Source organism: Hemitrygon akajei, chromosome 7, assembly GCF_048418815.1.
Source record: "Hemitrygon akajei chromosome 7, sHemAka1.3, whole genome shotgun sequence".
NCBI lineage: Eukaryota > Metazoa > Chordata > Chondrichthyes > Myliobatiformes > Dasyatidae > Hemitrygon > Hemitrygon akajei.
The window spans coordinates 40,956,154-41,092,386 of NC_133130.1; the positions used below are offsets into that span (position 1 = coordinate 40,956,154).

At 41.7% G+C, this 136,233-nt stretch overlaps 2 protein-coding genes across 3 annotated transcripts; one reads left to right on the forward strand and one right to left on the reverse strand.

The window, feature by feature from the left end:
- The first annotated feature begins 6,090 nt into the window (after positions 1-6,090).
- Positions 6,091-112,779, forward strand: prop1 (PROP paired-like homeobox 1). 2 transcript variants are annotated; one of them, XM_073050153.1, is made up of 4 exons: positions 6,091-6,129; positions 85,870-85,915; positions 109,384-109,613; positions 112,170-112,779. In XM_073050153.1, the coding sequence occupies exons 1-4, from the start codon at positions 6,115-6,117 to the stop codon at positions 112,563-112,565; spliced, it is 687 nt and encodes a 228-aa protein (XP_072906254.1). In that variant the 5' UTR covers positions 6,091-6,114; the 3' UTR covers positions 112,566-112,779. The 2 variants fall into 2 exon arrangements, with proteins under 2 accessions (XP_072906254.1, XP_072906255.1); XM_073050154.1 differs by lacking the exons at positions 6,091-6,129; positions 85,870-85,915 and adding an exon at positions 97,042-97,124.
- Positions 112,780-115,838: 3,059 nt separating this feature from the next.
- LOC140730379 (multiple coagulation factor deficiency protein 2 homolog) lies at positions 115,839-127,967 on the reverse strand. The gene is made up of 4 exons (XM_073050699.1): positions 127,826-127,967; positions 119,798-119,986; positions 117,677-117,836; positions 115,839-117,105 (listed from the first exon to the last, which is right to left on the reverse strand). Exons 2-4 carry the CDS (start codon positions 119,974-119,976, stop codon positions 116,974-116,976), a joined length of 471 nt encoding a protein of 156 aa, XP_072906800.1. The 5' UTR covers positions 119,977-119,986; positions 127,826-127,967; the 3' UTR covers positions 115,839-116,973.
- Between the last annotated feature and the right edge of the window lie 8,266 nt (positions 127,968-136,233).

Genomic DNA, 136,233 nt, shown 5'->3' on the forward strand with positions numbered 1-136,233 from the left:
ATGCGAGCAGTAATAATAGGGGATTTAGTGGATAGGCAACACACAGGAGGTTCTGTGCATGAGAACCAGATTCTCTGATGACTTGTTACCTCCCACATGCCAGAATCAGAGATCAAGTCCACAGCATTTTTAAGGGGGAGTGTGGACAGTCAGGGGCCGTGGTCCACATCGGTACCAATGACAAGGCAGGAAGGGTGATAAATCCTACAATGTGAGTTCAGGGAGTTTGGAGCTAAGTTAAGGAACAGAACGTTCAGGGTGTTAATCTCGGGATTGCTACCTGCGCTAGATGCTAGTGTGGCTAGAAGTAGAAAAATAATCCATTTTAACATGTGGTTAATATGATGATGTACAAATTTGGATTATTGTGAACAGTTCTGGTCACCTACCTACAGGATAAGATTGAAGAAATACAGAGAAAATCTACATGGTTGTTGCCAGGGCTTCAGGACCTGACTCACAGGGAAAGGTTGAATAGCTCAGGACTTCCTTTGGTGAAGCGCTGGAGAATGAGGGTTGATTTGACAAACAAATAAGGGGTTAGATATGGTAAATCAAGTCTGATTCTTTTTCCCCACCAAGGTGGGGTGAACCTAGAACTAGAGGTTATGGATTAAGGGCAAAAGGTGAAATATCTAAGGGAACCTGAGTGGGGAACTTCTTCACTCAGAGGGTAGAGCGAGCTGCTAAGGGAAGTGATGGATGTGGTGTTGGTTGCAAAATTTAGGGGAGTACACAGATGGGAAGGCTATGAGAAGCCATGGCAGGTTCGATGGGGCTAGACAGAATACTAGTTTGGCACAGACTAGATGGGTGAAGGGCCTGTTTCTGTGTTGAAGTGCTCTATGACTCTCAGATGAATGCATCACACCTGCTGTGGTACAATACCACATGAACTGTTCAGCCATACAAATCAGAGCCTGCACACTTATGGAATACATTACTTCTTGATTTGGAAATATTGTTGAATGACAACATCATGAGAACATTCTTGATTAGCCATCAATTGCGAGAATGATAACGCTTGCTGATCTCTCCCACTTATCAATATGGAAATGAATAAACATGTTTCCCTCAGCAAACGTAGTGTAGAATGATAATTTTTTTTTCATTTTCCAAGGACAGCATATTTTGCCTTTTGCTTAATTGCTCTAATATCTGCTTTACCTACCCTTTGTTTTATCTTTTTCATTATTCACAGAGCAATGGCTTTCATTACCCTTATTTTGACCTTGTAAAGATGCTCCTAGACTGTCTTCTCATTTAATTTCAGCCTCTGCTCCATTATGACTGAACACCCTTCATTCACTCCAATTTCCCCAAGTAAATCACTCCACATTTCACTGGAATTTAACAATAATTTTACTCTAGATTTCATTGTGTTCATTTCCATAATTAATATAAAACTTACTTTACCGTAATGGCATCAATGCTGCACAAGTACAAGATTCTCCTCTTGACCAAGTTAAAAATCCAGGAATGGGTTTAGACACAATACACTTCCCGAGCAGGAAACGTTAATCAAGAATCCATAACTAACTTGCTAAGAGGAGACAAAGGCTTCAGGTGGAGGGTACTTTTCTGTTTGGAAATTGTTGAACAGTAGTGCATCACAAGCATCAGTGCAAGATCCTTTGATGTTATGATGTACATTGTATATTAATACCTCAGAAGTGAACATAGGAGTATCATTAATAAGCGTGGGTAACATGAAAACTGGTCATATTGTAGCCACTTTGCCCACTCCACAACCATCAGACTCTTGAACAAAGGAGATAACTAACACTCACTTGCCCATCCATTGAGATATTCCCACAACCAATTATCTCAATTTAAGGGCTCTTTATCTTGTTATTTCATGTTCTCATTATTTATTGCTGTTTGCTTATATTTGCATTTGCACTGTTTGTTGCCTTATGAACTCTAATTGATCTTTCATTGAACTGGTCATAGTTACTATCCAAAAGATTTGATGAGTATGCCCATAGGAAAATGAATCTCAAGTTTTTATATGGCGGCATCTACATATGTACTTTGATAATAAATTTACTTTGAACTTTGAATTTTGATCGTGAAAAAGGTTTTTAAAACTACAGCAAGATATACATCAACTGGAGAGTTGTGCAGAGCAATATCATAGGGATCTTATTCCCGACAAACACGATGTAATGCATTTTAGGAAGCCAAATAAGGGTAGGACATTTACAGTAACTGGTAGGGCCCAGAGCAGTGTTGGTAAACAGTGCAACCGTGAGGCTGAAGACCCTAGCTCCCTGAAAGTGGTGACACCAGTAAATTAGGGAGTGAAAATGTAATTTCACATGCATGGATGCTTGGAGTACTCTGTGCAGTACAGATTACTATGCTATGGGAAAGATGTGATTATGCTGGAAAGGTTAGAGCCCAGATTGAACATAATTTTGCCTGGATTGGAGGGTTTTAATTATAAGGAGGTTTTGGATAGGCTGGATTTGTTTTCCCTGGTGCAATGGGGGCTGATGAGAGACTGATGCACCATCAATAACTCTGGGAGACTGGAAGTGAATGATAGGCTTTTATTAACAGTGAAAAGGGAGCACGACCATGTTGAAGACTGAGGGAGGAGCAGTGCCTCCAATCGCCTTTATACAGGGGTCTGTGGGAGGAGCCACAGGAGCAGTCAACAGAGGGGCGCGTCCAGACAGGTATACAGTTTATCACAGAAACCTAATTGAAGTTTACAAAATGATGACAGGCAAAGATAGGATAGATGGTAAAAAAATTGCTTTTGATAGTGGAGGCCTCCAAACAAAGAGGACACAGTTTTCAGATGAGATGGAGGAGGTTTGGAGGAGATCAGTGGAGAAAGCTTTCACACTGACAGTGGTTGATGTTAAATTTTGAAACTCCAAAACATAAAACTAATCAAAAGAAAAACTCAGAGCTAGGGATACAGTGTATGTTTTGTCTTACTTTTGCCAAGGTACGCACTTATGATGTGGTGGCGTAATGACGTATGTCATTCATGTATTGACATATCAGATGCACTCATCAAAACCAGCATTCGTTTTTCATTGGCTATTTCATTTGTTTCAAAATACTGCTCAATTCCCTTCATACACAATATCTAGTTAACTTCTTTGCAATTGAACACATCTATCTTTCTGATGTAGCCAGCCATTTCTACTTTTTTATTTATGATTATTATTACTTGGTACTCACTGTTGATGAACCCATAAATTTTGTCTCTTTTCAACCTTTTCTTAACTCAGCCGTCTCTGAGTCTTCCTGAAGAAGCATGTGCTGTGCTCTTTTTTTTAACTCAAATGTCCTGCTGCGCATCAACAGGTAGGTCGTCGTCTTGGGTTCATTTGAAACTTCCTTTTCACCACAGTTATGTTTTGTAATTCCAAATCATAAAACTAATCAAAGGAAAAACACAGAGCCAGGGGTACTCATGTACATTTTGTTTTAGTTTTGGTGAGTTGAGCGCTTGTAATGTGGTGCCATAATGACATATGCCATTCACGTATTGTTACATATCATCCATCATGAATTATGTAAGCAACAAAGAATGCTTAATCAAACAATATTACCATATTATTCAAATATTACTGAAACATTAAATACACAACAGTTGATATTTGCAACATGTTGCCTGAGGAAGTAGCAGAGGCAGATATGAATATAGGCATGAGTTGACAAGACTTAAAAGGTTACAGACCTAATAAGGGTAAATGGGATTAATTGGTACATTGGTTGGTTTAGAGCTCTTTTTGATGCTGTACAGCTCTATTACTCCAAGAGAATTCTCCTAATATATCTCAGAGGCCGCTCCTTTACTGAGGGAGGAATATTGGTGGGTGTGTAAGAGTTGATTAGTAAGAGAGTTATTATAAACCAATATCATCCCTTACTTAAACCACACGTAATATGGTTCTGGAAACTATATTGTAAGGAGAATATAGAGACATTGAAGAGAAGAAAAGAAGATATATGAGGAAGGTATTGGGAATATGAAGAAAGTCATAGCAGGAAAAAATAAACAAATGTATCTCTTTTCTCCTGTGAAAAGGATGAAGGGCTTTAAAGTTAAAAAGGATTTTGATTAGGTGCAGAAGAAGAAGAATTAACCTGAATTAACCCAATTTCTCTGGGTATTAATAAAGTAATGTCTGTCTGTCTGAAACCATTTACATTAGATGGTTACCAAGAAGTCCAATAGTGAACTCAGAAGAAACTTCTTTACACAAGGTGAGAATCTGAACTTGTGCAACATAATATGCTTGAAATTAGTTGTATAGATAATTTTAAATGGAGGTCAATAAGCATAAGAGGAAGAAAGGAATAGAAAGTTACATCAAAAGATTTAAATGAGAGATGGGAGAAGTCCAGCTGGTTGTAACAAATACTTTTCTGCTTTGCCTTATGTTCTATGTAATCAAATGAAATCCTGTGTGATTAAAAAAACCTTTTTCCTCTTGTGCAAAAGGAATTTAATAGAGAATGCAAAAATAACTGTGTCCTGATTCCACAATAATGCAAAGTGTTTCCAAATGCTTCTCAATAGAATACCAGAATGAAATGCAGATATGGTATTAATTTGCCTTGTACAGGAAAATTCTAATCTCTGTTATGATGAAGTTTGAAAAAAAGTTTGAAAGTTGAAATTTATCCAGTGGAGGCTTTTTTTATTTCTGGCCTGATTGTCCTGCTAATTGTTCCAGTTGTACATTACACAAAACAAAATCTATGCCGTAGTGTAAGAGTTTCCAGAATATTAAGATCTTTGCGAAATGTTTTTTGGCTGATATGCATTTTCTTGGGAAAGGTAATTGACTTTACCAGGTCTTTAATGTTTACTTCAGGGAGAATTTGCAAAAAACAATGTTCTCATGTTTCATTAAACCTATTATAACTCAATGGTGTGGAAAATTTGTAACTTGGGTCCAGATATTGTTCTGTAGGAACCTAATCAGAGAATTCTGATGACTAATGTAAATTAGTCATTGAACCTGAGCTAAGGAGATAGCTGCATGATGCTGCCACTACTGATCAAGTGCCTAAGAGTATTAGTCCAATGGACCTAGAAGTTGGAACCAATACCTGAACATGTTGGATGTAGACCATCTCACCAGTAAATTGATAAGCGCTCCCACACTCAAGATCAGAGGGCAAAGTATATCAATTTCTACCTCACTATGTTAGTTCTATTCTCTGAAAAGAAATTTAGTCAGTTATTAGAACAGTAGCAACTTACTCTGCAGGTTGGTTCAAATCTATATCTGACTATCTTTTGTTAATTTCATAATGTGTGTTTCAGGTTGGTTTGGGCAATAAATAACCAACTTCTGCAAGTGTTTTCATAATATTAAGATCTATGCAAAAAGGTATCTGCCTGTTGTGTTTTTCTCCCAGATTGATCTATTGTATTTCAACATTATTTCGAGGATGGCAGATTTTTAGATAGGAAAGGAAATCATGGAATTAGTGAAAGAAAGTAGGGCTAAGGCCAGTGGTCAGCCATGATATTAATAACTGATGGAGCAGGTACAAGGATCCAAATGGCCTACTTCTGCTTCTGGTTTGTATTGTTAGTGTGAGATAGCTTCTGTTTCTGCTGCATACAAAGTTCCCCTGACTTTGATTCTGTAGTGGTTAGCAGTCTCTCTGAGACCAGGCTTGCAGTCTTCTCTGAGTTAACTAACTGTATATGCTTCTGGCCTGGAGGAAGGATCAAAGCCAAGGTGACAAAATTGATATTACTCTATTCCAAATATACTGGCACGTCCTAGTATGAAATGTAACTTAAAAAGTAATTTCATTGTCATTGAGAGACACACCAGAGAGTACAGTTTTCCCATCAAATCAACCCCCAGAGGGACACAAATACAGTTGAAACATTCCTGGATGCAAAAATAATAAAAATGATAAAGATGAACACTACCACTCTATTGTCATCTGATTTGTATAAAATTTCATTTTTCAATAGCACAGATGATCCTTTCTCATCTCATCTCATCTCTAATGACTTCAGTTAATGGGACCTTTACATAGGTACTAGAGATGCGAGATCCAGATTCTCAAGAAAGTGGAGGTTTCAGACAAAGATTGGAAGGGGAGGAGACTCAGAAGATGCAGTGGCACCAGGTGAGAGAGAATAATGAATCATCAATCATCTGAATGCTAAAATGACTTATGGAAGATGAAATTTTCTTAAGAGGTTGATAATTTAGAAATGCTCTTTCAAGATAATAAAAGTAACTGCTTCCAAAGACCAGTTGTTGCTTTAATGCAACTTAGATATCTTTGTTCTAAATTTGAATCATTGTTTCTCATTATCTTCATTTGACAACTACCACAGTTATTAATGCAAAAGGAGATTCCAGAAAAAGTGCAGACACTGTTCCTTCTGATCTCAGAAGCACCGAATTTATTATCTACTTTAACCAAGAATTCGTGGAAATTGAAGAAACACTAAAAGAACTGATACTTTTTTTTGGCTGAGATCTTGAGTGGTCTTGGCAGGGTGAGGACATTGAGAATGTTTCTTCACATACAAGAACCGAGAAGTACGGGTTGCCCTTCAGCCTCTGGTTGTATGCAGGTAGAAGGAGCATAGCCAGGTGATCAGATTTCCCGAAGTGTGGCCCAGACATTGAAGAGTAAGCATTCCTAATGATAGTATAGCAGTGGTTGAGTGTGTTGGGACTTTGGTGCTGCAGGTTATATGTTAATGATAATTAGGCAGTGATTTCTTCGAACGACCCTGAATGAAGTCGCCAACAATGATTTGAAAAGCATTGGGAGAGGCTGTTTCTCATTTGCTAATGGCAGCATGTAAACTCTGGTCAGGAATATAGAGGAGATATTGGATTGGTTGGCACATAATTGTTAGACGTTCCATGTCAGGAGAACAAGAGAGCTACAGGACCTCAGTGTCCAAGCACCACAAAGAGTTCATCATGAAACACAGACTCCCACCTTTTTCCTTCTCCATATCAGCTGTGCAGCCCTCAAGTCTTACCAGTTTAACCAACGCGTCCAGAACAAGCCATGTCTCCATGAAACACTGAACGCAGCAATTTCTCATTTCCCTCCAATACAGCATTCTTGCCTTAGGTCCTCAATCTTGTTCTTCAGCAACCATACATTTGCTAACAAGATGCTAGGTAGAGGAAGTTTCATTTCCCTGTGTTTCAGTCTAGCTTGGAATACTCCCCTCTTCCCTTTCTTACGGCAATGGTGATGTACCTTTGTCCACTTAAAGATGCTGTACCTGCATTCTTGAGAGTTAATTCAATGGGCAGAGTAGCCTATCCTAATTCACGTATTGGTATGTTTGAATTTATTGTTTAAGATGCCATTTGTCTGGATCTCTAAAATAGCATTAGAGTACATTCATTATTATAATCTTTTGGTTTTGATTTATGAATACATTTTTGGAGTGAATGGTTACAAGAAACTTTCCTTTAGTTTTACTTGACACCTGAAGCAGAGTAAATTTCAACCTGTGACCACCATAGTAAAAGTAAACAGCTGGATTTCACAGCTTTGCTATGAAAGTGGGAAGGAAAGCTGCCAGATTCATGCTCAAAGCTCAATACAAAGCTGCAACTACTCACAGGTCAACTGCAACAAGAAAGTTTCCATTTAATAATTCGCCAAAGATAAATTACTGTCCGCCTTTCACAGGCACATAGAAAGAAATATCTAAACAGTTCCCTTCAACAAGTTATTAAAAAAATTTGAAGCGCTTAATATTTTCTTCATATTTATATTTAAATCTTGTCATTGAAATCTTAGGTGCCTTTTCTACAATGATTCCTATATTAAAAAATGCAAATCTAATTGCATGGTGTGGATGTGCCAAATATACAAATCACTTCTTATCTGAGAACTGTACAAGTTGGACGTAATTTATATGCATGCCATGTAGACAACTACATCAGTTATCTGGGCCATATTATATTGCTCAATTACGGCTATGGAGTTATTAACATTTTTTTCTATAAAGGCAGTGTTCAAGGTTTGCATATTAACTAAGGGAAAAACAATTTTTACTGTAACTACATTGAAAATTTGAACTGAAAGACGGCACTTTACATCATCCACAGGCACCAAAGGGCCCTTTCTTAGCTCCTGTCCAAGCAAAAACTCTCTTACCGTCTTTCCAGCGTTCTTCTGAATTCACCAGAGAACACCTCACTTAACGTTTACTTTTAAAAAATGAAAAGTTGTACTGTCCTGTGCTGTCAACAATGAGCACTATGCTAATTTGTTTCTTATTCAGGGAAAAATATACAGTCTCCAGTAGAATTCAAGATGCTCTGCTGAAAGCATGTTCTCATTGGTAGTGTACTAATGTACCAGAGTTTTCAGTAACATGGAGTAATGGCTTAAGTGCATTTTCCAAAGAAGATATTTGGAAGCGACAAGCTTTGACTTAAAAATAATACTTCATTTTCAAAATTCTCTTCTCCTGAATTTTGATTTACTTCATGCACCATTCTTTTGCCATCGAACAGAGCCATCATAAAATGATTCTGTCAATAGTTATCCAAAAAGATCACCAAGAGCAATTACATTGTGTTATGTAATGCTGCCTATGGTTATTAGTCACCAAATGGCAGAAATGCAGAGATCTGAATTAATATCTAACATTCAGCTTAAATTGCCCAGCAGTTAGGGAAGGGAGCTGAACTGAGCTGGGTTGTAGCCTGTACATACTTATTTCTTGTGCCTTTATTGGTGGGGATGTATTTCAACAGTGAAGGGTCCCCTGCAAAATCTCTCTCTCTTTCTCTCTCTTCACTCTGCCCCCTTCAGCCATCTTTGTCCTTTTCCCACTCCTGGCTCCATCCATCCCCTTCATGCACATCCCAGCAACACATGCAAAATGCTGGAGGAACTCAGCAGGCCAGGCAGCATCTATAGAAAAGACTACAGTCGACGTTTCGGGCCGAAATCCTTTGGCAGGACTGGAGAAAAAAAAGCTGAGGAGTAGATTTAAAAGGTGTGGGGAAAGGAGAGAGAAATGCCAAGGAATATGTGAAACTTGCAGGGGGAGGGATGAAGTAAAGAGTAAGGAAGTTGATTGGTGAAAGAGACAGAAGGCCATGGAAGAAAGAAGAAAGGGGGAGGAGCACCAGAGGGAGGCGATGGGCGGGCAAAGAGATAACATGAGAGAGGAACAAGCGGATGGAAAATGGTGAAGGCGGGTGATTGGAGGCATTACTGGAAGTTTGAGAAATTGATGTTCATGCTGTCAGGTCGGAGGCTACCCAAACATGTCCCCCTCCCCACTACCCTATATCTGGTTCCAACCTTTCCCTTCTGCTCAAACGCTTCCCATTCTCACTTCCTTTTACGTACCTGTATCCAGCTGCAACAGTGCTTTGTGTTCCAGCTCATCTTTCTCCAGCACATGCCATCCAGTAATAATTCAGCAGCCACACTTTCCCAACTCGACTCCTGCTTCTGTCTCCTACCTAGCACTATTTGCCTGTCATCTTACACCTCACCTCACTCTACCAATTGCCCTTTTTTGTCTCTCCCCTTTTCCTCTCCATGCAGGCCTCTTCTCCATTTCCACACCAGAGCTCTGAGCAACAACCAATCCGCACATCAGAAGTTTGAGAGGAGGGGATTTCACTCAGATGCACTGACTGAGTAAAAACAGGCAGCAGCGGATCATGGCAACGTAATTGATCAACAATCAATCCGCATTTGAATTGATTAGCGAGAAGAAATTAAAGGAAAGCATGGGCAAGTTCTGTGGCCATTGTCTGAGTAGATAGAGTTAGAGTGGTGATCTTGAGGCTTCAGTGAAGAGAGGCTTCAGTCAGAGAAAGCTAAAAAAGAAAAGCTCTAGGTAAAGTTTTTATCTTCCCTTCTTTGTAACAACTCAGTAAGGACAGTAGAGATGCCAGGCAGGATAGTTGATTGCGGGATGTGGGAAGGCAGGAAGACCTCCAGTATCCCTGACGGCTGCAACTGTGAGAAGTGCATCAAGTTGCAGCTTCTAACAATCCGCATTAAGAAGCTGAAGCTGGAACTGGATGAACTCCAGATCATTCAGGAGGCTGAGCACGTGATAGATAGCACATATAGAGATAGCTACGTATACCCAAAGTGCAGGGCACAGGAAACTGGATGGCAGTCAGGAAGGAGAAAGGGATTAAGGAGCCAGTGCAGAGTACCCTTGTGGCCATCCCCCTCAATAACAGGTATACCACTTTGGATACTGTTGGGGAGAGATGACCTAATAGAGGAAAGTCACAGCAGTAGGGTCTCTGGCACTGAGTCTGCCTCTGTGACTCAGAAGGGAAGGGGAAAAAGAGGTGTACTGTGGTGACAGGCGATATGTTAATTTGGGGGATAGACAGGAGGTTCTATGGGCAAGAATGAGATTCCTGGATGGTGCATTGCCAGGGTCCGGGACATCTAGAATGGAGTCCTCAGCAATCTTGAGCGGGAGAGTGAAGGGCTAGAGGTCATGGTCTACATAGGTACCAATGACATGGGTAGAATGAATGATGAGGTTCTGCATAGGAAGTTAGGTACTAAGTTAAAGGACCTCCAAAGTTGTGATCTCAGGACTGCTACCTAAGCCTTTGTGGGTGTTTGGGGTGTCCAGGGAGGGTAGCACCTTTGGTGGCAGGCTTGTCATGCTCTGCCCAGGGGCAGCTCATCCACCTTTGGTCCCCACCTACCATCTAGCTCTCACTTGTGGCTCCAAGTAACTTGTTTGTATGTGACAGTGACCACACCCTGGCACACCACTTCGACAGGCAGGCTAAACCAGGTTAGGGCAGCCAAGAACATCCAACTCCAGTGAGACAGGGATAGGCCTACCCCAACATGCGATGTTCAATTCCAGCAGACTGGGCGGATGAGATCAACTACAAGTTCTAAAGACCAGGAAGGTGGTGCTGCAATCCTTTGTGGAGGGCGAAGAGCAAGACAAGGCACAGAAGGTGTCATGGCTATCCACTGCAACCGAGGAAGTCTCCAGTCGTGACCATGTTTTGTACCATTGGACCAAGATTTTTGAGCCGAGAGAGTGGAGTTGCCTGAGTGCAATGGCCTTTTCACTATAAAATTCTTCCCACACAGGTTACGTCATTGTCAGTAATGACAGACAACCCACACACCTGTGCCATGTGCTAATTATGTCAGAGCTAGGAAGATTATACAATCTAATATGTGGCTAAGGAGTTGGTGTAGGAGGGAGGGCATATAATTTTTGGATCATTGGCTTTCTTCCAGGGAAGCAGAGACCTGTACAAAAGATACAGTTTGCACCTGAACTAGAGGGGAAGTGATACAGTAAGGTTTGTGAATACTGCACAGTGGGGTTTAAACTAGAGTTGCAGGGGATGGGAACCAGAGTGCCAGAACAGTTAGTGAAGAGGTTGTGGAGGCAGATGTCGGTAAGATCTCAGACAAAGTCAGAAATCAAAAGGTTGAGCATGGTGCGACTAGAGTCCTGAGCTGAGTATGAGCTCAGGCCATGGATCGACACCTGGAATTATGACCTTGTAGCCATTAATGAGAACTGCTTGGAGGAGGGGCATAACCAGCAGCACAATCTTCCGAGGTTCCAATGTTTCAGACGTGACGGAGTGGAAGGGATTAAAAGAGGAGAGGTGGCGTTACTGGTCAGGGAAAATGTCACAGCAGTGCTCTATCAGGCCAGAATGGAGAACTCAAATAGTGAGGCAGTATGGGTGGAACTGAGAAATAAGAAAGGTAAGACCATGTTAATGGGACTATATTACCGACCACTCAACAGTCTGAGGGATTTAGAGGAACAAATTTGTAAAGAGATCACACACTGTTGCAAGAAATGTAAGGTTGTTTAGTAGATGATTTTAACTTGCCACATATTGGCCAGGAATCTCATACTGTAAAAGGACCAGTTTGTTAAATATGTTCCTGAAAGCTTCCTTCATCAGTATGTAAAAGACCCACAGAGAGAGCATGCGATACTGGATTGGCGATGACGGAATGAAGCTGGGCAGGTGACCGAAGTTTCTCAAGGGGAACACTTTGCATCCAGTGACCACAATGCTGTTAGTTTCAAATTAAATTTGAAAAAATGATAGGTCTGGTTCCTGGGTTGAGATTCTAAATTGGAGAAAGGCCAATTTTGATGGCATTAGAAATGATTTGGCAAGTGCAGATTGGGACAGGCTGTTATCTGGCAGTTGTACTTGGTAAATGGGAGGCCTTTAAAAGCGATATTTTGACAGTACAAAGCTTATATGCGCCTGTCAGAATAAAAGGTAAAGATAACAAGTGTAGGGAACCCTGGTTTTCAAGAGATATTGAGGCCCTGATTTAGAGGGAAAAAAGGAGGTGCAGGTGTAGGCAAGTGGGAACAAATGAGGAGGTTATGGACTATAAGAAATGTAAAAGAACACAAGAAAGAAATCAAGAAGGCTAAGAGAAGGTATAAAGCTGCTCTAGCAGACAAAGTGGAGGAGAATCCCAAGGGATTCTACAGATATGTTAAAAGTCAAAGGACTGCAAGAGACAAAATTGGTCCTCTGAAAGACCTGAATGGTAATCAGTGCGTGGAGCCAAATGAAGTGGGGGGAGGGATCTTAAATACATTATTTGCATCTGTATTTATTCAGGGGATGGATATTGAAGAGAGGCAAATCAGCATCAACTTCATAGATCCTGTACAGATTGCAGAGGATTGCAGTGTTGGTTACCCTGAGGCAAATCAGGGTGCATAAATTCCCAGGGCCTGACAAGGTGTTCTGTTGGACTCTACAGGAGGCAAGTGCAGAAGTTGCTGGGGCCCTTGCAGAGATACTTAGTGACAGGAGAGGTACCAGAGGATGGGAGGATAGCCAATGTTGTTCCACTGTTTAAAAAAGGTTCTAAACATAAATATAAGGAAAGTATAGGCCGGTGAATCTGGCATCAGTTGTGGGAAAATTATTGGAAGGTATTCTAAGGGACCAGATATATAAGTATTTGGATAGGCATGGACTGAATAAGAACAGTCAGCATGGTTTCGTGTGTGGTAGATCATGCCTAACCAATCATATAGAGTTTTTTGAAGAAGTTCCCAGGAAAGTGGATGAAGGCAAGGCAGTGGATGTTGTCTAAATGGACCTTAGTAAGGTACTTGACAAAGGCCCAAATAGGAGGCTGATCAGGAAGGTTCAGTCGCTCAGCATTCAAGATGAGCTAGTAAATTGGATTAGACATTGGCTTTGTAGGAGAAGCAAGAGAGTGGTATTAGAGGGTTGCCTCTCTGACTGGAGTCCTGTGACTAGTGGTGTGTTCAGGGATTGATGCTGGGTCCTTTGTTCTTTGTTATCTACAGTATATCAATGAACCGGATGATAATGTAATCAACTATTTGCAGATGACACCAAGGTTGGAGGGGTAGTGGACAGTGAGAAAGGCTAGCACGTCTTGCAGATAGATGTGCATCAGCCGGAAAAATTGGCTGAAAAATGGCAAATAGAATTTCATGTGGACAAATGTGAGGTTTTGCACTCTGGTAAAATAAATCAGGGTAGATCTTACACAGAAAACAATAAGGTACTGAGGAGGGTGGTAGAACACAGGGATCTGGAAACATGGGACCATAATTCATTGAAAGTGATATCACAGGTAGATAGAGTTGTAAAGGAAAGATTTTGGCACGTTGGCCTTTATAAATCAAAGTATAGAGTACAGGAGATGGGATGCTATGTTGAAGTTGCTTAAGACATTAGTGAGGCCTAATTTGAGGTATTGTGCACAGTTTTGGTCACATACCTACAGAAAAGATGTAAAAAAGGTTGAAAAAGTACAGAGAAAATTTATAAGGATGTTGCCTGGTTTGGAGGACCTGAGTTATAAAGAAAGACTGAATAGGTTAGGATTTTATTCCTTGGAACATAGAAGATTGAGAGGAGATTTGATAGAAGTATACAAAATTATGAGGGGTATAGATAAGGTAAATGCAAGCAGGCATGGTTGGGTGGGACTATAAACAGAGGTCAGAGGTTAAGGGTGAAAGGTGAGAAGTTTAAGGAGAACATAAGGGGAAACTTCGCTCAGAGGGTCGTGAGAGTGTGGAATGAGCTGCCAGCACAACTGGTGCATGTGAGCTTGATTTCAATGTTTAAGAGAAGTTTGGATCGGTACATGGATGGCAGGGGTTTGGAGGGCTATGGTCCAGGTGCCGGTTGATGGAAGTAGGCAGCTTAAATGTTTTCGACATGGACTAGTTGGGTTGAAAGGCTCATTTCTGTGCTGTACTTCTCTATGACTCAGCCCTGATGCAAGGTTTTGCCCAAAACATAAATAATTTTTTCCCCACGCAGATGCTGCTCAACTCGCTGAGTGTTTGTTACTCCAGATTCCAGTGTTGGCAAACTCATGCTTTTGTAGACTAGCCAGGCAGTATATAAGGTGGTACTTGTCCAGTTTGAATTGGGCTTCATCCTGGATGCAAAGAAGGCCACGGATGGACTTTGGTCTCATTCAATGTCTGTTGTTAGCGTCTGATCACTTTTCATCATGTGTTCTAGAAAGACTAGCTAAATTCAAAACTGAATCTTGAGGGCCAAAACCTGTCCTATCAGAAGATGAGAAGTTGCCCTTTAAACCTGCTTTAGGTTCATTGGAACAGTATAAGAGGCGGAGAGAGACTGGGTTCCCAAAGTTGACCCTGAATTCCAGTTTCTCTTCATTCCATTCACACTCTGACCTCTCCAACTTTCATCCTGGCTGTATTAATCGTCTCTTGCCAAAGCTACCAATAATGAATAGATTACTTTCATTAACTATCAGTTGAGGTTTGGATCACCGCAGGGTGTTATCTCCTAGTTGATTGGAGATTATACAAACACCTCTAGAGTGGTGAAGAAATGTACAGATTCCTGCACCCACGTTGAACAAGGATTATGCATTTTCAGAAAAGTCGAACAGCTTGAATGTGCGCTTGATTTAATGTCTTGAACTATTCAAGTCCGTGATTGTACGTGGGGCCCTGATTGTGATTTTGTGATATAACTGGGTGGAGTATGAAACATGCATGCTGAGCAGTGTTTCACTTGGCAGGCAAACTGGAGGAGAAGTTGTTTGCTTATTAATCAATGGTGCATAACTTTTTTAATAGAAGGCAAATAACCTATATATTTCCCTTCTAAAGAAGTCAAAAGAGGAAGATCTTCGTTATTTTTTGTAAGTCTGAAGTGTTTCTTCTGGCTCCACGCACAAAAAAGAAATTCAGGTTCCTGCCACACTTCACTTTGCTCACTGCTGAAAATCAATATCACTCCCCAGAACATTTCAAAGGCTGCTGTGGTAAGTTAGTAGCTTCTTCCTTAGTGACACCCATCCATATATATACATTTTCATTAATCATTGCATTGCTTGTAAGGCCAGTATTTACTGCCCAGCCCTTAGTTCCGCTGGGAAGGCGCTTGTGATCTGCTCCCTTGAACCACTGTGGTGTTTTTACTGAATTTACTCTCATGTAGTGTTCCTGGGTCAGATGTTCCACAATTTACACCTAGTGACAATGAAGGAATGGTGATAGATTTTTGATGTGATCCGGAGGGGAATCTGCTGAAAGCAATGTATCCCTACATGTGTTGCCCTGGTCCGTGGTGATAGACCTTGTGGGATTGGGACGCACTGTCAGAGTAGCTAAGGACAGTAAACTTTGTAGATGATAAACAGTTCTACCACTGTGCATCAGTGGTGGAGGAAATGATATTCTGTGTGCTGGTTAGGGTACCAGTCAATGAGCTCTGGTGTCCTAGATGGTATTGAGCTCCCTGAGATTGTTAGAGCTGCAGTCATCCACACAAGTACAGGATTTTTCATCACAACCATGACTTGTAGCTTGCAGATGGTGGGAGGGCTTTCGGTGTCAAGTCATTTGCAGCAGGATACATGGCTCCTTACCTGCAGCTGTAGCCACACAGTTGTGGTTGATCAGTTGAGTATCTAGTCAATAGTGGCCCAAGCACATGGCTGTTGTGGTAGCGGGTGATGGTGAAAACATTGAATGCCAAGGACAGGTAGTAAAACTCTCTCTTGTTGCAGATGACTCGTCTAACACTGTAGTAATGTAGATATTATTTGCTTCTTATCAACCTTTGATCGAATGTTATCTATTCCTTGTTGCATGCAGTCAGGAAATGTCCCAATTTCTGACCTTATGATGGAAAGTAAGTCATTGATAAAGCAGATTACGAACATTGGGCCTGAGACACTGTTCTGAAGAATTCTTGCAGTACTCTCCCAGTGCTGGGATGATGTCCACATTCCATAATTATTCTCTTTTGTGAAAGGTATGACTCTGAATATTGGAGTGGTTTTCTCTTGATGCCCATTGACTTCAGCCCTGGGCCTCCTTGATGTCACAATCCCTCTTCTGCTGCCCTAATGATCCAGGGGCTTCTGAAAGGAACAATATTTCTGCCCTTAAATATGGAAGTCCTAGAGGGAAGCTTAGAGAGTTGGTGGAGGAGTCAAAGATTCAAGCCATGTTTGTGACTTGTAACTTTTATTTTCCAACTAATTACTTGTAAGGAATCCAACTCATGGTAATTACATCTAAATAAGAGCGATATAAAAATATCTACCTCTTTCTCACATCGAAAACGGAATTTGTGCTCAGTAAAGTCATTGTAATAAGTAACAAGAATAACAGAAGTAGATCATTGCACATAGAAGTTTCTTCTATGCAAGTGGCACCTTAACATAAGTACATTGTAAGCCTCTTTAATGTTTACTTATTTGACTATGAAATGTTGAACTACTATCCTAAAACAGAACTCCATATCTGATTTATTTTGTGTAATTCTTTGTTTATTCGGCTGGATTGTGACAGCTGTGAGATTCCTCCCAAGACAGCTGGGTAACACAATCCTTGCACCAAGCAGTACATTCAAATTTAATACCAATTTGACTTATTTGTGTGCTAAAAGCACGTTCAGATTTGACATGGCTCTAAAACAACTCATCTGTACTAATTACATTAGTTATAACCAGCCTGATTTCTGTTTCATTCAAATGTTTGCTAGGTTATTTCTCTTCAGGATAAAAGTCCATGTGAAGATTATCTGGCAATTTATTTACTCAGTATGACAAGAATAAGCAGAAACGGACAAGCTCCCAAGCAACAAGTGACAAACTTTGGGATTTGTGTAAGTTACCATCAGCCATCAGCTGTTGTAGAGACTGGAGGGGTGTTGAGTAACTGGCGGGTGAATCAAGGTGTCAATCACATTATATTAAAACTGATGTGCTCTTTTGATTTGTGCTTTTATGTCACAGAAAACACATACTAGAAATTTTATACAGTACAAGTCTGTTTTCTGTGACATTATTCATTGTAAAAGTCTCATGACTGGTTTCTAACAACAGTAGCATTATGTCATTACAAAAACATTGACATAATTCCTTGCACAACTTCATAGTGTTCTGAAGTGCTTTACAGTCAATTACTTTAATGTTAGAAATAATGACAGCCACTTTGCAACAACAATATGATAATTACAGAATAATATGTTTATTATTATTATGATCAGCCACCAGACTCCCCTGCTATAGGTTTTATTTTACTATCCAATTGAGAGACCAAAGGTGGGCTTGCTTTAAAGTCTGTTAATTAGAAAAATATGCAATGTGCTTAATGCTACCCAGTCTTTTAAGACTGATAGTAAGATTGCCATAAGTTGACATATTCTGAAATCATTGCAAGGGTAAGTGCAGCTGCTGAGTGAAATTTCAAGGCAGACATTTGTTCACAAGTTGCACCTCTGGGAAAGAAAAAAAATGACAAAATATTACCTTTCCTCCTGTAATTTTTATACTATCAAGTATGACATCTGAAGAATGATGAAAAATTCAAGCAAAATTAATATTCTCTCCTCTCCAATGCAAACAGTTTTTAAAATATACTGACAAACAGAATAGATTGATCTTTTTGTATCAGAACCAGTGCAGCAAATGGCTTTGAAATTGCATTTATCCCACTCACAGCAAAAGCAACATTAAAAAAAACATTACAAGTAAAATTATACACGTACATTTCTGTGTATAACAAGAAGCTGTGTACAACAAGATGAAGTATTAGAAATTTAGCTGTGTGAAACATGTTTTTGATCACTAAACACAATCAATGTCTGGAAGCACAAATGCATAATGCAGCTGTGGATTGCTTGGCTACATGTACATAGCACACATGTATGGAAAGCATGTTGTGTGCAGGGGCTGGTTTTAATCCTTAATGCATAATTTTCACCAGCCCCCATGATCTTAGTGCACATATATGCAATTATCCCTGTGGGGGGCACGCACTGGAAATCAGCTCTGAACTGTGGGAACAAGTTGTGCTCCTGCTCTGTTTGTGCAGGCACATGGAGTTTGAGCCAATGAATGATACATAGTGTGTCCATGGGGTCAATTATCCAGCAACTCACCACAATCTTGACACGCTGATTCCACATTCAAATTCAAAGTATATTTGTTATCAAAGTGCATATATGTAACATATACTACCTTGAGATTTGTTTCATAAGTTATTTACTTGGGACCTTCCGGAACTTTTTGGCAGGCTGCAATCATAATGATCACTTAGGACTTGGCAGGGGTAAATAAAAAGAAAGCAAGGTGTAAGCAGAGTGACCATTGATGGAGTGGACAGTGTTAGAGTGGCCAGATTTTGGCTCAACAACCTTCAGTGAGAACAAACACAGGCTAGAACTTATGCTTGAGAAGTTAGAGGTATAACTAGTTCAGGCAGTGGAATGCTCCTCCTGTGAGATGTGGGATTTCAGGGTACCTGACAGTTTCCCTGATGACTACGTCTGCAGGAAGTGCATCTAACTTCAGCTCCTAAAGGTCAAGGAACTGGAACTGGAGCCGGATGTACTCAGGATTATTTGGGAGGTTGAGATGTTTACTGAGGTGGTCACACACAGTGTAGGCTTCAGGTAGTAGATGGATGACCAATAACAGATGTGAAGGGAATAAGCAGTCAGCGCAGGCCATTCCCCTCAGAACAAGTATACCCTTTTGGATACCGCTGGAGGATAATGAACTATCAGGGCACAGCAACAGCAGTCAGACCAGTAGCATCAGGGAAAGGTAAATTCAGGCAGAGCAATAGTGACTGGAGACTTGATAGTTAGGGGACAAACAGGAGATTCTGTGGCCGTGAAAGAGACGCCACGATGATATGTTGCCTCCCAGGTATTCTGGTCCAGAACGTCTCAGAGACTGGCTGCAGAAGATTCTCAGGAGGGAGAGGGAGCATCCAGAGGCCGTGGTGTACATTGGCATCAATGACGTAGATAGAAAGGGAGAAGAGGTCCTGCACAGTGAGTATAGGGAGGGAGAGAGGCAACTGAAGATCAGGACCTCCAAGGATTACTCTGAGTGCCATGTGCCAGTCAGGGCTGGAATAGGATGACAGTACAGATGAATGAGTGGCTGAGGAGGTGGTGCAGGAGCAGGGTTTCAGAATTCTGGATCATTGGGTTCTCTTCAGGAGAAGGTATGGCCTGTACAGAAAGGACAGGTCACATCTTAACCCAAGAGGGACCAAAATCATTGCAGGGGGTTGGGAACCGGAATGCTAGGACTGATGGTGGGGAAGTTGGTGTACAAGTTGACGTGTTATGCAGTGAGACTGGGAGGAAGGATAGGCAGAAGATAGGGCAAAATTGCAGTCAGTGAGATAAGTTGAAGTGTAACATGGAGGCAAAATCGGAAAGGATGATGAAGACGGGACTGAAGGTGTTATATATGAATGCACACAGAATACAGAATAAGGTAGATGATCTTGTAGTGCAGTTAGAGATTGGCAAGTATGACACTGTGGGTGTCACTGAGTCATGGCTGAAAGAAGATCATAATTAGGAGCTCATTATCCAGAAATACACATTGTAAGAAAGGACAGGCGAGATAGGCAGGGGTGGGGTGGGTGGGTTGGGTGGCTCTGTTGGCTAAAAATGAAGGAAGATCCTTAGAAAGAGGTAACATAGGATCAGAAGATGTAGATCCTGTGGATAAAGTTGGGAAACTGCAAGGGTAAAAAGACACTGATAGGAGTTTTATTTATTTACATATTGAGGTACTTCTGACCCTTCGAGCTACACCACCCAGCAGCCCCCAATTTAACCTGAGTCTAACCATGGGACAATTTACAATGACCAATTAACCCACCAACTGCCATGTCTTTGGAATGTGGGAGGAAACCAGAGTACCCGGAGGATGCCCAAGTGATCACGGAGAGAACATACAAGCTCCTTACAGGCAATGACTCGAGCTGATGGTACTGTAAAGCATTGTGCTAACCACTCCGCTACCATCTGAAAGGGTGGAGCTAGTTAAGTCACCTGGACCAGATGGACTATACCACAGGGTTCTGGAGTATAGTAACTGATGAGATTGTGGAGGCATTAGTACTGATCTTTCATGAATTACTAGATTCTAGAATCACTCCAGGGAGAATCATCTTTGGCCAGCTCCTCTCCCATTCCTCTGTAATTCCCTTTACTCTGCTGTAACACTGATACATCTGACTTGAGTTTCTCCTTCTCAAATTGCAGTGTGAATTCTATTTTATTATGATCACCTCCTCCTATGGGTTTCTTTACCTTAAGTTCCCTAATCAAATCCAGTTCATTACACAACACCAACTCCAGAACTTCCTTTTCCTTTGTGGGCTCAAGCTGCTTTGAAAAGCTATCTCATAGGCTTTGTAAAAATTCGCTTTCTTGGGATCCAGCACTAACTTAATTTTCCCAATTTACCTGCATATAGAAATCCTCTTTGACTATTCTTAACTTTGCCTGTTTTGCATGCCTTTTCTACCTCCTGATGTAATTTGTACCCCACTGTTTGGAGGCCTGTATGTAACTTCCATCTTGCTCTTTTTACCCTTGCAGTTTCTTAACTGTACCCACGAGGATTCTATACCTTCTGTTCCTTGCCACCTCTTTCTAAGGATCAGAGCCAACAGAGGTTGGTTTCTAACCAACAGAACCACCCATCCCCTCCATCTACATGCTTGTAGGCATTCCTTCTTGTAAGCATTCACAATAGAACAAAGAAATACAAAAGAATAAATGAAAAACTACACAAAAACAAAGACTGACAAATAACCAATGTGCAAAAGAAGACAAACTGTGCAAATACAAAAAAAGTTAATAAATAAATAATATTGAGAACATGAATTGTTGAGTCTTTGAAAGTGAGTCCATGGGTTATGGAGTCAGTTCAGTGATTAAGTGAGTGAGTGAAGTTACCACACTGGTTCATGAGCCTCATAGTTGAAGGGTAATATCTGTTCCTGAACCTGGTTGAGTGGGACCCGAGGCTCCTGTACCTCCTTCCCAATGGCAGCAGTGAGAAGAGAGCATGACCTGGATGATGGGGTCCTTGATAATGGATGCTGCTTCCTCGTGGCAGTGCTCCTTGTAGATGTGATCAATGGTGGGGAGGTTTTTTCTTGTGATGGACTGGGCTGTATCAATTACTTTTTGTTGGCTTTTCTATTCTTGGTCATTGGTGGCTGTGATGCAGCCAGTCAGGATACTCTCTATAGAAGTCTGTCAAAGTTCTAGATGACTTGCTGAATCTGCACAAACATCTAAGAAAGTAGAGCCACAGCTCTGACTTCTTTGTAATGGTACCCATGTGTTGATCCCAGGACAGATCCTCTGAAATAAAAACTTCAAAGAGTTTAAAGTTAACGTACCTCTCCACCTCCAATCCCCTAGTGAGGTCTGGTTTTTGGATGTCTGGCTTCTTCCTCCTTTAGTCAATAATCAGCTCTTTAGTCAGATCAGACTGGGCACACAGCGAAGGAGCCCGAGATGGATTTAGCCATTTCAGATCTGGTCTTGCTAGTATGATTTTCACTAACATGGAGGTGCACGTTATACCAGATGTACAAATAGTTTTGAAGTCTACTCTGCATTTTTGCATTAACAAACAGCCACAACCACTGATACAAACACATGCAAACCACATGCATAGATAAGATGGAGTACCACAAATCATCGGCATCTAGATTGAAGAACTACAAAGTACATTTCCTAAAAATATCCTGTGTCAAAAAAATGTTATTGGAACAAGAACCAACAATTCCCCACTGTGAGAGGATGGCTTGAACTCGGTCACATTGGGCAGCAATTAATTTGTTTCTCTCCAAAGTCATCTGGTGAGGATATCTTGATTAATGGAAAAATATCAGAAAAATATCCCTAATGAAATGGCTGGAGAGTGCAGTAAACCTTTGTAATAACTATTCTCATGAAGATGTGGGCATAGATAACATGGCCTGTGATTATTCTCAGCCGGTCTACTTTCACAGGAATCAATACTGTTGCCTGAATAGGTCACTGGGAGACACAACTCATCATGAACCAGTTACCAGAAACTGGAGTATGATAGGAAAAGTCAGATGTAGTCAAGTTTCTGGAATGTAGAAATGGGCCAGTGCAGGACCAGCTTTGTTGGGCATTTTGGTTGGCACGTACATGTTGAGCCAGAAGGCCTGTTGCTGTGTTGTCTCATTCTGTGACTCTTTCAAACCTCGATGATGGGAAGGTTGCATGATGTGTGAGTCTTGAGTCCTTCTGGACAATTCAACCATATTTCAGCCACTTCTCGGATGTTCTCAGGGAGATAATGGCTCCTCATGCCAGTCTGAGCAAACATTTGAACTGAGCCATGAGATCACTAGGAGCTTAGAAGAGAGCCTTTGAGATTCTGTTGTCCTCGGTATCCTCTACAAGGAATCTCATGCTTCTCCATCAACAGGTGTATGGGGCAAATCTGCCTGCCATGACAGTACATCATCAGGAAAAGAAAGAGAAGGGAACAAACAGTGATGAAAAGAATTTCTTTGTCAGGGTGAGCTTATAGGAAAAGGTTCAGTGTAGAAGCCAACTCCAGCACCTTGAGTCCCAAGCAGGCATATCATCTACTGCACTAATCCATCCTCCAAGAAACTAGCACACAAGTTACTTCTTGGCCTAGCTGGAATCTAGCTCTGACTAGTGATATATAGTGTGTGGCTTCTGCTTAAAAGTAGCCTTCTCTATCTGCACAGTGCCAAGGTCTGAGCTAATGAATGTGGGACAAATGCAAAGGTACCCATCTTCTTTTGAATGGGAGAGTTCAACTGCTGAGCCCCTAACTAGGGATACTTCATTTGGGGTAGAGTATTGATGATGAATAAAACCATTCACAGTTCAAAGTTCAACATAAATTTTTTACCAAAGTACATATATGTCTCCATAAACAACCCTGAGATTAATTTTCTGGTGGACATACTCATAAATCCATAATAGAATAATCCCACAGTCCATGTTAGAAGACAGATAGGACTGTAGAATAAGGAAAGGGAGATACGAAGGGATTTGGATGTAAGCACATTGTACTCCTCAATCATTTCCAATCCTTAGCTAGTCACATGTTGTGTGAGCCCATGGAAACCAGCAGCCTATCTGCAGAAGATGATTAGGGCCTACATTTGTGTTAGGAAGAGTTGCCTGTATGTGTGAATGTGCTCCATACACATGTGTACATGATAGATGTGTCACAACTGAAGAGTTGGATGTTCCTAGTGCACAATGTACTTAAAAGACTCAGAATAGTGGTAAACGAATAACTACAGTGGTACAGTTAAGATTTATTTTTACTTTTATTTAGAGATACAGTTTGGAATAGGCCCTTCCAGCCCTTCAAACCACACCACCCAACAACCCCTGATTTAACCCTAAACTAATCATGGGACAATTTACAATGACCATTTAACCTACTAACCAGTACATCTTTAGACTGCTGGAGGAAACCAGAGTCCATGGGGAAGATATACAGACTCTTTGTGGATGAAGTTGGGATTGAACTCTGAACTCTGACTCCCTGCGCTGTAATAGTTTCGTGCTACCTGCTACACCCAAGTGTATTTGTGTATTATTTTCCTATGTTTCATTCAACTTTATGAAGTGCTGGAACTCAACCTGAGTCTTCAGGCATTTGCCTCTCAGTCCATCTTCTCCCACAGCATTATCTTTGCCCTTGGGACTTCCTGCACTCTCACACATTATCTTACTTACATTGCACATCTCTGGTCAGTGATTGAAGTCGATTTTCACCTATTTCCTGAAGATGGTGATTCAATGTATTTTGTCATGGGGCCTGGCTGGCCTCTCAAACCTCAACAATCCCAGCCCGAGATTACCTGAATGACAGGGAGTGCTTTATTGTAATTTCACATTCACACCACAGTTTCCAGTAGAAATCAATGAATTATGCTCAGAAGAGAGATGGTTTTATCAGTTGTAATTGTGGAGCTATTGCTGTTGCTATGGTAACAAACCGAGTTGAGATCAGATAATTCTACTGATAGAAGGAGTTGAATTTAGGGTATAGATTCACTGCAGACTGAGTTCTATGGTGACAGGAGTTATTTTTGAAAAGTCCAAACTTACTTGAACTAAGAAGGGCTTGAAGCTTCTGTACAATCCCCAAAATAGGGAGTGCAATTATTGGGGTCTCAAATGTGAATATTTCTACAAAGAAAGCTTCTGATACTGTATAAATGGATGATGTTGGCATTTAAAGCTGCAGCCTAAACACAGACTTCCTGATTCAGAAGTAGAGTGCTACTAATTGCCTTTCTTCAATCTAGATGCTGATGATTTGTGGTACTCCATCTTATCTATGCATGTGGTTTGCATGTGTTTGTATCAGTGGTTGTGGCTGTTTGTTAATGCAAAAATGCAGAGTAGACTTTAAAACTGTTTGTACATATGGTCATAACTTGCACCTCCATGTTGGTGAAAATCATACTAGCAAGACTAGATCTGAAGTGGCTAACTCCATCTAGGCTCCTTCGCTGTGTGCCTGGTCTGATCTGACCAAAGAGCTGATTATTAACTGCAGGAGGAAGAAACCAGACCTCATTAGGGGATTGAAGGTGGTGAGGTACGTTAACTTTAAACTCTTTGAAGTTTCTATTTCAGAGGATCTGTTCTGGGATTAGCACGTAGTACCATTACACAGAAGTCGGAGCTGTGGGATTCTGTAAGCACTATACAGGAGAATGCTGAGATGATGAAAGTTTCATGGAGAGTTCTGGACCAACAGATATAAGGGGGCACTCATTTAAAGCTGATATACAGAATAAGTTCTTCTCTCTAAAGGGTTATATGACTTTGGAACTCTGCTACAGACAGCTGTGGAGCCACAGTCCAATATATTTAAAGCTGAGGGTTAAGATTCAAATTAAAGGAGGGACCTGGGGAGAGGGCAGGAAAATAGGCTAGAGAAATGTTGCATTAGTCATAATCCTAGTAAATGGCAGATCAGACTCAAAGGGCTGAATGGCCTGAATGTGTTACTACTTCTTATGGACTTACGATAGTCCCGCCAATATTGTCTGATTTTTAGTATCTTGCTCCAAGTTGTAGGATGTGGGTTCTCACAATCAGATTTCTGGACAACAGGCAATATTAACAATGCAAGGACAAAAGAATTAAATTCTCCATACAAGAATTTGTCCTTGCATTGCTAATACCTTACTGCCTGGGGGAGGCAAATCCTCCCTGACCTCTGAAGTCAGCATAGAGCTGCCTCTGATCCTTCCCTACCAAACAACTTTGCACAAGATCACTAGATATCATATAAGACTGAGCAGATTTGCAAATATGTCTTGACAGGATTACTCAAAGTATTCAAAACTGGAAACTCCAGCAATCTTTTGCCCACTCCAGCCCATTGCAGATTCTCGCTGATGTAATACAGAACTGATAATCAAGGGGGAAAAAACGTATTCCTTTGTTCCTTTAAAAATCTATATGTGACAGAGGCAGTGGGATAGAATTTGGCATGATAGAAGTTGAAGAAAAATTGAATTATTTCGTAGGAAATGTACAGAAAGTTTACTAATGTGCTAGTGGCTCAGCCAAGCACATTTAAGTAGGTTTTGGACACTGTACTAGAGATGTTTGATTTGTTGTCCTCGTAGGTGACCAATTTCTCCATCTGACTTTGAACATGGGAATGAAGGGTCGAATCCCAGCAGGTTAGACAGCATCTGGGGTTGGAGAAAAAGTAAACAATTCAGGTCAAAGAACCTTTGTGAAAAGTGGGAAAGAGACAAAACATGTTAGTGTTATATTGCAGGGAGGGCAAGGAAAGGATGGATAGATCAAAGGGAATGCGTTGACTGAGCGAGGCCATTTTCCCTGGCGATAAGGTAATTTGGTCAGTAAGTTAATGTGTGCAGTCAGAGAGAGACAGTCACTTGTTAATAAAAGCTATAAAAGAGGGCTGTCGGAGACTGAGAACACAGGCAAAGGACTGTAAGAACTGTGGAGTTCAAGGCCCTGGCCTGCCCTGGACTGTTATAGAGAAAAAAACTGCACCACTACCATAAAAGTTTCTCTTTGCACAGCTGCAATGTGACCTGCATTCTACATTTTATTTCAGATTTCTACCATATGCGGCTTTTCTTTATCTCCATCACCTAATATTTACTGTCATATTCCTTCTGGGTGATATTATTGATGAGTAAAGCAATCATTAAGCTCGTCTTGCTTAGAAAGTTCCAATAGCCCTAAAGAAAGCTTTAAAACAAGTATCTGGGAGTACAGTTAGATGAGAAGCTAGACTGGACTGCCAACACAGATGCCTTGTGCAGGAAGGCACAGAGTCGACTGTACTTCCTTAGAAGGTTGGCGTCATTCAATGTCTGTAGTGAGATGCTGAAGATGTTCTATAGGTCAGTTGTGGAGAGCGCCCTCTTCTTCGTGGTGGCATGTTGGGGAGGAAGCATTAAGAAGAGGGACGCCTCACGTCTTAATAAGCTGGTAAGGAAGGCGGGCTCTGTCGTGGGCAAAGTACTGGAGAGTTTAACATCGGTAGCTGAGCGAAGGGCGCTGAGTAGGCTACGGTCAATTATGGAAAACTCTGAACATCCTCTACATAGCACCATCCAGAGACAGAGAAGCAGTTTCAGCGACAGGTTACTATCGATGCAATGCTCCTCAGACAGGATGAAGAAGTCAATACTCCCCAATGCCATTAGGCTTTACAATTCAACCGCCAGGACTTAAGAACTTTTTAAAAGCTATTATTAATGCTTTTTGAGATAGTGATTTAGATGCATATCATATTTTTTTACTGAGTTAAGTATTGTATGTAATTAGTTTTGCTACAACAAGTGTATGGGACATTGGAAAAAAAGTTGAATTTCCCCATGGGGATGAATAAAGTATCTATCTATCTATCTATCTAAAACAAGGTTTGAAAGCACTTCCCCTGAACAGGAGCAGAAGATTCCTTGAATTGTTGCAATGGACCCTATTCTTCAGCCACTCCTATATCCCATGGTCCCCTGCCACTTCTTACACAGTCCAGCTTCCAGGAAGGCTTGCTGCAATTTCAGTTTTACACTTTCTGAGGTGGCTGATGAAGCCGATGCATAGACGACAGACTTGTTCTCGGATGAATCGGTTGCATCATTTGGTCAACTGCATTTGGAGGCTTAAGTGCATAGGATATTGAACCACATTGGATCTCTTCTCCACTAACAGCTCTCTCTTCAACACAAACTCTACAGAGGAAGGAGCATTTATTTCTCTAAAATTTTCCAAATAATATTATGTTTTATGACTACAAGACCTTCCATGGAACTACAAATTCTGTGGCTCTAATTCAACAGTACATTCTCTCTAGGCCAAGAAGAATGACTGAATTTTGACACAATAAAACATTCAAGCTAATGGGAACAACCTTTAATGTGCAAACCAAAGTCAACATTAACACACTCAAAGATTGTAATTCCTTTTATGTTACTGGATCATTCGTAAACACGAACTGGTCAAAAATCTTGGAACTAATGCAGAAGTACAACAACGGCTTTCCACTTGTATTCTGAAGCTCAGCAGCAACTAGTTGCCGATTTTAAGATTTGTTGTACACATGCTCTAAATTAGCCCCCACAAATAATTAAAAGATTAAGTACAACAAACTGTTAATTGCCACTGGGTGGTGACAAATGGAACTCTGCCGTGGTCAGTGCCTTGCCAAAAGAACATAATGTTAAATGACATATATGCCCAAAAATGTCCTGGAATTTAATCAGCTGGAAGCAGCTTCACATGCAGAGATTAAAGGGTGGAGACCTCTATGTTTACATATTATAGTAGCTGTTAATACCCTGGTTGTATTCAGTAGTAGCTCTAAGTTATTCGTGAGAGCTAGAAACTCAGTACTGCAGTGTGACTGCTCTGCCAGCATTCTTGTAGTTCCCAATGGAATCTAAATGTAAAGCGAGGATACTGATGATGTAATTACTCATGGATAACAAAATGCTGAAATAAAGAAGCTGCTATTATTGGCAGTCATGGATACATAAATCAGTTGCTTTCCCTTTCACTGACATTATATACCTCTCCAATCTTTATCAATTCGCCATGATTATTGAACTTTTAGAAGCAACACCCTTGAACTTATCAAACAGGGTAGAAATAAGCCATTTGGCTAACTCATCCACGCTAATCAAGGTGATTTCCGGAACTAGTCCTTTTGCATGTATTTGGTCCATATCCTTCGAAACTTTTCCTGTCCAAATACCCGTCCAAAGGTCTATTTCATCTTGTAACTATATTCACGTCTATCATCCTTTTAAATTTTTCTCCTTTCACCCTCTAACTGTAGACTCTCTCACGACCTTTCATGTTACCGATGGCCTTCCATGATTTTATATACTTCTGTAAGGTTACTTCTCAGCTTCCCATGCTCAAGGGGAAAGTCCCAGCCTGTCCATTCCCTCATTATAACTCAAGCCCTGCAGTCCAAATCTTTTCTGCACCTTTTCCAACTCAAAGGCATCCTTCCTGTGGCAGGATTGTGGTGAACTACATATTCCTGTCTGGACACGCCCCTCTGCTGACTGCTCCTGTGGCTCCTCCCACAGACCCCTGTATAAAGGCGATTGGAGGCACTGTTCCCCCTTCAGTCTCCAGGATGTTGTGTGGTGGTCTCTTGCTGCTAATCGTGGTCTCTTGCAGATAATAAAAGCCTATCGTTCGCCTCCCGTCTCCGAGAGTTATTAATGGTGCATCAAGGATGACCAGAACTACACACAATACTCCAAGTTTGATTTCACCAGCAACTTGCACTATTGTAACATAATATTTCAACTCCTGAACATAATGCCCTGGCCAATGAAGACAAGCATGCCAAAGGGCTTCTTCACCACTCAGTCTACCTGTGTCACTAGTTTCAGGGAATTATTGCATGCACCTACCGTGTACCCCAAGGTCTCTTTGTTGTGCAACAGACTTTAGGACCTTTCCACTTACTATTTAAGTCCTGCCCTTTTATTGAAAGTAGAATTTCATCCACTTAAATTATTTGTACAGCAGATGTTTGGAATATAGTTATCAAATCCAATTTAATAAAAATACAGCGGAAATCATAGCAGAAAGTCTTAAAATACCTTTACATTATAACTGAGGGGTTTCCTGGATGTTCTACAAAGGATATGGTGAAGAATAAGCTAAACCCAATTGAGATAACTAATTTTCATATTTTACTGTAACATGGGCATAAAAATATTCTTAAGGGAGAATATTTTCCACCATTCTTGATGCTGCCCCCACCAGCATCTCCTCTATTTCCCAAACATCCATGCTCACCCCATCTTACCGCCGCCTTAACAGTGATAGAGATTTTCTTGTCCTTGCCTAGGACTCTCTGAGCCTCCACATTCTACATACCATTCTCCACAGCTTCCACCGTCTCCAAACATATCTTTACATTCCCCCCTCCCACTTTCTACGAGGGTCGGTCCCTCCATGATTCCCTTGTCCATCCGTTCTTCACCACTAATCTCCCTCCCTGCACTTACCCTGGCAAGCAGCCAAAGTGCTACAGCTGCCCATTCACCACCTCCCTCACATCCATTCAGGGCCCCAATCAGTCCTTCCAGGTGAAGCAACACTTCACCTGTGAATCTGCTAGGGTCGTCTATTGTGTCTGATACTCCTGATGTGGCCTCCTCTGCATTGGTGAGGCATGTCATAAATTTGGAGACCACTTCAAGCAGAATTTCCCAGTGGCCAAACACTTTAATTCCCACTCCCGTTCTGATATGTTGACCTTTTGCTACAATGAAGACACTCACAGGGTGGAGGAGCAACACCTTATATTCTATCTGGGAGGCCTCTGACCTGATGGCATGAATATTGATTTCTCCTTCTTGTAGAAAAATTCCCTCCCCCTCCCCTGTTCTTCTATTCCCCATGCTGGTCCTTACCTCTTCTTCCCTGCCTATCACCTCCCTCCTCCTTCCCTTTCTCCTGTGGTCCACTGATTCCTTCCTCTCCAGCCCTTTACTTTTTTACTCATCTATCATCTTCTAGATATCCTCCTTCCCCTCCCCTACCTTTTTACTCTGACCTTTCCCCCCTTCCTGCTCAGTCCTGAAGAACAGTCTTAACCCAAAATGTCATTTCCATAGTTGCTGCCTGACCTGCTGAGTTCCTCCTGCATTTTGTGTGTGCTTCTCAAGGGAGAGTTGATCTTTGTACAACTGATCTCAAGAGCCTGTACTATATTTAATAAAATCTATTTTAAGATCAGAAATTAATATCACAGATCTAATTATTACAGATTTACATAGAGATTGACATTCAAACTTAAAAAGAACATGAAATTCTTTGTCATCTTGCTAATGATGTTAGTCTTTGAGGAAGAATGGTGACGAACTTACATTGTATTAAAATTTCTAATTTAATACTATTAACATTCCACTATTTATGCTGTGCTCATTACATGCTAATTACAGGAGAGACATTTCCATTTAACATTATATATGAGTATTATCAAAATGGAGAGAGAGTTCTCGTTTTTATTCATTGATAATTGATTTTCTCAAAGCCAATAATTAATGGCCTTTGAGAAAATGATGATGAGCTGCCTTGGTAAACCACAGGAGTCTGCGTGGGAAAGGTAATACCAAAGAGCTATGAAACAGGGAGTTTGGAATATTGACACATGAAAGTATAACCTGTATTTCCAGATCAGGTTGGTGAGTACTGTTGGATAGTGGTATAGAATTTTTATTTTCCTTGTAGTTTAACTTTCCTATGCTTGCTTGTATTTTTATACAATCACAACATACATTTAATTGTTCAGGGAATTTTCCAGTACAGTTACTTCTGTATTTTTTTTAACTTCTCAGTTTTCAGTAGCAGGTGTCAAATTCTTGAATCTGGCTATTTTATAGGTTAATTGTCATCACTGGAATTTACTGATATCTCCACTCTGGTATGAGATGACCACAACTGCTTTTTAGTCTAGTCTTCGAGTTCGTTTGACACTTTGACTTCTCCTTCTTTGCTCTTGTAACTTTTAATAAAATGGCCGAAAGAAACAAGTTTTATGTCTCGTTCTTGATTTCTGAAAAACCTTTGGGACACAAAAGCAACATGATCCAACAGTACCTCAGAGGCAATAAAAGTCATGGATTGAAAGATCCTTTGTGAAATGTTGCAGTACATTTTGTGGAGAGTTCACAATGCACGCATCATGCACCAGTCCGGAGGCCATTGTTTCTAGGTAGTGCTGAGGGTGCCTAATAAAGTGGTGTGATTTGCCTTCAGAACGTTTGAGCTTTTGAATGTTGTTAGAGCTGCATTCATCCAGTTTTTGATCATACTCCTGGTATGTCTTGTAGAAGTTGGAGCAACTCCGGGGTATCACGAGAGGAGCCACTCGCTCTAAAACACCCAGAGTCTGATTTGTTCCTATGTTCATCACATTTCTGTAGCTGATCCAAACAACTTTCGGTTCAAGAGTAATAGACACGGATATTTCTGGTGGGGTCTTGGAGATATCACACCAAGGATAAAGAATTGAACTCTCTCTTGTTGGAAATGGTTATTGCTTGGCACTCATATAGAACATATAACTGTACAGCACTGGGCAGACATTCAGCCCATGATGCTGTTCCAATTTTGATACTTAATGACCTGTGTCATCTATATCCATCTATTCCCTTCACGTTCATGCATCTGTCATGTGTCGGTCATGTTCATGTGTTTTTCAGGTCTCCCCTCACCCTCTGATGCTCTAGAGAACAACGCATGTGTCAAACCTTTCCTCCTAGCTCATACCTCTGAATCCAGGCAAGAAACTCATACCTTCCAATCTATCCTAGTATATCTCTTCTTCACCTTTTCCACTAGCTCCACATCGCTTCTAACTTGGGGCGACCAAATCTGCAGACAATACTCCGTGTGCAGTCTGACTAAAGTTTTATATAGATGCAGTATCACTTCCTTAAGCTTATACTCTTATACTGAGGAAGGAACCGTGTGTAGCGTATCTAACCTTGCTGCAAATTCAGTAGAAAAGCAAATCGTGTAGAGGATGTGGAACGTCTGCAGAGGGTTATAGATAGGTTAACTAAGTGGGCAAGGATCTGGCAGATAGAGCACACCATTAGTAAATGCAAGGTAGGCACTTTGGAAGGAAGTAAAAAAAATTGAAAAGCAGATTATTATTAAAATGGTGAAAGATTGTAGAATGTTGTCGTACAGAGAGACTTGGGAGTGATTGGACACAGACCTCCCTGTTATGTAAGGAAGCATGAATGCAAATAAATACTGTAAAATCATCACTAAAGAACCTTGCTTTTATCCTTATGATGGAAGGAAAGAAATAAATGAAGTACTAGAAAATGAATACAGCCTTAAGGAGCTTCTGCAGTTGTTATGGATTCAGCAACAATAAATATATGAGCGAGGCAGGGGTTTTTATAACAAATAAAACATTTATTAAACACTGAAAAACAAACCTCCAAAAGTAAACAAACAACTAACGTAACCGGAAGTCAACTGCTGTGCGGCAGCTTAAACAGTTCTTAAAGCAATGAAGCTTAAACAGTTTGTAAAGCGATGTTGCAAAAACAGTTCTTCAAAGTAGTATTGCAAAAGTTCAAAATGCTTACAGTCCATTAAAGGAGAAATTTTTTTAGACGATTTAAATTCTCTTTTACGTTGTGTCGTTGCGATTCCCAGTCGAACTATATTTTTCCCACGAAGAATTTACGAAGATGGAAAATGAAACGGCTTAAAGGCACTGACCTTTCCTTGACAAAACTGTTCCCAATCCTTTCTGCTATTCACAGGGATTAACACGGGGACAGCCAACGAATTCCTTCCGAATGAGGATCAAACAAGGTCGAACTTGTTTCACCGTCGAAATCGACTTTCCTCGATCTTTTACCTCCCGAACTCCAATCTTCACTCTCCACTGATTTTTAACTAGCAGTATGTGGTGAACTACATATACCTGTCTGGACAAGCTCCCCCTGCTGACTGCACCTGTGGCTCCTCCCACTGACCGTGGCTCCTCCCACAGACCCCGGTATAAAGGTGATTGGGGCCTTAGCCCTGCCTCTCAGTCTCCAGGATGTAGCATGGTGGTCAATTGCTGCTTGTTCTTTCTTCCAGTCAATAAAAGCCGATATCTCGCCTCACGTCTGAGAGTTATTGATGGTGCATCACAGTATTATAAAGAAACTGCTGGCAATGACCTTTTAAACTTTATGCATTAAATAAAACTCCATCTTTCAACCACACTGCGTCATAATATTAAATCACGCAGTGGCATGAAGTCAAAATGGCACCACGAACTGCCCCTCCTCACAGGGAGGGGTCCTCCTTTTATACCCTGTAAAAAAAACATGTCACATGACCTCTACTGGCGGGAAAATGACATCACTCCACCATCACCAGACCATTACCTCAAGTCCAGTATAGCTTCAACACCTGTCACGTGACAATTACACCACTGTCACTTGTCACGGGTACGTAACACAGTACATCCAGGAATGATTAACCTCCAATAATAACAACCAGCTTTCTTTGAGCTAGTTATGACACCAGTTCATCTCAGTTTTAGCAGGGACCACTGGGTATCACATGTAATGGCTTCTTTGTAATGTTTCACTGCTAAGGCTAATGTAATGGCTTCCCTGTAACGTTCATTGCTGAGGTAATGGTTCCTCTGTAGCAGCAATGTTTGGGTTATGACTGGAGATAACAGGACTGTAGCATGCATGTTAGCCAATTGGAGATTGCTGCTTTGTCTTGTGTATCTGGAAGGATGTTTTTTACACAGTCTTTGGTCGAGGTGAGATGAAGAGGGAAGACGCGTGCGGAGAGAGCTGGTAGAGCACCAGACCGAAGGGACTGGGATTGGAGGGTCTAAAGGTTGGTGACACTCACAGGAGGCTCATGGTGGAAGAATGACTAGAGTGAGCCAACGTGAACTTTGACTTGAATTGGGCCCTTTTAAAAATTTTCATTACTAACCCTATATTCTGATTAAGATTCATAAAGTTCAATCATTTAATTGCATATGGTTTACTGTCTGACATTTTGCGTTGTGGGTTTGTGACTGGGGGTACGCTACACAGCATCCACACAAACGTGATTTCCCAGTTTGGCGGGGCTGAAGGCTGTTTCCCCTAGATAAACATGAGCTGGGCGAGCCTGAGGGTCACACACATTTGACCAAATGTCAGCTTAATACCAGGGACAATAATTTTTGCTTCATCTCTGGAATTTAACTCGTTCATTCATATTTGGACCAAAGCAGTACTGATGTTGATTGGATCTGCTTGAACACAACTGAGACATCAGCAAGCAAACACCAGGAAATCTGCAGATGCTGGAAATTCAAGCAACACACACAAAATGCTGGTGGTCCTGACGAAGGGTCTCGGCCTGAAATGTCGACTGTATTTCTTCCTATATTGCTTCCTGGCCATCAGCAAGCAAGATGTTATTGGTAAATGGTAATGCAAAGGGATTGAAATTGAGCTGTACATTTGCTTTCACACAAAATTGCAAAATGAAAATAAATGAAAATAAATCTCAACTGTTGATTTCCAAGATGAGGCAATCCTAAACATTTTTGCAATCTGTAGTGTAACTTCCCTGCATATTTTGATTCTAGCTCCTTTTAAAGGGATCAGTTAATGCTGAGTCAACTATTTAGAACCATAGAACATTACAGCACAGAAACAGGCCTTTTGGCCCTTCTTGCCTGTGCCAAACCATTTTTCTGCCTAGAACCACTGACCTGCACCCGGACCATATCCCTCCATACACTTCTCATCCATGTACCTGTCCAAGTTTTTCTTAAATGTTAAAGTGAGCCCGAATTACCACTTCATCTGGCAGCTCATTCCAACACTCCCACCACTCTCAGTGTGAAGAACCCCCCCCCCAATGTTCCCTTTAAACTTCTCCCCCTTCACCCTTAACCCATGTCCTCTGGGTTTTTTCTCCCCTTGCCTCAGTGGAAAAAGCCTGCTTGCTTTTTCTATATATATATATATATATATATAATATATATATTTTTCTATATATACTCAATCTATACCCATCATAATTTTATATACCTCTATCAAATCTCCCCTCATTCTTCTATGCTCCAGGGAATAAAGTCCTAACCTATTCAACCTTTCTCTGTAATTCAGTTTCTCAAGTCTCGGCAACATCCTTGTAAACCTTCTCTGCACTCTTTCAACCTTATTAATATCCTTCCTGTAATTTGGTGACCAAAACTGCACACAATACTCCAAATTCGGCCTCACCAATGCCTTATACAACCTCACCACAACATTCCAACTCTTATACTCAATATTTTGATTTATAAAGGCCAAAAGCTCTCACTTTTTAATGGACATTTTTCTTTGCTTTAATCCAAAACAGCATTTCTTATATTAAAAAAATTCAGAAATGTTAATCAGATAAAAGAAAAAAAGAAGTCTCACTATTCCTAAGTACATTAACCTTAGTAAGTGAAAAAATAGTTCAGCCTGTATAAGATGATGAAGTCCTGATGGCGAGTCTCAGCCTGAAACGTCTACTGTACTCTTCTCCATAGATGCCACCTGGCCTGCTAACCTCCATCAGCATTGCTTGTGCATTGCTTGGACTTCCAGCAGCTGCAGATTTTCTCATCTGTGTGAAGGGGGAGAAAAAACCAGAGGACATGGGTTAAGGTGATGGGGGAAAAGTTTAAAGGGACCATTGAGGTGGGGGTTTCTTCACATACGGAGTGGTAGGAGTGTGGAATGAGCTGCCAGATGAAATGGTAAATGTGGGCTCACTTTTAACATTTAAGAAAAACTTGGACAGGTACATGGATGAGAGATGTATGGAGGGATATGGTCCAGGTGCAGGTCAGTGGGACTAGGCAGAAAAATGGTTCAGCACAGCCAGGAGGGGCCAAAAGGCCTGCTTCTGTGCTGTAATGTTCTATGGTTCTATGTAATAAATGTGGATTTAATTCCTTGGAAGCCAGTTAATCTAAATCATATCTGTTATCATTACTGGAAATTGAATCTTAAGCCCTGGCTCTGATCTTTCTGTCAGCAAGATTTCAGGTTGGCACCAGAAAGTTCACACACTGCTCAAGCCTCGGGAATCACAGTAGTTCTGCTGATTACATAAGAGTTAATTAAACAGCAGCTTGCATCTCATTGCAGCAGACATTTATATAAATACTTCATAAAAAGCCTCTCAGCAAGTTGCTTCCTCTAGGCTAGGAAATATAGCCTGGGTTAAGAATTCTCACCATGTCTGCTTACAAGAGGGATTTGCCCATTAACAAAGTACTGGTGCCAAGTGTGGATTCTTAAACCCTGGATAGGGCTGATATTATATAAAGCAAGACTGAACAATGATAGGAGGTGATTTCATATCAGTTCTAAAAAAAGAAGAACAAAATGTTCTGTATGAAGCTCCTTCGGGACGGCATCAGTATTGAGAAAACAGGCGAACGCCACATAGATCCTGTGATAAAACAACACTGATGAATGACCTGATTACAAAGTTCAAATTAAATTTTATTATCAAAGTACATATATGTGATCATATATAACCCTAAGATTCATTTTCTTGTGGGCATACATAGTAAATCAAAGAAATACAATAGAACCAATGAATGGCCACACCCAACAGGACAAACAACCAATGTGCAAAAGACAACAAAATGTGCAAATATAAAATTTAAAATATAAAATAAATAAACAAACAAGAAATAAATATCAAGTACATGCGGTGAAGTTTCCTTGGAAGTGAGTCCATAGGTTGTAGGAATATTTCAGTGACGGGGCAAGTTACTCTTCTGATTCAAGAGTCTGATGGTCGAAGGGTAATAACTGTTACTGAACCTCTTGGTGTGAGTCCTGAGGCTGCTGTACCTTCTTCCTGATGGCAGCAATGAGAAGAGAGCATGGCCTGGATGGTGGGGTCCTTGATGATAGATGCTGCTTTCCTGTGACAGTGTTTCATGTAGAAGTGCTCACTGGGCTTTACTCATGATGGACTGGGCCATATCCACTACTATTTGTGGGATTTTCTGTTCCAGGCCATTGGTGTTTCCATACTAGGCCGTGATGCAACTAGTCAATGTACTCCCTACCACACATCCATAGAAGTTTGCCAGAATTTTGGATGTCATGCTGAATCTTTGCAAACTTCTAGGAAAGTAGAAGTGCCACTGTGCTTTCTTCACAATTGCACTTACATGCTGGACCCAGGACAGATCCTCCAAAATGGTTAACATTGAGGAATTTAAAGTTGCTACCCCTCTCCACCTCTGATCCCCTGATGAGGACAGGCTCATGGACCTCTGTTTTCCTCCTCCTGAAGTCAATAATAAGCTCCTTGGGCTTACTGACATTGAGTGAGAGGTTGTTGTTATGGCACCGCTCTGTCATCTTTTCAATCTCCCTCCTACATTCTGATTCATCACTAAAGACAGTGGTGTTGTTAGTAAACTTAAATATGACTTAATCTGCTATTTCATCATGGCTAGTTCATTTCCCTCTCAACCTCATTCTCCTACCTTCTCCCTGTAATCTTTCATGCCATGACTAATCAAGAACCTCTACCTTAAATGCGCCCAGTGACCTTACCTCCACAGTCACCTGTGGCAACATATTCCACAAAATCACCAGCCTCGGGCTAAAGAAATTCCTCCTTATCGCTCTTGAAAATGGACACCCTTTATTTTGAGGCTGTACCCTCTGGTCCCAGATTCCTCCACCAAAGGGAACACCCTATTCGCATCCACTCTATCTAGGCCTTTCAATGTTCAATGAGATCCTCCTCATTCTTCTAAATTCCAGCGAGTAGCGGCCAAGAGCTTTTAATGGCTGCTCATATAATAACTCTTTCATTCCCAAAATCATTCCCTTGAAGGTCCTCTGAACCCTTTCCAATGTTAGCACAGCCTTTCTTAAATAAGGGACCCAAAATTGCTCACAATACACCAAATGAGGCCTCAACATTATCTCCTTACTTTTATATTTTAGTCCTCTTCAAATAAATGCTAATATTGCATTCCTCACCACTGATTCAACTTCCAAATTAACCTTTATGGAATCCTGCACGAAGACTCCCATATTCCTTTGCACCTCAGATTTTTAAATTCTGCCCACTTAGAAAATAGGCTATGCTTTTATTGCTTCTACCAACATGCATGGCCATACACTTCCTGCTGCTATATTCCATTTGCCACTTCTTTGCCAGTTTTCCTAACCTGTCCAAATCCTTCTACAACTCTCTGCTTCATCACCTGCCCCTCCAACTATCTTCAAATCATCCACAAACCTGGCCACAAAGCACTTAATCATGCAAATTGTTGACATACAACATAAAAAGAAGTTATCCCCACACAGTTCCCCATGGAACACCACTAGTCATTTGCAGTCAATCAGTAAAGGATCCTTTTATTTCCTCACTTTGCATCCTGCAAATCAGCCAATGCTCTATCTATGCTAATATCTTTCCCTTACTACCATGGGCTCTTATCTTGTTTCTCAGCCTCATATACAGCACCTTGTCAAAAGTCATCTGAAATTCCAAGTACACAACATCAACCAATTCTCCTTTGTCTTTCCTGCCCATTATTTTCTCAAAGTATTCAAACAGATTCGTCAGCCAAGATTTTTCCTTAAGGGAGCCATGCTGACTTTGGCCTATTTTATTGTGTGCCTTCAGGTATCCCAAAACCACATCCTTAACAATTGACTCCTACACCTTTCAGGCCAGGCTATAGTTCAGGCGAACTGGCCTTCTGCTGGGTTACAGTTTGAAGACTTTGAAGACTTTCCTTCTTCAGTTGCCAGTAGTGGAAGATGTGACAAGCTGTCAGCGCTGCTGTGTTGTTTGGTGCCCTTGAAATCTATGTCATAAGAGTGGGCTCCGAGGAACAGAGTCCAATGTTATAGCTGGGTAGCAATCATCACTGGAATTCCCTTCCTGGGATTGAAAGTTGATACAAGAGTCTGGTGATCTGTCACTAGTGTGAACTTTTGTCCATAGAGGTAGTGGTAGAACTTCTTTATTCCCCATTCTAGACTACAGGCCTCTCAGTCAATCTGAGCGCAGAATGCAACTACGCACATCAGTGATCATGATGCAAATGCAATTGGGCATTCAGATCCACCTTTCCTAGTGTGCAACAAAATGACTCCAATGCCATAAGGAGATGCTTCACATGCCAGTCTGATGCTTAGCAATGGGTCATAATAGGTGAGCAGTTCATCTGACGTTATTAGTCTCTTTGTTTTCTTGAATGCTCTTTCACATCTTTCTGACCATTCCCACTTTGCTCCTGTCTGTGACAGTGCATCACTGTAGCAATGCTTGGGAGACACCAGTGGTATTAGTTTACAAGGCCCAAGTATGACCTGAGTTAAGCCACATTTTCCGGTTTGGTTGCCTGTAATACTGCTTCAATCTCTCTTGTGACTTATGTAAGCTGTGTTGTCAGTGACATGTACACAATATGAGGTATCATTCTTGAAAAATTCACATTTCTCCCTCTTTGCACGCAGACCATAGTCACTCAGTCTGGTAGGCACTTTAGCAAGGTTCTGGAGGTGCCCTTCATCATTCTTGCCAATCACAATCAAAGTAACACTGTGTTCCTGGGATGTCTTGGAGCACTTGGTCCATTGCTCTTTGCCAAATTGCTGGAGCTGATACAACGCCAAAGGCAGGACAATTATACTGAAACAGTCCCTTGTGCGAACTTCCTGCTTATCGCCTCAATCTCTATTTGCAGATAGGCTTATGACAAGACAATTGTTGAAAATCTCTCCCTGCTGCCAAAGATGCAGTTCTATTGCATCCTTTGCCACGGTCTCTAACGATATTGTAATGGTCAATACCCATTCTAAGGATAGGTCTCTTTCCTAATCCTCTAAATTGCCACTAACTTTTGCTGTATTATATGCCCTCTGTTTGGCATTTATGTTGGCTTTGACTTCCCTTTTCAGCTGTAGTTGCGTCATCCTGCCTTTAGAATACTTCCTCTTCTTTGGGATGTATCTATTCTGCACCTTCCAAATTGCCCCCATAGGCTCTAGCTTTTGCTACTCTGCTGTCACCCCTGCTAGTGTATCCTTCAAGAGATTCTCCAGCGATTCTCACATGCCTCTATAATTCCCTTTACCATACTCTAATACTGATATATCTGACGCTAGTTTTGCCTTTTCAAATTGCAGGGTGAATTCTACCATTTTATGATCACTGTTTCTTAAGGTTTCCTTTACCTTAAGCTCTCTAATCATATCCAGCTCATTACACAACACTCAATCGAGAAATGCTGACCCCTAGTGGGCTCAGCCATAAGCTGCTCCAAAGAGCCATCTTGGAGGCATTCAACAAATTCTGTCTCTTATGATCCAACATCAACTTGATTTTTCCAATCTATCTGCATATTGAAATCCCCCATGACTATCATAACATTACTCCTTTGGCAGGCCTTTTCTATCTCCTGTTATAATTTATAGCCCACATCCTCACTGCTGTATATAACTCCCATCAGGGTCTTCTTAGCTTTGCAGTTTTTTAACTCTACCCACAAGAATTCTACATCTTCCAATTCTATGTTACTTTTTTCTAAACATTTGATTTCATTCTTTACCAGCAGAGCCAGTCATCTTCCTCTACCTACCTGCCTGTCCTTTCAATAGATCGTATACCCTTGGATATTAAGCTCCCAACCACAATTCCGACATGACTTCCTGATAGCCGCAACATCATACCTGCCAGTCTCTAACTGCCCTACAAAATCATCTACCTTATTTTGTATACTGCGTGCATTCAGATATAACACCTTCAGTCCTGTATTTGTCATCTTTTTCAATTTTGTCCCCCTTAACAGTGCAGCCTATCCCACTGCCTGCAATGTTGCCCTATCATCTGCCTGTGCTTCCTGATAGTCTTACTACACGCTACTTCTACATGTAAACCACCATCCCCAACCTCAGTCGGATCACTCTGGCTCCCATCCCCCTGACTCAGGTCGTACTTTTCTCAGCAGAGATCCTAATGATCCATGAATCTGAAAACCTGCTCCCTGCACCTATTCATGAGCCACACATTTATCTGCCAGATCATCCTACTCCTTCCCTCACTGGCATGTGGCATAGGCAGCAATCCAGACATTACTAACTTGAGAATCCTGCTTTTCAACTATCTCCCTCGCTCTCTAAGTTCTCTTTTTGGGATCTTCTCTCTTTTCCTTCCCATGTCATGTTATGACCAGTTTCATCAAAAAGTTGATGGGGTGCCATGACTTCACTTTTTAAAAAAAAAAATTAGGACTGAGTAAAATTAAAGGAAAGGAGCAACTAACTTACTAAAATACATTTTACCTTGCAGAGACACTGAATTATCAATGGGTGATGTGATTAATACTTTGAAGAAGCTGCAAAAGAGGGTGACACCTAAGTTTTTTCAGAAGAATTGAAATAAACAGGAAGTAAAGTTTCAACCTTATAAAAACCTTATAAAATAAAGCTATTTTCATGCTATTGCGTTACACCTGAGGTCTCATCAGTGAGTAAAAAGAAACTGGAACTCTTCTCCATTTTTTTCTTTTAAATTTGTTTTACCAATTTTAATTTAATGGTGACTCATAGCACAACATATTAAAAAGATGATTTCTTTTTCTAATAAGAAATTAAGTCATTTGTGAATGCATGGTTCCAAATGAAGAGTTGCTCTGCGCTAAAAATATGGTTGAATAAATCCTGAGCAACTCTGAGCAATACTAATTAAGCACCTAGTTCTGAGCTGACCTGAATAAAGTCAATAATGCTCTCTTGTTACCACATTGACAGTGAATCAAACTGCTGAAAAAGAGTCAGATCCTGTAAACCTTCAATATTGTACTCAATGTAAAATTACATGTATATAGCCAGTGTACCTTATTGCAAAATAAAATAAAATTGTAGATGTTAACATTTTGAAAGAAGAACAGAAAATGAGAGGGCAAAAGCCTCTCATTTAAATATTTATAGTACTTTGTGCTTTAAATTGTATCTGCAAGCATTGGGTCATGCTTGAACTTTTATTTCAGTGTTATTTTCCTCCTTATCAGTAAAGCCTGACATAAACATTGATTTATCAACCATTTCCTTATTCCCCAGTATAATTTCTCCTGTCTCAATCCACTAGTAAATATTAACTTTTGACAAATCTTTTCCTTTTACCTTCTGCCGTTTGTTTTTATGTTTATTGCTAGATCAGTCATTTATTCTATTTTCCCTTTCCTTATCTTGGTCCACAGTCACTGAATTCCAATTTTTTTATTATAAGCCTTTCTTTCGCTCTCACATTTTAATTGTTTGGCATAGGCGTGTCGATATCCCTCCTGTGTCTTGTGCTTTTAAAAGATATATATTGTATATTTGCTGCAAACATCCATCAATTATGTTGGGCAATGCTTACAAATATATACCCCTTTAAATTGCTTTCCCAATCTACCATAACCAACACATACTTTGTAGTTTCTTTTGTTTAGATTTAATACCCTGGTTTCATGCTGAGCTAAGTCACTTTCATCTTTATACAGAATTCTCTACATGCCCCTTAACCACCATATTATTAACTAACCCTTTCTCATTGCAAAATGCCAGATCAGAAGTAGTCAGTGCTCTGTTTAATTCCTTAATATACTAACATATCTCTTATGTGCTCTCCAGACTATTATTGCTAATGGAGCTTTGTTCATTGTATGTGTAGATTAAGTTCTCGCCTGATTATTGCATGATCCACTTTACATGTGCCTTTAATTTCCTGATTTATACTTGCTTTCGTTACCATTACAGTTGAATTGTGCAACAGAATTTGCTTTATACTAAACATTGGTAATGCTTTCCACATTCTGCTCCTTTCACTAAACACTGATTACTGCTCCCTCCTCCTATCTCACTTCCCACCACTCCAGTGTCTGAAGTCCAATCCCTCAGACCTGATACCAAGCTCATGATCCACTGTGCAATTCAGTGTGTCCCCTTTTACCAATTTTTACCGATGCTCCAAACAAAGCATTTTGTCTGGATGCTTGGCGGCTTGGCGACTGCTCTCTGCATTTGACTGCAAGAAACTGAAGAGAGTTGTGGTCACAGCTTGGAGAATTGTAGGAATCAGCTTCCCTTCCATGGCTTCTGCCTGTACTTCTTGTTCTCTCAGTAAAGCAGCCAGATTAATCAAAGAACCACGCACCCGAGGCATTCTCTCTTCTCCCCTCTCCCCTCAGGCAGAATATATGAAAGCCTGAAAGCATGTATTACAAGGCTTAAGGACAACTTCTATTCCATTGTTATCGGACTCTTGAATGTACCTCTTTAATAATAAAATGAACTCTTCGGTCAGGGCATCAAATTTAGAAGTAGGAACATTAAGTTGCATTATGCCTGGTCCATGGCCAAGAAAGCTCGTCAATGCCTCTACTTCATAAGGAAGTTAAAGAATGCACAAAACAAATCTAAATTTCGAAGTACCCACTCCTTTATGGTTCATTATCAAAGCAAGGTGGGAAAGCAAGTTGTGAAGAGGAAGTAAGCAGCCTGTAAAAGAATAGTAGACAGCTTCAGTGAACAAGCGAAGATCTGATAAGTGGGATGCAAGATGAAGAAAGTATGAAATTATCCAAAATGGTAGGAAAAATAAAACACAAGAAGATTATGATTTAAATGGTGAGGGATTAGAGTGTTCTGAGTGGCTGAATCATGAGATTGTCCTGGTGTATAATTTGCAAAAAGCTATTATGCAGGTTCAGAGAATATTTAGAAAAGCTGATAGGATTGAATGCAAAAGTAGGAAACTTATGCTCCATATAAACAAGTGAGACCATGTCCAGAATACTGTATATAGCAGTGGTCTTCTTATTTAAGAGGGAATTAAAATGTTGGAAGTGGTTTAGAAAAGTTTTAGTAGATCTGGAATAATGTACACTGTCTTATGAGGACAGCATTGGACAGACTAAGATTGTTTCTGCAGGCTTTGAAAGAGTTGTATGGAGGAGTTGATTGAAACATACAAGATGCAAGGAGTTCTTGGCAGGCTGGAAGTTTCCTCTTGTGGGAGCATCTAAAATTGGAGGTCACTTTTTTTTAAACAAAAGCATAATGTGTTGTATATTTAAAACAGAGATAAAGTGAATTTATTTTCTCACAGAAGTCATCAGTCTTCAGAACTACCTACCTCAGAGGGAGATGAAAGGAGAGTCTTTGGATACTTCTTAGGCAATAGTAGAGAGATTTTTGATAATCAAGAAGGTTAAGAAATTACTGGATGTACACAGGAATGTAAAACTGAGGTTATAATCTGATCAACCATAAGCATTAAATAGCAGAGCAAGGTTGAGTGATTTGAGTGGCCAACTCCTGCTCCTAGTTTGGATATCTTGCAGTTAAAGGAATATAAACTTTCTATAGTGTCTTTGTTTTGAAACTAACATTGCAAAATTGTCAAAACCTGAGCTCTCCAGTGTGTTGCACATAGATTTGTGGGTGACTATGATGATGATCTACTATGACTTAGTGGTTAACCAATACTAGAATTACTTGGAAATTCCAGGCATACACATGCTTTCCCAAAAAAAGTCACTGGTAATTTTTCTCAAAGTACTAACATCTAACCATTATCTGCTGTAAAGATTGTGCACTGGTTATGGGCTGAAAATATCAGTTATTTGTCATTGCAAAGCATTCTTGCACTGAGCAAATAGACACTCTGCCAGCTCTAGTTCAGCTCCCAATGATCAGATAAAACCCTTTGCTGTAAGGTTTATATGGAGCATGGTGTATTAGATGCTTTTAGGCCTGTTCAAAAATGAACAGACTCATCAGCCTTCAGAGACCAATGGACAAATCTTTTCTTTTAAATGGAAATGATCAGTCACTTTGGCTAATGAGAACAAAATCAGTCTTTGGTCTTGGAACAGTAGATAGCAAATAAAATTACTAAACATTTTTTTCCAACTGGTTGACCCAACACCCTTTGTTAAGCTTGAAGATCCAACAAGTGCAAAACGTTTCAGAGTGTATCCAAAGTCCTGTCCAGAACATACCTCCTTTTTCTTATCCATCCATATATTAGTCCCTCCAAACAATTGTGTCCATGCTTTTGTCAGGGCATGTTTATGTCAATAAAAAACTGATGTTAAAATCCAATTCATAAACATGAGAAAGTCTGCTGATTTATAATTCTGCTTTTAGTAATTTCCAGAAAAGAGATTATTACATTAGTTAATTGGTTGCACCATTTGGTCCAACTGTTCTTTTGGTCCAATGACAGAAAGCATCAGCAAAATCATTTTGCTGAGTTCAAAATCTGAGTGAAAGCTGTGTCAAAAATTAATGTTGACGACGGCTAGACACAGTGCCAAGCCAAAAAATGCTATTTTCCAATTGGCACTACATCAATGTAAAAATCTCTAACACTTATAAAAATAGACTCCAAAGTTAGAGAAGATATCTAGGATTGGATTGCATTTTGCATGTGTTTAAGGTATGAACAACTAAATTTTAACAGCAATTGAGTCAGTCCTTTGAAATATTATAAGAAGAAAATATCACATGCAGTTCAGAGATGTGATTAGAAATCTGTTTTGAGGTGTTCTCTGTGGAGTAAATTATATTACATATACATCTCTTTCTAAACAAGGCCAATATGGTCATTGAAAGTAGGGAAAAGTTACTGAGATACTAAATCGACACGCTAGAAAATTCAGTGCCGCTGATGACGTGCAATCAAAATGAAAATTACTTCTCCTCCTGGGAATGAATTGATTACCATATAAGGATAATAATACATATTAAATTATTTTGGGATGTTGGAGCAACTCTTTCTTGCTGTGTTCCTGTGTTAGACGTGGCTTGTTATTTTACTACACTGCATCTCCTCCTGTTCGGAATCAGGGTTACTGTTAAGTTGTAACTGAGGATGCAAGGCATCTGAATGAGAGATAAACATGAACAGAGAAACTGAAACAAAGACAGAATATGCTGAAAAACTCAGCGGTTAGGTAGCACCTTTGGATAGGAAAGCAAAGCACCCCTCATACAAACTCTTCTCCCTCCTGCCATTTGGGAAAAGGCTGGAGCATTCGGGCTCTCACAACCAGACTATGTAACAGTTTCTTCCCCCAAGCTATCAGACTCCTCAATACCCAGAGTCTGGACTGACACCAACTTACCGCCCTCTACTGTGCCTATTGTTTTGTTTATTATTTATTGTAATGCCTGCACTGTTTTGTGCACTTTATGCAGTCTTGGGCAGGTCTAGAGTAGTTTTTTTTGTGTTGTTTTATGTAGTCCAGTGTAGTTTTTGTATTGTTTCATGTAGCATCAAGGTCCTGAATAACATTGTCTCATTTTTACTGTGTACTATACCAGCAGTTATGGTCGAAATGACAATAAAAAGTGACTTGACTTGACTTGAAAGTTATTGTTCAGGTTAAAGAAAGTGAGATAAGAATCTTCAGATGGAGAACCTTTATCCAGAAACGTTAGCTCTGTCTCACTTTGCCTAGATGCTACCTAACTTGCTGAGCGTTTCCAGCATTGTTTATTTTAATCCTATTGGCTGGTGGCATTTGTTGAGCTCATGGTGCTCAGAATGGCTCTGAGCAACATGACTTTTAACAGGAGAATCATCACCTTGGAAGTAGGAAATAGTTGGAAAATTTTCTAAGATAGCTTGGGAATCCTTCAACGGCAGGGCAGAAGGTATACCTGACTCTCTATAGACTGCAAACCTGTGAAGGGCAAAATCCTCCCTAACCCATCAATATACTCAACCACATTAGCAATGCTACAGTTGAACATTAAAACCACTACTCTCCCCTACCTCGGTTATTTCATTTGCGCTGTACCTCATCTTTAGAATCCAACATTTAAGCGGAAAAGTTTTAGCTGTTCCTCGAATGCAAAGGTATGATTTGACATCTCCTATCAGCTACAAACAATCCTCCTGAAACCTTTTCCAATTTCCGTTCCCACATCACCTTCAATAAAAAGTGCAGTTTTATTCTGGCATAAGGTAGAAGTGATGTCAGGGCTATCACTACTGGATGTAGAGATTATAATCAGTGTAGACATAATGGCCTTGATGTTTATGAGCAGGGTGTATGTGAGAATGAAAACAACTGAAGAATCTGGAGATGACCTCTGAATAATGTGGTAAGTTTTCTTTGATGTTTCCAGCCTGAGCCGTCCAAATAGATTGCCTGACTATTTTTTTTAAAACTTGTTGATTCATTTGTGAAAAGACCCTTGACAGAAATATCTTGCTGAGCCATTTAAGCTACACATGGGAGTTAGATTTTGCTCTGTAAAGTTGGAGTGGTTGCTGGTATGCAATGGCCACTGTAGGTTGAAAGCAATCATCTAGAGCATATATGTCAAACTCAAGGCCCGCGGGCCGGGTGGAATTATCTTTGGCCCGCGAGATAATATCTAATTACTATTAAGGCTGGCCCCAGCAATCGAAGCGCCTATGGCGTATGATATGGCTAATGCTGAGTTTATACAGGTACCAGGTTTTCAGGGTTTTTAGTGTTTATTCGGCAGTCTTGCTCGGCAGTCTTCTTCATAAGAAATGGAATTTGTAAAGTGAAACACTTTGTAATTATAGCAGAGACTGAGACACATGAGAGCAGGCTGAAAAAACGGAGGCAACGAAAGCTGCGTTCGCACGCGTCCGACTGATCCGGCCCGCATGAAGCTGCATTTTGCTCAATCCGGCCCGTGACCTAAAATGAGTTTGACACCCCTGATCTACAGACATCTTCTGCTCCTCAGACCTGGAGTGAGGCCAAGTCAGATTCAACCTCAGTTAAAAAGATGAAGAAAATCACTGTGGGTCTTGAGACACAGATTGGCTGAATGGGTAAGGGCAGTGGATTTCCTTTTCTAAAGAATATTGTTTACTTCATATAACAGAGAAGGTGGATATTCAGCCCATTGTTTAATAAGGGCATCCATCTGAGCATCCAATAAATCTCATCCCTTTTCTCCTTTTATTCCCTGTAGTCCTAAAACTTGTTCTTACACATACCCACTTCGATATTCTTACCATCCACCTGCACTGTTACAGTAGCCAATTAAACTAATGGGCTGTTAAAATTCAGTAGCTTCAAGGACACTATTACTGATACTTGCTTTTGTTAATCCAGATACATTTAACTGGATTTAAATATTTCAGCTGCTGTGATGCTGTTTGCCCAGATCTCCATATATATCTGGATTGATAGTACCAAAAATTTAATCTATACTGTTGTAGGCAGTGGAAGTAATGGTGGATATAGGTTCCACCTCTTGGGAAATCATCTCTTGCACAAACTTGCCAGAATGTCTGACTGCACTCAGAGCTCATTTACTAACTAACTTCCTGTGGATGCTGGTTCCAACCTGATTGAGCATTAAAGGGACATCTGGCCCTAAACCTCTCAGAAATCTCCCTAAACCATCCCTATCCTATCCTCCCCAGACTGAACTAACTGTAACCGTTTAAGAGTTTGAATAGTTGCATGAAATTCATTATCATTTGTTTTTGGTTTATGACATTTTGAATACAATATGACCCAATGCTTACAGATACAAATAAAAGCAAAAAAAATTGAAAATACTTAGATGAGAGGCTTTTGTGCTGAGTGTTTCCAGCATTTTCTGTTTTTCTTACAAATTTTTAACAAAGTTTGTTTTATTTCACTTAAAACCATAAGACTATAAGGTATAAGAGCAGAATTAGGCCATTTAGCCCATTGAGTCTGCTCCAGCATTTCATCATGGTTGATCCAATTTTCCTCTCAGCCCCAATCTCCTGCCTTCTCCTTGTATTCCTCCATGCCCTGACCAATCAAGAAGTTACTAACCACTGTCTTAAATATACATAAAGACTTAGCCTCAACAGCTACCTGTCACAAAGAATTACACAGATTCACAGCTCTCATGGCTAAAGAAATTCCTCCTTTTTCTCTGTTCTAAAAGGACGCCCCTCTATTCTGAGCTTGCATCCTCGGATCTTCAACTCTTCCACCATAGGAAATATCCTCTCCACATCTGCTCCATCAAGAGCTTTCACCATTCGATAGGTTTCAATCAGGTCACCCCTCATTCTGCAGCATTCTAGTGAATGCAGGCCCAAAGCCATCTGTTGCAAGGACGTGGCTGGGGACAAACCCAAGTGCAGGACGCAGGTGCGAAGACAGAGTCATGAGGCATTAGCACCGTCGCAAACGTGGAACAGGTATGCGGGAGAGTCTTTATACGGAAACAAGGTTTACATAGAATATCCAGGAAACGATACGGAGCTTAGCACGGACAGTCCTAAGGAATCAGGAAATGTGGTTTACTCACACTAGAGTCAATCAACAAACTGGCAGCCCATTGCTGTGACTCCAGGTTTTTATCCTGCGTTCACCGATGGCAAGCAGGTGTGCTGTAATTAATGGAACTGGGAACAAATGGGAATCAGATTAAGGCCCAATCAAGGAGATAATATCAAGATGGAGGATTGCCAGATGGTACCATGACACCATCAAATGATCTTTGTATGACAAGCCATTAAATCCTGGCATCATTCTTGTGAACCTCATTTGAAACCTCTCCAGGCTCAGCACATCCTTTCTTAAGATAAGGGGTCCAAAATTTTTCACAATATTCCAAGTGAAGCCTCACCAGGGCTCTACGAAGTCTCAACATTACATGTTTCCTTTTATATTCTAGTCCTCCTGAAATAAATGCTAACATTGCATTTGCCTTCATCACCACAGACTCAACCTTCAGTGAATTCTGCACAAGGACTCCCAAGCACTGAAACGTTGACTGTACTCTTTTCCAGAGATGCTGCCAGGCCTGCTGAGTTCCTCCAGTATTTTGTGTGTGTTGCTCTGATTTCCTGCATCTGCAGATTTTCTCTTGTTTGTGATAAGGACTTCCAAGTCCCTTTGCACTTCAGTTTTTAGCATTTTCTCACCATTTAGAAATAATCAACACTTTCATTTATTCTATCAAAGTGCATGACTGTACACTTCCCAACACTGTATTAGATCTACCAATCTCCTAATCTGTCAAAGTCCTTCTGTCACCTCTCTACTTCCTCAAAACTACCTGCCCCTCCACCTATCTTCATATTGTCTGCAAACTTTGCAACAAAGCCATTAATTCCATCAAACAAATCATTGACATACAATGTAAAAAGAATTGGTCCCAAAACAAACCCCTGTGGAACACTAGTAGTCCACCAGCAGCCAACCAGAAAAGGCTCCCTTTATTTCCACTCTCTGCCTCCAGCCAATCAGCCACTTGTTGTTCTTTTATTTCACTTGAGGGTTCACGCTGGCAATATACTGTGTCTCATGTAATTTTGCACTGAGTACAGTAATATTGTACAGGTGAGACAGGCATGCGAGACTGAATGGTCTGTTTCTGCTTCTTAGTATATTCAATGATTCAGAACTCAGTTTGTAAGTTTGCCTTCACAAAACTCACTAGTGTAATGCAGCTCAATGTAGAATGGGAAGTGTAGAGGAGATGCACTATATAGGAAATAATATACACCAGCTTGAAGGAGAAATACGAGCACTCCTCCACAGATTGCGTCTTTGACATGGTTGACCTTACATGTACTAATTAGACAACCATCCTTCACCATGCCTTCAGAAATCCAGAGTCTGTAATTCCCTCTCTAAACCTCTGTGTCTCTCCTCTTCTTAAGGCTTTTTTGGGTCACATATCCTCATTTCTCCTTATCTACATTGGTTTTAGTTTTATTTAAATTGTGTCTGTGAAGTTTCCTTAGTTAATTTATTGTCATAAAGTAATTTTTTAAGTTTATGTTTGTATTGTAAGTCGCACTGCCTATTTAAATTAACCCGGAAACAAAATGCTACATTGCATTGATTCCAAACTCGGTCAATATAGTTATCAATAAGTTAAATATTAAGTCTGAACTGAAATAAAGATCAGAACAGGATGCTGATTTCCTGCCAATCATTTTCTATAATTACATAATATCTTCATCAAAGTACCTTTTCAGGTCTGGGGTGCTGTCATATTTCTGCTGATTGAATTTTGGATCATTTTGAAAAGTTAAATATGCAGTGAGGTCAGAATTGTCATGAAGTGACATTGAGAAGCTGATGAGTGGTCGTATAGAATGTGGTGAAGAAGGAATGACTGGAGCAGTCCTCAATTGTTCTTAATTTCCTCTGCATACTCAATTGCTCTTTCCAGAATGATGTTAGAGTAGATGGGGTAGCATGTTGTTCTACCTGAAAATGTTTTCCAATCATTTGTAATGGTTCGATACAACAATATATAAGAGAAATACTTAGAATTCTGTCAGAAATTGAATTGTGAATGGTGGGATGCGCTGCCCAATTTTGTAGCCAATTTTGTCCCCATAATACTGCAATAATGATTTCTGTGGATAAAATGAGCTCCCATCCCAAACACTCCTCAAGTTAAAACTGAGTTTGTGAAATTCAATTTTCAAATTAGAGATGGCCATATTATAAAAATGTTGGATCACTGTAAGTTGGTGGCATTCATATTAAACCCAATTTTAAATGACCTCATGTTCAATTATTATAAAACAACAACCTAGGTTTTATGCTGGGTCGAAGGATGGAGTAGGGAAATATAAAAATCAAATCTTTCCTTAGGGTTTGTGAACCACCTTTACAATGGTGTAGATTCAAGTAATACTTTTAAAGATCCTTAAGAGTTGAAGAGGACAGTTTAACAATCAGCTACTTCAACAAGATCTTGAGAGAATGATCTTGTCACATCACCTCCTGACCTAGGCAATGCAATTATGTAGAAGAACTAGACCCTGCTTGAACACCACTGGTGGAACTCCCTAAGGAGAGCACACAACGGCAAGGAGAAGACTGTAAACTCAGTTCCTCTATCCATACCAAAACGAAATGATTAACATCCCTATCAGATAACCTGAACAGCTATCTATTTTTCTGAGTTTTTGGTCTAGATGGCACCGGCAAACAATGACTCCTTGAGCTACATCTTCCAGGTAGTCAATCAATTCAGTTTTTCTATGCTTTCTACTTATTCTTTCTATCTTAATTTTGTTTTTGATACTGTTGGAGCCTGTGACTCACAGACTGTTGTTTGATTGAGTGAGCTAGCACTCTGCTGGCCCCGAGAAAACTCCAGGAGAGAAATGCAAGCGTGAGCTACCATGAGGAGAAGCTCAGGGATAAGACGAGGAGTCATGATCAACTGCATTTCTCACTCATTAATGCATCTTGGAAGATTGAAACATAGAGGCAAATGCAGAGGAGAGTGAACGGTTCTCAGAGAGACCCGTTCAGAAGTGTTGGCTCAGGTTGCTGGTTCAAGTCACTGCCCTCGGAGTGGCTGCTGGATCCAATGCTATTGAAGATGTTATCAGAATTCTGAAATTTATGGATTGGGCTGTAGTTCATTTTGACCTCTTACGGTTCTATGTTTTTTTTCCCGTGTACTCACCCATTCTTTCTTATGTGAATTGGCAGGCTGGGGGCTGGGGTCATCTGTTAGTTTTTGTGCAAGGGAGGGGTTGGGGGTGTTTGGGGTTTGTGAGTGTTTATTTCTTGTTCTTTTTGTGCCGGGTTGGGGGGGGGGGGGGGGAAGGATTGATGATGTCTTTCATTCAACTATTTCTATGGTTTTCTGTATTCTATGGCTATCTGGACAAGACAATTTTCTGAGTTGTATTCTAAATACATACTTTGATAATGAGTGAATTTTTGAACATGCTGGCAACAGAGGCTGCCTCCCTTCATTGTGTCAAACCATTGTAATGTGATACTGCTGATAGCTTCAGTCTGCATTTGATATCATACTCTAGTCCTTCCAGATATAGGGAGTTTGCAAGAATTACTTAAATCACCTGGACCTCGAAATTTTGAATGGAATGAAAGGTACATTCTTTGTTTGAAGGTCAATTGAACACTGATCACAGGGCAGCTAAGGCAGGGCTTCAGGAGGACCTAAGTGACCGTCCATCATCTACATCCATATATATCATGACAAAAGACTGAGAAAACTATTTCAATACATTGGATTGTTTATCTTCCAGGAACCAGTCAAAAAGTATGTACTGTACAATGCAACTTTACAGCAGATGTCATGTCAGTTTTCTCTCTCACCTCTCTGGGGCATAGACCTCTCCCACCTCAGTACATTGCCATCTCCAACTCATGAGCACTACACGTGAAGATTTGTTCGTTACCTGTATTATTTTTAAATTGCTCCAAGACCAACGAACAGATACAAGGATTTTTAAAGCAGAGACAAAGGCAGCCAACCTATTTGCAATAGTGCTCATAGGAATGGAGCTTAACAAGAAACTAATTTAATTATTCCCTTACTGCCAGCAGGATTTCATTGACCTAACTGACAAAGGCTTTTCATTTTGACATTTTCAGCAGAATCCTGTGATTTAGGATGTTGTTTTGCTGAGGGAATTGAGATGTTCATAAACAATTGACTATCTAAGAGGGGGTGAATGCTTTCTTTTGATATCTTTGGATGCCTGTGCTAACATAACTAGCAAGATTGGAGATCTGATAATTGAAAAGTTTGCCAACATTGCTGGGTAAGGGTGTAGTGATGGATTAAACATCTGCTTCCTTCAGTCCCTCGATAATAATGCAGCATATCATGAAACTGAAGGGAAAGAAAGATTCTCAGTAATAAATAGCAGTTCATTTCCATTATGTCTTGTTCAAAGGGGTCACAGGTGGTTGAAATATAGTCAAATATGCCTTTGACTGGCAAAATGAATGAAAGAACAGATTATGATCTACAGCGTTACAACAATGAACATCATTATTACTTCATATTTTAAAACATCAAACATTACAGTAGGACAGGTGGCTTCTGTGAGAGAGAACTTTCAAATCTTTCAAGTCAGTGACCTAAAGCCACATTGTTTTTGGCCACATTCAATCTGTTTAGTGAATTTACAAGCTTTTCCCACCTTCCCTGAAGGATTTTAACAGCAGGTGATCTCCCAGATGACCTTCCATTAGCTGTCAATGGACAAATCAAACTCCAGCAATATCACTACTACACTCATTCATGCCTGCACCTACTGCCTAGGTAAATTTAACAAGTAGTTTTGAGAGAGCAAAGTGACATACCTGTACTCTTGCCCACAGATGAAAGATCATTTGAACTCTACCAAAAGTTGCTAACCTATACTTGAGAAAGGATTTTGTTTTAGAGCTAACCAGCCATGAGCCTCGTGGGCTTCTTGGTTTCTCAGGCACCTGTATTCATTAACTGTTGTCTTAACTAGAGTTGTTAAGCCCTTGTGATTTCTGTTTAATGTTGTCAAGTTAATTGTGACTGGCACGGGGTGTCCACATTCTGTGATTATATAAAGCAGACTCCACGTTAGCATTTAACTCGGGGTCCTTAGTTTGAGAATGCTCCATCTCACGGAGTCGCACCATTGTGCCACTGATGTTCTGTTGGAATTCCTTCGGAAAGACCCTTGCCTACATCCCTACATGGGCACCTGTCATTCCTCCGTGCTTGGGTTCAGTCTTTGCCAGCGGTCACAGTGACAGAAGGATCCCGCAATCAATAGGCTCAGCACAAGTACTGTACAACAGTGGCTTGGATATCGGTCGGCCAGAGGCAGGGGTGCCTTCTATACTCAGTTCATGTCCCAAGTCTGCCTCCGAGTGCCCTGAGTCTATGTTCCAAGTGTACGTTCCTCCACACTTGCGTTCAGTCGTTGCCAGCGCTCACCATTAGTTTTCTGTGTTTCATATATTTTCTAAATGTTCAATTTCAATGTTTTCCTACAATGAGTTCCAGACATGAAGACTTTTCTCCGTTACATTGTATTTTATGAAATTGTAGTTTCTCTATTGCTGTAAGGAAGTTCTTTGCGATGTCAGTTGTAGCCTGTGAATTAATTATAAAGTTAAAGAGAGAAATATTAACCAAGTATACTGATACTATAAATAATGTCTACTTTGACTAATTCGTTCATTTTAGTTCATAAGTTTGTACATACAGTACATGAGGCAAATCCCATGCTAATAATAGACAGAGTCAAAAATCTGTTGAAAACCGAGGAGGAAAATGCAGTACCTAGGTTGTGTTCCATCGATCTTGTTTCTAATTTGTATTTATCATGAAAACAATGAAAATGCTTTGGCACAGTAAGTGGTGAATGCTGGTGTTTGTTATGCTTTTCTGGCTGGAAATGATCTAGAAGAATTTTGGATCAAAGTGGTTAGAGGAAGTAACAATCGGTTCATTCATGCAAGCACCAGTAAAGAGAAATTCCTATGTGGTCAGTATGTGCTGGGTCTTTGATCCTCCTTAATCTGGCAGCTTCAGGCAGCATTCAGGGCAACTTTAGGTTGCTGAGAATCGATGTATGAAAAAGTCACGTCTTGTCAAAAAGTCCCACAATCATGATAATAAAGCTAGTATTTCATTAGCAGTGGCAGGATAAGAGTCTTCAGCCAGCTCACGACACTGTCAATTACTCTGGTTCTATTTAAGTTTTCAGCATAACGCCTTGAACTTGAGTTACTTATTTCCATAACCTAGAATGTGCAAGAATTACGTTAAACATTTCTCAAAGAGCAAAACGTGGCTGAAAGCTACTTCATAAAATCCTATCCTTTTAAGCACCGCATTTGTAATTTTCTTTGCTGGTGCTTTACTCTCCTCCTTTGTTAACATTTTCTACACTGTGGTTACAAGTGCACTGAACAGCCTTCACCATTTTTCTTATGAGGCAGGAACTTGTGATTCATTCCTGACAGCTTTTCTTAAAAAGCAGTTTGTGGTCAATCATTCTCACTGCCTGATCTTGTGTTTGCAATTCACACTTTTGACTCATGAACACAAGGCACGAAGCTGAAGCAGATTGTTTTTCTGTCCCCAGGTAGAAGGAAAAGAAATCATATGTACCCACCACCAGTCAGGAAAAGTAAAGCAGGCTTAACCCAAACACAGAGCAGCAGAGACGGTTCAGCAACAAACAATAACTTTAATGATAAATTGTAAAATAACAAGCCACGAGGGGCCTCAAAACAAGAGAGAACAGATACTAAACACAACAGGCAACAAGGCAACTGAAGGCTAGGAGCAAATGGTTGAGGCTGGCTGGTTCGATGAGTGAACAAGGGCCGTGGATGAGAGCTAAGTTTAAGTAGGCTGCAGGTGATTCCTGCAAACTGGATGGAAACTGGAGATGCCTGCCAGTGCAGGCCTGCCAGGACACCCCTTGGCCAATGGCTGGAACCCAATGTCCCAAGGCGATCTGAATGGATCCAGTGGAGCTCCTTGATGAGCAATGGATCCAAGATGAAACTGGACAGCATCTAAGACCTCTCCACCGGGCTGCATACTCTGTCCATGATGACATAAATCCATCAAGCAGTGAACTGTGTACCATCTTCTATCATCCTAGGTTTGGGTAGTGCAGGATCCAACTCAGAGCCCTGAGGGAAGCCATGGAGGCTGACTATATGTCGGAGAACCAGGTCCCCCATCTCAGTGGCTGATGGAAGTTTGGGGAGAATAATGAAATGGGCCGCCTTGGAGAACCAGTCCTCCACTATAATGATCACCGTGGCCTCATTGGAAGGCAGCAAACTTACGATGGGGATGTAGGACCACAGGTGTTGAGGGATTGTATGGGGTCGCAGGAGCCCAGAGGGCCACTGGTTGGAAGAACTGGGCTGGATACTTTGAGGGCAGACATCAATGATCATGGTGGCATCACAGAAAATCCAGAGGCCATCTTGCATCTGAATGGCCGGAGAGCAGTGTGGAGTGGGCCCACTGGAATCCCTCACAATGCATGACTGCCAGCATGTACATGTGATTTTCTGGGGTGTCAGTAGGAAGAGTCTCATGTTGTAGGGCTTGGCAGATCTGGTTCTCAAAGTCCCAGATGATCGGGCTGAGGTTCTAGGTGGATGGAATGATGGGTTGAGGGTCGATTTCTGTTTCATCTGGATTAGACTTTAATGAAAGGGCACTGCCTTTATGTTCTTGGAGCCAGGTAGGTAAGAGATAATAAAACTGAGGTGCTCAAAGAAGAGTTGGTGGGTCTGTTGTATGGATATGAGGTTGTGGTGAACAGACCAGATCAGGCAGGGCTCAGATATCAGCCAGTATCTTCATTCCTCCAAGGCTCATCTAATAGTGAGTAGTTCCTGTCTCTGACTCCTTAACCACACTGTTTAAAGTTAAACTTGCGCGAGAAGGCGCAATAAGGCTGTGTATTCCTGTCTGGTCCTCGCTGGGAGAGGATGGCCACTGTATCCATGTCTGAAGCGTCCAACTGTACCACAAAACGACCGTAGGGATTCGGATGATGGAGAATGGAAGCGATGGTGAGGTGTCTTGAGCTCTCCAGAAGCGTGGTTCATGGCAGCAGACCAGGTGACAATGAGGGAGGTGAGAGGAGAGATGATTTGGCTGTTGTTTTGGATGAAACTGTGGTAGAAGCCCAAGAAGCACAGTAGCTGTTTGAGTGAGTGCAGTTGGGGGTACACACATTTCACACTTTCTCTGGGTCCATTGCCATGCCAAGGGTGAAAGGACATAATCCAGGGGTGTGGAACTGGCGTTTTTCTAACCTGCAGTACAGTTAGTTTTCAAGGAGACTGAAGGACTGAACAGACGTGACAGATGTGGTCTTGGAAATTTTGGAGAAGATGAGGATGTTATTGAGGTAGCCTATCTTGGAGGACTTCATTAATGAAGGCTTGGAATTGGCTGAACAGTGGGAAATTCTGAAAGGCCTCACCAAGTATTCGTACTGGCCAGTGGGTGTTATAATCGCTGTCTTCCACTCCTTCTCCCAGGCGAATGCAGATCAGGTTGTACAATCTCCGTAGATCCAATTTGCTGAAGATATGGACCAACAGTTTGTTTCGAATGTGCTATCCATCAAGGGGAAATGGGTGCATTTTTAGGTGGTGATTTTGTTGAGTCTTCAGTAGTCGATGCAGGGACAAAGATCCCCATCCTTTTTGACAAAGAATCCTGCTCTGGCTGGTGACTGGGATGGCTGAATGAAGCAGTGGTCCTTCACGATGTAGTCATTCATGGCTTGGGTCTCAGGAGGGGAGAGGGGGAACAGATAACCTTGGAGACAGGTAGTGGTTGAGAGGGGGTTGATCGTGCAGTCATCTGGTCTGTGAAGCGGCAGGGTGCTGGTTTCCCTCTTACTGAAGGTGATGGCAAGTTAGTGGCATTCCTATGAAACTTTAGTGAGGCTGAGGGTTTCCCTGTCTCCATCAATTTACGGGGTGAAGTCAACTGAGGTTGGAAACTGTTGCAGTGGCAGGTGGGTCCCCAGCTCAGCATTGAACTGGATGATCAGGTGAAATGAGGGTGTCAGGAAAGAGTCAGGAGTAACCCAAGATGAGAGGAGTGCTGGGTGTGTTGATCAGGAGAAACTGGCTGGATTCATAGTACTCTCCATTGATCATGTGCACAGTGCGTCTGAACTCTCTGACCCTCCCAGACCCCAAGCAATATCTGTCAATGATGGTGATGCAGAAGGGATAGGCTAGGTATGAAGTCCAAGCTGCACACACACAGTCCGGTGCAAGAAGTTGTCTGCTGCATCGGAATCCACCAGGTCCTGCTAGTATGTAGAGCCATCGGGTTGTGGAGGAGGACGGAGAGAGAGTGAGTCGGGCTATGGTGCTGGAACGAGGGGCTGGGGAGAGCTCACCAAATAGAGGGCCCCTCATCTCTACCTGGTGATGCCATTTCCCGGATGCAGTGGACACTTGATGCGATGACGTTCAGCTGCTTCACTGTAGGCACGCAAGTTGTTTCTCCACTGACAAAGGGCCCTTTACCCCATCTCGACTATGCCAAACTATTAATCTGCCTTGTCCCATCGACCTACACCTGGATCATAGTCATTCATACCCCATACATCCATGTACTTATCCAAACTTCTCTTAAATGTTGAGATCAAACTTGCATACACCACTTCCATTAGCAGCTCATTCTATACTTCCACCATCCTCTGAGAGCAGAAGTTTCCCCCATGTTTCCATTAAGCATTTCACCTTTCACCCTTAATCTATGACCTCTACTTGTAGTCCCACTCACCTGATCACATTGGAAAAGGGCTGCTTACCTTTACCCTATCTACACCCCTCATAATTTTTTACACATTTATCAAATCTCCCCACATTTTCCTACACACCAAGGAATAAAGTCCTGACCTATTCAACCTTTTCCTATATCTCAGCTCCTCAAGTCCTGGCAAAATCCTTTTAAATATTCTCTGCACTTTCAATTTTGTTGTTATCTTTCCTGTAGGTAGCCAGAATTACATACAGTACTCCAAATTAGGCCTCACAAACAGCTTAAACAACTTCAACATAACATCCCTACTCGTGTACTCAAGACTTTGATTTATGAAGGTCGATATGCCAAAAGCTACAGTGAAAAACTTGCATAGCATCCATACAGATCAATTCATTACAACAGTGCATGGAGGTAGTACAAGGTTAAACAATAACTGAATGCAGAATGAAGTGTTACAGATACAGAGAAAGCGCAGTGCAGGTGGACAATAAGGCACAAGGTCATAGACGTAAACTGCGGGGTCAAGAAACCATCTTATCTTACTAGGAGCTATTCAATAGTTTTATAACAGCGGAATAGAAGCTGTCCTTGAATCTGAAGGCATGTGCTTTCAGGATTTTCTATCTTCTGCCTGATGGGAAGGGGTAAAAGAGAGAATTTCTGGGGTTGGGGGGAAGCTTTGGTTATGTTGGCTGCTTTATCAAGGCAGCATGATGTGTACAGAGAGTCTATGGGGTGTGTGGAGGCGAGTGATGGTGATGGACTGAGCTGTGTCCATCACACTCTGCAGATTCTTGTAGTCATGGATGAGCAGTTGCTGTGCCAAGTGGTAAGGCATCCAGATAAGATGTTTCTGTGGTACATTGACGAAAATTGGTAAGTTTCCTTTAACTCTAGAGGAAATAGAGGCACTGGTGAGCTTTCTTGGCAACGGCATCAACATGATTAGACCAAAACACAATTATGTGCATGAGCTCCTTCCTGAAGTGACCAGTTGTTTTGTTTTGTTGACATTGATGGAAAGGTTGTTGTCACTAGGCTCTCTATCTTCCTCCTGCACTCCAACTTATCCTTATTTGAGATATGACCCATTACGGTGTTTTTTATCAGCAAACATGTACATGGAGTTCTCCCTTTCACTCCGTGGCTTTATAAGACACTGGTAAGGCCTCTCTTGGAGTATTATGAGCAGTTTTGGGACCCTGTTTAAGAAAGGATGTGCTGACATTGGAGAAGGTGCAGAGGAGGTTCATGACAAGGATTCTGGGAATGAAAGGCTTATGGTATGAGGAGTGATTGATGGTTTGGGCCTTTACTCACTGGAACTTAGAAGAATGAGGGGGGGATCTCATTGAAATCTGTCGAATATTGATAGGCCTGGATAGAATGGATATGGAATGGATGTTTCCTGTAGTGGGGGGAGTCTAGGATCAGAGGGCACAGCCTCTGATTCAGGCTCTGAATAGAGGGACATCCATTTAGAACAGAGATGAAGAGGAATTTCTTTAGCCAGAGGGTGGTGAAATATTACGGGGAGAGGGCAGGGGAATGGGGTTGAGAGGGAAGTGGAGACTCAGTGGGTTGAATGGCCTAATTATGGTCCTGTGTCGTTCGGCTTTATGGAGCTAGAGAAGAAACTGACTGCACAGTCACAAGGGAGCAGATTAGTGGGCTGAGAACCCAGGCCCTGTGGGGTGCCTGTGTTGAGAATAATTGTGGTGGAGGTGTTGCTGCCTATCTCTACTGATTGACATCTGTTGGTAACATTTAAAACTGATTTTTTTGAAACAGTAATTAGACCAATGTGATTCAGATTCTTTGAGTGTTACAGGCACCAGTTTAATTCTAATATGTCAGGGCATTGTACCGGTTGGAAGTAAGATTTAGAATACGGATTCAACAACAGCATTTTTGAGATCAGCATTCCAACGGATGGCTCTCACACAGCAGGATATGTTCAGGCACCGAAACATTTCTGTGCCTGGCCAAGGCGAACCCCAAGATTGTTCAGTATCCATCTCAGAAGTTTAGTGATGGTCTTCTGCATGCTACCCGACCACCATGAGGGCATGTTCTTTGCCACTGGGGCACAGGGACATGAGGAAGAGAACTAGGAGGAAAGGAGGCATCCTTTGCAGTCCTTTCTGCCAGGGTACCTACCTGCCAGTAAATGCAACCTCAATTCTCTGTTTGATAGCACTTGACCCCACCCACTCTTGCTGCTAGGCGTCAATATGTTGAGTTGGCAACAATGCAAAAACATAAGAACACAAAAGAAAACCATGAAATAAAGTTCATAAACCAAACTTCCTCACGTTACAATGAAACGTGACTTGCATTTTTTGATGCATGGCATTTGCAGGCCTTTCCTTGACTGGTGCTCTTGTGGAATGCAGCTCCAGTGAGCACACCATTGACTTCCAGCACAGAAGGTTTCAATGGTCTTTGAGGATGAGTACAAGCACCCTTGTCTGCTGACAGTATCTCAGCATAATCAACAATAGTCCGTCTGCCTGAGAACCGAGATGGACTGTTGTCCTTCTTAATGCAAGATTGTGTTTCTTGGAGCCACTGCTACATTCCACAGACCTCCCTCAGCATTCCTAATAACATGGGAGTATTAGGAATACTGTACTGTGGCCTTGCTAAAGATACTTCATCAGAGGAGAGATGACCTCTGTACCCCGTTATATCACAATCAGACACCGTTTCCAAACAAGGTTCTGCATTGAAAAATGAATCGCAGGATAGTACATGGAGACATATATGCACTTTAACTCCACCACTCACTGTAGCCACAATGCACCTCCCATGTAAGAAGGTCAAGCTGGCGGAAAGAGGTACAGGCTAGCTCTAAGCATGCACAGCACTCACAGTATGACCTCTGCAGCAGTAGCAGGCAATGGTACACTGTCTGCTTTCAGAAGCAACGAGCAGGGGTTAATCATGCTTTGCAATCATTGTTCTTTATTCAGCAGTTTTAAATTTAGCCTCTTAACAAGATGAATCAACACAGTGTTTCTGTACAGCAGAACAACTGTGAATGAAATCCCAGCCAAGAACCAGAGGTTACGGAATGACAGCATTATAAAATTCGTTAGCACAGGAATGAACCCTTTCGGCTCAGCTCATCTGTACTGACTTTGATGCCTGTCCACGCTAATCATACTTTGCCTGCATTAGGACATTATCCCACTACTCATTTCCTATCTAAGTACCTATTCAAATATCCTTTAAATGTAATAATTGTACCCACCTATACCACCTCCTCTGGCCGTTTGTTCCAGATAACCATAACCTTCTGTTTGAAAAACTTACCCCTCTGATCATCTCATTTTAAATTCTGCCTTCCAGTTCTAGATGTCCCTGACTCTCCATATCTGTCTTTCCTATACCACTCATAATGTAATTTTCTATGACATCACTCCCCAGTCTCCTATGTTTCAGTGGCAGTAAACCCAGCCTATCCAATCCCTCCTTATATGAAGCCCTGCACTCAGGCAACAATCTGACAAATCTCTTGAACCCTCTCTCTATTGTTACCATATCCTTCTGTAATGGGGCGAACAGAGCTGTACACAACATTGCAAGTGCGGTCTAACTCATGTTTTGAATGTCCCAGCTCATATGTTCAACATCCTGTCCCATGAAGGCAAGCACTCAATAGAAAATGTCATCTTTGCTGCTCTATCAGCCTGCGTCATCACCCTGAGGGAGCTCTGACTGTGGGTATGAGTCATCTCCTCAGGACAGCATCACCAGCTAAGTTTAGTCATCACCGATTTGTCATCTCCCATCGAACGTGGAACAGGCTCCTCCGCCCATCATGTCTGCATCAACCCAGATGCCAGCTGCCTGCACATAGTCCACGTTCCTCCCTTCCCTGCCTGTTTGCAAACCCATCTAACTGGCTCTTAAATATTGTTATATCTGCCTCTATCAGCCCCCCACAGCACCCTCCGGGTACCTAGTACCCATTGTGTAAACAGCTTGCCTCACACATCACTTTAAAACTCCTCTCCCTCACCTTAAACACATGCCCTCTAGTAAATGACATTTTCATCCTGGGAAAAAGACTCTGATTATCTATGTTATCTATGCTACTCAAAATTTTATATACTTTTATCAGATCACTCCCTCAGCCTTCAGAGAAAACTATCCAACTTTGTCTAAAATCTCCTTATTTTAATACACTCCAATCCAATCAACAGTCTAGTGAACCTTTTCTGCACCTTGTCCATCTTTCCTGCAGTGTGGTACCTAGGACAATACTTCAGATGTAGTCTTACCTACTGTACAGTTACAATATGACTCCCTGAATTCTATACTCAAGTCCCAGCCTTCATGCCATACGTTCATCAACCATCCCCCCCCCACCACAATCCACATGTTGCCACCACGAACTTGCACCCCAAGATCTCTCCATACATCAATACTCTGAAGCATCCTGCCATTTGTTATATATTTAAGTTTTACATTTGACATCCCAAAGTGTAACAACTGATTATACCATAGACCATGAGACCATAAGGGATAGGAGCAGAATTAGGCCATTTGGTCCATTAACTCTTCCATTTCATCACCGCTGTTCCAATTTTCCCCTAAGCCCCAATCTCCTGCCTTCTCCCCATGTCGCTTCATGCCTCAACCAATCAAAAATCTGTCAACCTCTGCCTTAAATATGCATAAACACTTGGCCTCCACAGCTGCCTGTGGCAAAGAATTCCACAGATTCACCACTCTCTGGCTAAAGAAACTCCTCCTCATCTCCATCTAAAAGGACGCCCCTCTATTCTGAGGCTGTGTCCTCTGGTCTTAGACTCTCCACATCTACTCTACCCAGGCCTTTCATCATTCGATAGGTTTCAATGAGGTTATCCTTCATTCTTCTGAGTTCTAGTAAATACAGGCCCAAAGCCATTCATGTGACAAGCCATTCAATCCTGAAATCATTTCCATGAACTCCTTTGAACCCTCTCCAGTTTGGTACGTCCTTTCTGAGATAAGGGGCCCAAACTTGCTCACAATAGAGGCCTTACCAGTGTTTTATAAAGTCTCAACATTACATCTTTGCTTTTATATTCTAGTCCTCTTGAAATGAATGCTAACATCACCTTTACCTTCCTCATCACAGATTCAATCTGCAAATTAACCTTTATGGAATCCTGCACAAGGCCTCCCAAGTCTCTTTGCACCTCAGTTTTTATTGTATTTTCGCTCCATTTAGAAAATAGTCAACTGTCTCCATCTGCCATTTCCCTTCAACTGAATGCAAACATTACATTTGCCTTCCTCATCACAGACTCTTTCTCCTAATCTGTCTAAGTCCTTCTGTAGCGTGTCACCTTCCTCAAAAATACCTGCCCCATGACCTATCTTTATATTGTCTGAAAACTTTGCAACAAAGCCATCAACTCTATTATCCAAATCATTGCCATATAATGTAAAAGGAATTGGTCTCAACACAGGCTCCAGTAAAACACCATTAGTCATGGGCAGCCAACCAGAAAAGGTTCTCGTTATTCCCACTCTCTACCTCCTGCCAATCAGCCACTACTTTATCCATGCTAGAATCTTCCCTGTAATACCATGAGTTTAATGTGAAAAAGACTAAGGAGCTGGTGGTGGACCTGAGGAGGGCCAAGGCACCGGTGACCCCTGTTTCCATTCAAGGGGTCAGTGTGAACATAGTGGAGGATTACAAATACCTGGGGATACGAATTGACAATAAACTGGACTGATCAAAGAACACTGGGGCTGTCTACAAGAAGGGTCAGAGCCGTCTCTGTTTCCTGAGGAGAATGAGGTCCTCTAATATCTGCCGGATGATGCTGAGGATGTTCTATGAGTCTGTGGTGGCCAGTGCTAGCATGTTTGCTGTTGTGTGCTGGGGCAGCAGGCTGAGGGTAGCAGACACCAACAGAATCAACAAACTCATTCGTAAGGCCTGTGATGTTGTGGGGCTGGAACTGGACTCTCTGACGGTGGTGGCTGAAAAGGGGATGCTGTCCAAGTTGCATGTCATCTTGGACAATGACTCCCATCCACTCCATAATGTACTGGTTAGGCACAGGAGTACGTTCAGCCAGAGACTCATTCCACCGAGATGTAACACTGAGTGTCATAGGAAGTCATTCCTGCCTGTGGCCATCAAACTTTACAACTCCTCCCTCGGAGTGTCAGACACTCTGAGCCAATAGGCTGGTCCACTTGGCATAATTTACTTATTATCATTTAATTATTTCTGGTTTTATTTTGTTATATTTCTACTCTATTCTTGGTTGGTGCAACTGTAACGAAACCCAATTTCCCTCGGGATTAATAAAGTATGTCTGTCTGTCTGTTTGTATCTTGTTGAGCAGCCTCATGTGTGGCACTTGTCAAAGGCCTTCTGACTATCCATATACACAACATCAAGTCATTCTCCTTTGTTTATCTTGCTTGTTATTTCTTCAAAGAATTCAAACAGATTTGTCCCTTGAGGAAACCATGCTAACTATGGTCTATGCTCCAAGTACCCTGATCTCTGTAATCAACTCCAACATCTTCCCAACCATTGAGATCAGACTGATGCACCATCAATAACTCACGCCGAGACTTAGGAAGTGAGATATCGGCTTTTATTGACTGAAGAACAACACTACATCCTGGGGAAAATGAGGGAGAGCAGCAGGCCACAGTCGCCTTTATACAGGGGTCTGTGGGAGGAGCCACAGGGGTAGTCAGCAGGGTCTTGGGAGGAGCCACAGGAGCAGTCAGACAGGTATATCTAGTTCACCACATTCACCCCTCCTTTGTTTAAAAAAAAATTCCCAAGTATATTTACAGGTTAAGTCGATCAGGTGGTCGAATCGTTCGCTGCGATCTACGGAGCTCCGGCTGCAATTGCACAGGAGCCGGAGGTGATGACAGCACAGGTGCCGGAGGTGGTGTGTGCTCCGAAGGCGGAGAGTGGGTTAATTCTGTCCCAACAGGAGGTGTCAGGGATCCCTCGCGTGTGAGCGAGGGCCCTGGAACAGACGCATACGGAGTCTGTGTGGGGCACGGTGCGCGCGGAGTCACTTCGGGTACAGGGTGCAAAGTTACCGTGGAGTGCTCGGGGTAGTGGTCTGCTGCTCCGGCGGGCGCCAGGTCGCGGACAGAGACCGTGTCCTCCCGCCCATCAGGCAAGACCACGTAGGCATACTGGGGATTAGCATGCAGGAGGTGAACCTTCTCGACCAGTGGTGAGTACTTATTACTCCTCGCATGTTTACGCAGCAGCACTGGCCCCGGGGACGTCAGCCAAACTGGCAGGGTGGTCCCAGTGACAGACTTCCTGGGAAAAGAGAATAAGCGTTCGTGAGGGGTGGCATTAGTGGACGTACACAACAGGGAGCGGATAGAGTGGAGTGCCTCAGGGAGGACCTCCTGCCATCGGGAGACCGGCAACCCTTGTGACTTAAGGGCTAAAAGTATGGCCTTCCACACCGTGGCATTCTCCCTCTCCACCTGGCCATTCCCCCGGGGATTATAACTCGTGGTGTGACTAGTAGCTATGCCCCTAGCAAGCAGGAACCGGCGCAACTCGTCACTCATAAAGGAGGACCCTCTATCACTGTGGACATAGCAGGGATATCCGAACAGTGTGAAGAGCTGGCGCAGGACTTTTATGACCGACGTGGTAGTAGTGTCGGGGCAGGGAACGGCAAAGGGGAATCGCGAGTACTCGTCAATAATACTGAGAAAGTAGACATTGCGGTCGGTGGAGGGAAGGGGGCCCTTAAAGTCCATACTCAGTCGCTCAAAAGGGCGGGTGGCCTTGACAAGCTGCGCAGTGTCAGGACGGTAGAAGTGCGGTTTGCACTCAGCGCAGATCTGGCAGTCCCTGGTCATCGTCCTGATGTCCTCCAGGGAGTACGGCAGGTTCCGGGCTTTAATGAAGTGATAAAACCGGGTGACCCCCGGGTGGCAAAGTTGGGCATGAAGGGCATACAGCTGGTCGAGCTGGGCACTAGCACACGGTCCCCGGGATAGGGCATCAGACGGTTCATTGAGCCTGCCAGGCCGGTACAGGATATCGTAAGTATAGGTGGAGAGTTCTATTCTCCATCGCAAAATTTTATCATTTTTGATTTTGCCCCGCTGTTGGCTGCTGAACATGAACGCAACCGAGCGCTGGTCGGTCAGCAAGGTGAACCTTCTGCCGGCGAGATAGTGCCTCCAGTGCCGAATAGCTTCCACTATGGCTTGGGCTTCTTTCTCCACCGTGGAGTGCCGAAGTTCAGAGCCTTGAAGGGTACGGGAAAAAAACGCCACTGGCCTGCCTTCCTGATTGAGGGTAGCAGCCAGCGCGACGTCAGAGGCGTCACTCTCTACTTGGAAGGGAATGGTCTCGTCTACCGCATGCATCGTTGCTTTGGCAATGTCCCCTTTAATGCAGCTGAAGGCCGCGCGGGCCTCGGCAGAGAGGGGAAAGGTGGTAGACTTGACCAGGGGGCGGGCCTTGTCTGCGTAATGGGGAACCCATTGGGCGTAATAGGAAAAAAAACCCAGGCACCGCCGGAGGGCCTTGAGAGTAGTGGGAAGAGGGAGTTCTAACAGGGGGCGCATACGGTCGGAGTCAGGGCCAATGACCCCGTTCTCCACGACATACCCAAGGATAGCGAGTCGTGTGGTTCTGAACACACACTTGTCCTTGTTATAAGTCAGGTTCAAAGCATCGGCCACCTGGAAAAAACGTTGGAGGTTGGCGTCATGGTCCGACCAGTCGCGACCACAGATGGTGATGTTATCTAGATAGGGAAATGTGGCCGTCAGTTTGTACTGGTCCACCATCCGGTCCATCTCCCTCTGGAAGACCGAGACCCCATTTGTGACACCAAACGGGACGCGCAGAAAGTGATAGAGCCTGCCACCCGCCTCGAAGGCGGTGTAGGGGCGGTCCTCTGGGCGGATGGGGAGCTGGTGATAAGCGGATTTCAGATCAATTGTCGAGTACACCTTGTACTGAGCTATCTGGTTGACCATATCCGCGATGCGGGGTAGGGGGTACGCGTCAAGCTGCGTGAATCTATTGATGGTCTGGCTGTAGTCCACAACCATCCTATTTTTCTGCCCAGTCCGAACAACGACCACCTGGGACCGCCATGGGCTTGTGCTTGGCTCAATGATCCCCTCCCTGAGCAGCCGCTGCACCTCTGAATGAATAAAGGCCCTGTCCCCCGCACTGTACCTCCTACTTTTAGTTGCCACAGGTTTACAGTCGGGGGTCAGGTTGGCGAACAGCGATGGGGGAGGGATCTTGAGGGTGGAGAGGTTGCAAATAGTGTCAGCAGCACAGCTATCGACATGGTGCTGGGCGGGATGTGGGGTTCGGGGTGTATGTGCGTGTGGTAACGGAGTATATGGCGAAGTCCCACCAAACTGAGGATTCCTGACAGTGAGTGGCGGGTGGGGCCCGTCATATGCCATAGTCACACTTTCGAGATGGCTCTGGAAGTCCAGCCCCAATAGCACAGGTGCGCACAGTCGAGGCATGACCAGGAACGCAAAGTTCCGATATTCTGTGCCCTGCACCACCAATGTCGCTACACAACCCCCCCGGATGTCTGTGGAATGCGACCCTGAAGCCAAGGTGATCTTCCGACGGACCGGCCGTGTCACGAGTCCGCAGCGTTTCACTGTGGCCGGGTCAATAAAACTCTCAGTGCTGCCCGTGTCAAACAGGCAGCTAGTCCTGTGCCCCTCCACCAGGATGTCCATCATCGACCTTGCGAGCTGGTGCGGAGCGCTTTGATCGAGGGTCACGGAAGCCAGCGTAGAACGGGGCGAGTCGAGGGCGGGGCCTGGTGACGCCAGCAAAGATGGCCGCTCACATCCGGGCATGCAAGATGGCGGCTCCCAGGTCGCACACGGGTAGGTAGGGGCGGGGCCTGGTGACGCCGGCAAAGATGGTTGTCCACATCCGGTCATGCAAGATGGCGAGTTGGGGGCGGGGCCTGGTGACGTCGGCAAAGACGGTTGTCCACATCCGGTCATGCAAAATGGCGGCCCCCAGGTCTCAGACGCGGCGCTGCTCGACCCCGGGCGCGGTTTAGATTTACAGACCTTGGCGAAATGGCCCTTCTTCCCACAGCTGGAACACGTCGCTTCGCGCGCCGGACAGCTTACCCGGGCATGTTTCCGAAGCCCACAGAAGTAACAGAGTTTCGTACCTGGCGAATTCGTGGGGTTTGAGATACCGCGACTGGCAGCGGCGTTGGCGAATTCGCTCGGAACCGGGGAATGGCTCGGTTGGACTTCTTCGGCGTACAGTTGCGCAGCCTCTATCGAATCGGCCGTCTCTATCGCGGAGCGTAAGGTAAGATCAGCTTTTTCCAGCAGCCGCTGGCGGATACACACTGACCGAACCCCAGTCACAAAAGCGTCTCGGACCAAGTGTTCCTTATGCTGTTCCGCTGTGAGCGCTTTGCAGTCACAGTCCCGCGCTAGGGTCAGTAACTCGCGGAAAAATTCAGCAGTCGACTCCGTAGGCCGCTGTTTTCGCGTTGCCAAGCGGTGCCGTGCATAAACTGGATTTACTGGCCGCAGGTACTGTCTTTGGAGGGCGGCAAGCGCCTCCTCGTAGGTGGATATGTCCCTGATGAACGAATAAACTTTTGGGGCGACCCTCGAGAAGAGAAGTTTGTGCCGAACAGCCGAGTCGGTGGCACGAACCTCCTCTAAGTACGATTGGAAGCACACCAGCCAGTGTTCAAAGGCAAGAGCTGCTCCAGGGTCTCGGGGGTCCAAGTCTAGGCGTTCTGGGCGTAAAGCGGTTTCCATGTTGTAACTTTCAGTCAATAAAATTGATGCACCATCAATAACTCACGCCGAGACTTAGGAAGTGAGATATCGGCTTTTATTGACTGAAGAACAACACTACATCCTGGGGAAAATGAGGGAGAGCAGCAGGCCACAGTCGCCTTTATACAGGGGTCTGTGGGAGGAGCCACAGGGGTAGTCAGCAGGGTCTTGGGAGGAGCCACAGGAGCAGTCAGACAGGTATATCTAGTTCACCACACAGACTAACTGGCCCATAGTTTCCTTTCTTCTGCCTCTCTCCCTTCTTGAGGAGTGGAATGACATTTGCAGTTTTCCAGTCTTCTGGAGCCATTCCAGAATGATCTTGAAAGATCATTACCAATACCTCTATAATCTCTTCATCACCTCTTGTAGAACCTTGAGATGTAGTCCATTTGATCCAGGTAACTTCTCTACCTTCAGAACTTTCAGTTTCCCAAAAATCTTCTCTCTAGTAATGGTAACTTCACAAAATTCATAATTTCTGATAGCTAGAATTTCCAGCATACTGCTAGTGTCTTCCACAGTGAAAACTGATGCAAAATACTTATTCAGTTCATCTGCCATTTCCTTGTTCCCAATTACTACCTCTCCAGCATCATTTTCCAGTGTGGCGACCCACTTTCTACGCAGGCGAACCGGCTCACAAAATGGCGCTGGGCCTTCTTCTTCACCAGCAAGGGGAGAAAGCCTGCACGCGGGAAGAGACTTTTGCAATGCACCTCTGATGTCATTTCAGCCCGGAGAGGGCGGGAACGGAACTGCGTAAAAGCCAGTGTCGCGAAGTTTGAATAAACTAGTTTGGAGTGCAACTTACAGACTGTGTGTTGTTATAGCACATCGCTATATTGGTGACCCCAACGGTCCAAACGGGATTTGAACCAAAGATGATTGACTCTTCATCTGTTCACACAGTTTCTCTAAAACTGCCAACTTTCTGGACACTGCGACCACACGTGTGGTTTGACCAAGCAGAAACCCAGTTCCAGATTTGGCAGATATCTTCTGATTCCACACGTTACTATTATGTGGTGAGCGCCCTTGATCAGGAGACAGCTGCCCAGGTTGAGGATTTCATACAGTCGCCCCCGGAAGAAGGCAAATATGCAGCATACAAAGCGCTGCTCATTGGGACCTCTGGCCTCTCATGGCATGAGCGAAGTGTCCACTTGCTGCACCTGGACGGTTTGGGAGACAGGCTGCCGTCAGCATTAATGAACGAGATGCTGGCCCTGGCTGACGGACACAAGCCCTGCCTCATGTTTGAGCAGGCGTTCCTAGAGCAGCTGCCCGAGGACATACGCCTGCTGCTGTCCGACGCGGATTTCAGCAACCCCCGGAAGGTGGCAGCCCGGGCAGACATGCTGTAGAAAGCCAAGAGGGAGAGCAGGGCATCCATTGCACAGATTACCAGGCCACGCGCCCAACAGCAGGCCAGACCAGGCCCAGCAACGGAGTGCACACAACCCAGAGGCAGGAGTGAGGAGGCCAATGAACAGTGGTGTTTCTACCACCAGCGATGGGGCACAAAAGCCCGCCGTTGTCACCAGCCCTGCAAGTTCCCGGGAAACACCAGGGACAGCCGCCGCTAATGGCCACAGCAGCTGGCCACCAGGATAGCCTCTTGTACGTCTGGGACAAACAGTTGGGACGCCGCTTCTCAGTCAACACCGGAGTGAAGATCAGCATCTTGCCCCTGAAGGGGTACAACACCCGCAACAGGAAGCCAGGACTCACCCTGAGGGCCGCAAATGGCAGCACGATACGGACATATGGCACCCGCAAAGTGCAGCTGCAGTTCGGCGCCAGCCGGTTCACGTGGGACTTCACACTGGCCGCGGTGGCCCAACCACTCCTGGGGGCGGACTTCTTGCGAGCTCACAGCCTGCTGGTTGACTTGCAAGGGAAAAGATTGGTCCATGCCAAGACTTTCCAGACGTTCTCCCTGGGTGAAGCCAAGTTTCCAGCCCCACACCCGGACTCCATCACGCTGTCTGACAACGAATTCACCAGAATCCTGGCGGACTTTCCATCAATTCTGGCACCGCAGTTCATGGCAGCCATGCCCAGACACGGGGTTCAGCACCACATTCCGACCCAGGGACCACCCCTCCACGCCCGCGCACGAAGGTTCCCCCGGACAAGCTCCGTCTGGTGAAGGAGTTGTTCAAGAGGATGGAGGAATTGGGGATCGTATGGAGGTCCGACAGCCCATGGGCCTCCCCCCGCACATGGTGCCCAAAGCAGCCGGGGGTTGGAGACTATGCAATGACTACCGCAGACTGAACGAGGCTACCACTCCAGACCGCTACCCCATGCCGCACATACAGGACTTTGCAGCAAACCTGCATGGGGCAAGAATCTTTTCCAAAGTAGACCTCGTCCGGGGATACCATCAAATCCCAGTGCACCCTGAAGACATCCCCAAAACAGCACTCATCACCCCGTTCGGCCTGTTCGAGTTCCTCCGAATGCCGTTCGGCCTGAAGAATGTCGCACAGATGTTCCAGCGCCTAATGGATGTGGTGGGACACGACCCGGACTTTGCATTCATTTATTTGGACGACATCCTCATAGTCAGCAGTTGTCGTCAGGAGCATCTGTCTCCCACCTCCGCCAGCTCTACTCCCGCCTGAGTGATTTCAGCCTCACGATCAACCCGGCCAAATGCCAGTTCGGTCTCGATACCATCGACTTCCTGGGCTACAGGATTACCAAAGACAGGGCAACACCTCTGCCCGCCAAGGTAGACGCGATCTGCCACTTCGCCCGGCCCAACACAGTCAAAGGCCTGCAGGAGTTCGTTGGTATGGTGAACTTCTACCACCATTTCCTCCCCTCAGCAGCCCGTATCATGCGCCCTTTGTTCAGCCTGATGTCGGGTAAAGGCAAGGACATTACTTGGGACGAGGAGGCCGCGGCCGCTTTCGTTAAAGCCAAGGAAGCCTTGGCAGATGCCACGATGCTGGTGCACCCCAGAACGGACGTTCTGACTGCCCTCACGGTGGACGCATCCGACACAGCAGTCAGTGGGGTGCTGGAGCAGCTCATCGAGGGGCGCTGGCAACTCCTGGCGTTCTTCAGCAAGCACCTACGACCACCTGAACTCAAGTACAGTGCCTTCAACCAGGAGCTGTTGGCACTATATCTGGCAATCTGGCATTTCAGGTACTTCTTAAAAGGCAGGCCATTCACTGTGTTCACGAGCCACAAACCGTTGACCTTCGCGTTCACGAAGGCGTCCGATTCCTGGTCGGCTCGCCAGCAGCGACATCTGTCCTACATCTCTGAGTACACGACGGACATCCAGCATGTCTCGGGGAAGGACAACGTCGTGGCGGATGCACTCTCCAGACCAGCTGTCCAGGCCCTGTCCCTGGGGGTGGACTATGCAGCACTGGCGGAGGCGCAGCAGGCAGATGACGAGATGCCCAGCTACAGGACCTCAGTCTCGGGTTTGCAGCTGCAAGACTTCCTCGTAGGCCCAGGTGAGAGGACCCTCCTGTGCGACGTGGCTACCGGCCAACCTCGCCCCACTGTCCCGGCAGCCTGGCGGCGGCGAGCTTTCAACTCCATACACGGCTTGGCGCACCCATCTATCAGGACAACCGTCTGGATGGTCTCCAGCAAGTTCGTGTGGCACGGACTTCGCAAGCAGGTCAGCGATGAGCCAAAGCATGCACGCAGTGCCAAACGGCCAAGGTGCAGCGGCACATTAAAGCCCCATCGCAGCAGTTCGAACCCACCTGCCAGAGGTTCAACCACATTCATGTGGATATCGTGGGGCCCCTACCAGTGTCCCGAGGAGCACGGTACCTCCTAACTTTGGTAGACCGGTTCACGAGGTGGCCAGAGGCAGTCCCGCTCACTGACACCACTGCCGATTCCTGCGCCCGAGCGCCCTGGTCATCCCAGGAGAGTTCATACCAGCCTTAAGGAGGCAAGAGGAATAACCCGCAGCAATCCTGGACAGACTACGCAAAAGGCTCGGCAACCTGGCCCCCGTACCGACTTCACAGCACAGACAGATCCCGAACTACGTACCCAAAGACCTGCAGTACTGTAAGTTTGTATTTGTACGAAGGGACGCACACCAGGCACTGCTACAGAGGCCGTTCAAGGTGATCAGGAACAACGGGTCCATGTAAGTTCTGGACATTGGGAGGAAAGAGGAGGTTTTCACGGTGGATCGACTCAAACCAGCCCATGTGGACTTGGCGCAGCTGGTCGAAGTTCAGGCACCGCAGCGCAGAGGCGGACCGCCCAAACAGAGACTGATCCAGACTGTGGACTTTGGGGGGTGTATCACTGGTTCTGGGGGGGGATTATGTGGAGACCCACTTTCTACGCAGACGAACCGGCTCACAAAATGACGCTGGGCCTTCTTCTTCACCAGCAAGGGGAGAAAGCCCGCGCGCAGGAAGAGACTTTTGCAATGCACCTCTGATGTCATTTCCGCCCGGAGAGGGCGGGAACGGAACTGCGTAAAAGCCAGTGTCGCGAAGTTTGAATAAACTAGTCTGGAGTGCAACTTACAGACTGTGTGTCGTTATTTCTAGTTCTGTGTGTAGCACATCACTACACCAGCATCCAAAACCCATTCTCACCTCTCTTTCACACTTTATGTATCTGAAGAAACTTTTGATATCCTCTTTAATATTATTGGCTAGCTTATTTTAGTATTCCATCATTACCTTAATGACTTTTCTAGTTTCCTTCTGTTGGTTTTCAAAAGCTTCCCAATCCTCTAACTTTATTATATGCCATATCTTTGGTTTTTATGTTGGTGTTGACTTCTCTTGTTAGCCACGGTTGTGTCATCTTGCCTTTAGAATACTTCTTGCTCTTTGGGATGTATATATCCTATGTCATCTGAATTGCTTCCAGAAATTCCAGATTTTGCTGCTCTGCCGTGATCCCTGCCAGTGTTCTTTTCCAATCAATTCTTGTCAACTCCTCTCTCATGCCTCTGTAATACATCTGATTTTAGCTTCTCCAATTTCAGGGTGAATTTGATCATATTTTGATCACTTGCCCCGAAGGGTTCTTTTACCTTGAGCTCTCTGATCAATTCTGGTTGAACTCCATCTGCCAATATTCTCTCCATATTTCTGATTAATCTATGTCCTGCTGCATCTTTTGACAGCCTTCCTCACTGTCCACAACTCCAACACTTTACGTGTGGTCTGCAAATAGACCACCTATAATTTCATATAAATCATTTTTATGAAATGATACACCATTGATCACAGACATTTAATCAGAAAATCTTCCCTCCACCATTCTATGAGCAAGCCAGTTTTGTATCCAACTTATCCATTCACCATGGGATTTAATCTTCTGATCAGCCTGCCCGAGGGACCTTGGTAAATGCTTTACTAAAGTCCACGTGGACAACATCCCACTACCTTACTTTTATCAATTATCTTCATCAACTCCTCAAAAAACTCAAATTAAATTTATGAAACAGAATCTCCCTACGGAAAACTATGCTCACTATCTCTAACAAGTCCACACTTTTCCAAATCAAGTAATTCTTATTATAAAACAACTTCTCCACACATTTCCCTGAGGTAAGACTCACTTGATGTAAACCTATAAATCTCCGGATCATCCCTGTTCCTCTTTCTGAACAAAGGAATGAAAAATAGCTATTTTCCAAGCTTCTGGGACCTCACTCTAGCTAAAGAGGGCCCAGATGGTCATGTAATCTCTTTCCTTTTTACCCTCAGTATCATCTAATAGATTCCATCGGGCTCCAGATTTACTCATCTTAATGTTTTACAACATACAACACCTCCATCTTATTAATATTGAATAAGAAGGTGTTGGGTTAATTGGTGGTAATTGTCTCAGAATATTAGTATACTCCTCCCTGATCTCTGCATCATCCATGTCCTTTTCCTTTGTGAATACCGACACTAAGTATTTGTTTAGGACCCACTTCCTCTGGCTCCATGCATAAAATCCCTGCTTTGCCTTTGGCCTTCGATCCAGGAATCTTTAACACCTTTGTTTAATAAAATCCTAACGATTTTAGTATTTAGATTTACAATTGATCAACTTTCCACTTCTTTTTGGAGACAGGATTCCATTTTTCTGCACATCTGATAGAAGTGCTTACTGACATCACCTCTGACAAATTGATTCTCATTTTAACATTATGTCCCACTGATCTAATACCTGCCCAATCAAACACGCCAGTCTATTTAAACAGCTCAATTACATCATCCCTTTTTTTCTATATTCCGGGAAATCATCCAGACCATGCAAAGTTCTTGCCATACAGTCATTCCAAATTCGCCTCCATAGCAACTTACATTTATCAGGTGTTCCTGCAGAGCGAAATACTGCAAGTGGAACAGTGGAACCATATCACGGAGCAGTAACAGGAGGGAATTAGAGAGGACATGGAGATGGCGCCCAGTAGAAGGTTTTAGAGATGTAACGATCTTGAATTATGACTAGAAGTCGCTTTTATTTTCTTGTATCCTTTATGAAAAAGTGGTATGATAGCAACTTTTACCCAACATGTCAAAGTCAAGAGATATTGACAACAGACCATTATTTTCTAACGTTTCAGATTGTTGCTCACATTTACTCATTCCACAAGTGAATCTAAAATGATAAAATTGCACGCAAGAAAGCACATAATAGGATCACAAACACCGGTAGTTTTTTTCACTCAATTCGTCATCGCCAAACCCTGGCAACTGATTCCATTTCTTGTGCTGCAGCGCCCCCAGCTGGATTGCTCTTGGAATCTGCAGAGTGGGACAAAATTTGCATCCAGTCCATCTTCAAATCATTTTGACGACTGATAATTCCAGGAAACTGGTTATATGATTTGGCAAGAATTGTATTAGAATGAAAGTATGGAAAAAGTTAAGAGCAGATTAAACTGGGAGGGTGATGCAATGTATATGTGATTATTAAAACTGTGGCTCAGTCCCAGTTTAACTGGGATATCAAAGGTCATCACACTCAGTGGCCACTTTATTAAGTACACCTGCTCTTTAATGCAAATATTTAAACAGCCAATCATATGACAGCAACTCAATGCATGCAGACATGGTCAAGAGGTTCAATTGCTATTCAGACTAAACATCAGTATGGGGAAGAAATATGACCTAAATGATTTTCCTGGGAAATTGCCGATCTCCTGGGATTTTCATGCACAGCTGTCTCTAGAGTTTACAGAAAATGATGTGAAAGACAAATAAAAACATCCACTAAGCAGCAGTTCTTTGGGTGACAATGCCTTGTTAATGAGAGAGGTCAGAGGAGAATGGCCTGATCACTTCAAGTTGTCAGGAAGGCGATTCTAACTCAAATAACCACAGGTTCCAATGGTGTGCAGAAGAGCATCTCTGAACATACAACACCTTGACCTTTAAACCGGAGCGGCTACAGCAGCAGAAGAATATCAGTGGCCACTTTATTAGGTACAGGACATACCTAATAACCATATCATGAAACCATATATGTCACTTCTTTTATGTCTATTACATTTGTTTTTCATCTTGCATGTGATTCTGGAACTGCTGGAGCCTGTGGTTTGGAATTTGGAGATCATCTGGGTGTTTCAGTGCTCTACTGTCTCCGAGACGATTCCAGGAGGTAGAGGCAGTGTACGGTAACTTCATGGCAGGCACCAGCCAACGTTTGAACACATTTTGCTGATTAAAACTTCTATCATTCACCAATTAAAGCAATGAGGGAGATTGAAACATTGAGATGAATGCAGATAGTGAACACTGCCTGCCTACCTTTTTATCCTAGGCGAGATCGCTCTGCTACGGAGAGGGGAAACTGCCTTTTTATCACTGCTGAGATCGCTTGGCTACAGAGAGAGAAAGACCTACCACTTTGCCTGGAGAATGTTCTGCATGTTGGATTTGGACTATAGACGTTTTTTCAGTTTTGTATAGAGTGTTGTATATAGTTTTGGTCACCCTGTTATAGGACATAATTAAACCGCGAAGATTCACAGGGAGGCTGCCCGGACTTATAGGGAAGATTGCCAGGAGTTACAGGGAAGGTTGGACAGGTTAGGACTTCATTCCTTGAAGTACAGGAGTTTGAGGGGTAACATTATAGAACCTTATAAAATCACAAGGATCACAGACAGGGTGAACCAACACAGTCTTTTTCCTAAGGAAAGGGAATTAAAAGCTAGAGGGTATAGGTTTAAAATGAGAGGTGAGAGGTGAAAGGTTTGAGGGATCTGAAGGGCAACTTCTTCATACTGAGGATGGTGTGTATATGGGGTCGGCTGCCAGACAAACAGGTTGAGGCAGGTGCAATAACAACATTTGAAGGAAATTCAGATAAGTACATGGATATGAGAGGCTTAGAGAGATGTGGGCCATTTGCTAGCAAATAAGATGAAACTTGTTGGCACCATGGGCTGAAGGGCCTATTTAGACTCTGACTCGAAATGAAAGCTTTTCAGTGCATCCCAATGCATGTGACAATAATAAGCTAATTACCTGCATGTTCTATAGAGCTGATAGTCCAGGGTTGGACCACACCTCAATACTTCACCAATAACACAAAGGCAGCCAAAAGATTGATCTGAAAAATATGTAATGTTTATTTACAGAATTAATCATAATTTTGCAGATAGAATTGCCATTGTACAAGAGTTCAGCCTAGCGAGAAGTTCTGTGAATTCTGATGATGCTAAAATTTGTTAGTAAGCCACCACATGAAAGGAATCATTTTCATGGTGTCAAGAAGGTCTTAAAATATATCTTCAGCTACACACAGGGGAAGAAGGGAGTGTAAGTGCAGGCAAGTGTGAAACATAATCCAATGTGGAAACAGGATTATTGAGTAAACAGCTAAGTGAGAAATCAGCAGGTACAATCCACTCAACTATCAATTATCCCAATTAGGAGAAGCAATACTCGAAGCACATGTTTGATTTGTTTGTAAAACTCATTCTGTGATTTGTCCAGGCAGATATGACTCATCGTTTTTGAAATGCCTTCTGCTAATAGAAAAGAAATATAAAAATGAAACAGAAACATGGGATTTATTACTCATCTGCTCAGTTCAGCCACACATAACGCTGGCATTTTTAAGTTTTCCAGCAATTTAAAAATGTTGACCTGTCACAAATGGCTTTGGCACTGAAAATGGAGGACAAGGAACCCCCACTGAGTTTATCCTGGGAAGTTTTTGAATTCTCTGTGAAAACTGACTTGTATTAAGGCATCCATATCACCGACAACCTCACCTGGTCACTCCACACTGATGCAATGATACATTTTTTCTCTCAGGTGGCTGAGAAGATTTGCATGCCCATGAAGGTTCCTTTGAACTTCTAGAGATGCACTATAGAAAGTATCCTGATGGGCTGCATCTCAGCCTGGTATGACAACTTCTCTGCTCTGGACTGCTGAGCTGTGAGGGGTGTGGTTTGTTACTTCCCTCCATCCAGTCCATCTTCACAGTGATATGCTTCAAGGGGGCTGATGCTACCCTGGCCAATCCCTTTCTTTTTCTACCTTCTGGGAGAAGGTACAGGAGCTTGTAAGTCTGGATGTCCAGACTTAAGAATGGCTTTTTCCACTGCTATGAGACTTCTAAATCAATCATATTGCTGTCCATGTGCTGCTGCCATATTCTATCTCTCTCAGTTATTCTGTTATTGTCACTTTGGCATTTCTTTTAGAACTATTTCTAATTGCACAACAATCTTTGCACCGTTCTGTGGGTGTGCATATTTAATGTTGTATTTATTATAACTTGGTGTATAGTCAAAAAATGCACTAATCTAAATCTGACTCTGAATCTGAATATAAAGTCATTTGGCTGTATAATGTCACCAGTAGCCATTGGTGTACTATAACCTTGTTCCACTATCCAGCCTGTGAATATTAGTTCCAACACAACTGTAATGCACTGAAAATTATTTTCTGGTAGTAATATTATTTTATATTTCTGTGATATAAACAGGAAAAAAAATCCTAGACTGATTTACACTCAGTGGTCACTTTATTAGGTACACCTGTGCATTGCAAATCTCTGATCACCCTATCATATGGCAGCAACTCAATGTATATGCCGAAATGGTCAAGAGTTTCAGTTGTTGTTCAGACCAAACATCAGAATGGGGTAAAAATGTGATTTAAGTGACTTTGACCGTGGAGTGATCAGTGCCAGACAGGGTGGACTGAGTATCTCAGAAACTGCTGCTCTCTTGCGATTTTCACACACAAACTGTCTCTAGAGTTTACAGAGAATCATGAGAAAAGCAAGTAACATCTAGTGAGTCAAAGTTCTATGGGCAAAAATGCGCTATTAATGAGAGAGCACAGAGGAGAATCGGCAGACTGATTCAAGCTGACAGGAAGGCAACAGTCACTCAAATAACCACGCGTTACAACAGTGATGTGCAGAAGAGCATCTCTGAATGCACAACACATCGATCCTTAAACTGGATGGGCTACAGCAGTAGAAAACTACGAACATACCTCATTGGCCACTTTATGAGGGACAGAGTGAAAATCAAATGTATCACTGATTTCATGAAATTAAACAGGTCTGAGGATTTCTACCACAAATACAAAAGAGAAATATTGAAAATGACAACAGAAGAAACAGAAGAAACATGAGCAGGAGTAGGCCAAATGGCTTCTCAAATCTACTTCACAATTTAGTAAGATCAAAGGTGATCTGATCTTGGCTTTAACTTCACTATCTTGTCTATAACCTGTCATTATTGACCAATAGGTTCCACTCTAGACCTGTTAAGGATTACCAACTAGTATCACATTTAACCAGCTACAATATCAATTAATTATTGCAAAGTCTGCATTGACAGTATGTTTCCGTGTGTGAAACATAAACAAATTAAATTGAATGGAATCTCTTTAAGAAAATTGAACAAGAAGCAGTCATAAGACTAAAATAACACCAACAATGTACGTCTATACAATGTTTTTAAGGTAAAGATTATCTCAAAATGGTTCACAAATAGGCAAAATGAAAGCTGACTCTAAACCAGGAAGGGAGGGATTAAAATGACTGACTGAATAATTGGCAGTGGATCTTGAAGGGTTTTTAAAAGAGAAGTGGGAAAGCACATATGTTCAGGAGTGAATTGCATTGTGTGGGATATAGATTGTTGAACTTCTGTGCTAAAGATTAATGGAAAGCTGAGGTGATGCACAGATGGGCAGAACAGCAGGAATGAGCCTCAGGATATTTCCAGCATTTTACACAAATTTTAGTTCAGGGAAAATGAAGATAATGAAGTTAAAAAAGAACTCTGGGATAATTCATCTGTAGCAACAAAAACACAACCACTTCAAAATATTGGTCTCCGTACTGCTCTCTGGAATTTTTTTGCCGTTTTTGAGTGGTTTGATTGATGTGGACTGGGGTGCTTATCATGCAGCCAGCAGTGGGCTCGTTGTGTGGCACTGAACTGAACTAGACGGAATAATACTGGACTCCTGATTTGATGTTTGATTTTCTATGTACTGCTTGCTCGCTCGCTTTTTGCTGTTTGTGTAATTGTTCTTTTCTCGTGCGTTGGGTGTTTGTTGTTTTCTTGAACAGGTTCATGGTGTTTCTTTGCTTTGTGGCTGCCTGCAGGAGGACGAATCTCAGAGTTGTATTCTGTAGAGATTCTTTGATAATAAGTTTTCATTGAACTTTTGAATCTTTGGATCCTTGACTAGCTCATTGCGAGACCAGTCAGTATGGCTTGGAAATAACATCTCCTCTTGATTCACTATTAACACAGGCACGTTGTGAGGGTGTATTCTGGAGTTACGGTATACAGTATAGCAAACATTCATTTCCATAGCAAACAACCCTCAGATTTGAATTTCAGATGTAGCTGGTAGATATGAAAAGTAGCCTTTACTTGATACACACACTCACAAATAAGCTGGCAGCCTTTCGGAGTCACGTGAGAGAAAGTGTGTGTGAGAGAGAGAGTGTGTGTATGGCTGTGTGCGAGAGAGTGTGTGTGAGAGAGAGAGTGTGTGTATGTGTGTGAGAGAGTGTGTGTGTGTATGTTTGTGTGTGAGAGAGAGACAGAGATCTGCTTGACCCAGCACTACATATTTTATATGCTAAAGATATAAAAAAGTTCAAGACAATTCCATATTTACAAGCTTCCTTTGAACTACACAGCACCTTCACACCTCCCTTTTCACTCTTTTCACACCCATACTGCAAACACCCAAATACACACAAATAACAAATTTAAATCTGTGTTGCCTGGTCTTCCAATTGACTTGGTTCATGGTTCTTAGGAATCCACTTGTCACAGTCCCAACCGTTAATTCCTCATATTCTCTGAATTCCCTTTTCCCCGTGTTCTCCCAGGCTCCTTGATTGCGGCACCTGATTCTCATCCAAATCTGCAGCATAAATACCTTGGCTTTGCATCCACTTATCGCCAGATCGCTGTTTCAGCCAGTTTGGTAATTCATATTCCCAGCCGCTTAGGATTGTGTATTCTAAATTTTGTTTCAGTACTGAGGCTTGCCTGTGTAACTCTGCCTCTCCGTGTCGAGAAGTTTTGCCTGCTGCCTGCCTTTGCGATCATCCTCATTTGACGTTCAGCCCAGCCACGCTCATGCCTTCGTCTGCATCCTAACTCTGTCTCCGTGGTAGTGTCCTGCATTTGGGTTCACTCGGTCTTTGTAACACCATTGTTCAGAGCTGCATTTTAGATTTAATCCACAATTCACAGAAGACTGGTAGCTGAAGTCAGTTGCTGAAGTTATTTGTTGTATGTGCACAAGAACATTCTAGCATGCGCTTGATTGCTCTTGGCCTGTACTCACAGGGGATTATAAAAATTGGGGAGGGGAGAATATCATTAAAATCTACTGAATATTGAAAGGCCTAGATAGACTGGGTGTGGAGAGGCTGTTTCCAATAGGAGAGTTTAGGACCAGAGGGTACAACCTCAGAACAGAGCGTGTCCATTTAGAATGGCAATGGGTAGGAACTTCTTCAGCCAGAGGATTGTCATTGAATATATTTAAATCAGAGTTTGATATATTCTTGATTAGTAAGAGAGTCAAAACTTGTGGAAATAAGGCAGGAGAATGGGGTTGAGAGGGAAAACAAATCAGCCATGATCGAATGGTAGAGCAGACTTAATGAGCCAAATGGTCTAATTTTATTCCTATGTTTTATGGTCTAATGAAAACTGAAACATTGATTCTGACTGACCTGTTTAGCTATCTTCAGCTTTTACTTTGCTTTAATGCAAACTTTCAACATCTGCAATATTTTATTTCTGTTCCAACCCCTTTACTTGGTTTTGGTCTCCAACTCAGACAAGCTGTTATCTTAGCAGAGGGAGAAAAGGGACTAACAATTATTCAAACTTACTTGCAGGATCTTGTAAAATTCAATGTTCTAATGTCCTCTAATTAATCTTTCTTGAATTTTAAACATGATATTCGTTATTTTTTGGGTGGCAGGGTGGAGATGCAGTGTGTGTCTCCACCCAAGAATGTTCTCCCTCCCTGCGCCAGACTGCAGGTCACCCTGGGCAAGGCGCCGCACCTGCTGAGCCACCTCCCCATCAAGGCAAACCACTTCTGTAAAAAATAAAATCGTCAAGAACAATATTGGTCCGAGACCGCGATCGCACACGTCACACAACGCGGCACATAAAGATAATGATCATTGCTTATCTTTGACGCTAATATTGCAAACTTCGACTGAAAGGGTCTGTTTAGGTGGGTGATGGGAGGGGAAACAAACAGCTAATTCCTTACTGGATTTGAAGTCATACACCATTTTGTATTAAAGATTATTATGGCCCCACTAGGTTTGCTTTACGATGGCGAGTTGAGTGAAGGGATATTGAACTGACCTACTATAGTTTTCAGCTGACTGCAATTACTTCTGACCGCTTTCCCAGTGCTAAATGCTGGCAAAGCTCTGAAGCTTCAGTTCCTGAAAAACTTCTTGTCCAAGGTGAGTTCTGCAGGACAGAGGAATTCGGCTCGAAAAGGACGGTACATCCTCCTGTTAATGCCACTGCAATAGGCTGGTGTGCAGAAATACCTTCCTGGTGATGCAGAATTCAGAATCAGGTTTAATATCTCTGGCGTATGTCAAGTTAAGTTAATTATCATTTAACTATGCACATGTCTATAACCATATCATGTATATGGAAACGACACGTTTCTCCGAACACGGGTGTAAAGCACAGTAGTACACAAGCGCACAGCAACTTATGAGGTTAAGGATAAAATTTACAGACAAATCACGCATAAATACCAAACTAAAGTGCATAAATTAACTATTGTAAGGTGCGGAACAGATTAACCAGTGGCATTTCGAAGGCGATGCGACAGGGTATTTAGGAGCCTAATGACCCGAGGAAGAAGTTGTTTCCCATCCTGACCGTTCTTGTAATTGTGCATCTGAGTCTCCTGCCTGATGGGTGAAAGTCAAAGAGGATGCTGGGTGGCAGCAGTACAGCGCAATGGCTAATAATATAAACTGTATATTACGGTAAAAGAGTTAAATTAAGTAAGTAATGCAAAAAGAGAGAGAAAAGTCATGAGGTTCAATGTCCAATCAGAAATCTGATAGCAGAGAGGAAGAAGCTGTTCCAGAATACGTAATTGAATTGATATTGAATGAAAATTATTCAAGAGGGCTTAATAATTACCTCACTGAACACAAAAATAGATTAAAATTGATGACCTTTGTATGTTTTCAGAAATGCAACATACAAAATACTCCCAATCAGTTCTGCTGATGTAAAAACTATGTTGAAAATATTCCCATGGAAAGTCTTCCCTCAACGAGCCTTCAATATTACTCTTAAATGCGTCGACGTGCATTGAATATTTAATACTATAAATAAACTGTACTGAGAACAAAACCTTGGAATATGTTAAGCCTTTTATTGTATTTTGCTGCTTAAATACGTTCAACCGCTTCCCCGCCTCCCCAAATATCCTACTGAAGGAAGCTGGTATTTATTTGCTGGAAGTTAGGGAAAGAGCTGCAGGTTCAGACACTTGTCAGAGAGTAGCATTATTGCGTTGTGCCGAAAATGGAAGCAATTATCTGAATGAGTGATAATTGTCAGGAATAACTGGAAACAGAAAACTGAAGGAAGTGTGTCTGAAACAAACATTCTACATTTCTTAAAAATCTACCATAAACTTTCAAATGAAATCTTCTTCCTTCGTGAACGACCTCCGAGCAATATCAGTCGTTAACGATCAAAATGCAAGCCTAGAACACGGCGGGTACAGAAGCTCTTAACTGGATACAGTGAAAAGGTGCTCGATTGTTAACTGCTGCAGCTTTTGTCGACGGTACGAGATAAATACACACCTTCCCGCTGTTCGAGGATATTACTTGTCTTCAATAAATCTCTGAAGGATCGTTGTATCTCTGAAGGGATATACATGGGCCGGTTATACTACCTTGTCCAGTGCAATAATTATAAACACTGAGGTGAACTCAGTAAACTTAAACCCCGATCAATGCGAAATCGCGAACGGCACCGAAACACCATCTGTCAGTTAACTGCGAATCCGTTTTGAATTTTGCAGATCGAGGAGATCTTGAAGCACATCGATTACATCGACGTGGAGCACGGTAATGTCAACACTGAAGACAGAATGAAACAACAGTGAAAAGTCCAAGCGCTTAAGACGGACGGAGTTGTATTCAAGAGTGGAGAAGTTCTCAGCAAGACTAGTGTAAAATAGAATGAGTAACATTAGAAACTAACTAACTAGTATAATTGTTAATCAGTGTAAAGACATTATTTTACAAGAGAAGGTTTTTATTCTCCTGAACAAGAGAGTGCTTTATCTACCCACTTTCCAGGCCTTAATTTACAATGACGTTACCATTCCCTAATATCAATATCCTGGGGATCCATTTTGTCTGGAAAGTCAACTGTACTGACATCATAAATCCTGTGGTTTCTTTCATGCATTTTGGGAAAGTTAAAGCAGGGTGAATGGCAGGGTCTTGGGGAGAGTTTCTGAACGGAGAGCGCTTGACCTACAAGTACATAGTTCCCTGAAAGTGACAGCACAGTTAGACATAGCTGGTGAGGCAGGCTTAGGGCAAGCTTTCCGTCACCAAACAGGGCATTGAGTATAAGAGCTGGGACATAGTGTTACAGTGTATAAACTGTTGGTCAGGCCAAGAGGTAATATGATAGAGGTAATGAACTCTACTCTATGACTCTAGGTATATAAAATGATGAGAGCCATAGAAAGGGTAGATAGCCAGAGTATATCTCTGGGCATTCTAGCTGTAATCCCATATTGCTATTTAAATAAACTGTCTTTAGTATTAAAATCTAAAATAATTTTTCAACAGCACATAAGTATGATACACTTGTTAGGTGATAGATTTTTGAGAGTACAACTGAATACAGAAAATTATAATATCCCTTTACTATATTACAATGATGAGTAAATTTCAAAAGCTTCAGGACATTCTGAAAGGGATCTGAAAAGCCCTACAGACATGCAAGTCCATCCCTTTATTTGAAAGAATTTCTGTTTTAGAAGTGAAGTGAAATTAACCTCTTTACCTCTTTACATCTCCATACCTTTTATAAGTATGTTTTTAAATTTAGAAAATAAAATTAAGATTAACAAGAACTGGCCTAATGTTGAAATAACTCTGCTACTAAATGCCTGTGGTCTTACAATGAAGTGTTCACAATCCAGTTCGCTACTTCAACATTTTCTGTTGTTGGTTAAGTTTACAGTATTTAATGTATTTGGAGCTTCTGATGTTCTTGGATAAGAAACTGTGATCTTTGTTCCCTGCATTTTATTCATATAAAGTCTGACACATGCTTTGGTCTTTTCCCTTCTGATTTACCTTGGCCTCACGTACGAAGACAAGTTTAAAATTCACCTTCTTGTGTTGAATTTCTTCCAAGTTCTTAGTCATAGCCCCCCCCCCCCCCACATTCTCTGTGGCTCACCTCAGCCTGTTAGGTGTTGTCCTCTTCACTATCACCACTCCAGGGAAAAGCTTCAAAATCTACTGTCAAATGAAAACAGCGAGAGTGGTTCTTTATTTCTCCTGTTTACTTGCTCTTCTTTTCATAAAGAACTTTAACTCTTACCTGTTCAGTGAGGAATGTGATGAAATGCAAAATCAAATCTATTCTACACTGATTCCCATTCAATAACGTTTTTTCTTATGCAGTTAATTATAAATGTGGAAGCATCTAGCTCAAAGAAAGCATGCATGGAAAACTTTGGCATTTTCTACTGGTGGTTCAATAGATTTAATGTACTTGGAGTTTCTATATCATTGGATGAAAAAACACAAGTAACCACAAAAACTAACATTAGATTTGCTATCTGCCCTCTCATTATTTGTCCTAATGTAGGATCTTCACTCAAAACATCAACAATTCTTTCCCCCCACCCCACCCCTGCAAATGCAGCTCAAGCCACTGAGTTCTTCCAGCAGTTTATTTGATTGTCACAGATTAACCACATAGCTTGAGTAGATGTCCCATGAGGATCAGTAAAGAACTAGAGAAGCAATTTAAACAGAGATAGGGAAATATGGGCAGTGATATTTGTGATTACCTTGATTTAAAAACAGTAGTATAGAATTATAATTAGAACAGTACAGCAAAGGAACAGGTCCTTTGGCCCATGATATTGTGCCAAACTAAATTAGTAATCAAATATGCAACTAAACTAATCCCTTCTGCCTGCAAAATAACTGTATCATTCAATTTCCTGCACATCAAGTGCCTATCCAACTGACTTGTGAATGCTTCTATTACATTTGCCTCCACCTCCACCCTTGGCAGTTCATTCCAGGTAACCACTACTCACTGTGTAAAAGACTTACCCCATGCATCTCTTCTCGATTTACCACTTCTCACTTTAAATGTATGCCCTCTGGTATTAGAAATTTCAACCATGGGGAAGAGATACTGTCTGTCTACTCTATGCATCTCATAATCTTATAAACCTCTATTAGAACTTTGCTGCTCCAGACAAAAATCACAAGTTTGTCCAACATTTCTTTATAATGTATATGCCATCTAATCAAGGCAGCATCTTGGTAAACCTCTTCTGCACCTTGTCCTAAGCCTCAACGTCTTTCCTATAATGCAATACTCCAGAGGCAGCCTAACTAGAACTTTATAAAGCTGCAACATAACTTTGTGACGCTTGAACTGATTTCTTCAACTAGTAAGGGAAAGCAAGTCATATGCCTTTTTCACCACCATATCGACCAGTGTAGCCACTTCAGGGAGTTATGACCTTGAATCCTAATATTCCTCTGCACATCAACACTATCAAGAGTTTTCCCATTAACATTCTATTGTCCCTTTACATTTGCTCCCTCAAAGTGTAACTTTTCGTATTTGTCCAGGACAAACTTGCAACTGATTTCTAGCCTGCAGTATCCTTTGCCAGTCTTCTATACTATCCACACCACCAATCTCAGCGTAGTCTACTAACTTACTGTAATGTTATTAGAGAAGCATTTTAGCATTAAAAAATGAGCAAATGAATATGCAAAATATATAAGTAAATTGCAGATATTGGGTATCTGAACCAAAACCAAAAATATTGGCAATATTCAGCAGGTCAGGCAGCATCTGTGGGAAGATCAACAGAGTCAACATATTGGATGGATGATCTTTCATTAAACTTTTCTTTGCAGTTGCATGCACTGAGTGCCAATTGGTAAAGTTTTAAGTTTATTTAAGATAACAATTAAAGTTCAGATTATGAATTTATGTTATTATGTAATGTTTCAAAGCTTGATCAATTGATTACTTGAAGCACCAGTTCGTAATTAATCTCAGGTTGAAATTTGAGCACTGTGACCTAGTTCAGACATTTCATTTTTGAAGACATTTTCTCAATGTTCACCCCAGTTCTACCCATGTTCCTAGCTTTGTCCTTAAACATAATATTGCTCATGTCCTTGGTTCTCTTCTACTCTCAGCTATATATGAGTGCATTGCCTCTGATACAGCCGAGAGCTTGAGAGAATCAAGGACATAAGTATCAGTGTTTATCTGTTTGGATTTATCCATATTCCCAATTCTATCCATAACCTAGACTTCATTGATCCTTCATCATTAGGTTTTGTGCACAGTGCTCCAGATCTGGAAAGCAAGATTTTGTGATGCATGTTGTTAAAAGTTGGGGCTACAAGGAACCACCAGTGATAGTCAGACGAACCTCTGTTGGCTCATAATGACTGCCCTCTCTTCTTCAACTCATTGGTTTAAGCAGAAAAATCCATTATTTGTTAGCTTCTGAATCCAGTATCTCTCACAACTTCCTTCAAAATTGCACTACATGATTTATTGGCACCAACAAACTTACTTACGTAATGGTGAAGAATGACGGGGGAAAAAACATCATATTAATGAGATTGGGGAGCTGGTTAAGTTACAGTCACAGCAAATGCCACTTGGTCTGGAAGAGTTCAAAAGAACAAAGAAGGAATTCAGAAATACTATGGAAAAAATGGGGTAACAAACAATCTGCTAGAGGAAATCAGTGGATCACCAACATCTGTGAGGAAAATGCAATTGTCAATATGCAGGATTTTGAGGTAAAGCATTGACAATTCCTTTCCCTCCACAGATACTGCTATACCTGTTGTATTTCTTAAGCAGATAGCTTGATGCTTCCCTGCCAGTTTTAGTCTCTTGTGTATCAATGGAAAAAAATAGGGAAGGATTTAGGATTTGAAGGTGAACATGGGGAGAGTGGAAATGGGAAAATCATGCAAAGATGGAGGGGATGACCATATATAGATAGATAGGTTCTTGATTAGTCAGAGCATCAAAGGGAATGGGTTGAAGGCAGGGGAATGGAAGAATTGGATCAGCCCATGATTGAATGGCAGAGAAGACTCAATGGGCCGAATGGCCTACTTCTGCTCCAATGTCTTATGGTCTTATATTTTTAAAGGAGACTTCACTGATTTTAAAAAGGATGTTGATGTTTTAAGTCTACGGTTTAAAATATAAATGAGTCTTTTGCAAAACAATAGATGTATAATGGATGAAATACATTTAAACTGTTTAGAAGATTAAGCCAGTACAGAAGAGCAGATTCAAATACTGCCCCTGTAAAGTGACTGAGAACAAAGTTCACTGCTATAATTTCCTGAAATACTTAAAGGAAGTGAGAACCTGGATGGATAGATACTCTTCGCCCTGCCCTTCTGGCAATGGATTTTGCTGAAATCATACTATAGGTTAAAATCCTCTGAGAAGCACCTACTCATTGATAATTTAAAAAGCAAAATGATTTCTAGAGTTACTTTTGTACCAAAGAGGATGTAATTGTGTTATTGATTTTGCCATCAGTTAAAATAGACACAGGTGTCTATCTTATTTTTCACTAGTCATCTGTATGATTGGAATTGATTGATGGTTCCTGTGGGTACACCTATTACAATAGTATTTGCATTAAGTGCTGCAGAGGCCTAATTATCCTTTCCACAGGTTAAAAAGACAGGCTTATAAACTTCATAAAATATTGTATCAGAACACCTGATCCCTCTCAACAGAGAGAGAGAGCGTATAGTCCTGATCTCTCCCTGTTGATTACTTTTGTGGCCAGAATTAAACTGTAGCAATGACTTCTCTTTCAAACCCAGTAATGCTAATTCCAAACATTCTCAACACTCTTGGCTCCTTCTTTTCTCTGTTTTAGCTTAACGCTGATAGGTGTGGATGACTTTTATTTGCAATTTGCCAACACCAAGTTCTACAGCTCCATCATCTCTTTTAATCCCTGTGCTGACTCTGGCTGATCAGGCTGCAACATCAGACTCTGCACATTCATCCTCACTCACCCCACTTCCTCTCGATCGCGATGATGTCAACTTCTACATTAGCATTATTATCAATATTTATGTATACCTCATCCAATGAGTAAATGAAATGCTTATCCATGGCACTTTCAGTTCCATAATGAACCACTTAAAAGCTTTCCTAATCTCTAAGCTCCCTGTTCCATAAGCTTAAATTCCATCCTGAAACTATTTTGCCGGCATTCCATCCTGCATGAATCCAGCTCTTCCAGCATACCTGTCTTTGCAATTCCACACTGCCTCTCTGATTACACTGGACAAAAATGTTTTCATAAGTTTTACTTCCTCAGAATTTTTTGGGTTATGATCGAATGCTTGTGCTGAACACAAATTTAGAATCGTCCTGTGTTTATGATTGACCACCTAAAGCCTTACACACATAGGAATCTGGAGAAACAAGAAAGTAACTTTTATTGAATATAATGCATAAAATACATAATGGTGCTGACTCTTTGCAATAATTCCACTAAGCTAAAAAGGTACTGTTGCTGATTTTTATTCATACTCAGTGTCTGAGGCCTCTTGCTTAAGTGTTCAACAAAAAAAAACAGCCAGCACTGATGGATTCTAGTTGCCCTGATACCTTCTCTCCATGATTGTAATGTCCTGCTGAAATCCTTCACCATGCTTGTCACTGACAGCCCAAGATTTGCAGGGAAGATGTCTAATTGGGAATGCAATAAATGTGAGGAGTCCAGACTTTGTCTTCATCAGCAATTTCACACCCAAAGTAGAACTCATAGGCTTTCTTAATAAGAGGAGTCATGCTCCGTCTTTGAGATTTAAGCATATACTCACCAGAAGTACAACAGAAGTATCATTGTTGAAACACTGGTAAGACATTTTGCTATCACAAACACTTTTGAAAATACAATTGCTTTATTATAGTGAGTGCACACAGATTGCTATGCATGTAGAACATGCATATCAATGTGATCATATACCAATATAAATGTGAATGCAGTGCAGAAAATGGTGTGTGCATGAACCTTTTATAGCTTTTCTAAAACTTGTCCTGCCATGCAGCATCCGTGCTGCCAAAGCATGACCAGGCATGCATGGACAGGATAGAAAATGTTAAGAGTTACATTGTGGGCATCATTTTAATTGACTTAAATTATCAGTATTAGAATCAGGTTTATTATCATTGGCATGTATTGTTAAATCTGTTAACTTAGCAGCAGTAGTAGAATGCATGATAATATAGAAAGAAAAAAGCACATGAGTAAATGAATTACCGTAAGTATATATTATAAATAGTGTAAAACAGAAATAATAATTTTGAAAATGTGAGGTGGTGTTTATGGGTTCAATGTCCATTTAGGAATTGGTTGGCAGAAGGGAAGAATCTGTTCCTGAATTGCTGAGTGTGTGCCTTTGGGATTCTGAATCTCCTTCCTGATGGTAACAACGAGAAGAGGGCCTGTCCTGGGTGATGGGGGTCCTTAATATTGGCAGCGCCTTTCTGAGGCAACGCATCTTGAAGATGTCTTGGATACTACCCATGATGGAGCTGACTAATTTTACACTCTCTGCAGCTTACTTCAATCCTGTGCAAAAACACTCCCCCCACCATACCAGACGACGATGCAACCAGTCAGAATACTCTCCATCTGCAGAAGTTTTCAAGTGTTTTAGATTGCAATCCAAATCTCTTCATACTCCTAATGAAATATAGCCACTGCCTTGCCTTCTTTATAGCTGCATCGATATGTTGGGACCAGGTTAATATCTCAGATATCTTGCCACTCAGGAACTTGAAATTTCTCAATCTCTCCACTTCTGATCCCAGTCAATTATTCTGAATTGATTCTGATCAATTATGAATTGAAATAACAAATATAGTTGAGTGCGTTAAAAAAATCTTGCATGATTGGGAAATTTCATGGTGATTTTCATGATAAACAACCCAAATGCATTCAGGAAGCAAAGTCTTTGCTGTTCAGTGTTATCTAAGTCTCAAATAATTGCTCATCTCTTGTTGAAAACTTCTGTTGATATTTGTATTTCAGACATTCTATCAATTTTCTTTAGCAGAGATTGTATTTAGGCATTATATAGAGCATAAAACACTTGACCTCTCAACTTCTGTGGGGGGTGGAATTGACAAGAATCTGGAAAGTAAGAAATAGGATTAATGGAGATGGGTGCTTAGTGGACAATGTGGCTCAATAGGCCAGTGTTTCTTAAACATAGAAAACCTACAGCACAATACAGGCCTGTCAGCCCACAAAGTAGTGCTGAACATGTCCCTACCTTAGAAATTACTAGGCTAGGCTTACCCATAGCCCTCTATTTTTCTAAGCTCCATGTACCTATCCAAAAGTCTCTTAAAAGACCCTATCATATCCACCTCCACCACCGATGCCAGCAGCCCATTCCACGCACTCACCACTCTCTGAGTAAAAAACTTACCCCTGACATCTCCTCTGTACCTACTCCCAAGCACCTTAAACCTGTGTCCTCTTGTGGCAACCATTTCAGCCCTGGGAAAAAACCTCTGACCATCAACACAATCAATGCCTCTCATTGTCTTATACACCTCTATCAGGTCACCTCTCATTCTCCATCCCTCCAAGGAGAAAAGGCCGAGTTCACTCAACCTGTTTTCAAAAGGCATGCTCCCCAATCCAGGCAACATCTTTGTAAATCTCCTCTGCACCCTTTCTATGGCTTCCACATCCTTCCTGTAGTGAGGCGACCAGAACTGAGCACAGTACTCCAAGTGGATTCTGACCAGGGTCCTATATAGCTGCAACATTACCTCTCAGCTCCTAAATTCAATTCCGTGATTGATGAAGGCCAATACACCATATGCCATCTTAACCACAGAGTCAAACTGTGCAGCTGCTTTAAGCATCCTATGGACTCAGACCCCAAGATCCCTCTGATCCTCCACACTGCCAATACTCTTACCATAAATACCATATTCTGCCATCATATTTAACCTACCAAAATGAACCACTTCACACTTATCTGGGTTGAACTCGATCTCCCACTTCTCGCCCAGTTTTGCATTCTATCAATATCCTGCTGTAACTTCTGACAGCCCTCCACACTATCCACAACACCTCCAACCTTTGTGTCATCAGCAGTCTTACTAACCCATCTCTCCACTTCCTCATACAGGTCATTTATAAAAATCACGAAGAGTAAGGGTCCCAGAACAGATCCCTGAGGCACTACACTGGTCACTGACCTCCATGTGGAATATGACCCGTCTACAACCACTCTTTGCCTTCTGTGGGCAAGCCAGTTCTGGATCCACAAAGCAATGTCTCCTTGGATCCCATGCCTCTTTACTTTCTCAATAAGCCTTGTATGGGGTACCTTATCAAATGCCTTGCTGAAATCCATATACACTACATCTACTGCTCTTCCTTCGTCAATGTGTTTAGTCACATCCTCAAAAAATTGAAAACTTCTGTTCCATTCCGCAGCAATTTATGACTATCTCACATTGACAGCTGAACTTTTAATTTGTCAAAATATCTAAACAAACAAGTTGCATTTTTGTTTTTACTTTTTTCCATTTTAAGGATGTGATTATTATAATTAAGGAATTTTGTAATATTTAATTTAATTTCACAAAATTGCATTTTCTGGCATGGTGGTCTTCAAACATTTTGACAAGATAGGATTGCTAGCCCTTCTCCTTTCACAGCATCCATGGCAAAGCTAATAAGATAATTACTTGATCCTTATCATTGCTTTTATGTTGGACCTTTCTGTGCAAAATTGGATGCTACACTTCCTACATTAATAAAACATTTGACTAGACTTCAAATGACTTCAAGAGCTGTAAAACTCTTCGGGACTGCCTGATTTTGCCCACAACCTTTCCTGTGCTGGTGACTCCCCAAAATTCAAAGGAACTTTATTATCAAAATACATATATGTCACCATATACTCCCCTGAGATTTTCCTGTGGGCATTCACAGCAGAGCAAAGAAATACAATAGAATTAGTGAAAAGCTACATACAAAGACAAACAGCCAATGTGCAAAATAAGTTAAAATGTGCAAATTCAAAAAAAGTAAATAAATAATACTGAGAACATGAGTCATTGTGTCTTTAAAAGTGAGTCCATAGATTGTGGAATCAGTTCAGTGCTGAGGTGAATGAAGTTATCTATGCCAGTTCAGGGGCCTGATGTTTGAAGGGTAATAACTTTTTCCTGAACCTGGTGGTGTGGAACTTCAGCACTATATATTCCCGCCCCCATTTTCGTCGCTGTAAATGTTTAAGGGAATATAGCAATCTTTGTCCAACTCTATTTTATAGCAACTTATTCCAGGCCATTAGTATCGTGTCATAATATAGAATAGTCTTCCTTTTTTTTCTCAAGACTGTTCCAAAACTATTGTCAACGCGTCAACTTTCTTGATATCAATCAGACCTTGATCAATCTTAAGATCAGACAAAGTTTTTGTTTGGCTCGAGATTTATCGTTCTTCATTTTAAATTTCGTGCTCTTATAACTTGCTTGATTAGTCATACATTTTTCCAATGCAATCCATTAAGACCATCTCAATTAAAACATATTTCGTCTCCATCCTTCACGATCTGCCTGCAGGCTGTTGGATTAGACCATGTTAATTGCAAATAGTGCAATTCTCCTCGTCCTTCAATCGATTTATATTTAACGAATTTTTTTAAACGGCAATCTTCTATATCTATACAGAAGCAATTAGCTGTATTTTCTCCCATTAATTGCTCTATAATTAAAGTTCAAATGCGATTTCGGCCCTGTCCTATCGCAATCTAAAAATTTAATGAATCTCGCCCAAGTCGTTAAATTTTAAAGTAACGTTATCAGCATCTGTCTTCATTCTAGCTTGTTTGAACAATTATAGTTTGATCTAAAGATAAAATAACGACGATAAATCTATAGCTGGAAAGTTGTTTGCGAATTCCGTGTGTGGTGTAGAACACTTCAATAGCATGAAATTACTGTTAATGAAACTTGCTCCCTTTGTTTATTTTTTCCGTTTACGGTGTTGCCACCGTAATTAATGGCCGAAGCTGTACCAAATATTACTATCGTAAACGTATTAAATAAATATTATTATAGTGATCTTATCGAAAACAAATGCACAGTTGCTTTAACATGATAACCCATAATGTGCATTTTTATCCTTAACGTGCTGTCTCTTGGTGTCGCAGATAATAGTCACTAAATACCATATAAGGACATATGAGTACATGCAATGATTCATAGTAATATCATGCAGATATTTTCCCCTGCCGTGTATATCACTAGTCCATTGCTGCATTTCACTGGAACCATACAACTCGTACGTGTTTAGAAAGCATACGTTTTCTTCTTCATGAAGAAAAACGGGGTAATTCCATGCTTGATTACAACTTTGCGGCTTATTCTAATAGTTATAGCATACACGGAAGGGAAAGTGAATCTCCAATCTTGCCCATGTCTACTCTTTCTCCTTTGGGAAACAGTTCGGTCTCACTGGAGCTCCTCATTTTGTAGATGCCGTTGGGCTGGAGCGTGACATCAGGGTTCTTAGAGCGGAATTAGCTTTTCACAAAAAGGATGCTTAGTTTAAAGCCCAGGCCTATCCAGCAGAGTTCTGGCATACAACCACCCACAGAGACTCCCCTGACTTTCCAATACCACCCAGTTTACCAGCGATCTTTAATTATTCGAGTTAAAGCATTCGCCCTTTTCAGTAGCCTTTGCATCATGCCACTGCCCGCCTGTAATAGAGGAACCTGTATTCGGTGTTATTTCGAGCCACTTTCATTAGCCTTGGTCGACGATTGGTTGTTCGGGCCCGGTGGACCATGATGATGTCATGATGCCACCAGGTAAACTTGTCAAACTGGGGTGGAGAAGGTGCATTCCTCGGAGCTGGAGGATCAAGGTTTTGCAGCATCTGGCTGCTCCCCCAGAAAATGAAAATGGCCCAAGATTTGCAGTCAATCAGCGGACGGGAAGGTAAAAGAAAAGGTGATGAATTTCTATCCCTTTTTCCAGATCACACCAATTCTGTCAATTCAACGACAGGTGAGTAATATGAACTTAGCCGTGCTTTAAACGGGAGTAGAGTAACACAATTATACAAAGATTCGTGTAATACTTAAATCATCAATCGGCGATATAGTTGCTTTCAGTGTTATACGTACAAATGATAAATAATCATACATAGAAAAGATGTATGTGATGTTCATATATGATTCATTGTAAAATTGCACATTTTCCTCAATAGTCAGGCCCTTAAGTTAAACCGGAGAAAAATACGGACAATATATAAAAGCATGCTCGATATTATTTCCTATAAAATGTCTATCCTAAAGTACGCTTGCCGTCCAACTTTTGCCCTTGCTCATAACTCCGTCTCAAAATTAAAATTCCATTTATTGCTTAAAGCTCTCAAAACGAAGCTGGTTTTTAAAACAGCACGTGAAACCATATAAATTTAAAATGCGTATTATATTTTGTGTGCTTGATTTGTAGGGAGTAAACCGCAGGTTTACTTTTGTCAAATACAGCATTTGAAATGTACCAGGTACCCGGAATTTTGAATAAAAGGCAGGTTGGGATTACGTGAGTTATAATCATAAATTCGTCTGGAGTTTTTAGGACCGTGCACCATCTCAAAATAAAACTTTCCAATACAATGAAGCACACCATATTCGCATATTCCCCAAACGCCCGACACAAGGTATATAGTAATTTTCTTGCAAATGATATAAAACAATTCTGTATATGAGATGTCAATTATATCAAAATGGTCAACATTAGGTTCCGGAAAAGCACTCCCCGACAACATGTAAAATGGGTTAGTACCCAATTTGCAATAAAGAGTACCTACTTGCTGGAAATTGGAACAGGAGTTTACATCTGTAAATGCTGTGGAATGCTGGCACAGTTTTCACTAGAGTTTTGGAAAACAAGTTGGGTGTGCTAAATATCTTACCCAAATATATCATGTATGTTATCAAAATTAACTAGCTTTTGACTGAAAGCTTCGTATATTGATAGGAAATGTTTCTAAACTCAAAAAGAATTTACATCTTAGATATCAGCCAATACATTATTCACATAAAAGTTATCATTATGGTCTACAAATACAATGGAGTCATACAAAGTAATATGTTTTACATTCCTAGCACCTAAACTGCAGAGGGTCAAGATTGTCTGGAAGAACTTGTGTGTATGCTGACTAGACCTCAAACTAATTTTAGCATCAGCTGATAACAGTACACTGAGTTTGAATAAGAGATAATAAATGCGAATTCTTTTTTGACAGAGTTGGGTGATATCAACATTAGAACTGTTGGCAAGCCGCTTCACCTGCACTTATTGCTGGTAGTCATAGTCACACTTCAGACAATGCTCTATCATTTCCTAATTTATCATGTCATGGGCAATTGCCTTTGATTTTCTGATATACATTTAGCTGGAGATGACATCCTCCTTTGCCAGACACCTGCATCAGTGAGGAAAGAGCACAATTCTTTAGTCAATTCCTTCAAAGAGTTGGTTCTGTCAGTAATGATCTGAATAGCATTATGTCAGAAACTGATAGAATATTTGGATATCTACTTGAATCAAGGAAAGAGTTGGTGCAGAAAGGGGGTGCTAAGGTAAAAGTGAAGGCAAAGGGCTAAATGGTGTAATCCTGCTTTTATGTTTTATGTTCATATAATGTGTCCAATGGAGTCTTTAAACACTTTTAAATAGACTGAAAGACCATAGTTTTATACCACACGTAGGTTTGAACCTAGGGCAGCTCCAACTACAATAATCCTTTCCTGAGCCTGGCCTGCTTACAGTGTCAGTTTGCATTAACTTTCAAAGACGGTAAAACTGATAGTATTCTCACAGATTTTTGCATCCTATTATTAAGGGGGCAAAAGTTTTTTATATTCATCTGCTGACAAAAGAGCAGCAAGTATTCAGGTATTATAATATACTAATTTCAAGTCTTAGGTAAAGTTATGGACAATGTCTTTGGAATGAATAATATTGTAACATAGAGGAAATGTTGAGTTTTATACAGATCAAACATTACATATGATCAATTCTAGCACATTAAGATACTAGTTATTTATACTGATAACATTATTACATAATTTCTACTTAAAATGCATTTAGATATTTAAATATACTGATAATGAAAGTTCACTTTTATCCAATACAATGTATTTAGAAGCATTAGGTACTTTAGACACAGGTCTATAGTAATACATATTAAAGACATTATATTTTTATTACCAAATTATAAATAAGTCCAAAACAACTATAAATTTAATTTAAAAAACAAGCTGCTGGAAGAACTCATCAAGTGACATTTCATCTTGACTCAAAATATCAACGATCCATTTCTCTCCAAATACGTTACCTGAACTATTAAGTTCCTCCACTAGTTTGTTTCTCACTCTAGGTTATATCATCTGCAGTTTCTTGTATCTCTACTGAATATTATCATAGTATTGATATTGTAGATTATTATTGACTGTGATGAAAAGCTTATCTATTAACTGACTATTTAGTGTGTTATTGAAAACTCATTACGATAAAATTGTGGAAAGATTCATGTTGAATATTAGTAGGAATATTTCCATTATTCAAGCATTGAAGCAGTGATAGCATACCAGATAGTAAATTATGACTGTTCTATCCTTAATATTTGAAGTCACAAGAATACAAAATTCAATTGGAATGAATTCATCTTTAAAGAGAACCCACCAAAAATTGGTAACGAATATACATGAATGCAATTTGATTAAAATTTAGATTTCTTTATTTAAAGAGTCAGATCGCATGAGGAATTTCTTTTTGCTATTTTCTGTTAAACTAAGTTTCTGTTTTAGTTTTCCAATCAGGAAGCAAAGATTGTTACAAGGCTGCCATCAGAAATGTATATGTATCTTGTCAATATAATGTTAAAAAGTCTCCTATGAGTGTGCTAACCACAGAGTTTCATCATAACCTGTTGTAAGTGGTTGATAATATTTATTTGAGCAATTTTTTTTTGGTAACTGTGGCATTTTGCAACATAACAGCTAATAACCTCAAGGCAACCACAGAAATGTGAACACTTTAAACTTTTAATTCATAACACTATCATATTCAAAGGTTGCAGTGCACTTCCAAATAGTATAATCAGAGATTTGAAGTGATTAAAGAGATTCTGCAGATTCTGGAAATCTAGAGCAACACACACTAAATGCTGGAGGAACTGAGCAGGTCAGGCAGCATCTATGGAAATGAATTAACAGATGACGTTTCAGCCAAGACCCTTCTTCAGGAAAGAGGGAAGATGCCAGAATAATAACAAGTGGGGGAAGGGAAAGAGGGCTAGCTAGAAGGTGATGGGTGAATCCAGGTGGATGAGAAAGGTAAAGGGCTGGAGAAGAAGGAACCTGACAGAAGAGTAGAGTGCGCCATAGAGAAAGGGAAGGATGGACACCAGGGGGAGATGATAGGCACGTGAGGAGAAGAATTAAGAGGCCAGAGTGGGGAATAGAAGAAGAGGGAAGGATGGAGGTGAATAGACAGGGTATGATATTTCTGTTGCTTGTAGGGTTATGTGCCAGGATTAGTAGGGAGGGATGAATGAATAAGGGAATCATGGAGGGAACACTCCCTGCAGAAAGCAGAATGTGAGGGGGAGTTAAAGATTTGTTTGGTAGTAGGATCTTATAAAATATGGCAGAAGTTGTGGAGAGTGATGTGTTGGATGAGGAGTCTCATTGGATGGTAGGTGAGGATAAGAACTCTATTCCTGTTAATGTAGCAGAAAGGTAGGGTGAGTACAGATATGTGAGAAATGGAGGAGATAACAGCATCAATGGTGGAGGAAGGGCAACCCCATTGTCCTGGATGTCCTGGAAAGGAAAGGAAAGCTTCATCCTTGTATGTGTGGCAGAGATGAAGGAACTGTGAAAAGGGATTAGCATTTTTACAGGAGGCAGGGTGGGAAGGCATAGTCAAGACATCCATGGAAAATGATAGGTTTATAAATTATGTCAGTAATTGAAGATGAAGATAGAGAGAGTGAGAAAGGGAGGAAATGTGTCAGAAATGAACCAAGTGAATTTCAGGGCAGGGTGGAAGTTGGAGGCAAAGTGGATGAAATTGTTTCAAGGGTGCATGAAACAAAACTAATGCAGTCATCCCTGTAATGTAGCAAGAGTTGGGAAGCATTATCTGAGAAGGCATGGAACATGGGCTGTTCTACATAGCCAATGAAAAGGCTCATGCGGGTGCCCTTGGCTACCCCTTGAGTTTGGAGAAAGTCAAAGGAGGAATTGTTGAGGATAAGGACCAGTTCTGCCAGACGGAGGAGGGTGATGGCTGGGTCTTTTGTTGAGAAAGAAGTGGAGAGCTTTAAGGCCTTGATGGGAGAGAGAAATGTATGGGGACTGGACTTCCATAGTGAAAATAAGGCAGTCAGGGCCAGTGAAATGAAAGTTGCTGATGAGGTTAAGAGTATGTGAAGTGTCATGGACATAGGTGGGAAGGGACTGAACCAAAGGGGATAGAATGGAGTTGAGGTATGTGAACATGAGTTCAGTGGTGCAAGAGCAGGCAGAGGCAATGGGACCACCTGGACAACCAGATTTGTGGATCTTGGGTCGGAGGTAGAAACAAGCAATGCAGGTTAAGGAAACAATGAGTTTGGTGGCAGTGGAAGGGTGTTCCCCAGAGTCGATGAGGTTAGTGATGGTGTTGGAAACAATTTTCTGATGGTGTGGAGTAGGGTCCTCATCAGGAGTTAAGTAAGAGGAGGTATCTGAGGTGAGTCTGCCACACTACAACAGCACCCACTTGGTCTGCAAGTCTGCTGATAAGGTTGGGATTGGGGTGGAAAGAGTTGAGGGCAGTGTGTTCTGAGGGGATAAAGTTTGAGGAGGAGAGCAGAATGTTGAAGTTGAGTCAGTTGAAGTCTCATTGGCAATTGGAGATGAAAAGGTTCAGAACAGGCAGAGAACCAAATTGAGGTGACCAAGAAGAGGAGGGTTGTAAACAGTAGAATGGGTCATTCGTGTGGGATGGGAAATTCTTGCCAAAGAAATGGGTTAAGAGACGGAGAACAGGAAGAAGAACTTGTGGTGTTGTGGCAGACACAGAAGTTGCAAATGTGAATGTGAATGGAACCTGATTCTTTTCAAGGTGAAGCCTCACATTTTTCATTAACATTAGAACCGTGTAGGGGAGAAAGATGAATGCCTTTAATTTGGCATTTTAAGTACTGTACTTTGTATAATTTGCAAACAAAATATTAATGTAATATTACATTTAGTATCACTCATTTTGCTTATGGGACAGTTGAATGCATTGTGGGTGGGTTTCAGAACCACTGTTTACCTTGTTATGTGTAAAAATCTAGATCTGCACACAACTGGAAACACAAAGGTGAGGATAATAGCACAATCTAAATAGTACATAGAATAATACTTCTAAAAGACATTGACTAATTAGATCAGATGTAGAAAAAAATTAGTGATCTTTGGATAGATAGAATTTAATGCAGCTAAATTTGAAATGATGCACTAGGAAAGAATACAGACAGCCTGCACCACCACCCAGCCACTTGATCCCCTCATTCTTAGTATTCTGGAGGTACCATTTAATTCATATTTTTCTCATGCAAACTTTCACCCCTCCCTTCCCACCATCTCAGGACCCAAGCAGTTCTTTGAAGTGAAACAGCAATTCACCTGCACTTCTTCCAATTTGGTGTACTGCACCTGGTAATCACGATGTATTCTTTCCAGTAAATTCGGGTGGGGGGGGGGGGGGGAATCAAATGCAAATCAGTGGTTTGCTGAACACCTCCATTCAGACAAATGTGACCTGGAGCTTGCAGTCACCTATAGTAGTGTCACAAAGCTTTACAAGATAGGATAGGCCCTTTAGCCCTCTATGTCCTTGCTGATCATTTTTGCCTACCTATACTTATCCCAGTTCAGTCCATATCCTTCTATGCCTTGTCTCATCAAGTGCCCATCTAAATGTCTCTGAAACCCAATGATTGAATATGATTCTACTACTTCCTTTGGCTGCACGTTCCCTGATATCAACCTATTTCTGATTAAAATACTTACCCCTCTACTCCCCTTTGAAATACCTTCCTCTCATCTTAAGCCTATGCCTACTATTTGATACCCTTAGAATGGAGAGGATTATGACTATCTGAGCTACGAATGCTTCTTCTAATGCCATATACCTTTAGCAGGTCACTTCTCAGTCTCCTTAACTCCAGGTAAAACAAGCTCAGCCTATCCAGAGGAAAGCCACGGCATTCGGGTCTCTGGCACGGTGTGATTTTGTGATTCCGAAGGGAAGTGGGGAGAAGAGGTGAGCAATAGTGATAGAGGATTGGTTGGTTAGGGGAATAGGCAGGAGATTTGCTGGATGAGAACCAGATTAAAGGATGGTATGTTGCTATCCAGGTGTCAGGGAGGGGGAATGGTACATTCTTAAGGGGGGGGGGGGGGGGGAGAATGAGCAGTCAGAAGTTGTAGTCCATAACAGTACTAATGGCATAGGTAAGAAGGGTGATGAGATCCTACAAAGGAAGTTCAGGGAGTTAGATGCTAAATTAAAGGACAGGACTTTCAGAGTAATAATCTCAAGATTGCTACACATGTCATGAACTAGTAAAGCTAAAAGTAGGAAGATAATACAGTTCAACATGTCATCGTCCCTTTCTTAGGGATGAGGAAATGGTGCAGGAGAGAGGGCTTCAGATTTTTGGATCATTGGGTTTTCTTCCAGGGAAGGTGGGCCTTGAATAAACAGGACCACTGTTCCCCCTAATCTGCGAGGATGTGCAGCCGCATTGTATCTGAAATGCTCCTATGCACTAGCCTTCGTTATGGTGCAGCTTGAATTTCCTTTTATATAATATTATTTTAATTTTGTACTATTTGATTCATTCAACACTTGGATAATAGATTTCCTAGTGATGAGTTAAGAGAATGAGAAGCTTTTGATCCTGTTGCAACAAATTTTGAATTTGGAAAAGAGAGTGTTTTATGACTGGCAAATAAATACTCAGCTACTATTACGAACTATGACAAAAGTGTTGCCTGAAAAATATTGCAGCAATATTGTGATTTAGAATTTGTCATTTCTGATAAATTTAAGACTGGTTCAATTAAGATGTTTACTGATATGTTGAACTACGTGCTTAGAAACAAAGAACTTAAAGAATTCTTGTTGATATCGTTGATACATTTCAACCTTCTAATGTGGATTTAGTCTTATGAATTCAATCAAATATAAATCCAGAAACAGACTAAGAAAAGGAACATTTGGATGATCTAGTGAGGATTAAGATTTATCTTTCATCTGGATGCAAAATTAATCTAGACAGTGTTTATAGACAATGGATTTGTAATAAAAACAGAGGAGAAAATGTTTACAAAATGTTAAAGATTTTCTTTGTTGCACTGCATTTTATTATACCCTGCAATCAATAAATAAAATCACAAGTATGTGATTTTTCAATTTTCTTTCTAAATATTCATAGTATGCTTATCACAAAAAAAACTGCTGTGCAGTTTTCAGGCCATGTAAACATTTACTATTCAGAGCAATGGTTGATCTGCATAGCTGTAAAGCAAAATTGGAGGGAAATGCTGAACACAACAAATCGCCCCTGAACTGTAGAAGACAGATATCCTTATGCAAAGGTTTACTACATCACCCAGGGAACTTTAAAGTAGAGTTGCAGGGGGATGGGAACCAGAAGGCCAGGGCAGCTATTGGAGAGGTTGGGGGGAAAGTAGATGTTAAGCCTACATACAAAGTCAGGAACTGAAAGATTGAGCATGGTGAGACTAATGTACTGAATTGTATCTATTTCCGTGCAAGGAGTATGGTAGGTAAGCCAGATGAGCTTAGAGCACAGATCAGCACACCAAAATTTGATATTGTAGTCATTAACTAGACTTGGTTGCAAGAGGGGTAGGACTGGCAGCTTAATGTTCCAGGGTTTCAGTGTTTTAGACATGATAGAGGGAGAGGTATTAAAGGGGAAAGGATGGCATTACTTGTCAAGGAAAACAAGGAAAATGCCACAGCAGTGCTCAGCCACGACAGACAGGGCAGACTGGAGGGTTCGTCTACTGAGGATGTATGGGTGGAACTGAGGAATAGGAAAAGGATGTCCATGTTAATGGTATCATGTTGTAGGTCTCCAAATATTCAGTGAGATTCAGAGAAGCAAATTTGTAATGAGAAGGCAGACAGTTGCAAGAAAAATTAGGTAATGATAGTAGGTGATTTTAACTTTCTACATATTGGAATTCATATACTGTAAAAGGACTGGATGGGATAGAGTTCATTAAATGTGTTCAGGAAAGATTCTTGAATCAATATATAGAGGTCCCAACTAGAAGGCGTGATACTGGATCTCAACAAGGAAAGAGTCAATGAAGGTGACAGAGGTGTGTCAAGGGCAACACTTTGGACTTGGTGATCATAATTCCATTAGTTTCACATTAATTATATGAATCTCAAACCTGGTTGAGATTCTAAATTGAAGATAAACCAATTTTGATGACAACAGAAAGGTTTTCTATATATTTCTTGGCTCAGTGTTCATTTACTTGTTTTTAGTCCTTTGTAGTCATTGGAACCTTTTTATGTAAGAAATTTACCTAAATCCAGTCACTGTCATAGTGTACTGTTGATTACTATCTTCCCCATTTATCACAACATTTTCAATATAATATAAATCACAGTTGCCTTGTTGCAGCCTATTGCAGTTGGTCCTGCAGATAAGTTCAATTATAGCTGGTTAAATTCTTACCATATATCTATAGATATTGAGAGTGCCTGGGCTTATCAACCTGAGGTTAAATTCTTTCTTTACATTTAGATGAGATATGTAGCCACGAGGATGGAGACTGAACTTTATGGCTGGCAAATGGAAATTCAATATATATATTTAAGAATTTGGTTAGGAACGTTGTTCTGTGGTATTATCAAATTTCTGAGTCACTCAGATATCTACTGACCAAGGACATGTAACACTGCAAAACAAAGTTTTCATTACATATGTGAAAATTTTATCTGTGATTCTTTAGATCACTGGTTCCTAAGAAATACTGTTTGACACAGTGTGCATAAAAGAAGGCTTACTAATGAGTTTGCACAAAGCTCAGTGTTACATTCTAATGCATTAGAATATAATGAAGTACAGTATTACATTCTAATTCTAAAGTCTGTTACTTAGGCACAGTCACTTGACTTTCCCTGCTAATCAGTAGTGCTGGTAAGCACATAGTCCTTTTCAGACAAATTATTCTCTGTCGGTTTTGTTCTCCCTACCTGAAAAGTCTAGCTGCAGGTCTTGTTCACTTTCTCACGATATTAAATTATATGAAGTAAAACCAAGTGATTATCAGATTCCACATTCCCAGTAGCTTGGTATAATGGCTATGGTGAAGTTTAATCCCTGGATCCAGAGGCTGAATGAGTGTTTCCACCGCCAGCATCACGTCTGGTTGAGCAATCAGAACCTGGCTAGTTCTGTTCTGTTTTTTGAAGCCAGGGCTTGACCTATTGTCAAATGCAAAGCTTATACCTCTTTATGCTCATGTTATTCTACTTACAAAAGAAAGAGAAAACAAAAATCAATCTCTTTGGATTGCATTTCTTCACAATTAGCAAGTGTACTGCACTACTAGACCTTCAGCTGTTTTCAAGATGGAAATGGAAATCATCAGTTTGCAAATGTCCTGTGTGTACTTTCTTTACTTAAGCATTTTGTTCCAGCCTGTATTCAGATTCATTTTTAAAGAACAGTAGAAAAGGAATAATGTTGGAAATTTAACTTTGATCATCGTTTTGAAGAGACTGTTTCACAAATGGGCATGCTGAAATCTACCAGAAGTTGAGTATTGGATATATGGTTCAGAATAATGGAGCTTCATCCATTTTAATACTTAAGGAGATTACTTAGTTGCCAAAGAATATTACTGCTTCTATTATTTTTCAGTCCAATGCTATGCAACATCAATAAATAATAAGCTGCATTAAATTATTCAAGTCCATGATTATCAATTAAAATTCTTGAACTTGTGCAAAGAATCTTAATTGTAATAATTAGCAGTAATATCAAAAAGGTTTATAGAAGTGGAACAGCAAATAGAAGGACAACTGGTGAAAATGACATCTTAATCATGAGTGTGATCTCAATGTAACATCTTGACAAACTGGGTTCTGAACCACATTTTTACATTACTTCTGCTGTTCTTTATTCCACATAAAAGTAACTTAAATTTGTTTTTTTTTGTAAAACACCAAAAATATCTGGAATATATTGCAATTATTCACTATTCAATTCTGGAAAGGGGCTGCAAAACAATTTGCATATGTAATAGCTCTATTACTTGTTCCTACAAACTGGGTCCTAGCTATCAAAAACAACATAGTGGGAGGAGGAATAGTGCCATAGAATGGCTGTGTGCCAACCACCCTGTTATATTTACCAGTTTGTTTTACATTTGCAAACATATTGCAATCTAACTCACTTATGATTCTTATGTATTCACTGGTATATATTTTTTAAATTCTCTTGAAACATTGATCTGGAGAAGTAAACTCAGTGTATGTTGTCACTCTTTGGACAGGTTAGGTTCACAAGAACGGTATACAAGAGGAACTTCAGTTACCTGGGAATAGAGAAATATGGGTTGCCCTGTTTTGAGCAGATAATATTTAGTCTTCGGCCTAACTAGCCACATGTCTGTGGAAGACTTGAGCTCCATCCCACTAGTATGGATGAAATTCAGTAGGGGCGGCAGATTGTTACCCTCTTCCAAAATTTTGGTGAATTTGGTCCCATTGCTCCATTATATGAAGTTCAATGTAAGACAGTTAGTGAAACAAGGCACACCCAGTCAAGACAAACTGTGGCATTCTGGAACAAGACACCTCCATCAGGTCATACTTTAGCCACCAGACCCTAGGAAACCATAGGCAAAACCTATTATTTGGGTAAGCACATGAGTAGGAAGGATGTGAGAGCATAGAGAAGACGCAGGAGAGGATCACCAGTAAATTGCCTGGGATGGAATGAGGATAGAATGGAGACATTAGGTCTGTTTTCCTTGGAGCAAAGAGGTAGTGGCAATATGATTATGGTAGATAAGATTATGGGGGATATAGATTGACTAGAATGAAGGAAACTTTTCACCATATCAGAGGTAGACAAAACAAGAGCAGGTATCTTTAATAAAAAGAGATATGAGATTCAGAGGGGATATGAGGGAGAACTCAGAGTGTGGTGGGTACCTGGATGCACTACCAGAGTGATGGAAGCTGTGACACTGATTAGCATCTAAAACATCATTAGATAAGAACTTGGATTGCTTAGGCAAAAAAAGGGTATAAGCTACGTGCTGCTCAGCTGGAATTAGTGTGGATGACTGTTCATGGTCTGCATGGAAGTGCTAGGATGAATGGCTTGTTATCGTGCTGTATCTCTCTGACCCTATACTCAATGAACTCATCATCTTTTCCAGATTTGGGAGGTTAGTTTACAGCCTATTTTCATTTGCACTGGTTAAATACACAACTGACCTAGACATAAAGATAGTGGTGAGGTGGAGGTGCAGTTTGGTGTACTGCAGTTGTTAATAAAAATTGCATATCATCACTTTACAAATAGGCTAAGTCAAATAAGAAAATATCAACTGTTCCTGACTTATTTTAGCTGCCAGACATTATGATGTCCATCTTCTAATTCTATTATACTAGTATTTTCCCTATGCCTTGTCTTCATCCACTCCAAACTTACTGCCATAATATAGTCCATGAATGTGATAAACCCATTTGAGTGGAGCATATTACAGGGTGCTCAGATCTCCATGGAATCACACAACTAACTGCTAGGTTTTAATTAGGATTTTTTTTTTAAAGTTTGCATTCTTTGCTTAATTATAATCTTCTAACATGTAAATGGCATTTCATTTATTTTCAGAACTGAGAAGTGGGTTATGATAAAGAGGTCACCCATGGGGTAATGAAGTGTTCGAGTAATGCAAACTTGGGTATCCATTGTCATTGTACCTTTAAAAAGATACTTATATTTACAGTATGTTGGAAGTGCGTTTAGAGATTACTGACATGAAACATTGACTCTGCTTCTCCCTTCACAGATGTTGCGTGGCCTGCTGAGTGTTACCACATTTAGATTTTATTTTTAGACGTTTGTTTCTGATTTCAGTTGACAGCAGTACTTACAAGAAGTTCTCTGAGAATTCAAACTCCTGTCTGCCGGGCAATTTGCATGGACAGGCCCACTACCCAACACCTGCACGCCGACGTCACCGGACCACCTTCAGTCAAGAACAACTGGAACACCTGGAGGCTACTTTCAGTAAAAACCATTACCCAGACATCTACTGTAGGGAGGAGTTGGCAAAGATTACCAAACTGAATGAGGCACGCATACAGGTCAGAGTTAAGGGGATTCAATTTGTGGATCAATGCTAAAATGCACAATGATGGCTATGAGATAACATTTTAAAGCAGCTTGTGATTTGAGCCACAAGGGGAATCACCTAATGTCAATTGGGTGTTGTGTAATGAATCTGATTTGATGCAGGAGCTTAAGGTAAAGGAAACCTTAAAGAAGCAGTAATCATAATGATAGAACTCACACTGCAATTTGAGGGAGAAGCTAAAGTCAGAAGTATCAGTATTACAGTGGAGTAGAGGAAATCACTGAGGCATAAGAGAGGAAGTGGCCGCTAGAAGGGATGACAGCAGAGCGGCAATGGCTGGAGTTTTTGGCAGCAATTTGGAAGGTTCAGAATAGATACATCTCAGGATTCTAAAGGCTGATAAGTCAAAGCTACACAAGAGCAAAAGAGAGGGCGTATAATAGAGCAAAATATAGTCAGAAGTTAAGAGGATTGGGAAGCTTTTAAAACCAACAGAAGGCAACTGAGAAATCCACAAAGAAAGGATGATATATAAACAGTAAACGACAGGCAAGAGTAGATATTGAACTGCTGGAAAATGACGCTAGGGAGTGGTAATGAGGGACAAGGAAATGGCAGATGAACTAAATAAGTATTTTGCATCAGTCTTCACGATGGAAGACACCAGCAGATGCCAGAAGTTCCAGAGCCAGGTGGCAGAAGTGTGTAGTTGCCATTAATATGAAGGTGCTTGAGAAGCTGAAAGGTGTGAAGGTAGATAAGTCACATGGACTAGATGGACTACGCCCCAGGGTTTTGAAAGAGGGAGCTGAAGAGATTGTGGAGGCAGTAGTAATGATCACTCACGTGCGGCACCTTCTCAAAGACTTCGAGAAAATCCAAGTACACTACATCCAACAATTCTTCTTTATCTATCGTACCTTTTATTTCCTCAAAGAATTCCAACAGATTTGTCAGGAAAAAAATTTCCTTAAGGGAACTATGCTGACTTTGGCCTGTTTTATCCTGTGCCTCCAAATACCCCAAAACCTCATCCTTGAAAATCAACTCCAACATCTTCCCAGCCATTGAGGTCATGCTAACTGGATTACAATTTCCTTTCTTCTGCCTCTCACCCTTCTTGAAGAGTGGATGATTGAATGATGGTTTTATGGCCAAGGTTGCAGATAATACAACAATAGGTGGAGGGACAGGTAGTGTTGAGGAAGCAGGGAGGCTGCAGGACTTAGACAAATTTGAATAGGTAATGAAGCAGATGGAATACAGTATTGGGAAGTATATGGTCATGCATTTTGCAAAAGGAACTTGGGAGTCCTCATGCAGGATTCTCTAAAATTCAACTTGCAAGTTGAGTCAGCAGTGAGGAAGGCAATAGTGATATTAGCATTCATTTCAAGAAGACTAGAATATAAAAGCAAGGATGTAATGCTGAGGCTTTATAAGGCACTGGTGAGGCCTCACTTGGATACTGCGAGAAGTTTTGGGCCCCTTGTCTAAGAAAGAATTGGAGAGGGTTCAGAGGAGGTTCACAAAAATGATTCTGGGAATGAAAGGGTTATCATATGAGGAGTGTTTGATGGCTCTGGGCCTGTACTCACTGGAATTCAGAAGAATGAGGGGGGAAATCTCATTGCTACCTATTGAATGTTGTAAGGCCTAGATAGAGTAGATGTGGAGAGGGTGTTTCCTATAGTGAGGGAGTCTAGGACCAAACAGTACAGCCTCAGAAAAGAGGGATTTAGAACGGAGACGATAAGGGATTTCTTTAGCCAAAAGGTGGATCTGTGGAATTTGTTGGGCTGGAGGCCAGGTCATTGGGTGTATTTAAGGTAGATGTTCATAGATTCTTGATTAATCAGGGTGTGAAAAGTTACGGGAGGGGGGCAGGCAGGAGAAAGGGATTGTGAGGGAAATGATCAGCCATGATGAAATGGTGAAGCAGATTTGATTGGCCAAATGACCTAATCCTGGTCTTAGGGTATATGTGAAATTTTACACACCATGTATGATATGCATTTTTGTATTTGTATTCACATTATATGATTAACAGTTTCGTGATTATAATATGATTTTCATTTCATTAACTTTTTCCATGTAATGCCACATTGTTATTTTACCCTTTAACTTTCTGAAACATGAATTCAACGTTCCTAAATTTAAATATTGTGATGAACAGAATCTGTTCTTGCAAATGCTTAATCAAGCCCATAGATGAGCCACTGAATCAATCCTGACTTTTTTGCTGAAACTCATTGTTGTATCTAGTATAGTGGTCATTGGGGGGTAATTCACTGGGAGCTATTTAAAGAGAGAAGCAAGTTATATAAGCGTAGATACCATCTTCGATGTTAGATGGCACCAGGATCAAAAAGCTGGGTATTAAGCAGTCAAGGCAATGAGATAAGATTGGATAAGTTTGTGCAATAATTTTAGTATTCAGTTAAAACAATAGCAGAGAATCAAAAGTTTCTGCTGCCTGTATTTGTCTAGAAGATCATTGCATTTGCAAATGTAAAAATATGGTGTCACTTAGCAAATAAATTGTAATGAATTCCTGTTCTTTCAGGTTTGGTTTCAAAACAGACGTGCCAAGCATCGGAAACAGGAGCGTGCCATTCAGAAGTCAATTCCTCCCACTGTTATTTCAGCTTGTGGAGGTCTAATACCTGCTGTTTGTCCCATGTCTACTTCATCCAGACCTTACCAGTACCCACACACCATTAATCATATGTCACGGTTCTCTTCGATGGCAACAAGCGGCTATGGCTCCCCTTCAGCTGTCAGCCAATTCACCTATACCAGCACACATGCACATCTGGCCTCTGCACCTCCTGCACCACGCCAGCACGAAGACTGGTACAATCCCCTACGCTCCATTAACTCTCCCACAGCTGGCTTACCTTCATCAATGCTTTCCTTGGGACCCATGCCAAGTCTGGATCCACAAACACACTGGAGCTAATTGCTAAATGCAAAAAAAAGTCTTGCTTTGCAAAATAAAATCAAGATTGTTTATTAACCCCATTTATCGGTTATATCCCTTAGTTGTCTGTTAACCATGCACTAATTTAGAAAATTATATATTTGCAAATGTACCCGACTCAGCAATTGATTTTGTTAGTGGTCAAGATCATGTGAGGCATTTCCAACTATAAAATTGAGAATAGGCTATAAAAATAAAAGCAACAATTCATTAAAATTTGTGTTTCTTGTGCCTTTGGAAGTTTGAGCTTTCTACTTAATATTGATACTGAACACTGAATGTTGTACAATTTATCTAATTTTCCATAAATTTAAGGTATTTCTATTTTATACATTAATACTTGAAAGATATCATATAGAAGAAAAATAAATTAATAATTATCTTTATTTGGCACATGTAAACTGAAACAAAGTGAAATGCGTCATTTGCGTCAAACCAGAGAGGATTGTGCTGGGCAGCAAGTAAGTGTCATCACCATTCTGACATCAGCAGAGCATGCATACAACTCACTAACCGAACCCATGCAGCTTTAGAATGTGGAAGCAAGCTAGTGCACCTAGAGGAAACCCACACAGTCACAGGGAGAATATACAAATTCTTTACAGACATTTGTGGGAATTGAACCCCGATTTTACCGCTGGTGCTGTAAAGCATTGCACTAACCACTACACACCACGCAGTCCTGTCACCCATTTGCCCTAAATTAAATGGCAAAGCACATTTCTAACTGCTTGGTAAATTTAATGGGAATGCTTTTCTACAATTGAACTAAGTAAGATTGGTCCTCCAGCTTAATGATAATGCCACAGAAAAATGCCAGCCTATGAGGTTGAATCTACATTGAAATAGAATAAGAGCTGCAAAGTATCTTGATCTCAATTAGAACATTGGTTGTGCCACAACTTTACCTTCAAAGTGAAGACTGTGCACTGGTCACTTCGACAAAAATTGCTATCAACTTACATGGACAGATGTAGCTTTTATAGGCAGGTTGGTAAAGAGGAGGTCAAGTATCTCCATTCTTTACATTGGCTCTCTCACCAGCGGCTGCAGCCTATCCTTCAGAACATTGGCTAGGTAGCTTTGTGTTTGCAATGTTGCAAACCCATTCAAGTCTTGCATGATATATTCTGTATTTTTGTTATTCTCAGTACTGATGAAGATAACAAAAGTTAAATGTGAGGTGTTGCATCTTGGTAGGGCAAATGCAAGGAGATAGTACCCTGTTAAAGGGAAGTCCTTAACAGTATTGCTGAGCAGAGAGATCTTGGGATCCAAGTTCATAGCTCCTTGAAAGAGGCTACACAGGTTGATAAGGTAGATAAGAAGGCTTATAGAATGTTTGCTTTTATTAATCAAGGCATTGAGTTCAAAAGTCAGAGGATCTCCCAGTGGCCACACATTTTAATTCCATGTCCCATTCCCATTCTGATATGTCTATCCATGGCCTCCTCTACTGTCAAGATGAAGCCACAATCAGGTTGGAGGAACAACACCTTATATACCGGCTGGGTAGCCTCCAACCTGATGGCATGAACACTGACTTCTCTAACTTCCGTTAATGCCCCTCCTCTTCTTACCCCATCTTTGATATATTTAGCTTTTCTCCCTCCTTTTTTCCCCTCTCTGCCCATCACTCTGCCTGTTCTCCATCTCCCTCTGGTGCTCCCCTCCCCCTTTCTTTCTCCCTAGGCCTCCCGTCCCATGATCCTTACCCTTCACTAGCTCTGTATCCCTTTTGCCAATCACCTTTCTGGCTCTCAGCTTCACCCCACCCCTTCCGGTCTTCTCCTATCATTTTGCATTTTCCCCTCCCCCTCCTACTTTCAAATCTTTTACTATCTTTCCCTTCAGTTAGTCCTGACGAAGGGTCTCGGCCCGAAACGTCGACAGCGCTTCTCCCTATAGATGCTGCCTGGCCTGCTGTGTTCCACAGCATTTTGTGTGTGTTGTTGTTTGAATTTCCAGCATCTGCAGATTTCCTCGTGTTTACCAGGATGCTGCCTGGTGTAGAGGCCATGTACTATCATGAGAAGGTGGACAAACTTGGGTTGTTTTCTCTGAAGCGGCGGAGGCTAAAGAGGTTTGATAGACGTTTATAAGATTATGTGAGGCATAGACAGAGTAGACAGGGAGCATCTTTTTCCCCCAGGTAGTAACGTCCAATACCAGAGGGTATGCATTGAAGCTGAGAAGAGGCAGGTTCAAATGGGGATGCAAGGGACAAGTTTCTACTCAGAATGGTGGATGCCTGGTATGATGGTAGAGGCAAACACATTACAGGCTTTTACGAGATAGGCACATGAATATGAAGAAAATGGAGGGATATGGACATTGTGTATGTAGGAGGGATTATTTTTGTTTTATTTTATTTTATTTACTTTTAGCTGGTTCAGCACAACATTTTGGGCCAAAGGGCCTGCTCCTGGAAACACAAAGTACACTGCAGATGCTGTGGTCAAATCAACACATACAAACAAGCTGGATGAACTCAGCAGGTCGGGCAGCATCCGTTGAAAGGAGCAATCAACGTTTCGGGCCGAGACCTTTTGTTAGGACACTGTTGGCCTGCTTCTGTACTGTTTTATGTTCTAATTTCAAACATGGGTTTAACATTGAAGAATACTATTTCAACATATGAATTAGTAGGTGGTCAGTATTTCGAAGCAAATAGCCTTGGCTTTGTTTGACTTATCCATCAAGTCTTAGCTCGATGTGACAACGCAAAGGCCAATGAATCAAATTTATATACTCTATGCTAGAATCTCTCAAGGGACTGTCTTATTGGTATGGGACAGTGGAAGGAAATATAGAATATTTTTATAATACAGACCCAGAACCTATGGAGTTGGGTACACTGGGTGAAAGAGTGGTGCTTAAGAAAGCCACAGAACACTTCTTCAGTGGAGGAGAAATTGGGGAGTGGTCTGGCTGAAATTTACCATGTTTGATTTGTTTGTAGCTGGTACTAGATATTTATACAGCTTGATCTGTATAAATTTTGTTGTTGTTTACGCAGCAACAAATACACAATCACTTCTTTATACTTAAAAGAATAACTGTTTATCATTAACATTAAATTACTACTTTCAGCCAGCCATTTGACCTCAAAGCATGAACACAAGATGTACCAAGCCCGAACTACTGCCATTAACAATATTACTACTAATCTTTTAAGTGGTGTATCTGTATACAAATGGAAAAGTGGAATAATTTGATCCAAGGTATATTTAAAAAGTTCTGAGGGTGAAATAAGTTTAAAATTAATTTAATTTTAAATTACATATGAATATTACAAGCACAAAATCTATGCAATCAGTATAAAATTGGTTTGTCCACTTTAATTAACACTTGCTGCAAGAGACACTGTAGTAACACATACATTGACATATAAACAGTGTAACTGGAGACCAGAACGTTCTCCCTGTACTATTCAAAATGTTCACTGCTGAAGTCTACATTTTGATAATGAATAATTTGCAGCATTTTAAATGGTACTCATTCTTTTCCAACAAGTCAGATCTTAAAATACATTTTAATAAAATACAACAGGAACTTCCAATATAGGCTTTCATAAATCAAAAATAACCTTTTATCTAAATTACCACAGAACTGGTTCATTATGCTTCAGTAAGCATTAAAATCTCTATTATACAGCACAACAGAAACTAGGAAATAAATGCAAAGAATGTTCAGTGCAAATACGAATTATCATACCAAATTGCATGCTGGAAGTATTCCATTGCTGACCCCTAGACTGGTTTAAAAGAGTGGAATAACAGGCTTCTCAATTACAACTTCGCATAAGTAGGTTTCTAAAATTAAATGTTTAATATGCACGTATAATAGTTTACTTCGTATATATTCTACCTAAAATCAGAATTGATACAAACAAAATAATTAATCGGTCTCCCATTTTTCAACTGCCTAATATTGTGCAAGTCATGGAAGAAATGAAAATTTACAAACTAAAAACTTATTCTCCAATCCGCTGGAGTTGCACTTACGGTTAAAGAGCAACTATCTGCTATTTAACTTCTTAAAAATGTTAAGAAAAAGAATGATTTTTATGCTTTTATGTCAATATTTCATTCATTATTTACTGAACAAGTGGCTCCAATGCAATGTCACAAAATATTGCAATATTAGGATAGCAAATGTAACAGAATCCTTTACATTTCATTTAAATTGCACAAAAATATTTTTATAGATATCCAGTGGAATTTAAAAATTGGGTTTATAATTCTGTACAAGATAAAACCCTCTGAGAGGCTGGTAAACTATAATTGGCTCAGCTGTTTAGATAATAAAGTTAACTGACCTTTACCAAACAGAAAACCTTACGATGGTAGTCAGAAATGGAAAATAAGTCAATTGTGCTTCTTTTTTATTCTAAGGATTTTGCAAATTCAGCATAATCAATGTATCCATCATTATTTTTGTCATCATCTTTTAAAATATCATCAATTAAACTAACGATCTCCTCCTCACCCATGGGCTGCCCTTGGCCTCCACTTTCCTGCATAGGAAGACAGATGAGAAAAAGTTACTTGAGTGTGTGAAAACCAGGTTTTATATAAAAAGATAGTTTACTCATGTAAATATTTAAACAGAGGTTAATTTGAATTATTAGCATGTATGAACATTTACAGCTGTGCATTTTAATAGGTTCAGCTTCAATTAATACATCCTATGGAATTCCTCTTTTCCTTTACAAATGCTACTGAGCTTAATTTTATTCTGTTTCATTAATTTACAATTTGCAGCCCAGTACCTAATAAAACTGGATCATCATGTACATTCTATACAAAACCTGGTAAATTATTCATTATAAATGCAAAAAAAAGTATGCTGAAAGTCATGATCCTAGCAGCCGTCATGCTGTCAAAAGTTGCAAAGAGCTATGAACCACTTATTTAATTCACATCCTGATTAAAAATAAGAGTCTTCTGCTTTCAAATGGAATGCTAGTAATCACTGCAAATTCCATAGGGACCAGAATCACAAACGACCTGGAAAGCTCTAGGTTCTAAATTAATATAGATTTCACCAGATAAACCAGAAAGGACTGGTGAAAACTTAACATTTACCTCTTTATGTACATGTGCAATGGCTGAAATTAACTCCAATCCATCAAGTAAGTTATTCCCATCGTAATCATGCATTTTAAAATAATGAAGTTGAAGTTCTTGTGGTGTCATCTCGGATTTGGGTTTGTCTATAACACCATCTAAATGCTCCATTATATGACTGGAAAATTAATAGAAGTTCATTTGTTACAAGCATTGTGTCCATTCAAAAACAGCAAATTAGGGTGACTAAGAAGCATGCCTATTAGAGAATGTTCTGGAACATTAAAATGAAAGACACGGTGTAAACAAATAGATTTCTCTTAATTGGCATACAACAAAAGAACTAGCAAATTATACCAACTTTTCATCAGATCAGATAAGAATTTCCAACAAGTTTTTACATACTCACATTACATAGCAATGCATTCATCATAAAACAAATAATATTTCCCAGCTTCCAGCACCGTTCATCCCCCCCTAAAGTTACTTCAGCGCAAAGCAGTCAGGACATGGACAATAGAGAAGGAAAAATTACAAAGCCCTTTGGTTTAATTAGTAACCAATCTGATTTCTCCAAGCTAAACACTTAGAAAGATGGTACTGGCAGGTCCAAGTGCAAGTTTGAAAATGATTTGAATTCATTTAAGTATTTCTGACTATATTTGAGTTCCTCCAAAATAATAAATCATTGCAATAAAATGGTTGTTTGCTCAAGCCTTTATAGTTGCACAGTTGTTCTTGAATTGAAACCATTTTTAATGATTAATTCTATTTTGACAGGTAGTATAGAATTGCAATTCCAAAGTTCCAAATAAGCACATAAATGTTAACTAGAAAAATTCCAAAAAAGCAATACAATAGATTTTTAATGACTTCAGTTACAAATCTGAGCATAAAAAATCCATCTTGTATAGCTACATGATGATTGGCCTTGCAATTAATAGAAAAATAATTGATAAAGCACTGGTGAAGCCTCACCTTGAGTACTGTGAACAGTTTTTTTATTTTAGAAAAGATGTGCTGGCATTGGAGAGAGTCCAGAGGAGGTTCACAAGGATGATTCCAGGAATGAAAGGGTTATCATATGACGAACGTTTGATGGCTCTGGGTCTGTACTGGCTGAAATTCAGAAGGATGAGGGGGGATCTCATTGAAACATTTTAAATGTTGAAAGGCTTAAACAGAGTAGATGCAGAAAGGATGTTTCCCATGGTGGGAGAGTCGAGGACAAGAGGGCACAGCCTTAGGATAGAGGGGCACCCATTTAAAACAGAGATGCTGAGGAATTTCTTTAGCCAAAAGCTGGTGAATTTGTGGAATTTGTTGCCACATGCAGCTGTGGAGGCCAGATTGTTGGATGTTTTTAAGGCAGAGATTTATAGGTTCTTGATTGGACATGGCATCAAAGGTTACGGGGAGAAGGCCAGGAACTGGGGTTGAGGACGAGGGGGAAAAAAACCAATCAGCCATGATTGAATGGCACAGTAGATTCGATTGGCCAGATGGCCTAATTCTGCTCCAATGTCTTATGGTCTATAAGCTATCTACCCTTCATATATATGGGAGAAACTAAGTTTACATTCTCCAGGCACACAGAGAGAGTGGATTAGAGTCCCGCTTTCAATTTTCCTATTCCAGCTTCTCCTGAAGTGCAGTATGTTGTTGGAGAGAGTTGGGTATCAGTGATATCAGGATAGACATGTTCCTACCATATTGTCTCATGCTGTGATGGCCAAGATATCTGGTGGATGAACCCCAGAGACCAGAATATCTGCAACAATCAAGCACAAAATTGGAGAGGCATCTGTTCAAAACGTGCCTGGCATGTTTCAGGACTATTCTGAAGTGTTTGTGACCTTGACTCCAAGCAAATAAAGACATATCTTTATGTTTTGAGCTCAAGCAACACAACTGTTCCTCCTCTGCTTTAAGCACATGAAAAAATACATGAATAAAGGAGCAAATTATTGAAGTAACTACAACCAAACAAACTGAAAATATTCCAAGTTAAAACACACTTTTTACTTGCAAAAACAGATGTTCAATTAGGTACAACCAGTAAACTAGAAAGGAATTACAAATAGAGAAAACTGCTTTAATACAACATATTTTCCTTATTGCAGAAAGTGAGTTACATACTCTTTGTCTTGAACAAGATTTTTGTCTAGACGAATGTTTGGTCGATGACCCTCAGTAATTTCAGGATTATGTGCTGGATGATCTTGAGCATGAGTCGAAAACAGGTGCTGCCTGCCTGACAGTACAAGACACAAGAATCCTATAAAGCAGCTCCTTGCAATTCTATTGCTGCATTCCATGATGTCAAACCTGCATAAAATTGGCAGAGATTATTTCAATAAGGGCAATGAACTGCTGTAGTCCTTAACATTGTTCAGAAGACTAAGTACTTTTATTATGTAATAGTTGGAATCCAGGAGTAAAACTTCATAATATTAAAAGTTCCTGCAAAAATTAGGAATTCCATTTAATTACTCTTTCTCTTAAAAAGCCCCATGGAATTCATGTATTTGAAGGACGAAAGGGTTTAAGTTAACCACACATAACTTGAAGATCAAATTGTCAAAATTTTGTACCGATTTTGCTTGTTTGACTATTATTTCAGCTTGTAGCAACAATATCAAATATAAATAAGTACCTTTAAAACAAGTTGCTTTGCAGGAATATCACTAAATTACATTTAAAAAAAATCACAGATCAGTTGACCAAAAACCTTGGGGAGTTCGTTTTTAGTCTCCCAAAAAGGCAGGTGGTCCATATAGATTTGTTGCCTGCACACTACTAAACTCAGAAGAAGTGAACGATTCAAAGCATGTGCTTCAAATTTTTGAAGCACAAACTTTGAATTGTTCACTTCTTCTGAAAGGTTTTCAGAGTTCAGTTACATTAGTAACAGGCATTAAGAGTATTATAATTTTAAAATCATAATAAAAGATGTGAAACACTGTAAATGCTTTCCCAGTGTATATGATGAATAAACTTTTCTCGTCGGAAGGGTCTTGGCCCATAGTCAAACGTCCATAGATGCTGCCTGGCCTGCTGAGTTTCTCCAGCATATTGTGTGTGAAACCAGGTACAGGTATCAATTATAACTGACGTTTTAATGGCAAACTCTGCCATCTTCTTCAGGGATGAAACCTGGGCATATATCAATTATAATCGATAGCTGAACCTGGCTTAAAGTCCAAGAAGAGTTTACTGGTAAGAGATGCTTATAGATTCTTGATAGCAGTCCTGATGTAGGGTCAGATAAATATGAGGAAGTTTAAGACACAAATAGCACAGATAATACTGCAATACAGACTGAGCAAATAAAATCAGTGCTATTTTTCCAACTATAACCCTTCAGAACAGTTTCCCAATTTCTTTGCCTAGCCTGCAATCCGACCCCCCCCCCCCCCCATTTGCCCACCACCCACACACTCAATTCACTTCAAGAAAGGCACTAAACCTCTTAGTTATACTGGAGAAATTAATGGTCCAGTGCAAGCAAGAAAATAAAAGTTAGTAATAGTGCAGTGAATGTGTTCGAAAATTGCTAAATCCCTAATTATATAGTTTAGAGGAGATTCACAAGGATGATTCCAGTAATGAAAGGGTTATCATACGAGTGCGGCGGCCCACACACGTGGGACTCCAACCGCCATCGGGAGCCGCGGGCAGACACGTGGTAGTGAGTTTGGAACTACCCGCTCGGGGCGGACCTTCCGGGAATAACCTGACATTACGTCCGCCCCGTGGGTCACAGGGGCCCATGGGAGGGGAGATTTAAGCATGCGATTTTGTATCAGTAAAGGCATTCTGAGTTCAGCTGTGTCTCCGTGTGTTTCGTTAGTAGCACGTTGCACACGACTACTTTAGTGACCCCCGATGTTCCAGACGGCATCTGGAGCTGGCGACTCAGCGACCAGCCATGAGTTTGAGCAACTCGCACAGTGCGGTCTCTCTGAAGCTCCCGACTTTCTGGGCCACTCAGCCCCCCTCAGCAGGCTGAGGCCCAGTTCAATATCAGAGACATTACAGCCAACGCCACACGGTACTACTACTTGGTCAGCATGCTCGACCAGGAGACGGCAGGCCGGATCATCGACTTCCTATGCCAGCCACCAACCAAGGACAGGTACACCAAGCTTAAGGCCCTCCTGATGCGTACCTTCGGACTCTCCCGCTGCGCCATCTGAGCTCATGAACGATATGCTGGCGCTCATGGACGGCCATAAGCCGTGCCTTTTATTTGAACAGTTGTTCCTCGAGCTAATGCCAGAGGACATTTGCCTCCTCCTCGCGAGTGAGGATTTCAGTGACCCACGTAGGGTCGTGGCTAAAGCAGACGTCCTTTGGCAGAGCAAGTAATGTGGAGCAGCCTCCATTTGCCTAGCTATGATCGCGCGCCCCAAAGCTCAGGCCCTGCAACCGAAGCCATCGAGACCCATGGGGGAAAAAGACGAAAGTTTGGAACAATGGTGTTTCTGTCAGCAAAGATGGGGCTCAGGTGCGCTGCTACCATCCACCATGAGCTTTTCCGGGAAATGTCAGGGGCAGCCGTCGCTAATGGCTACAACGGCTGGCCACTGAGACAGCCTCCTGTACCTCTAGGACCGACACTCCGGGTGGTGCTTCCTGGTAGACACCGGGGCTGAAGTCAGCGTACTCACCCACCACCCCCCCCCAACATGGACACTTGTAATGCGGTCCCAGGCCCTGAACTCACCGCTGCAAATGGCACCAGTATTTGGACATATGGCCCGCGAACTATCTCACTGCACTTGAGATGCAGCGGTGTCACAGCCATTACTAGGGGCAGATTTCCTACGAGCCAATTGCCTCCTGGTTGACCTAAAAGGCCAGCGTTTGGTCCATGCCGAGACGTTCCAGAAAGAAGGGGGGGGGGGGGGAAGCACCAGGGGGAGATGGAGAGCAGGCAAACAACTAAATATGTCAGGGACGGGGTAAGAAGGGGAGGAGGGGCATTAATGGAAGTCTCTAACTTCTTACACCATCCCTGACATATTTAGTTGTTCGCCTGTTCTCCATCTCCCTCTGGTGCTCCCCCCCCCCTCCTTTCTTTCTTCTGAGGCCTCCCGTCCTATGATCCTTTCCCTTCTCCAGCTCTGTATCACTTTCGCCAATCACCTTTCCAGCTCTTAGCTTCATCCCACCCCCTCCGGTCTTCTCCTGTCATTTCACATTTCCCCCTCCCCCCACTACTTTCAAATCTCTTACTATCTTTCCTTTCAGTTAGTCCTGACGAAGGGTCTCGGCCCGAAATGTCGACAGCGCTTCTCCCTATAGATGCTGCCTGGCCTGCTGTGTTCCACCAGCATTTTGTGTGTGCTGGCGGAAGCACAATGGTCGGACACCGAGATCCTGGCTTACCGCACCACCGTTTCAGGGCTCCAGTTGGAGGACGTCTCCATCGGCCCGGCAGAGGATCGACTCCTGTACGATGTGTCTACCGGCAAGCCCCGACCAGTGGTACCAGCAGCATGGAGGTGCCGGGTGTTCGACACACTGCACGACCTGGCTCACCCATCCATCCAGGCATCCATCAAGCTGGTAGCGGACAGATTTGTCTGGCACGGTCTGCGCAAACAGATCGGACACTGGGCCAGGACCTGCATACACTGCCAGACCGCCAAAGTCCAGACCGCAAAGGCTCCCCTCCAGCAGTTCCAGACGACGTACAGAAGATTTCAACACATCCACGTGGACATTGTCGGCCCCCTGCCAGTCTCCTGGGGTGCCAGGTATATCTTTACCATGGTAGACAGGTTCACCAGATGGCTGGAAGCCGTACCGCTCGCAGACATGTCCACTGAGTCCTGCGCCAGGACACTCATTACAAACTGGATCACCAGGTTCGGCCTCCCAACAGACATCACCTCCGACAGAGGGGTGCAGTTCACGTCTGGTTTGTGGACAGCACTGGCGCAGTTCCTGGGCACCCAGCTGCATCACACCACAGCGTACCATCCCCAGTCCAATGGTTTGGTAGAGTGACTCCACTGGCATCTCGTCGGCCCTGATGGCACGCCTCAGGGGCCCCAACTGGACAGATGAGTTTCCCTGGGTCCTACTAGGCATCTGCACAGCCCCCAAGGAGGACCTGGGCACCTCCTCAGGAATTGGTCTACGGCGCCCCCCTGACGATCCCAGGCAAGTTTTTACCAGAGGCCCGAGGTTTGGAAGAAACTCCAGTAGCAGTGCTAACGAGGCTGCGGGACAAGGTAGGGACCCTGGCACTGGTCCTGACCTCCAGGCACAGTCCCACGCCATCCTTCACCCCTAAAGACCTCCGAGACTGTGAGTATGTTTTTATTCGCAGGGGCATACACAGGTCACCTCTACAGCGGCCGTACGTGTATCGTAGAGGTGGCCGGCCGGGAAGAGACTTTTAGAGTGGACCGCCCCAAACCGGCACACGTGGACATTGAGCAACCAGTGAGGGACCCGCACCGCGCCAGCGAGGCCGGCCACCCAGGCAAGCCACACAGACTGGGGGCTCCACTCCTCCGATGGATGTTTCTGGGGGGGGGGGGGGTGGCGGCCCGCACACACGGGACTCGAACCACCATTGGGAGCCGTGGGCAGACACGCAGTAGGTGTTTGTAACTACCCGCTCGGGTGGACCTTCCGGAGACAGTCTGACGTCATGTCCACCCCGCGGGTCACAGGGGCCCATGGGAGGGGAGATTTAAGCACGCGATTTTGAATCAGTAAAGGCATTCTGAGTTCAGCTCTCTCTGCCTATAGTTTCTTTAGTAGCGTGTTGTGCGCGACTACACAAGCAACATTTGATAGCTCAAGGTTTGTACTTGCTGAAATTTAGAAGGACACGGGTGAATATCATTGAAACCTTTCAAATGTTTAAAGGCCTAGACAGAGTAGATCTGGAAAGGATGTTTTCCATGGTGGGAGATTCTAGAACAAGAGTGCACAGCCTCATAATAGAGGGGCATCCATTTTAACAGATGTGGAGAAATTCTTTTTTAAGCCAGAGGGTGGTGAATTTGTGGAATTTATTACTACAGGCAGCTGTGGAGGCCAGGTTGTTGGGTGTATTTAAGGCAGAGCTTAATAGGTTCTTGATTGGATATGGTATCAAAGGTTACAGGGAGAAGGCCGGGGAGTGGGACTGAGGAGGGGAAAAAGGATCAGCCATGATCGAATGGCAGAGCAGGCTCGATGGGCCAAGTGGCCTAATTCTGGTCCTATGTGTTATAGTATGGTCTATACCTCCCCAGGATTGAAAGATGCAAATATGGAAATAATGGACTCCCTGATTGTCATCTTCCAAAATTTGAATGTTTTCAAATAGTCCACATAGATATGACGGTAGCAAATGAGAAAGGTGAGAGACAGAAAACAATATCTGCAAGTTAGCCTGCTCTCGCTTATTGGGAAAACAATGGAATCTATTATAAAATGACATTAAAGTAAGACAATCTACTACAGATTTTTGAAGATGTATTTTGTAGAGAGAATGAGAGGGAACCAGTGGACATAGTACAGTGGATTTTAGTTAAACACCTCGACCAGCACATTTTGGCCCCATTTAGCCAAAGTTTCATGGAAGTAGTTATAAAGGTATTTTTTTAAAAAAGACAAACTACTGCTTAACTAAGTAACACTATATATTTAAATGAAATGCAGAACAAACTAGAACATTTCCAATACTACTACAATACATAAATTTATGTATTACTTCCCTTTAGTCATGAACAGAGAAACTCAGACAGTGTACATGCTCTTTTAATTGACTAGAAATGAACAAAATCAACAGACAGCTAGGGTAGATAATGCCTTCATACAATGATTGCATCATCCAAACCTTTATCATTATAACATTCAAGATGATTGTCGATACAAATTCTTCATAGTTCTTAACTGTTGAAGAGATGAAATTGTTTCATCTTTTCTGGCATATCCAAGACTGAATTCTTGAAACTGCAGTAAGCAAAAATGTTCTGAATGGTCTTACTGCTTATTTCCAGTCAACTATCAGTGATATGAAAAATCACATTTTTGTTTTGAACACAAGTGCACACAACTGATGTTATTTAGTAACTATTCTCTCTAAGCATAGTTAGCGTCTAATTTCCACATAAATGCACAGGTCTGAAGCTATAATTCCCATTTTGCAAAATTCTCCTCCCCCAATTAAGTGGTACAGTGTCCCAAATTAATGAAGGGAAACCTGGCTATTTTCTCGATTAGTTTTTGTTCTGTAAAAGTTGTCCCAAATAACTGGCTGCCCTGACTAACTGATGGCCCTATCAACCCGAGTCCACTATATATAGATTTTTCAAGTTTTTTTAAAAACAGGCCTTGTAAAGGATTGGTGAACAAGGTTAAAGTAGTTGTAACTTAAGGCAATAAACTAGAACAGAACAAGTGTTAGAAAACAAAAAATAAACAAATCATGCTGACAGGCCAGAACTACTGGAATTGTGTGGGGATCAGGTTGATTATCAATGACACGTCTTGAAATATGTTGCTTTGTTGCAGTAGTACAGTACATTGCATTAACATTACAAGTTGCAAAAATAAAAGAAATATTGCAAAGACGGATGACGAGATAATTCTCATACACCATTCAGAAATCCGATGGCAGAGAGGAAGAAGCTGTTCCTAAAACATTGAGGGTCTTCAAGTTCCTGTACTTCCTCCCTGGTGGTAGCAACAAGAAGGCATGCCCTGACAGTGAGGATCCCTAATGATGAACGTCCCCCTATTCCTGTGTACCGGAGCCTCCTTACCAGGCAGTAATGCAGTCAGTCACAATACTCTCTACTGTACACATGTAGAAATTTGCATGTCTTCCATGACACAGCAAATCTCTTCAAAGTCCAGCCACTTTTAAATTTCTACAGATGAACAATAGAGAGCATTCTGATTCGTTGCAGAATCAAAAGGTGTGGAAGTTAAAATTGTAGGCTAGCAAAAGGCTGTACAAGGTCTCAGAGATTTATGAGCCTATCCATGCAAGTCTCATAAATCTAAATAAATGCCCCAATTAAGTTGATGTGACTCAATGCAACACTTCTTTGCTGAGTGACCCGAAAGAAGCAGAAAAGTATTTCCTGACGCCATAGACTGTAGACATTCTCCTGTCAGTCTATGATCCCACTTCCATTAATCCATTCTCTTACTTTTTCTATCTTAAATCCATCACCCCAATTCCCCCACCAACTCTCTGATGCCATGTTAAAACCTGGACTGCTGGAGCTGAGGCAGCAACACAAGATGCCTATTCCTCCATTCATTTGTCAGCAAATATGTTCTCTCAGGCTAAATGGTGACATATCACAAATCACTATAAAAGGCAACCTCTTGGTATAATACATTGTCTGCTCTAGAACAGCGAATGTAGACGCTTGTGCTAGGCACCAAAGCTTGCTGGCTGAATGCCTTATCATCACTAGCATTGTAATCCTCCACTTACAGCCTATACAGAAACAAATTCAGGACTGTTTTGATGGCTAATTTCTGGAAAACACATGCACCTCTTTTCGTACACTATCAGTTCTGCCGCTATCTGAGTTAGTAAGTAATTGAACCTGTTACTGGAGGGGCAGGGGCGGGGAGAGGCTTAGTTCCAGAGTGCCTCTGCCACAAGCCTGACAGTAATTACCCCTCCACGACAGCTCACATTACAGCCACAAGTTGATCTCCTACAGCAATTCGGGCGACGGTTATGCAAATCTGTCACATAAAGGTGTCAGGAGATGAAACAAGCTATTATCACATATCAGCTGAATAGAGGAACACTTCCATCGCCCCGAGGGAGGGCACCCCGCCCACATCCCCATCCAATTGGTACATCAGTCCTACTGGTTGTGACGTACCGTGCGCTGATTGGGAAACGGAATGCCTGTCAAGCCATCTAAAAGCGGCGTCACATACCAACCAGACGCTGTCGGTGACGGGAGAATAACCGCTCGGCACCTGGACACGCAGCATAAATGTAAACATGCGGCGTGGATTAAACACGCGAGAGACGGTCGCCGACCTTTCCCAGGCCATCGCCTTCTGAAAGCTTGGCCGCTGAACTGACTTCGCTCGTGTATTGACCGTTAGAGCGGACACTGCCGCAGGTTTAGTCGAAAGCACAGCCGTCGCCCAGCAACAAGACAACCACTCACTTACCGTCCGTCACTATCTTGCCGCTCGCAGCAAGCTGCCCGCACGGCGACCGTTACTATTTCCCTCACTGCTCCCGGAATCCCCTTTGAACCGACGTGACCGAGCCTCGCCCCTCCGCACCTTGATTGGTGGACGTCTGCGTCACGTGACCCCGGGGGAAGCGCGTGGCAAAACTTGCAGCCTGCCACGTGTGTGTCTTGGAGGTAGAGTTGGCCAGCCTGTCCGGAGTTGGGTTTCTAGTCTGCTCCGGCCAAGGGACGTCAGCGGCTGGAGATTTGAAGCGGTCACGGTGCGATAACCATCCGACTGATTGCAAAAGCAGATGATGCCGCCAAATGCTCACCAAGTGGGGCAGCGGTTGAGCGAGAAGAGTTCATGTTACAAGTGGATGATCGTCAGTACCTCTACATTCGTAGATCTGTTTGCAAAAAAATATATCATTGGCATCCTTACACATAATTAATTATCATCTTTAGCTCTTTGGGCTGGTGAATTTCAAACACTTAAGATCTTTGCCTGATCTTTACCTGAGCTAACACTGCTCTCCATGCAGAAAAGAACAGCTCCTGTACGTTTTCCCTTTATAGAATATGTTTCAATCAGTTTATTGGAACCTTACTGAAATTCTGAAAGAGAAATATACTGTAATTGAAATGGCAAACCAGAAAGCACGGATGAACTGAAATCTGTGACTGCAGTGTTCAAATCAGGTGAACCTGACCTTACACAAATAGTAATGCTATTAGGGATGCCAAGGGACAATACCAGTCCCAGATCAGCCATAAGTGATGGTTTTACAGTGTGTGTGTATATATATATATATACTGTAATGGGCTACAAAACTAAGTTGGGCAGCATCCTTTCCTGATGAACTTCATGCATTACATGCATGTTATGAACAAGTTGACTTTTAAGTATGAATCATTTCATACTTTTCTGTATTGAACTTCTGCCACTTTTAGCCTAGCTTTGCATCCTATTAATGTCCTATTGTAACTACTGATATTCTTCTACACTATATAGAATTCCACCAACCTTGATCTCATCTCATCTGCAAACATACCAACACACCCTTAAACTTCCTCATCCAAGTCATTTATAAAAATCACGGAGAACAGAGGTCCCAGAATAGACCCCTGTGGAATGCCACTGGTCACCGACATCCAGGCAAAATAAGCTCCAGCTAATACCACATTTTGCCTTCTGAGGGGAAGCCAATTCTGAAACCAGGCTGCCCAGTTTCCCTGGATCCCAAGCCTCCTGACTTTCTGAATGAACTTGCCATGGGGAACGTTAGCAAATGTCTTACTAAAGTTCATTTACACCACATCCACTACTCTACCTTCAGCAATTTGTTTTGTCACTTCCTTAAAAAATTCAATCAAGTTTGTGAGGAATGACCTGCCCCTCACAAAGCCATGTTGACTATCCTTAATAAGTTTCAATGAGATTCCCTCTCATTCTTCTAAACTCCAGTGAGTACAGGCCCAGGGCCATCAAACACTCCTCATATGTTAACCCTTTAATTCCTGGGATCATTGTCGTAAACCACCTCTGGACCCTCTCCATTGCCATCTCATCCTTTCTTAGATACGGAGCCCAAAACTGTTCATAATATTTGAAATGCGGTCTGACCAATACCTTATAAAGCCTCAGCATTACATTGAGAAACAGAGTTAATGTTTCATTTCCAAGACTCGAGAAAAATTAGAGAATAAGTTTGGTTTAATTTATATAGAGGATGGAAAAGGGACAGGTAGCTTCAGTGTTCCTCTTGTTAATCTATTTAACAGACAGGTCAGTAAATTCTAGGGGCGTATAGCCCGATGGGAGTTCGGCGAGCTGGGTTAAGCACAATAGGCAGCGATTCAAACAGAGAGAGGAGAAATGGGCTAAAAATTCTATATCTGAATGCACGAAGTGTCAGAAATAAGGCGGATGAGCTTGAAGCCCAGGTGCGAATGGGTAACTATGATGTTGTTGGGATAACGGAGACATGGCTGCAGGGAGATCAGACCTGGGAAATGAATGTACAAGGGTATACGTGCTATCATAGGGACAGAAATGTGGGCAGAGGGGGTGGGGTGGCCCTGTTGGTGAGGAATGAGATTCAGTACTTTGCAAGGGGGGACATAGGGTCAGGAGAAGTAGAGTCTGTGTGGATAGAACTGAGGAACAGTAAGGGCAAAAGGACCCAAATGGGTGTTGTCTACAGGCCACCAAACAGTAGCATGGATATTGGGTGCAAGTTGAATAGGGAGTTAACATTGGCATGTGGCAAAGGTAATGTCGCAGCAGTTATGGGGGATTTCAACATGCAGGTGAACTGGTAATCAGGTGAATCAGGTTGGTGCTGGACCACAGGATAGGGAGTTTGTAGAGTGCCTACAGGATGCATTCTTGGAACAGCTTGTACGAGACCCGACCAGGGACAAGACTATTCTGGATTTAGTGTTATGTAATGAACAGGATTTGATAAGCGATCTTGCAGTAAAGGAGCCATTAGGAGGTAGTGATCATAATATGATAAGTTTTTATCTGCAATTTGAGAAGGATAAGGGCAGCTCGGAGGTGTCAGTGTTGCAGTTGAATAGGGGAAACTATGGAGCCATGAGGGAGGAGCTGGCCAAAGTTGACTGGACGGATAGCCTAGCAGAAAAGACAGTGGAACAGCAATGGCAGGTATTCTTGGGAATAATGCACAAGGTGCAAAATCAGTTCATCCCCCAGAGAAGGAAGGATTCAAAGGGGGGAAAGGGGCCACAGTGGTTGACAAAGGAAGTCAGAGATTGCATAGCATTTAAAAAAAGGAAGTATGACAGAGCTAAGGTGAGTGGGAGGACAGATGATTGGGAAGTTTTTAAGGAACAACAGAACTTAACTAAAAAGACAATACAGGGAGAAAAAATGAGGTACGAACGCAAGCTAGCCAGGAATATAAAGGAAGATAGAAAAAGTTTTTTTTAGGTACGTGAAGAGAAAGAAGATAGTTAAGAACAATGTTGGGCCCTTGAAGAATGAATTGGGTGAAATTGTTATGGGAAACAGAGAAATGGCAGAAGAATTTAATGAGTACTTTAGATCTGTTTTCACTAAGGAAGACACAAGCAATCTCCCAGATGTATGGATGGGCCAAGGACATAGGGTAACAGAGGAAATGAAACAGATTGACATTAGGAAGGAAACGGTGATGAGAAGACTGATGGGACTGAAGGCTGACAAATCCCCAGGTCCAGATGGTCTGCATCCTAGGGTACTAAAGGAGGTGGCCCTGGAAATTGCGGATGCATTGCTAATCATTTTCCAATGTTCCATAGATTCAGGATCAGTTCCTGAGGATTGGAGAATGGCTAATGTTATCCCACTTTTTAAGAAAGGAGGGAGGGAGAAAACAGAGAACTATAGACCTGTCAGCCTGACATTGGTGGTGGGGAAGATGCTAGAGTCCATTATTAAGGATGAAATAGTGGCATATCTAGATATCAGTGATAGGATTGGGCCAAGCCAGCATGGATTTACCAAGGGTAAATCATGCTTGACTAATCTGTTGGAGTTTTTCGAGGATGTAACCAGGAAGTTAGACGGGGGAGATCCAGTGGATGTAGTGTACCTCGATTTTCAGAAGGCATTTGATAAGGTCCCACATAGGAGATTGGTGGGTAAAATCAAAGCTCAGGGCATCGGGGGGAAGACATTGACATGGATAGAAAACTGGTTGGCAGATAGAAAGCAAAGGGTAGCGGTGAATGGGTGTTTCTCGGAATGGCAGGTGGTGACTAGTGGGGTGCCACAGGGCTTGGTATTGGGACCACAGCTGTTTACAATTTACATCAATGATTTGGATGAAGGCATTGAAAATAACATCAGCAAATTTGCTGATGATACTAAGATGGGTGGCAGTGTGACATGTGATGTGGATGTTAGGAGAATTCAGGGTGACTTGGATAGGCTGGGTGAGTGGGCAGATACTTGGCAGATGACGTTTAATGTGAATAAGTGTGAGGTTATCCACTTTGGGAGTAAGAACAGGAAGGCAGATTATTATCTTAACGGTGTAGAGTTAGGTAAGGGAGAAATACAAAGAGATCTAGGAGTCCTTGTTCATCAGTCACTGAAGGTGAATGAGCAAGTGCAGCAGGCAGTGAAGAAGGCTAATGGAATGTTGGCCTTTATTACAAAGGGAATTGAGTACAAGAGCAAGGAAATCCTCTTGCATTTGTACAGAGCCCTGGTGAGACCACACCTGGAGTATTGTGTACAGTTTTGGTCTCCAGGGTTAAGGAAGGACATCCTGGCTGTAGAGGAAGTGCAGCGTAGATTCATGAGGTTAATTCCTGGGATGTCTGGACTGTCTTACGCAGAGAGGTTAGAGAGACTGGGCTTGTACACGCTGGAACTAAGGAGATTGAGAGGGGATCTGATTGAAACATATAAGATTATTAAGGGATTGGACAAGATAGAGGCAGGAAATATGTTCCAGATGCTGGGAGAGTCCAGTACCAGAGGGCATGGTTTGAGAATAAGGGGTAGGTCATTTAGGACAGAGTTAAGGAAAAACTTCTTCTCCCAGAGAGTTGTGGGAGTCTGGAATGCACTGCCTCGGAAGGTAGTGGAGGCCAATTCTCTGGATGCTTTCAAGAAGGAGCTAGATAGGTATCTTATGGATAGGAGAATCAAGGGATATGGGGACAAGGCAGGAACCGGGTATTGATAGTAGTTGATCAGCCATAATCTCAAAATGGCGGTGCAGGCTCAAAGGGCTGAATGGTCTACTTCTGCACCTGTAGTCTATTGTCTATTGTCTATTGTAAATGTTAAAATTCACCTGGAAATCATGGCCTCACCTTCTCAGAGGTATTCCTGTTGTCTTAAGTATCCCTCCCACAATCACACTGCAACTTAAACTTAATCTGTTTTCTCACTTTCCCAGTCCTGATGAAAGGTATTCAATCTGAAATATGCTTTGTTTCTCTTTCCATAAATATTGCATAACTTGGTAATGTTCCATGTTTTTATTAAAAATGAACTGGCAAAATAGAAATTTAATTGTTACCAGCACCAATTACAATATTATTTATGTGGACAAGTGGCCAACTGCATACAGTATATAAAGGCATTACTGCTATTGGCATTAAGTGCAGCAAAAAGACATGAATGCCCAAGGTTGCTCTGCCAGCAGCTGGACTTGGAATTGAGCTAGAGTTATGGTAGAAGAGATTTATTCACACTTTGACAGCAGAAATTGGCATATTGACAAAAACAGTTACTTTCCTCAAACAGTAAGGCTGATCAGCAACTCCACCACTACTTTATTATTTCCTACCAGTCACCTTAGGTAGAGTATAGTGTCACTTTATGGACATAAAATCAATCTATGTATTTAACTTACATTATGTATTTATATTTATTGTTTTTTATTATTACAGTCTTATTTATGTTTTGTATTTTTTGTGCTGCATCAGATCAGGAGTAAGAATTATTTTGTTCTCCTTTACACTTGTGTACAGGAAATGACACTAAACAATCTTGAATTGATAACACAAAAATATTGATGTCCGCACAAAGCATTGTTCATTTTTCCTCTCTTTTTTATTGCCACTCATTGGAAAGAAATAATGCTCATTCTGAAAATGTAATCCTTAAATACAATAATAGCAAAAGTTAATGGAATAGTTTGAAGCATTTATGTTTATTTGCATTTACTGTTGAAACAAAAATACTATTGGGATTTTGTATCACAGAAACTATTCTCTTGACATAACACTTGGCTAGGTTTTATGCTCCAACTGGACTTTCTCACACTTTATCTAACCCTTTACCTTGGGCATTCATGTCTTTTTGCTGCACTTAATGCCAATAGCAGTAATGCCTTTATATTCTGTATCTAACCCACACTTTATCTAATATTTTTGTCTCCCTCATATATTTACCCAGATTTCTCTGCAATTCATTCATCATCTCTTTTTAAGACTTCCTCAGGTCTGAGAATGACTTGCTTCTGGTATTCTTCTGTGGGTTTTGAGATGACCAGTGAGAGCAACATGGGATTGCTGACTGTGACACAGGTAGGGCTGGAAGACCCTGATGGGGGTGGAATAGGGGCAGGTGGTGGTGCACTTGTTTCACTGATTACCTTTGGCTTGTGTTGGAAGCACATAGGCATTAATGCCTTCCTGACTGCTGTACCTGCACTTTGAGCAGTCACTGACCAGGGATTTCATCACTCAGTGGGAATGCTGCATCAATTTCTGAGAAGGCTTTGAGAAATCCCTGTGTCTTTTATTTTCTCTCTGTCTACTTGGTAATCTATTCTTGTAACAGAACTCCGAATAGAGTACCTCTCTCACCTCATCTCCTTGTCCGCCCATCGCCTCCCTCTGGTACTCCTTCCCTCTATTTCTTTCTTCCATGGTCTTCTGTCTCTTTCAGCAATCAACTTCCCAGCTTTTTATTTCATCCCTCCTCTTCCAGGTTTCACCTATCACCTGCTGTTTCTCTCTCCCCTTCTCCCACCTTTTAGATCTACTACTCAGCTTTTTTTCTCCAGTTCTGCTGAAGGGTTTCGACCCGAAACATTGATTGTACTTCTTTCCATAGATGCTGCTTGGCCTGCTGAGTTCCTCCAGCATTTTGTGTGTGTTTATTAGATTCCCAGCATCTGCAGATTTTCCCTTGTTTCTGAATAGAGTATTTATCTTAGGAGTGTACTGTAATTACGGCCTCAGTGCTGTGCTGCTGGGAACGAAGCTGATGTTGGTTCCCTTAACCTGCCAATGGTATTTGGAGAATACTGCAGAGGTGGTGTCGGTGGTATCGGTCCAGAACAATGAAGTACAATGAAGGTAATCCAAATCTCAAATGCAGAGGAAAGAAAATAGCAAGGATCATTTCTGCCTGATAGCTCAAGAGTTTTTTTGCTAGGTTTGTGATCTTTATCTTCGGTCTTTTCCTCAGACGATCAAAGGCTGTACCAGTGCACTGCAGGTGATGGTGAGTGGAAGTGATGTAGCTTGGACAGTCTCAATAAAGCTGAGGTGCAGTATTGTAGTGAGAAAGAATCCCTTACTGTTATCCCTCACTGACATGTTCATCAAACTGGCAATCTTCTTCATATACAGTATGTCATATGCCAAACATAGTGTGTTTACGGGAAGGGAGGTGGGGCAGGGTCACAATATCAATATCAGAGCACCCACATTCCCAGACTAAAGTGACTACTGAGTGTATGGCATATAGCCATAATTCATCCATATTTGGCAGTGGCTATAAGAAAAGGAATACATGAAGCAATGTTCAGGTCTGTCACTGGAGTTGTTTTGATATTTTGAATTTAATATTGAGAAATGGAATTTGCCTACACTCAATTCCTTTAAATGTGGGGAAGCTTTGGCACAACTATTACTGCGTGGACTTGACAGAGAGCAACCTTGATTCAGTACAAAGTAGTCTGAGGCAACAGAGAGAACTAGTAAGTGGAAAAGGTGCTCTCACCTGGAATTCTGTAAATATGATTTTTTTCTGCTAAAATAGACTCCAAATCATTACCATACCCTGCGCCCTGGTTCCTGGGCTCCCTTCCAACTCATCAGAGCCCTGCTTTCCATGCTCCCGTCCCATTGATGGGGGTTCTAATTGCTGTGCTTTACTTTATTTCCACTCATCTGAGCCCTGCAATTTAATGTTCCCTTCAAATTTATCTGGTTATTTGGAAATTTTTCTGCTGCTCTGTACAATATTATTAAAAAAGTGAATTTTATAATTACACTAAAGTATTATAGGCCAAACATAAATAATGGATTTTGGTCAATCCCGCTAGAATGAGCGTGTCAGTACAAATTTGCATTTACCTTTCAGGGACAGCAGTATACGTGGACTGCCCTACCACAGGGGTTCCATAATTCTCCATCTATATTTCGCCAGTGCTTAGGGGAAGGGTTAAAACAATTTTCAAAACCTGAGTGCTTGGTACAATATATAGATGATCTACTCCTACAGAGTGAAGCCAAGCAGGAACATTATCAGCTATTGACAGAACTGTTGCAATTATTATTTGCATTGGGACTAAAGGTAAACTCTAAAAAAGCACAGGTGATGAAACAAGAAGTTAGTTATTTGAGAATGATCTTGACACTGGGAAAAAGAGAAATTGATAAGCGAAGGGTAGAATTGGTTATGAAACTGCCTATTCCCTGAGACCTGAAAGGGCTGCAGTCCTTTCTGGGGCTGGTAGGGTACTGTAGGAATCCCATTGATGGATTTTCCACTAAAGCAGCTCTTTTAATGGAATTACTGAAAAAGAATGTGGCATGGGAATGGAAATCAGAACATACCCAGGCCATCACAGCTCTGAAGTAAGCGTTGGGCACTGCACCTGCTTTAAAAACCCCAAATTTGAATGAGCCTTTCTCATT

Bases quoted from the DNA above. Each gene is read 5' to 3' on its own strand.
- prop1 (XM_073050153.1), top strand. The intron at 85,916-109,383 runs GTAATGTCAACA...TTCTGATTTCAG, and splicing joins TTACATCGACGTGGAGCACG to TTGACAGCAGTACTTACAAG. The intron at 109,614-112,169 runs GTCAGAGTTAAG...CTGTTCTTTCAG, and splicing joins TGAATGAGGCACGCATACAG to GTTTGGTTTCAAAACAGACG.
- LOC140730379 (XM_073050699.1), bottom strand. From the start codon at position 119,976: ATGGAATGCAGCAATAGAATTGCAAGGAGCTGCTTTATAGGATTCTTG. The intron at 117,837-119,797 runs GTATGTAACTCA...TTAATTTTCCAG, and splicing joins AATCTTGTTCAAGACAAAGA to TCATATAATGGAGCATTTAG. The intron at 117,106-117,676 runs GTAAATGTTAAG...CTTCCTATGCAG, and splicing joins TTGCACATGTACATAAAGAG to GAAAGTGGAGGCCAAGGGCA.